Source organism: Aricia agestis, chromosome 7 (genome assembly GCF_905147365.1).
Source record: "Aricia agestis chromosome 7, ilAriAges1.1, whole genome shotgun sequence".
NCBI lineage: Eukaryota > Metazoa > Arthropoda > Insecta > Lepidoptera > Lycaenidae > Aricia > Aricia agestis.
The window spans coordinates 3,183,483-3,299,681 of record NC_056412.1 but is presented as its reverse complement, the minus strand read 5'-3'; the positions used below and the strand labels follow the sequence as shown (position 1 = coordinate 3,299,681).

Below are 116,199 nucleotides of genomic sequence, written 5' to 3'. Positions count from 1 at the left end.
CCACGTTCGGAAAGCTTTCGGACGTATTGCATCGAGATTTTTTACCATTTAGATTTTAGATTGGACCAACAAAACAGTCACATGTTGAAATGGCTGCAGCAATTCGTGCGTAATGGCCGTCTGTCACGGAAAAAGAATTCGAATACTGGATTTGTACCATCTGTATGGGTATGGCGTTGAAAAAGCTATGCATGACTAGTTTGCTATATTTTCATCCATTTATGGTGGAGCACTGCGAGCGTGACATCAAATTCTGTGCTGTTCGCACATTTTGTGTGCCTACGAATAATAAATACTTGTATTGCGTTCCTGTGAAACTTTAATGGTGTTTGCCGCAAGCGACCGCGATTTGTCGGTCGCGGTCGCTTGCCGCGTTCATTAGAACGGTATCCCCCTACGGTGATGCCGTAATTTACCATTTTTAGAGCCTTATTGACTCACTAGCTGTGCCCTGCGCGCGCGGTGTTACCCGCGGTTTATAATAAAAGACTATGAAAAGTACCAATAATAGGCCCAAAACGGGACGATACATGGTTCCATAATGGTTTATGGAAGTGATGATGATGAATGTAATTTGCATAGTAGCATATACTTTCCGTTATTTAAGCAACGTCGAAATTCCCAAACTTGTATATCTATAAAGAGTCAGGAGTTCTCTCGGCACCTTCCGAACCATAGTATATGTTGGTGCAAAATCATACTTGTATAACTGCTCACGAAACCGAAGTCACCACATGTTTCCATATAAATTTTGAGGAGTTCCCTCGATTTCTTATGGATCCCTTCATCAGGTCACCACTTTTATGAATATGGTATCAAATTGAGATGATAACCTATACACCAAAAGAAAAATTTGAAAATCGGTTCACAAACGGCGGACTAATCGTTGAACATAAAAAACGAACATCTCCCCCATTTTGAAAGTCGGTTAAAATTGTAGCCTATGTATAAGCTATATTATTGTAATTCATTAAAATCCGTGCAGTAGTTTTTGCGTAAAAGAGTAACAAACATCCATACACCCATACATACATCCAAACTTTCGCCTTTATAATATCAGTAGGATCATGTGAAAGCTATAAAAATATTATAATAAAAATACAGCAATAATCTTCAGTATATGAACGTTCCTTTCATAGTTATTAATTTCCTATTTTTGTTTATTATACTCATGATATCAGCTTCCAAAGTAATACCAATTTATTTGAATTCAAGCATACATTCATGTATCAAAGTAAGTAATACCTATCGTGACACTCTTCTAAAAGCTGTGGTGACTCTCGTGTTCTGCTCTTTTCTTTATTGTGTCTGTATGGGCAGAGTACGTAGCGTTATGGTTACATTATACTATATAGTGCTTCAGTGCTAAAATAGCAATAAGTGCTTGCTGTAAGTCTACCTTCTGAAATAAAGCAGTAAAACAATCAAATTAAAGTAATCTTGCATTTTTTTACGCTTTTCATCTTTGTCTGCAACAGTTCCCAGTTCAGAAAGATTTTGTAAGATTCACTACGGATTACGAGGTAATTTAATTAGATCGAATTATATAGCCCCGAGCAATATAGCGATATACGATAGCAATAATAGGAATCGTTTATGAATAGGTAACATCCAACTTGGGGTTCTATTCCCATAATTCGAGTATCGCTTCTATCGCAGGCTGTCACGGGCTGTGCACGCGAACGTAAACTGCCTGCGCTCGAAGTGACATTCGGATCGTGAGAATGCCTGAAGTCTCTCACGTAGATTGGAATATCATTTCGATTGCGATCAAAGTCCATTACGATTCGATCGATCCTGCGGGCTGTCACGGGCTGAACGCGCGAGTGAGACAGCCCGGGCTCTAAGCAACATTCGGATCATGAGAATAGCCCCCCTGAAGTCTCTTACGTAGATTGGATCTGTGAATATCTCTGATTGAATTAGCCGCTCCATCGACGCCGCGCAGTCAGCAAGGATATGATCCGGGCATCTTGCAAGATGGCGGAAATTAAATCAAGCTAGATAGCCCTCCGTATAGTTTACCTTATGGACTCAACTATGGCTATCATTGCGGTTTAGAAAGGGAATTAGGCTCGATTTATATGAGTCCGCGCCAACGAGCGCTTTGGCCGCTATACCGCTAGATCACAAGCAATTGTATGTAACGCTTTACTTATTTGAATAGCGGCGCGGGCGCGCTGTTATTTAATATACAGTGTGTAACAAAAATAAGTGATGAAGAGCTGTTACTTTCACAGTGAACTCGGATTCATCGGACATCGCGGAGTTTTCTGTAGACCTTTTCAATGTGTATAATACTTGGTACATTATTTTGATAAATCTCGTAGGGTTCATCCTGCGTTTGCAATGTAAGCGGAAAAAATGTAATTATTTACGACATCACATTAGCAACCCCAACAATGACAGTATTTTTCCACTATTTAATTAATGTTATTATACCTATAACCGTCCTCTTGAATCACTCTATCTATTAAAGAAAACCGCATCAAAATCCGTTGTCAAGTCCGTTTTAAAGATTAAAGGGAACAAAGGGACATGAGGGAAAAAAAGCGACTTTGTTTTATAATATGTATAGATTATTGTTCCTGTAAGAATGATCCAAAAAAATGTTTGCGACAATAATTAATGCATTGTTGATTAAGAGTAAGTACTTTAAATCTCATTGCTATTTTGAAGGTACATTTCTTAAAAAAGGTAAAGACTTTCTGAATTGGGTAAGGTAGGTAGATGAGAAAATGAAAATACACAACGACCATTTCATTTATTTAAACATTTCTGCTAATTTTCATTGGATCATATCCACATTATATAGGCTTAATACAGAGCAGTCACTTTAACATAAACTTCACTTATCATTCTTATAACGATAGCTTACAATCATAATTACAATAACAATAATAACAAAATTAAATGAAGAAGCTATTTTTTAAAATGATAAAGCTTCAACTAATATGTTTTACCAAATGTACACTTTTATTCATTATTTATAGTAAATGCAAAATTGTTTTAAATTAATAATACCGTTTAAATATAATGAACTTAATTTTCGTTAATTAACATCGTTTCGTTAAATTACATGAAATGATTTATGATAAGTACCCTGTCTGAGAAGTGGGGACCCTTTATAATGGTACAGACTTGTATTCGGTACGTATATCGTCATTTTATAATATAATCGATTAAATGTACAGTTATATACAAATGATAAGTTTATAGGCCGCGCAAAACTTTAATATTGCACAGCGGAATTGTACCATGAGTGTAAACGTGACTTTCCGATCCTGGCATCAAGTGACGACAAAAACGGAAATTCAAATAAAATGGCCCTTTATGTTATACTATAGGTTACATTTTGCTTGACGCCAGTGCAAAAAAGCGATGGCATGGGTCGCTATAACACCAATGTCCGTAAAATCTAAAAAGAAACCTAGAATCCAGTTCATAAGTGGCATTTTCACGGTCGCCTGCCGCGAGGATCGGCGAAGCCACCTTAAGGGCTCAGCCTCGAAACAAGCGGGCAGCGGGGCGCTGGCGGCGACAGTGCAGGAGCTGCGCATTCCGATGTAGATTTATATGGAAGTGGCTCGAAGACAGCGTCGCGTCGCGGTGAGCGGCGTGCGGGGTACTAGGCGACTACTCGCGCCGCCGCCACCGCGCCGCTCCCGCCCCGCTGCTCGCTAATTTCGAGGCTGAGGCTGTCAATAACATGTCCTGCCTAATCGCAATCTACCATAAAAACTCGTCTGATGACCGAATAGTGTGCCTTGTCCCGACAAAAAGAGTCCTAAAAATGAAACTTTGCACCTTCCCCTTTTATTTTTTCACAGCGATCTTAAAATTTTGCGCACTATGGGCCAGCGCGAAAATGATAAACTATTAAGTATCTGAAAAAAGTCTATCTTTAAAAGGTAAAAAAAATCTAAGTATAGGTCTAATTAATAAATCGAGTCAAAAAGTCACGCACACGTCTTTAGTTTTAAAATAACTCAACATTTGTAACTAAATAAGCTTAAAATATATTAAGCAAATTAATACCTAATGAAGTCCCATATTATCTTGACTAGTTTTATTGATATTTAAAATATCAAATACAATATCAATCACGTGCCTATTTTTTTTACAAAGTATTTCATTTGGATGCGACTATATACATTAAAGACACTTTAACTGAATAATTTGTATAATGGTCACATTTCAAAGGCCAAGTTTCCTGAAAACATTCCATCGCCTTCCATAATTTAGTAAATAAAATTTCTGTGTATTTGGTTTGGTAAGAATTGAGTATAATAGACATGTATGTTTAATTTACCACGTACCTAAAGCATGCATGCATTCAAAACTGTAGCAATCTATCTCTGTTAATAGGTGAATTTCCCCCTTTTTTATAAAATCACGGCAAACGAGTAAGCGGGTCACCTGACGAAAAGCAACTACCGTCGCCCATGGACACTTGCAACCTGCCATATTGCATTCAACTTACATGTTCTTCAGCCTTCAGGGATTTTAAATCATATGAGGTTTACAAAATAAAAGCTAATATATAAAAGCTATAATTTTTTTCTTAAATAAAATATGTACATTGAACACGATTATTTTTCTATATTTTTTTCTCACATTTAGAATCTTTTTACTTCGGACTTCGAAGTTTAAGACGTAAGTGGGTGAAGTGGCTAATTAACATTTTCAAATGTTCGTTTTTTGCATATTAAAGGACCGGGAAAATGTTTGGCATTAAAAATATGGTTGTTATGTTGCTAAGTTATACATTCAATCCATATTTTTTAACTTTTCCGGTCCCAAGCCTGCATATTTTATACAAAACAACGAACATTTTCTAAAATGTTAGTTACCCACTTCATCCAACTACGCCTTCAATTTTCCTGTTAGTAAAATAAACATGAGCTAGTAATTATATTTACATTATGAATTATAAAAAAAAATCTACATACGAATCAATAAAATTATAGATAACCTTAATTTATGCTAAAAATAGTAAAGCTCGTCCAAAATAACGCCCACATAATTATATTCAACTTAGTACCTGTAAAGAAATATTAATATTAATTAGAATAAATTGAATAAAAACAAAATTATCATCAAAATCGGTTCACAAACGGTGAAGTCATCCGCGAACAAACATTAAAAAAAAACATAATATTATATTATGCAGTCGACTTGAGAAACTCCCTACTTTTTTGAAGTCTGTTAAAAATATAACAGTTAACCAACCGGATAGATTGGCCCTCTTTAACTACCCTAATAAAGATACAATCCATAGACTACCAAAATATTATATGACCCTTATTCTCCTCGCCATGGTCGAATAAAACCGGTTCAAAAGGCAGAAATGACAGGAAAAACCTTAAGAGCGGGCTGTAAAATTTTGCTGTGTTTTCTAATAAGTATTACGATCCCGGAAGACGATTGACTTATATGAAAATGAGATTTATTAATGAGGCTATAGCGTATGGGAAAAGACGCGCGCAGCCTGCGCGCAGGTTCTGTGAGGGCTCAGCGCGTGCCGCGCGCGTTTTTTCCCATACGCTTAGTAGAACACGCGCAGAACACGCACACGTCTGATCGCTCCCTTATTACGCGATATTGTACGGGGGCCTTCGATCATTAATATACATGATTCTGGAATGTATGAATGGTGTGTAGGCGGGGCTAGCGTGCTTTGATATTTCTGACAGCCACCTCTGATACTATTCTGATCAACGCGACATAATATTTGTCGGTTGCAGTAACCGACAAAAACTCAAATATATTTTATTTGAGTTTTTGTCGGTTACTACATTTGCCACTTTATGACATAAATTGCCACTTTATGACATATTCTATGCTGTACTACAACAGATTTTAGAAGGCTACTACAAAGCAGCGGTGGCATAGGTCGGTAAAAAATAAAACCTATGTCATAAAGTGTAATTTTTTTTTATTTTCTCGTTCGCAGACGCTTGCGAAAAAGATCGGAAAGTCACCTTTACATAATTAAAAGTCTACAAATATGTCTAGAGTCTAGACCGTAATAACCAAGTTCTCGGCACAAGTTGTCGAGAACTTGGTTACAGTATGAAGCTGTACAGAATACTGCTTGGGTGTAATGTTTGACTCTGTAGGGTTTCAGGGCATTCCAAGAAATATTTCTTACATATTTTTACAGCTACAAAATGTAAACACGTCCTAACGTTAGGACTCTACTGTTTTTACTACGTACTGTACGTTTTCTACGTGCTGTACTAATCGGTTCACGAGAATGCTATTTTTGTTTATTTATAATCATGTATCGTTAAAATTGTGTACTTTATTTGATATGATCATACCGATGCTCTCTGAGTACACAAGCCATACATTATTTGTAGTCCATATGAACTAATAATGTGTGAAAGATACCTGTGGAGCCCACTGCGGCTGCGAGCTGCATGTCTGCTGCTGTCGGTATTTCTGGAGTTGTGCTGATTGGACCTGAAAGAAATAGGAAAGAATAAAATCTTGCCGGAGTCAAATACTTTTTATCCTGTCATCATGAATAGAAGAAACTCGACACATAGTGTGTAGACCAGTCATTCCCAAAGTGGTCTAGATGGACCCCCTGGATTCCACGGGAGAATCGAAAGGACAGACCCCTTTCAAGCACCGTACGTAACAAAAACTGGAGTCTACAATCGTAATCTGGGAGTGCATGAAAATGTAATATTATTTTTAAACTGAAGAACTAAACTGTTGGCTTGACTTCTATTAATATAGATTGATAATAATATAAGCTTAAACGTAATATAATAATTATGTTGAGAAGCTTGAAAAAAATGCATGGTTACAATATCATCTTTAGCTTTTTTGGAAATTTTAAATCGGTACTAATGTAGTTCTGGGCAGAGTTCACCAGCAGGCGTAGCATGGTCATAATAGAAACGGTTTCTTTCTACGGAAGAATAGACAAAGTGACAGTTAGACAATGGAAATCCGCCATTTTGTCGATAAAATTGTCAGAATGTCGATACTTTCCCATGTCTACTGTTGTTATGCTAGCCCTGCTGATGTAGCAAATTTTTGAAAGTGGTCTATAAAACAAAAGAGTTTTAGAATTGACCAGTTTCTTCGGGTAATCGTGGAACAAGACCAACGGCACCTGTAGAGAGAAAACAACAACGCCCGCGGGCTCAGGTTTGAATCCCATCGCATTGTTGTCTTAAGAAACACGATGTTGGCAGTTAGCATAATGTTCAACAATTTGCCTTTATCTCGGCCTCGCCTGCGTTTGTAATAAAAAAATACGACCACTTTTCTCCTTCGCCCATAGTGCGATTCAAATTAAAACAAACCTTCATTACACCGTTCGTTTTAATGGTAATTGTATTCTTTTTTATTTAGAAACGTCTGAAACGACTATTCCCCGCTTGGTGGGATGTAAAAGTAAGTCTCTATGACTGGCCTGGCTTTGAGGCCAAGGCTTGAGAAATAATATTTTAAATTATATCCCATAATTCATCTCTCTTTCTAATATTATGTACTTGTTGCCTTCACTCTAGCGCGCTGCGCTTGCTCCGCTCGATCAATTATAGCCCAGGCCACTTAGACAAAAATAACCCTGTAGCCTTGCATAAATTCGCAACAAGCTGAAAATTGGTATTACTGTTTTTTTTTATGAAATAAGGGGGCAAACGAGCAAACGGGTCACCTGATGGAAAGCAACTCCCGTCGCCCATGGACACTCGCAGCATCAGATGAGCTGCAGGTGCGTTGCCGGCCTTTTAAGAGGGAATAGGGTAATAGGGGAGGGTAGGGATGGGAAGGGAATAGGGAAGGGCAGAGGGTAGGGGATTAGGACTCCGGTAAATTCACTCACTCGGCGAAACACAGCGCAAGCGCTGTTTCACGCCGATATTCTGTGATAACGTGGTATTTCTCTGGTCGAGCCGACCCATTCGTGCCGAAGCATGGCTCTCCTACGTATAGAAAGTTATTACGTAGTACTGTTAAAAAAGTGATTACGAATAAAAGAAAGTTCCCCATAATTCCCATGTGTGCATGTAGCACACTTCTTATTCAAGGTCAAAGGTCCGAAAAATTTGTTTTTCACAATTTTTGGCGAAACGGTAAGTTTTTTCATTAAAATACCTCAGATAAAAACTGTAGGCCATAAAATTGTCTACAAAAATGTATTATTAGTTTTTTCATATCAGTCACCGTGTTTCACTCGAAAAGTTGTAAAAGTTTTTTTTTCTTACAATTTGCAAAAGTATAAAGTACGCCTCGTATAGAATGTATGCCTATACTAGTGTCAGATCCTTTTATGTCAGGAAATATAGTATTATTTATCTCCGAATTGGCTCTTTTTTCTCTCTCTCTCGCGGTCTTAAAATGGCTGATATTTTAATATTATCTCGGACCCTTGTTTTCATTTGACCAATGCTTCTCAACTAAGTATCGCAAAAAGATGAAAATGGTTGCATTTAATAGATAAACTCATGGATATTTTTTCCCATAGAGGTCGTCAAATCAAAAATCCAAAATTAAAGCAATGTTTGTTTGTTGGCTTTAATTAAAATTATTGTTTAATAGTTTGTGAGATTAGCGCGTTCAAACAAACTATTCAGCTGTATAATATTTATAAATTCAATTTTGAATAAATTAATTATGATGTCTTTGCTTCGTTATTATAATAACAATAATAATTAGTATTTAAATATTTTTTTACTTTTATTTACCTGGGTAGTATATAGCCTCCTTTCTGACGACGTAGTTGGCTACTGGAACCCGGAGTGTGCAGATGAACTCTGCTGGCGACGGCAGGTCTTCGTCCCTCAGCGTCACCATGGCAACGGCTGAGTAGCGGTCCCCAACGACGGACACGCTGTGAGTAACATCTTCTAGACGCCTGCAAAACGAATAATAGACAATTTAGACCGCAATGCGATGCGTAGCTGCCGTGAGATGCATTTCTAAAAAATAATATATGGATAGACCCTCACGCAATCAAAATCTGTCAATTCAATACAAATTTTAAAATGCATCTACGAGTTCTGAATTGACCCTGTTCTAACGTCTAAAAAAATACCTGCAGGTGTTGGAAAACAAAGTGACTTGTTACTTTAGGGTGTGTATGAGTCCCTTACTATATTAATAATGATCTAATGTGATAAGATAAGTATATATAATATTATGTATAATTTATTTACGGTATGTATTTTATTTAAAGTATAGTATAATATGCAATAATTATGTATTTGATAAGTTAAGTAAGTATAAGTTTTTCTTTCTTTTTCCTTTTTTTTTTGTAACTTGACTGGCACCTACACAATTTTATTCCTGTATCGCCCAAAGGTTGACTGGTAGATAATGCCATTAGGCATTAAGTCCACCTTTGTACTTTTTTATGTGCATAAAGTTTTTAAATAAATAAATAAATAAAAATAAATAAGAATAATGCATTACAAGAGTAATAAACACCCATCCATCTTGACAAATTTTTAAATTAATAGTAGATTTTTTGTAGAATTAATCTTCTTGCACGTAGTTCGAAAATGGTTACCCTCTAATATAACAAAACAAGAATAAAATCCATGAAGTGTTACGTGAGTGTTTTGTGATTCACCGGTGTTTCTCGACTCTGCCAACGAATGAGCTTATGCCTTACGTGGATGTTAAAGGGAATACTCTGAACCCTGCCCCTCTAGCATACGCCAACGAGATATTTCGTGGATATCTCACTCTCGAGCGTAGTGATATTGTCGATATCGATATACATCTTTATTTCGCTAACATGCACACGTCGAGACTCGAGAGATAAATTTCTCGTTCGTATATAGTTCGTTTGTATATAGAAAAAAATAGCACATATAAAAAAAACAAAATTATCTCTAATTTTGACGACAGACGTACGAGAAAATGTATGTCATGTTAGGGTCAATAGAGATGAAGAGATAAACCAGTTAACATCGAGAAAATGTGTAGAGTGAGATAATATCTCGTTGGCGTATGCTGGCACGGCTGGTGTTATTCAAGTTTAGTCTAACAATTTTGATTATCATCTTTCTCTCTGTATATCTGTTAGCTCTTCACGCTTAGACCATGAATCGATTTAAATGATATTTAGTATGTAAGTAGTTTCAGTGAGGGGAAAGGACATAGGACGCTGTTTATTAGTGTTTATCCTTGAAAGGGTACAGTCAACACGCAATAAACAACCTAAGAAACGGAGTTGCTGGCATCAAACAGTAATATTCATGTTAATATTATAAATGCGAATGTGTGTCTGACTGTCTGTCCGGATGTTACCAAATTTTTATCCCTGAAAAATGTACGGTTCTCTTGCTATAAATGATTTTTTTTTATGAAATAAGGGGGCAAACGAGCAAACGGGTCACCTGATGGAAAGTCGCCCATGGACACTCGCAGCATCAGAAGAGCTGCAGGTGCGTTGCCGGCCTTTTAAGGGGTAACAGGGGAGGGTAGGGAAGGGAATTACAGGGGAGGGTGAGGAAGGAAATAGGGGAGGGTAGGGAAGAGAAAAGGGTAGGGGATTGGGCCTCCGGTAAACTCACTCACTCGACGAAACACAGCGCAAGCGCTGTTTCACGCCGGTTTTCTGTGAGGACGTTGTATTTCTCCGGTCGAGCCGGCCCATTCGTGCCGCAGCATGGCTCTCCCACGTCAATTTGTCCCACGTGAATTTTGGCGCATCGGAGTGGCGGCCGTTGCGGGCATCATCTGGTAGTTAATATATCAATCATCATTAGGCGTTCATCATCATTAGCGCGCGTCCGTCATGACGTCGAACATGTAAATTGACATGTTGTCAATATCTTGGCGCATTGCGGTGGAACACGTGCCTCTAATGAGATAATTATGTTGGATATGCTCTACTAATTAACATTTCTATTAAGCTCATATTATTATAGTCCACTATAAACTATTGTATTGTGATGTGATTAATTTCGTTTCATAGAATATAATAATGGCAGAATCAAGATTTAGAGGGGTCTAATGAGATAATTCTAGTAGTTTTCGTTAGTCCATGTTGTTGTATTAGTCTAATTACTAATATGTTAAAAAGATACTAAGACCACCAGCTGTGTATACATGGAGTATTATGAAACTAAGAATGGGCTTAAAAAACTTAAACTACTCGTATGAAGCTAAAACCTGTCGTATAATATAGGGTGACCAGATGTCAGGAATTTTCCTGACATGTCAGGAATTTTAGGCTACTAATTGAAACAATAAAATTTTATACACTGAACTTTTATTTTTAAGCACAATAACAAAAAAGGTAACTTATAAAGTTATAAATAATCGGAATTATCTTTTTACGGTAAGTATTTATAGACATAAATCAATCAACATTGAAAAATTTAAAAATCCATACTAATATTATAAATGCGAAAGTGTGTCTGTCTGTCTGTGTATCTGTTACCTCTTCACGCCCAAACTGCTCAACTGAAATTTTGCTGAAATTTGGCATGGAGATACCTTGAGTCCCGGGAAAGGACATAGGATACTTTTTGTCCCGGAAAAATGTACGATTCCCGCGCGATAAACGAGTTTTGGCACAACGGCCGTCATCTAGTCAACCTATAAATAGCTCGTGTCAGGAATTTTGGCCGAAAATCAGGAATTTTGTCAGGACTTTTGAAATTTTTATCTGGTAGCCCTAGTCGTATAAGTAACCTTAATGTCAAATAAACACTTCCTCTACGTTGCGAGTTTGTACCTTACCCTGCCTGTATTAATTAGGTACGTAGGATGAAGTACCGAATCTAATATTTTTTGTCATAAACATAGAATGAAACACGGAGAAGGACAAAATACTTTATATCGAGGGAAAATGTAAAAAATATTTTATAGGTTTACGACTAATGCCATCCAATAATAATCCGCAAGCCAATCCAATAATGACAAAATCAATGCTAGAATTAGGTTCATCCCAATCCCAATAACACCATTAACACACATTTACTGAATAATGTGCAGAGTTTTCAGCGTAAATCCTAATTCTCCGTGAAATTTTAACTACGAATTATTACTAGCCTGCCTACATTCTAGCCTGCCTACATTATGATGTAGGCAGGCTAGTCTAAATCCAACTTTTATCTGCTTTTTGCACTATTATTGAATGCGGTTGTCATTTAGCAACCGCATTATCGGGACTCAAAGTATCTTCATACCAAATTTCAGCGGTTTGGGCATAAAGATGTAACAGACAGTTATACCGACAGACAGACATATAGTCATACAGATGTACAGACAGGCACACATACCGTCATATAGATATACAGACAGGCACACATACAGTCATACAGATATACAGACAGGCACACATACAGTCATACAGATATACAGACAGGCACACATACAGATATACAGACAGGCACACATACAGTTATACAGATATACAGACAGGCACACATACAGTCATACAGATATACAGACAGGCACACATGCAGTCATACAGATATACAGACAGGCACACATACAGTTATATAGATATACAGACAGGCACACATACAGTTATACAGATATACAGACAGGCACACATACAGTCATACAGATATACAGACAGGCACACATGCAGTCATACAGATATACAGACAGGCACACATACAGTTATATAGATATACAGACAGGCACACATACAGTTATACAGATATACAGACAGGCACACATACAGTCATACAGATATACAGACAGGCACACATACAGATATACAGACAGGCACACATACAGTCATACAGATATACAGACAGGCACACATACAGTCATACAGATATACAGACCGGCACACATACAGTCATACAGATATTATACAGACAGGCACACATACAGTCATACATTATATACAGACAGGCACACATACCGTCATATAGATATACAGACAGGCACACTTTCGCATTTATCTATATATATAAAACTCAAATTTGACTGACTGATTGACATAGTGATCTATCAACGCACAGCCCAAACCACTGGACGGATCGGGCTGAAATCTGCCCCCCCCCCAATCTCTTCCACTCCTGGAAATGTTGTTGAAAACACAACTGTGTCGCAGAGTAAATGTTAAGATTTCATTCTTCCTAATTAAAAAGATACTAAGTTATTAATTGAAAGTGAAATTATTCTTACCTAAGCTAAACATAAAGATTTCGAGTTTTATCCTGGTCCCTACTTGGGGGGGCTGCGCCCCTCCAAACCTCCCCCCCCGCTCCTGGAAATGTTGCTAAAACAAAACTGTGTCGCCGTGTTAGTGTTGAGTTTTTATTCTCATTTATTAGAAACATACTAAGCTGGAGCTACTACTACTCCCGAAATCCCCTCTTCCCCTCCCCAACTATCTGACTCTATAAAACTCGAAACTATTGTTTATATGACCCTCTCTGATCTGACCTACCCATAGGGTTGCCACATCGAGTCTTTCTGTGATCGGGATCATTAACCGATTTTACGGTATTTAAGGGCTTTGGTCGGGAGAAATAAAAAAGTAAGAAAATAATATTAATTAAATACAATATTTTAAGTAAACATTACATAAACATAATTTTACATTGCACTCTACATAAAAAGAAAAAAAAACAGTCATCAGATTGCAAGTTTCGTTTGACGAAAATGTGAACTAAAAATTATCGAACTTTACTTGTTTTTCGGGAGATTATTTGCTTTGTCGGGAGTCGGGAGGACATACAAAAACTCGGGAAAATCCCGCCAATTCCCGACCGTCTGGCAACCCTACCTACCACTCTACTAAAGTGCAGTACAAACTGTTTAACTGGCGACTCAACTTTAGATATCAACTTGATATGATGTGATATCGTGGTATGATGTGAGTGTGCGTGCATTGCAATAACTAAGAAACTACAGGATCAATTATGTTTAAATTTGACTTTTTGAGAACCACATAATTTCAGAAAAAATACATAACTTTAATATTGTAATAATAAAATTATTGTAATATTGTAATTGTGGTAGTATAATATACAGCTTATCGACTGAATGTTGCCAATTATAAATGAATAAATAATTATACACAAAATATTGCTAATGTCACTCAGGAATACACCAGCTTTCTATTGGTATTAAATTTTTTTGCAATCGGACCAGTAGTGTCAGAGATTACGTCCAATTTCATTGCAAATATTTCAAAATCCTACAAACAAAAAAAAAAAACTTTACTTTATCTTTATTATTATATTAGATTAAGGTAACACTTTTATTAATATGGTGATAGGTATTGCCCTCCAATACATGTCATGGTATCACTATATTAATTATAAATATAAATAGATACTAGCTGTTGCCCGCGACTTCGTCCGCGTGGACTTCAGTTTATAGCGCGCGGTATCAACATAAATGTTGTCAAAAGCTTTTTAAGATAAATCAAAATACCCAAAAACAGCTGTGCAGTGTGCAGTGTGCACATAATATTTCATTATTTTAAATTAAACTTTATTTAAGTATGCCAAATTTTTAAGCTTATATTTTAGCCCCCCCATTACACAACTTTACCCATTAACTATAATTTATCATTGATAGCTTTAAGGTTACGTCACTGCATAGATAAAGTACTGAGTAGTTAGACAAATAAAAGCGTGTATAACAATCGAAAGAATCGAAAGGTCGTAAATTGAGATGGTACCACGTCTTATAGAATCACTTAAAAGCAAGCGATATCGATCGCGATGTAGACGACTCTTGGCGCCATCTGTAATGAATTTTTGGCGCCATCTGTTATGAATAAAAACGACATCTGCTTTTACATATAAGAACTACAGTGCGAATTAATTTTCATCGATATTTTCATGGAAATAAGTATAATGTGTAATGTAGCCTATGTCCTTTCTCAGGCTCTAGAAAAGATGTGTACAAAATTTCATTGCAATCGGTTCAGTAGTCTTGGCGTGAAAGGAAGACAGGTAGACAGACAGAGATACTTTCGCATTTATAATATTAGTATGGATTAAATCAATATTACTGTTACAAAGAGTCTTGAGATGCAAAAATGGCTGTAGCTAGTACAAAGAACATTTTCCTTTCCTCAGCAGTAATAACATACATCTCGGGCATCTGGCAGCGAAATTCCAGTGTGCTCGTTTGCAGTAAAATATTTCACAATGAAAGTATTACTTATCTGCCATTGGCTGAAGTAACAAACATTTTTTTTTTGAAGAATCCTTTCGAATAACTACACTGATTCCTTCATTGGAAGCAGTGCTGGTTTTAGAACTACCCGTGCCCTGGGCAAAATTTCTTTGGCGCCCAGGTAGTGTTAAAAAATGGGGCACATGCGGCGCCCCTTTTTATTTGCCTTCGGCACCCTGGGTGGTAGCCTAGCGTCGCCCTCCCCCTAGCGCCGCTACTGATTGGAAGATAAAATTATGATCAACAGACGGAATGGAATCGTTTTAACATAATCATGGAATCCTCATGAATGCTCTGGAGACTGATATCCAAAAATTATTTCAATTTAAGCACAGTAAGTAATACATGAAGACATATATAGTTTTAACCTTTTCGACCTTATTTCTTGGTAATTGGTAATATCATATCAGAATATGATACACCGGAGCTGTTTTTAACCATACGATGTCCTTCCCAGTGTTTCTTAAAAACTCTATCTCCGTTAACGTTTATACAGGGTGTTTCAAATAAGGTATAGTAAGCAGAAAGGGAGTTACTCAGGGGGTCATTTCCAAAAGTCGTAGAACTAAAGTTGTTCAGAATTATCCCTCGAGTCATCCCCTTTCGGCTTAATTTAAACATCATGTATATTATTATGCCTGTCATTTATAACGATAGCGTCCAATTAAGTCTAATTTTGGAAAATATGCCCGAGAAACACCTAAATATAATATTCCTTTTTCTCGATAAACATCAAGCATCCACTTATCCCAGCCAAATGCGTCGAAGGGATCGAATTTTATAATTCTGTATTGTGATGTTTGTATAGAACCTTTTTATGATTTTACCTTTTTGATATATATTGTATTTTAAATGTCAAGGTGTTAACGACATTCTCAGCCCTCAAGTAAATAAATATCTTTTCGTTGTTTCGTTCGTATTATTTATACATATAGTTAACCAAAAGAAAAAAACAAAAATAATAATTAAGAGTACCGCCACCCCACTCAGCTAAAACAATTCAAATTTGCTGCCACAGATGAATGGTAGAATTTTAAATTTCTCGCCATCGCCACATCAAACCCCCTCTGCCCCTTCTTCACAGGTACTAAAAAAGTGTCGTTACAACATTTTCTGTCTAGCCCCCTTTCGCAACGCGCGATAAGGAACTTCGTTCCAAAACCGTCAACACAGTAAGTATAATTGAGTACCTCTCAGGTGTAGCGAGCGTCAGGGTTGGCGCGGGGAAGGCGCCGTCGGCCGCGCAGATCACGTTGACGGTGTCGTCGTCACTCTTGTTCTGGATCAGACGGAAACTCGTCTCCGGCACTGTAAAGTCATATAGAGGTATACGAGGTGTAACAAAACAAGTTTTAATACTTTAGGGTGTGTATGTGTAAAATAAGTAAAAGAATCAGCGATGAAAGAGCATTTTTGTGATTTGTATAGGCAAGTGCCCGAGGGTCATGAAAAAAAGTAAAATAAAAACTCTTTAGTTACTAATTAGTATAAAGCGCTGCTACTTTTACAGTGAACTCTATGGGGCACACCCTAAAGTATTATCACTGAGTTTTGTTACACCTTGTATAAGAATGCAGTTAATGGCTGGCTCAAAATTGGGGTTGACCTACATAACAAAAAATATGAGGTGGCGTTACGAAAGCATCTTAATGGCTCATTTTCATTGGTCGATGGCCCGCATGCGGGGTGCGGGAGATTTCTGAAACGCATGCCACAGGGCCCGCATTTGGGGAACCGTTTTCATTAGTCGATACTAAGAACACAGAGGTTCTCGCCGCAGGGCTGGGGAGAACCTCTGTGTTCGTCGCCAGTTACAGACGTTCTTGCCATGGAACAACAACCTGAAGTCAAGGCACAAGACATAAAATCATTTGTTACAGTATGTGTCTAAGCACACTAGGCTGAATTACGCCGACGTTAATTCCGCTGCGTTTACGCCGCGTATTAAATCCATACAAAATACGGACGTAACGCGACAGACGACACACTATGCCGAAATTCCGTCGCCGGAATGAATTATCAAAACCGAACATAGCAAATCAAACCTTAACTCCAAATCGTTAACGCACACATTACATCTTAAAATTTTAAATACTCACTTACGCGCGCGTTCCGCAACGAAAATTACGCCGCGAAATTTCGGCTTTTCGCGTTGTATGGCCAGTAGTATGGCGGCCATTGGGAACTGTCGGAAACGTGGCAACTCGCGTCCCGCAAACTGTATATCGACCGATGAATTTCATTGGCCGATATCACGGTCGGTATAAAGCATGCGGGCAATCCCCGCAGGCGGTGTAACGAACACGTATCGACTTATAACTTTCATTGGTCGTTATCTCGGCTGCGGGGACTGCCCGCATGCTATATAACGAACGAGTTAACGACCAATGAAAATGAGCCATAAGAAATATCAAATAAGCAAAATAAACGATAGTAACACTGTCACCCGACTACAATAGCACCAATGTCAAGTTAGGGGCAAATATTCTAAGGTACAAATACATAGACGTATATAAAATGACATGATAATAATATCATCCTGTGTTTTCACCATTCCATTGTCCAAATGGCAATAGCATGATTGTGCCATAACATTCACTAAGGTCTATGAAAAAAATACAAACCACAAAGTAGGCACTATAATATTATACATAATTACTATATAGAATATAATATGAATACTTAAAACCACTAAAGTATTCAATCAGGGAGAGCGAAGCGAGCCCTAGTATATCCCACAACCTAAACATTTTCAGTGGTACACTTTACGGAAAAACTATCACGTTACACGAAAAACGTACGATGAAAGACTGCCATTGCTGTATATTTGAAAGTTTGTGTCTATTGTGGCGCTGGCCCGAGTTAATCAGCAGACAGTTGTCACTGAAGCATGTGGCCCAGTTCCGACAGCTGACGGCCATTCAAATAGAGCATTCGGGGGGAAATCGAATAGATATTGGTCAGTTAAGCGTCTTTTGTTTAGTTGTGATAGTGAAATGTTCCGTATTACAATATACATGTCTAATAATAATAGCTCCCACACCGGTTTCGGTGACGGTGGCCGGTTTCATTAATACTAGGCCAGCTACGTAGGAGTAATTTTATAGTGCCCAAGTGTGTGCGCAGTACACAAGAGCACTCTCTATTCCTTTTACTCTCATAACCTAGTGGGACGGAAGACCGACACGACCGGCGAGAGATCAGGCGCAGGACCGACTTTTTACATGCCCATCCGACGCATGGATCATCTTACTTGTCAGACAATCAGGTGATCAGCCTGCATTGTCCTAACCAAACTTGGAAATAACATGTTTCCAACGCAGGATTCGAGAACCCATGACCTCCGAGTCAAGAGCCGCGCTCTGTACCACTAGACCACGGAGGCGTTATATACATGTCTGAAAGTATGTACTATCAGGGAAGTTGATTCATAGGCTGTGATGAACCTACGTCATTTGGTCGAGTAAGGGTTGATTCAGACCGCAAAGCGACGCGTAGATGCATTTCTAAATTAGTATGGATTTGACATATTCGCAAGACGTCTCACGTTGACCACATCTGTCAAATCCATACAAATTTAGGTCGCGTCGCGCCTCGCCTCGCCTCGTCACGTTGCGGTCTGAATTGACCCTTAGGATCAATCAAGCAAAGTGACGCTTAGATGCATTTGTAATTGTATACCACTGAATTAACAGATTTTTTTTATTTTTTTTATTATAAAATTGGGGCCGTCTATGGACTGTTCGTCCATATCCTTTTTTTGTTATTTTATTATTTACATTTTTCGCACCAAGGATAATTGAAATAATATTATGAATTTTAATTAATTGTGGTCCATCACGCCATGGACACTTTTTTTTTTAATATATATGTGTATATATATATTTAATAGAATAGAGTATAATATGTTATACTTATAATAAATAAATATATATTTATTGTTTTATAAATTGCATAATAATAATATTAATGTTTTGAACGGTGAGGCGGCCAGTAGATCCGACATTTTCCGATTTCCTTAGATTTTATGCTGCTCCACCCTTTGCCTTTAGATGTTGTGACATTGGCTTGGTGGAGAGGGGTCACTCAAGCTGGGTGGAGTTTCTAGGTTGTTAAAAAGATATCGTTCTGTGTCGAATCTACCCGCCATGTGGCTTAGGGCTTTATCGTTCCTGTCTTTTATAGCCATTTTTATATTATAATCTTTTATGTGTTCGGTTGACACCTCCGTGGCTCTTTTTATGAATCTTGCCACAGCGTCTCCATCAGTGTCAGTGTAATAGACACAGGTGTTAGTGTGCCGGGATATAGCTACAACTGCATGAGGAACGCTGTCATGGATTGCCAGCTTTCGGGACTTGGTCTGTATGATGATCACCGAAGGACTCGTTAATCCCTGAGCTTCATGGATTGTGAGGACGCGAGAGTCCGTTCCCGATCCATAGCCTGTATTAGTGAGGGCTGCTTTCTCCTCTTGTGTGTGGACAAGATACAGGGTATTTAGATCGGTTTTAGGTATTCTCGCTCCTGTATACTTCATTAGCTTTAGGGACCGCACAATTTCCTTCGATGAATAGATGTTATTATAGACCATGTTTAAGGCGTATGCCACATCCATAGGGCTCCTGTGTGTGCAAGACAACTCCTGGGTGATGCTGGTTACCAGGTTTGGACGAGAGTAATTAAGTTTAAAGAGGTTTTCACGCTCTATAAACGGAAGTTGGTTAATATCTCCAATGAGGATGACATCGTTGGCGCCTGTTAACTGATTCGCCATGACGATTGAGCCGAAATGGTTCATGAGGGCCTCGTCAACTATCAACCTTTTGTAGGTTCCTTTTGTCCCATTTACCAGCAAAGAGGCCATGGTACGAACTTTATCTTTAACTTTGTTGCCAGTTCGTAGCGATAGCCTTTGCTTTAGATCCTCGGCTGCTTCGATTGTAGTTGTTATTATAACGTCTGTTTCCTCATTGAAGTTATTAATGATCCAAGTTGTCTTCCCACATCCAGGAACCCCATTGACCCACGAGTAGTTGATAGGTTTCGCGAATATGTCCCAGTCCATGCTAGATTCGGGGTCCCCAGATAGGACTTGTGCCATTTCTAGTATCCTGTCTTCCAGCATTATTCTGGTACATTCCGCTATTACCACTATTGGATCCTCAGATTTTGTAATAAATTTGAGTGTTCCCGTGCGTTTTGTCTCATCCTCGTCCAGAACCACGAATCCGCAGTCGGCACTTAATGCCGCCATATACTGCCCTGTCATCGCCCCGGCAATTATTGTGGAGGTGACATTGTCGTATATGGCAGCTTTTGCATCCTCGAGTCTCACTTATAACAGCTTTTGATTTTTCCGCTGATAGGCCTGCATGATCTTATTGCAGGTCAAGAGCTTTATGGTCTTGTTTGCTCTTATTATTGCCTGGAACTCGAGGAAGGCATTTATTATATGATCTTCGGGGTTCTGGGCCAGTCTGAGTTTTGGCGGGAGCACTTGCCCGAGATCGGCCCTATATCTTTTGTTTTTATTTGCCGGTGTTTGTGTAGATGGTTCCCTCAAAAAAGCCTCCATTGATAAAGCCTGCCGATTTGTTTGTGACGAAGCCTTGATCCGAGAAAGGGTGTTTTTATCCTCGATCATTCTTCCACGATGAAGTACTTTTTTGATGGAATCCACAAACGCTTTTAATTTGGCCATTGAGTTTAGAGACTTCTTAATTTCATTTTTATCTCTCTCTTTCTCATCCTCTTTCTTGTCCTCCCGTGATGCTTGGAGTCGTTCACTTGCGGAGGATGAGTTCGCCTTATTGCTGGGTTGGGACGCTGCTGGCTGATCATCACGATTCCTTTTGAGGAAGCTTAGGTCATCCCCTCGGTTCTCGTAGACTATATTATTATATCGAATTAACAGATTTCAATTATTGCGAGAGACGTCTTGCGAATCTGTCAAATCCACACAAATTAAGAAATGCATCTACGCGTCGCGTTGCGGTCTGAATTGACCAGTCGCAAATTTGAAAACAAATATTTTATATGTTCAGGCGTTGTTATATTCATGTTTCCTTACATAAATTATTCTTCCAATAGCAGATGAAAAAGTCAAAGTCGCATTCAATGTTTATTACTTTGTCGAGCTTAATAAAAAGACAAATTGTTTCCCGTGCAATTGTAAGTATTTATTTCACTAGCTTGGCTTCCAGTGAGCGCGTTAGCTACTTTAAGCACATTATATTCAGTCCCCGATCTGGGACAGGTTTTTGTCGCGTGCCAACTTCATCCGACTCGGAGGCTATTAAGTAAAAGTCAGTTGAAATTAATCTTTGAAATCTTTCAAGCTGGTTGATTATAAAAAGTCTAACTGCTGCACTCCGAGGCGAACATTAATTACTTGAATGTAATTAAATGCAAGTTTTGACATAAGCCCCATGCATTATCTATCGAACTCCTCATGAAATTGAAAGTTAAGAAAAAAATAGTCATAATAATTAAATGTGTCTGAGTGGAGCAGTCAATGCTGGTTGGTATTATAAAGTCTTATAATAATTAAAATTTAATCAATAATGTATAATTCGTCTAATAGGTACTCTCTTTATATCGAAGTTCGTCGGTCAATTGGTTAAATTTTCCCAATCTTGGCTAGACGTATGAATTTAGAAGGTTTATATTTTGATAAAAGCTATGCTATACCGAAAACATAAGGAATGTTGGCGTGTATTGTGTTTATAAAAAAAAGCGGCAAAATATTTTCACTCCACGCAGCAACATTTTACTTAACATTTAAGTATATTATGTCATTTTTGGCCAAATACTTTTAATTATAATATATTCTTTCAAATGAAATTGATCTTCTACAGTGCAAGTTGTTTAGTTGACATTTAGTTGACAAACGTTTTATGTATTGGGCATCACAAATTCAATGGATACTGAACACTTTTCCACGTAATAGTGTTCTTGGCCGTTCTATATCTGGGAGACGAATGAATTTTATACCAACATCTGTTATCCGCCGGCGTTTCTCTCCGAAAGTCCTGTGGCATTAATGGACGCGTTTTTTATAATGTCTTGGCAGCAAGATAGCGAACTGATTTTTAAAGACTTTTGAAATTAATCTAACTTTTCTGCAATAAAGTAATCTCTTTTAAAACTAGCACACCGTTTTAAATGAATATAAAAACAGCTGATTATCGATAATACGCAGTAGATATGGCTGAAGTCAGGGACGAAAGTTGTAAAGTGTGGGACTACTTGGTTACCCTAAATCATCGTTATAATATGATTGTTGAGTAACACTATTAAAACATTATAACGCTTTCTGAGACGATGACTGATTAAATAAATCCGTCTGGATTTCATGACTTATAATATAGTAAGTAAATACAGTGCTGCAAATGTGATAATGCGCGTAGACATTTTAGTAAATTTTCGACAACGGTCGTATTTCCCGAGCGACGATAGACGATATTGCATTGCATTTAAGATACATGTATTAGTCAAAGTTCGTCGTGATATTCCTGTAGTTTTTGTAACATGGTCATTATTCACGGTCACTCTAAAATTAATAATGCGCATCATTATTAATTTTAGAGTACTGTACCTGCTGTTTATTTCTTAAAATGAACCTAAAATGAGATTATTATCAAATTTTAACGAACTTAATACACCGTCTTAGAAAATGTATCAGTCAGTGGCTCACCGAATACGGTCATGTGTTTAGTCGCGTAATCCTCATCCATGAACGTGGAGGCAACGCAGGTGTAGTTGCCGGAGACATCGGTGCCCAACCTGACGATGCGCAGCGCGCGGTACTCGGTCAGCGGGTCGGCGGACGCGCGGTGCGTCAGGTCCACCCGCCCGCGCAGAATGCCGATGGCCTGCGGCTGGTGGCCCGCGATCCACTGGTACACAGGCCGCGTCCGGCTCTGGAAGAACCACTTCAGCACCAGCCCGCGCGTGTCGTTCCCGTACGTGAAGTCACAGTCCAACAGCGCTGTGTCCTGCGCTCCGTATTGTATCACTTCTGGCACTGTCAATTTCACTATTTTGATGGAGTCCGATTCTGTAATGAAAGAGAATTTTCGCTTTAATATTGTTCTTACTCTCGTATTTATCGGTAGACAAATGAAATGGGTGTACAGGTTACTTTCCCAGTTTCTTAAGTATCTTTATAGCAAAATATCCTCAAAATCATCTAGAAGACTCATTTTGTACCCACATGAAATATTATTATTATTCAACATTTTAAAACATAGAGATTTTTCAAATTAAAGTATTTTTGTAATTCAAAACGTTGTCCCGCTTTTAGCGCTCATTATAAAACTTTAACAACGTCGAGGATTTTTATCACAGAAAATAGCGGTATACTTTATATTTCCTTTTGCAGCTAACTTAATACAATTTTAGGTAGAAAAAGTACTTAATAAAGCAGACGGGATAAAAGGTAACTGACCTCAAAATATACTATACAAAATTTCTTCTAATAATAGTTACTTATTATACTGAAATGCATTAATTCAAAATATGCAATAATTTCATAAGTATTCTGACGCAGTCTCTAGTACCGTCACATTGACCTCTGCGGTCTTTGAAGATATAGCATGAAGCCCGGCCCTTCTAGTGTTAAATTATAAATATATTGCCGTTGTCTGGTACCCATAACACAAGTCCTTCAGATACTTACCACGGGGCCAGACTAACGTGGTGGTAAAGCGTTTATATATATTATAATAATGGTTCATCGATTCCTGTGTCGTCACACACATCGGATCTCTATTAAGGGACAACCTATGATGATTCCAGACTTTGTATGTTAGAAACGAGATCAAATCCCTTATCCCAATCCCTATTAATACTCCAGCTAACTTTTACTCCTGTAAATGGGAGAAAAACGTTGAAAGCTAAAAACATGACTGAGTGTCATACATTAGTAATGAGTTATTCGCTCTGTGGTCGCGTAGTTAACAATAAATCTGAGCTCCGAGATGTTTTTCTTTACTCAGTTATTTATGCAGCACATTCTCTTTTTTATTTACTGTGGAGAATACGTAATGAATTTACTGACCCCAGTAACCTCGGGGCAGAAGTTAAATATATAAAGGGTTCGTCTGGAGTTGAAATTACGTTAAATATAAAACGTTTTTCGTCGAAGAGTTTACCTTCGTACCTGGCCGACGTTTGCACGAGGGCTTTTTGATCGCGCAGACTGTAGAGAACTAGGGAGTGTTGAAAGTTGAAACACGACAGCCCTAAAAATAGAACTCTGTTGTACTAGTAAACTTAGGTACCAAACACAAACCTTTAAAACGCAAGATACATTTGTGGAAAAGCTTTCTTTGTTTTTATAGCGTTTGCGAACTGGTTTGTGGTTCGTGACCATGGTTTAAATAATAATTGACGTGTAGCTTTTTTGCTTAAATATTTTTTATTTTGACATAGCGCAATTACAAAATTAGTAAAGTATATTTAAATTCATATATGATCAAAAAAAAGGGACGAGATACTATTTTATGCTCTGATATATTTAATTTGTGTGCTTAAATAACGAATTTGAACCTTATTTTGTATTTTATTTTGAGAGTAAATACCTTTAAGTACCGAGAAAACAACCCTTAGATATAAAATAAGACAATTTTATTATTCCAGTGCTCTTAGGCTATTGTGGAGTTTCTTAAAAAGTAATAAGATTGTATCGTCTGTATAAATAATTCAATAATATAGCCCCATCGGGCTTCGTTGTTTGTATTTAATCTCGCCTCGAGGTCAGGCGGGCCCGGGGGGCACGATCAAGGATTGCCGTTCCAAACTTAATTGTATTTGAAACAATGTATTTTTACCGCTAAATCAAAAAGATGGGCTTGTAGTAGTATCAAAGCGCCTGCAGGTCTGGCATAAAACTAGTAGAAACGGGAAATAATAGACATACTAACAGACTTAGGTGACAAAATTTGGATTTACTTTCACTGTCACTTTGTCTATTCTTCCTTAGAAAGAAACCGCTTCTATGGTGACCATGCTAAGCCTGCTGAAGGCCTGTTTTTGATGGGGCTAAGAGATTGCATGTCAAATTTTATCGTTTCGAGGAAAACTAAGTTAGTTAATATTATGTATATTAAATTCTACTGGTTTTGGCGGCACATCCTAAATCCAATTTTAGGTTGTGTCAACGATTACGCCCAAAAATGTATTTTGGACGTATCATTAATGTGCAACCCAGTCTAAAGTGCCTGCAATGTATTTCAAAATTATCGATGACACACCATGCCAAAATTAAGTCGCGTTATATTGTATGTGTAGCGCATTGCTGACGTAATCATGCCGAACTTCGGCCGCTTTTTTTAGGCCTAGTGTGTTTAGACACTAACGGCCGTTCCCAATATTTGATCTATCTGTGGTTTTGCCCTACTAGAGATAGGAATAGCTCACAATTGACATAAAATATATGTCTCTAATGTCTAGTCTGAGCTATTCCTATCTCTAGTAGGGCAAAACCAGAGATAGATCAAATATTGGGAACGGCCGTAAGCTAATAGATAATAACGCTAATCTATATCTATATAATATATAAAACTCAAAGGTGACTGACTGACATGGTGATCTATCAACGCACAGCCCAAACCGCTGGACGGATCGAGCTGAAATTTTGCATGCAGGTAGATGTTATTACGAAGGCATCCGCTAAGAAAGGATTTTGATAAATTCCAACCCCAAGGGGTTAAAATAGGGTGAAAGTTTGTATATAATAATAATTCTTAACGCGAGCGAAGCCGCGGGCAAAAGCTCGTAAATAATTAATAATATTTTTTAATAAATTAGAAGTAAAAAAGTATTGTTACTTCTAATTTGTTAAGAAATCATTTCGTTTTGTCGTGCATGTGCAGTTTGATTTTGAGCTCCAACTGAAATAACTAACGAAAAATGTCGCAGTAGATAACTAAAGTTACAAATTAATGTGCATAGCAGAAGTTTTGAGATTTGTTCGCTATCTCGTGTTATTTATGGAAGCCGCGTGCCCAAACAAAACACTTGCGAACTCGTGTATTATCTCTCGCCTCGCGAAATTGCGCGGGAATTCTCGACTTAAAATTAACAAAAATGTGTCAAGTTGTACTCACTTAGCGATATTTTTTTATTTGTCAGATAGGAGATAAAAGGTGTGGATTATACATAACGTTGATAACGTTGCTTCACTTCTTATTACTCCTGGTTGAATAATTTAAGGTGACGCCGCGTTAAAGTAAAAACCGTGTTGGACATGTTTAAGATTGCTTGTTTTCTATTTTGAAAGCAAAAAATGGAAAGTGCGTAGTGAAAAAATGGTTTTTGTCGAGTAATTTTAAAACCATAAATACAAGCTATGAGCAAATTAAAATGTATGCTTGAACCAATCTATGTACTCTCCTCTGTTGGCAAAATTAAAAAATTAGAATCCCTTTTTTTACAGAGGTCTTTTTGATTAATTATTCTGTGTTATAAAAGATGACAAATCGTGTTATGATATGGGTAATTCAAAGACAAAGACATGATGAATACTGATAATGAACTTTAATTTCTTAGCTTTAGTCATTGCTGAGAAAATCGACATCGCTGCAGCCAAATTATCAAGGCGTCGCCTTAAGTAAACAATTTGCTTGCACTAAAATCTTGAAACTTTTTTAAAATGAAAATTCGCATAATGCTGGTCTTTGTACAATTATCTGCCAGACAATCATAATGGTACAGTGAAAGAAATATACATTATGTACAATACTATTTATAAAATAGTTTATTATAATGTTGTGTGTAAATGAATACAAATTGGCGTCATAACAGTAATATAATTTGTTTTTCATTTAATAGTACTTGTTGAGCGAAAAATATTACTTTGTACTGTTGACTAAAAACACAATGGAATAATTTAAACTCTAAAGAAACACAATAACACCCTTTGACCTTGCCCTCTCAAGGTCTCGAAAGTAGCGCTAGAAATGTCTCAATTTAGACGAAGACTTTAAAGGTCCTTGAGTCGATGCTCGAGTCACAAAGACCAAAAGCCAATTTGTTTTGTAGCTTCGCCTTACCAAATTTGATGAGTTCACAGATGGGCTCTCGGTAAATGAGATGCTTTTTTTGTGGATTTTGTGTTGTGTGACTTGGAGAAAATGCCAACTTTGGATGAATTCGAATTACGTGCATAATAATGCTAGATGACGTCCGCAACTCACCTTTTCATCACAAAGTATCCTACATATTGACGACCTCTGTGGCTCAGTGGTAAGCGCGTCGGTAGCTCAAGCCGGGGGTCGCGGGTTCGAATCCCGCCGACGGAACAAAAAGTTTTCAATGTTCCCGGGTCTGGATGTGTATTAAATATGTGTATGATATAATAAAAATCTTAAATATATGTATAGTATAAAAGTATTAAATATATTTCCGTTGTCTGGTACCTGTAACACAAGTCCTTTAGGTACTTAGCACGGGGCCAGACTGACGTGGTGTGAAGCGTCCATAGATATTATTATATTATGCAATCCATACCTCTTAATAATATTATAAATGCGAAAGTGTATCTGTCTAACTGTAGTAACTGACAGACAGACAGACAACCACATGTTGCCTCTTTACGTCTAAGCCGCTGAACCGATTTTACTGAAATTTGATAAAGAGATACTTTGAGTCCCAGGAAATAACATAGGATACTTTTAACCTCAAAAAAAATGTACAGTTTCTCGCGACAATTTTGGCGCAATGGAGTTGCGGGCGTCATCTAGTATGGAATATTTAAGAGGATACACCAGGGGCTAGAGAAATGAAAAAAAAGTACGTGTAATATCTATAGCTGTCTCCCTTACCTCAAGCCTATACCGCAGAACGCGATAGAGACAACTGCAGAAAATCAACGATTCGTTGTCCCCTGATTCCTTCTCCAAAACTTAACCGATTTAAGTACTTTTTTCACTAAAGATTAAAGAAAGGCTTAAGCTGTGTTCCTATGTTTTGCTTTTTTTGTATAATCTAGCCAAATCTGTTTTCTGGACGTTTGAACACAGCGGAAAATCTGGCCATTTTTTTGGGGTTTTTGAACGTTCATATCTTATTTAATAATTAAATTATGAAAAAAAAGAATACATAGGGACATTGTATTAGTGGCCGTAGATATTCAGGAAAAAAATTATAACTCTACTAGCATTATCCAGGGAGGAAACAGGGGACAACGTTTGTATGGAAAAAAGGGCGGTGTGGAATCCTCTTAACTTATCTCAAATTCTAAATTAGGTTGCCCTGAAGTAATGAAATTGGTAATCCCAAGTATCAATTACTTCAGCATGTGTTGTTAACGATCGCTGATGAATATTAATGTACGGAACTCCCGTATGTTACGATATACGTAGTGATACGGTTTAATTAAATTTATATCAACGTCTCGGAACACGGGCACGGTGACGTCGACTTGGCTGAGTTTGTGACGTGAATACAGTATAGCCCACACATTGAGCATAGGAACAATGCGTAGAGTACGGAATGTCGCTGCCAACTTATCGCCAAGTAGGCCTTTACAGTACTCCCAAATTAATAATGCGCATGCAAATCTTCGCTTATTTTCGTAATCATGAAAACACCCGAATCTATGAAACGTAAGAGCCCCAAACAATGCACTTACATTTTGCACCGTGTTCAAATGAAATAGAAGTAAATATCATATAGCCGGTGGCTGTCCGCTGTCGCCGGTCCGTCAATAAGTGCTAAAACTCACCGGGAAGCCATCGCGACGTGGCCATGGTAACGTCCAAGCAACGTCAGGCGCCTCTACGTCGCCGCAAAGCGCTGTTTTTCTTAAAGTTAAGTTTAAAACAGCGCTTGCAGCGACGTCATTCGACGCTCGGGAAATACGACCGCTGCCGAAAATTACGAAAATTTCTATGCGCATTATCACTTTGGGAGCACTTTACACTGTACACGTTAGACCAATACCTTGGCTCCATGCGTTGTGCCAAAATTCGTTTATCGCGTAGAAAGTTAAGAACCATACACTTTTTAGGGATAAAAAGTATTCTATGTCCTTTCCTGGGACTCAAAGTACCTCCATACCATTTCTATACAAAATTTCAGCAGAATCAAGAATCAAATAAGTGGTTTGGGCGTAAAGAGGCAACATAATATAAGGTAGACACACTTTCGCATTTTTAATATCAGTATAGATTAAGTATGGATATAATAAATATTACTAGCTTTATTTATGTGACAGTTAATTGTAACGAACTATAATATACCAGAAGCAATAAAGTATTTCTACTCTAGTGCACACAAACACAGTCAAAAAGGAAATCCAGTGACACGATGATTTCCGATCTATACATATTGGCCGGACGTGTATTTACGGAAGAAACAGAGCGCGCTGTTCAAATGGCCCAGTTTTCCGACCGGATCTACTTCTTATTGAGTTACTGTTTGGAAACGTAGAATGGAATTAAGCATCTGTATTTCACTTTGTGACTCATTGACAACGAATAATGCGGAATTTGTGGTAGACGCTGCTTCAATCAATTTTCTGAGAAATACGCAATAGTACACTATGTGCTTTTATACTTTATCTATTCCAAATGTTATATCAATCGGTTTAGCGGCATGATGTGTGAAGAGATAAAACATGTACAAAAATATAGATAGCCAAAACACTTTCGTATATGCGCCCGAACAGCCGCCTCTTTATCCCCAAGCGGCCGGATCCGGCCGCGCTCTTTCATTCGATCGAGTTACGTATTTCGTTGACTTAGAGACTACTTTTGTATGAAGAAGTTTGGTTAGTTACGATCTATGATAAATTTGCCACATTCTGAATGCAAAATATTATACAATCTGTGGTCGACGAATATTTTTCAGTCATTTGAAAATCGTGAATTTTTTCGTGTGTGTTCTGCCATGTTGTGTAATTTGTTTGATATTATTGATGGAATTAACGAATGTAAGTAGTAAAATAGTTTAATTTAGTAATTATAATTAATACATACTTTTAGATAATCATTTGAAAGAAATACTTACATCGTAATAACTTCTAGTTTACACTAGAAAAGTTATTTTTTATTTATGTGATTTGAACGCGATTTGTTTAATATTTTTGTAAATGATTGACGTTAAAAGCTTATATTATCGTGTACAAAACGATTTAAGTCCTATTAATAGTATATAATAGTATCGTTTTGGTAAAACAATTAAGATAAAAATTACGTATTTGTAACGGCTTTTTGCCGGCCGCGGCCATTTTGAACTTTATTTGTATAGCACTAAGGGCGAAGTTTGCTTGTGTATAATACGAAAACCGGTTTTTGTTACTCTTACGAGTCATAACTCTTATTTGTTTATTGATAACATCTCAAGTTATTTCAAAGAATTGTTAACATAAACAGTTTGTATAGCTCTGTGTTATTGAGATTATAATAATGTATTAATATATTTGTTGCGAAATATTTAGAAACATAGATTTCAAAGTTTACAATGGTGAGACGAATATCACATCTGACTAAATACTATATTAAGATGGCTTGATAGATAGAAAATTTAACATATATTATAATATTTTTCACACAAACATAAAATATGGATTAGATGTAAGGTTATTACATTATTTGTACAAAGAGGGTAGGCCGGGTGCCATTTTTTTTTGCACACCACGTACCCTAAATTTTTGCAAAGATTTTGGCACTTACTGCAAGGTTAGGCAGTTACACCGCAAGATTACAAGTATGCATAGAAATGACAGTGCGGTCGCGCCTCTATTTAAATAAATCGTTACATCCATTTGTTTGAGATCTCTGTGGCTCAGTTGGTGGCGCGTTGGTAGCTCAAGCCGGGGGTCGCGGGTTCGAATCCCGACGGAACAAATAAGTTTTCAATGTTCCTGGGCCTTGGATGTGTATTATAATTTAAATATATCTATGATATAGGTAATAAAAATCTTAAATATATGTATAATATAAAAGTATATTTCCGTTATCTGGTACCTGTAACACAAGTCCTTCAGGTACTTAGCACGGGGTCAGAATGACGTGCTGTGAAGCGTCCATGGATATTATTATTATTATCTCGCGGTGTAGCGGTCAAACCGTACGTTCACACTGCCGCATATATTTCCAGCCGTATCCAGGCCACGCTACGGTCTATCGGAGAAGTCCACCTGTGCAGGTAGGCCTGCGCAGGTAGACCGGAATATGTGGGAATAGACCTGTGCATTTTTTTGAAAATCGAAAATCAATTCTTTCGAGTGACACCTGCGCTGGCATAACTGCACGGGTGATCTTTCCGGTAGACCGTGGCGTGTATGGATACATTAGAATACATTCATAACACACCTTTGCACTATGAAATATTTTGACTGATGATTTTTATTCAATTGTCACGAATAATAATTTATCGCAAATTATTCATGGTTGAACTCCAGTTATAATCGACAATCAATACCAACGCATTTATCACGTGGCACTTTCAATGATAAAAAGTGTTAACGATGTTCTATAGTAAATAATAAATTTTAATATTATAATTTTTTGTTATATGTTATGAGATTTTTGCAATCTAAAATCTAAGTCTATAAAAAGTTTACGAAATTATATTTAATCAGATTGATGTATTTCTAATATATATATATATATATATATATATATATATATATACTATCATTAGAAATACGAATTCTGTGTTACCTCCTACGCTTAAGCCACTATTCCGACTATAATGGGTGAATTCTCTGTGCTCTAGAGAAAGAGAAAGATAGCTTATACCCCAGAAAAATGCGATTTAAACGAATTTCGAAACAAAATTGCGGTTAAAATGTAGTACTATAAATTATATTTTAAAAAGTTTTGGATAGAAAACCCGTTAGAGAGTCCGTTATGAAATGCTCGGGTGGCGTGCTACGGAATTAAAATAGTTCGCAGTTCACACTATAATATATTTTCAACTACTGCGCTGTCTGTGCCAAACTAAAGTAATATAGTGTCACGAAAAGTGTTTTTAATTTAGTCGGACGAGTGCAGGGCTATTTCGTCTAAAGGGGTGTGCACAAAGGATTATGTTTTACTAGCTGTTGCCCGCGACTTCGTCCGCGTTAGCATAGTAGACCACGTCCCAAGTATTATTGTACAAAAATATTCAATGTACAGAATTTACCTTCCTACGATTTTATTATATTTAAATGTTCCGCGCGGCTTCGCCCGCGTACTTTAGGAATTTTACGCAACTGTACATTTTTCCGCAAAAAAAAATAGCCTATGTCGCTTCACGTGGTCTATTCTTCATGTTTGCCAAATGACATAAAAATTGCTCCAGTAGTTCTTAAGATAATAAGCAATTTCATATAATTACCCCTGTTCTTCCCGCATTTTCCTCTATTTATTCGCTCCTATTAGTCTTAGCGTGATAAAATATAGCCTATAGCTTTTCTTAATAAATGAGCTTTCTAACGATGAAATAATTTTTTAAATCGGACCAGTAGTTCCTGAGATTAGCGCGTTCAAATAAGCCCTTTCAAATAATTTCCCTAAGTTTTCTCCACATTTTCCTCTATTTCTTCACTTTTATTAGTCTTAGCGTGATAAAATACAGCCTATAGCCTTTGTCAATAAATAGGCTATCTAATACTGAAAGAATTTTTCAAATCGGACCAGTAGTTCCTGAGATTAGCGCGTTCAAACAAACTCTTCCGCTTTATAATATTAGTACAGATTTTTCCACATTTTCCTCTATTTCTTCGCTCCTATTAGTCTTAGCGTGATAAAATATAGCCTATAGCCTTCCTCGATAAATGGGCTATTTAACACTGAAAGAATTTTTCAAATCAGACCAGTAGTTCCTGAGATTAGCGCGTTCAAACAAACAAACAAACAAACTCTTCCGCTTTATAATATTAGTATAGAAGTATAGATTAACATTTTCACGTCAGTAATATTGTTTATTTAGTCACTGAAGGTGGATTAATTGTAAAGGTGTATTGAAGGGCATAGTCTATTTTATTTATCCAAAAAAACTTTTTTAGTAAGTTTTCAGAAATAATAGAGTCATCACATCAATACATATTGGAAGACTAAATTATTAGTGTATAGTATTTTGGCTAATATCTATATTAGCTATGACTATATTAGCTTTCTACATTTCAACAAAAAATATTCATCTCTTTCTTTCCCAATAACCTTAGTAAACGAATAAAAGAAGGATTTTTTTAGATAAGCACCATGATGATGATTGCGTCGTGTGTACGTGCTTTAACCCTGCAGTAGCCAGCGACGATTAGGCAGCATGTGACTATCTCACCGGACAACGTTAACCCTCGCGCTATCTCTACCGCTACTGGGGCCTCATTTACCCCATTTTAATTTTCATATGTAAATAAAGTGATTACACAAACATCTTTAGACCGTGTTCAAATTGTTTGTGTTTTGTTAATGCTGGGCTTTGAATGTTTTTTTATGCTAATGTTTCGCGATTTTTGTTTTTTTACGACCAGGAAGGAAGAAGCGCACAATAAAACGAAACGACTCTTCCGGATGTTTTAGGGTTCAGTAAACTAACCACCGAACCTTATTATTTTGGTACTAGATGCCCGAAACTCCGTTTGGGCCAGGCCCCAACAGTGCGTTGCGGCGTCGCATCGTAAAAATCTAGACGTCGTAGAACGCACCGTGGAAATTTGCGAGATTTCCGATGACATTTTTGCGTTGTGACAATGCATCGCATTTCTGTGCGATGTTGTTTTTGCGATACGACGCCGCAACGCAGTATTGTGACCTGGCCCTTACGTCAAAATTAGTAATTTATCTCGCGGAAACAAATATATTTTAACTCAGACTAGCGTAACTAGGATTAATATGAGTAGATTATGACAACGGTAACCTTTTTATGAATTAAATTGGACTTATGTTACATTTGTGTTGTATGTAACATAAGTCTCCCTGGTGAACACAAGTAGCAGAAATACAGAATGTATTGTAACCCAGATTGCATTTGGTAATCTGGGTTAAAATTGCTATTGTAATCGTTTACATTACCAACGGTTAACCTGTTTATGGATTGAACTGAGCTTATAGGTACCTTCATTTATTTTATCACCTAGATTACAAAACTTACAAAAAGTTCAGGCAATATAGGGGACAAATATTTGATGACAAAATGTAATTACAACATGGTATAAACGACCCCTGCTCGTGGGTGGGTAATGAGTCCAGTCAGCGTTATGCTAACTGCCGGCCGCTGGGGTTAACGACCGATAACGAGTTATCGGGCCTCGGCAGGGACATCCTTACCCGGACTCGTGATTTCAGGGAAAATTGCCTCCGATACACACGCTGAAACGGTTATGATTCTGTGTTATATTCACTTAAGGCGACAGAAGGGCCAATTGCGGATCTGGGATGCTATTAAACTTTTATCTGTGGCGGTACCCACAATTAGCGCCACATTCCTAAATCGCGCTATCGGAGTTCTCTAAGTGCGTCGGTATATACACGACAACTGAAATCAATCACGTGGGCTTCGGCCTGACTGAGTATAGAAGCTCGGTCGGAAGATCTTCCTTTGCGGCCATCATGCATATCCTCAATCCCCACATACCTAAATGTTATATTGTATTTTTAATCCACGATTAAATTTTAATCCAGAGTGGCGAAAATAAGCTAAAGTAAAATAAATTACTAACTTCTTGAGCAAATCTAAGTTATTATTATTATTTACACTGTTTCACCACTTCCTGATAAGGCTTATCCATCAATGAACTTGACAGATCAAGCATGGAGTTTGGAGATTCTGTCAAAAAAGTTTTGAATAGCCTATTAGACACTTTATCAGGAAGCGGTGAAACATGCCCTAAATATTATGTATTAATAAGCCGTACTCGGATCGTATTCAACTTTTATCTAAATGTTATAACGATCCACGATTTTTAATCCGGAGTGGCGAAAATAAACCAGAGTAAAATAAATTACTAACTTCTTAAGCAAATCTAAGTTATCATTATTATTGCTAACTAGCTGTCCCGGCGAACTTCGTATCACTTAAAAACCTTCCCTGGACTTCAGGGATTATATTTTTAAGACTAAAATTAGCAGAATCGGTTCAGCCGTTATCGAGTTATAGCGTTACTAACAATTGGAAATCCATTTTTATATATCGACTGCTCCTAGGTAGACTATCGTAACATCAAAAACACAACTTTACAGGAGGAGCGTTTAAAGTTGCAAATTTGAACCACGACTTCATTTTTTAACCGATTGTTATAAAATTTGGCATGAGCAACAATAATAGTGTCCTAACACTATTATTGTTGTTATATAATAATATAGTATTTTATTGCATAAGTTAATACCTATATTATCTTATGCAATAAAATACTATATTATTAGCTTGGTTTAGCTGAAATTGTTGTTGCGATATTATTCTTTGGAAAATCTTTAATGAAAATTATTGCAACTAACACTTACCACTGTTTACTTTGAAATTTCTCCTTTTTAAAATATTGTAACGTTTACTTACTATACTATACGGGAGACTTCTTTAACGTTTTTTATGGTATGTAAGACATATCATAGTTTACAGGGGAATTGCCTAATTCGAATTTATAGTATGTTTGAGAAAATAAATTATTTATAAATTATCTTTTCTGAAATAAGTGTGAAATACCTTTAAAAATTGTTTTATAAATTTTAGAAGTAGGTAGTTGACATGATTTATACCATTAATGTGCAAAAAAGTGCTAAAATATAATAAGTAATCAACTTAATTGGCTAGCAAAGCATCATCAGTAGCAAAATTTTTATTATAAATAATATTCTGTAACCTTCTTAAAGAATTCATATGATAAGCTTTATAACTTAAGAGTATCACAATATATAATCCGCTATTAATTATTATAAATGCGAAAATATATATCTGTTCGTTACCTCTTTACACCCAAACAATTTTCCTGACATTTGGTATGAAGATACTTGGAGTCCTGGGAAAGGAAATTTTTATACTGGGATAGGAAGAATCCTACGTCCTTTACTATATGGTCCCCGCGAGACAAACGAATTTTTGGCCCTACGGAGTTGTGGGCATCAACTAGAAAATCTTAAACACTGCTAGGTATTTTAATTTCATGTCGCTGATTTTTGTTAAGGCCTGTTATCAATTATTATTTCTTTATTGCTATCACATGGGTCCACTATTACAGACAATGGCTCCTGTGAACCAGATACACGTTAATTAAAGAATTAGGATGGCTAAGAGTGCTATGTGTCAAATGCGTAAAGACTTGCGTCGCAAAATGTTTTCTTTAAGAAGTAATACAAAACTGTCTACATTTTAGTATACAATACACCATACTTCAACAGACCGGAGATATATCGACGCCTTCGAGATGTGATAATGAAGAAAAATACTCCAAATTTCAATTTACAGACACAGACAGCTTTCGGAACCAACGCGTCCATCGTGGCTAAGCTAAAAGTTATTTTTACAAGGCTCTTTACCACAATATGCCTCAAATCTATTTTAGAATACTATGGACACATAATATCCAAAAAGAAAGGAGACCATATTAAAATAGTCATTGGTAAGGCTGAGGTCGAAAGACCGCGGGGCCGCAGTCCGATCAAATACGCACCTAAATTATTGAGTCCATCGTTTACGACGCTCTTCAAGTGGCTGAAGATAGGAAAAGCTGGCTTAACATTATTTAAGGAAGGTTATATAAAGGGAAGGTCACGACCCTCTGACATGAGGAATACGACTACCGGAAGGGGATCACTTGGGATACTAGTACTAGTTCTTGAAAAAATTTCAGGAAGAAAAAAGAGATCATAAAATATAAACTAAGTACAATATATTATTACATAAATTCAAAAATGTGTTTGTTTATTTGTCCATGGACATTGGGCATATTGCCTCCTCACGCCTAAACCGCTTAACCGTTTTTTTTTCTGATATACTGTATGGGAATACTTTGAATCCCGGAAAAGGACATGGGATATTTATATCCCGGAAAAAGGTTCCGTTCTCGGGCGACAAACGGGTAAAGACAAGTTGGCCTTGAATAAGATTAGTATTCTCAACAGAGCGAGATAGTATTTCAGTGCGATGCAACGCCTATAACTCTACAAGGAGAAGATTCAGCCTCATGTCGAATACTGTTCTCATCTCTGGGTAAGGGCGACAAAATACCAACTATTCCCTCTGGAAAGTAACCAACAAAGGGCCGCTTAGATTGTAGCCAGCCATAGTGTTTCAAACAAGCCAGATCCCTTGGAATTATGCTCAGACGTGGCTTCGCCCTGCTGCTGCTGTATCAAGGGGAGGTGCTTCATTATCACACCTCTTGCAACATTTCAACATCGTTCCACGGGAAAATTTACCATCTTGATAAGTCTTTCACAATAAATCAGAATCAAACTGCCGCCAGCAGCATTTTCTGGACCAATATGATCTGAAAACCTGAAGAAGAAAGCGACCTTCTTAAAAAGCTGGCAACGTATTTCAACTCTTCTGATGTTGCGAGCGTCCATGGGTTGTCCACTTGCTTCCCATCAGGTGCTCTTTTGCCCCTAATGTCATAAATAATAGTTGTTATAAAAGAAATAGATCGGCAAAGTATCGTATGTTAATGAATAGTACAACGTAGAATGTAGTAGGATATAGATACAGTAAAAAATAATATTTTCCGTAGTAGAATATTGTATAATTAACATACAATATTTAACTTAACTTAAATTCCAACGGACAAAATCGTAAGTTACACTTGCAATATATTTTTCAATAGAAGTTCCAATGTAAACTAATGTAAGTAGTACAAACTATAGTTTACGTTAATCTTTATCCGGCGTAGACAATCGCAACTTATACATACGATGTGTGAATTCGGGCACCTGCTCCCCTATTATTCCGTGTAGACTATCGCTAAGGGACTTACAATAAATAACGTCGGAGGCGTTTGAAACATACTACAGTTTACGTCTCGAAAAAGGCACTTATACTTCGAATTTAATATTTTTTCTTGAAGGTCCTAAAAGATCTAACATAATTATATGCATTTTCGCAATAAAACGAAATTTGCCATTTTGTGGCTTACGATAGTCTACCTTAGGAGCAGTCGATATATAGATAAATATTATGTAATAATTAGCCATCGATGACTTTATCTTTTGTATAATATAGAATTATAATAGCTAGTTCTTAAGATGGCGGTGCGGCGTAGCAATAGTCGTAGCAAGCTGTCTACGCCATGCTACGCCGTAGACAGCTTCGTAAACTTTGTTCGCTCAAGTGCTTTAATACAATATCGGATGTCAGCCACTGAATATTGTACTAAATTGATTTTCTATGTAAGTTACCTAGATTTTGGACATGTGTCTAGCATCTAGTTTTGAATTAATACAGCGCTGACTCGGCACCGAAACCAGTAAATCCGTCGCTATATCAATATTTGTGTATGAATGTAGTCTATGTCTTTTTTTTTTATGAAATGAGGGGGCAAACGAGCATACGGGTCACCTGATGGAAAACAACTACCGTCGCCCATGGACACTCGCAGCATCAGAAGAGCTGCAGGTGCGTTGCCGGCCTTTTAAGAGGGAATAGGATAATAGGGGAGGGTAGGGATGGGAAGGGAAGGGAATAGAGGAGGGTAAGAAAGGGAATAAGGGGTAGGGGATTGGGCCTCCGGTAAACTCACTCACTCGGCGAAACATAGCGCAAGCGCTGTTTCACGCCGGTTTTCTGTGAGAGCGTGGTATTTCTCCGGTCGAGCCGGCCCATTCGTGCCGAAGCATGGCTCTCCCACGTCATTTATTTTTAGTTCACCTACATGACCACTTAACACCCTAAAACCCTTCCCTGGACTTCCATTAATATTTCAAGTCTAAAATTTAGCTAATCAGTTCAGGCGTTCTCGATTGTAAGTGAGACTAACAAAATTTTAAATTCATTTTTATTTATATAGATAGATTAATTTCTAGACTAGATGACGCCTGCAACTCCGTTGCGCCAAATTTCGTTTATCGCGCGGGAACCGTACATTTTTCCGGGATAAAAAGTATCCTGTCCTTTCCTAGGACATAAAGTATATCCAGACCCAATTTTAGCGGTTCAGTGGTTTTACCGTGAAGAGGTATCAGACAGAGAGATAGATAGAAAAACACATTTTTGAATTTATAATATTATAATATATACTTATATTGTACTCGGCGAAACAAGGCGATAGGGGTCATTGACACCTTGTCCAAAACTTGCCATTTTCTACCGTGATTGTCAATGAAATGTCAGATGTTGCCAATCGCGGTTTGTAAAATGACAACTTTTTGACAGGGAGTCAATGACCGCTACCGCCATGTTTCATCGAGTACAGTATAGTATGAATTAATCAAGTCACATGTCGACGTAGCAACCGTCGTAGCAAACGCGTAGCAGTCTACGCCGTAGACTACTACGCTCATAGCTAGCCCTTGTTCGTACATTGGACAAGGACAAAAAATAAGCCAAGTGCGAGTTGGAAATTATCACTTAGTCGCAGTGACTATAATAAGAGAAAATATATTTTGTAACAATTTATTCTACTTAACATGAATTTCAAGTTCTTGTGATACAGCCTGGAAACAGGCAGATGAACAGGCAGCGATGTGTAAGTAATTGGGTCCCGTTTTTACCCTTTGATTATGTAACCATGCATTTAAACTAAAAATTACGGAATATACGTGGAGGCCGAAAAGGAAGATCTTCCAACCGAGAGAGAGACCACTTTTTTGTTTCAGTTGTATATATATTATCCCAAAAATTTTTAATATTTTTTCCATTTTTGTATCAAAATCCTATTGCGGTTCACAGATTACATCTACTTACCAAGTTTCAATAGTATAGCTCTTATAGTTTCGGAGAAAAGTGGCTGTGACATACGGACGGACAGACAGACAGACATGACGAATCTATAAGGGTTCCGTTTTCTGCCATTTAGCTACGGAACCATAAAAATGAATTGGAAGTAAATATTCAGGGGGTTGACACATTCGAATGAAATTAAAAAATACAATGTTATTTTTTATAAATAAACAAATTTTCATTTAAATAAATGTAAAAATTGGCGCGGCTTTTTCACACCCCCTTTATCTTCGATGTAACAAAGCTAGAGATTTAGAATTTCGGTGACTAGGAGCAAGTATTAAAACTACTCCAAATTACATAACATTTCGATAAATAGTTTAATAGTTACGGATGATCAAAGTTATTACATTTTGTCACTCACTGACTGACCAAATTACATAACATTTCGATAAATAGTTTAATAGTTACGGATGACCAAAGTTATTACATTTTGTCACTCACTGACAGACCAAATTACATAACATTTCGAAAAATAGTTTAATAGTTACGGATGATCAAAGTTATTACATTTTGTCACTCACTGACTGACCAAATTACATAACATTTCGATAAATAGTTTAATAGTTACGGATGATCAAAGTTATTACATTTTGTCACTCACTGACTGACCAAATTACATAACATTTCGATAAATAGTTTAATAGTTACGGATGATCAAAGTTATTACATTTTGTCACTCACTGACTGACCAAATTACATAACATTTCGGTAAATAGTTTAATAGTTACGGACGATCAAAGTTATTACATTTTGTCACTCACTGACTGACCAAATTACATAACATTTCGATAAATAGTTTAATAGTTACGGATGATCAAAGTTACTGCATTTTGTCACTCACTGACTGACAGATCATCAAAATTCTAAGGTACTTCTAGCAGACTTAGAACCTTGAAATTTGGCAAGAAGGTAGGTTGTTATCCACAATGAAAGGAAAAATTATGAAACTGGCCAAGTGCGAGTCGGACTGGCGTACATAGGGTTCCGTACCGTAAATTTCTATGGGAGACCCCCTTAAATCACAAGTTTATGTACTTTTTATTACTTATTATTAAAGATGTAATATAATTAAGTATTTTCTGAAATTTTCAAAAACCTTACTTAGGATATGGAGGACCATTATGGATATAGAGCAAAAAAGGGCAAAAAAACGTGTTTGTTGTATGAGACCCCCGATCAATCATTTATTTTATTTTAGTTGGACTATTAGCTTTTATAGCGACAACAAAAGTACATAATTTGTAAAAAAATAAAATATCTAGCTATTGCGGTTCTTGAGATCTAGCCTCGTGACACATGGACGGACGACAGACAGACAGACAGCGAAGTCTAGACTCATTAGGAATAGGCTCCCGTTTTCATACTTTGGGCAAGGAAACCGAAAAACTGAAAAGTATAATATAACTTTATTAAATAAAAGAAAAGATTTTTGTTTGTGGCTTTGCAAGAACATTAAAAATGAGTTTCGACTTCATAATAATTATTTTACGTACAAAAGGAAAAATAGTGTTAACAAAGTTAACAATGAAACTATGATAATTAAATTCGATTAAAATATAAATGAAATCAGAACTACGAGTTGCATGTATTTCACTCCATACTCGCTCGATAGATGGTGTAGCACTCCATTTATATCGCGGTATCGCTTGTTTGCGGAGTATAATTGTTATGGTTTAAAAAAATCCGGGATAGGTCGTAATACTCAATCGAAAGTAACACCGGTGCACGAATAACCTCCTGAAAGTTCAAAAGTTGTTGGGCTATTGTCATAGAATTTGTACTTTGTAAAAGTACCTACCTGTTATTATCAATTAATTTTACGACCTAATACCTAGAGATAGAGAATGGGTGCTAAGCTAAGTACAGAAGAGTTTTAACGTGACCTGAAAAGAAAAAAAACCTTAAAAAAAGAAATGAAATCTCACCAAAACATTAAATGTAAAAAGGGGCCAAGCAAAATATTGCATAGCCATGCAATATATCTATCGTAAAAAGTTTTCAGATCACATTCAAGCCAAGCCTTCAACTTATTTTGTAATTTAAATCAACATTCAGTGAATTTATCAATAGTTTTCTTTATTTTATAATTATTATAGTGGCTCGACAATGAGCACAAGAAAAACAAATATAAAACTTCATATTTGGGGTAGTTCATACTTACACAAACGGCAAGCGTAAAGTGTTTTTTAGTATGTAACGACGCATGTGGACGATGGTACCCAATAAATCCAATCAGTCGCTGATTATTTCTCTAGTGCTCATTGCCAAGCCACTATAATAATTATAAAATAAAGAAAACTATTAATAAATTCACTGAAAAATCAACATTCAGTGAATTTATATATATACAATTTATATCGATATATTTATCGAGTTTGTATATATATTATATATACAAACTCGATAAATATACAACATTTTAAAAATCCGCTAGGTCGATGCCTCAATGATAGAATTTTATACAATGTGTTAAAATATTAACTTAGTTCAATGCACGGTTATGGCATTAAATGAAAAATTCGTGAAAATTAGATGCATCTTTGTGATTTTTTAAGATAATTTTAAGATATCGTGTTTTTGCTCAGATTGAATTCTCGGAAATATAAAGTAGTATAATATAATTTTAGAAAATGAAACAATTCGGGGCTTATTTTCAAGTATAAAAATGAATTATAAAATCGACACTTTAGGGTTAGTTGCCCCCTTAACAAAGCAGCAAAATATTTTATTGAACTTAAAAACTTACAAGGATATTAATTACTTTTATTCTAATTTTTTTCTGAGGCGTAATTCGTAGAATTACGTCTCAGAAATTGGTAATTTTCTTGTAAAACTTTTAAGTGTTGCGCGGTGATCATTTTCTTGTAAAACTTTTAAGGACTTTTTACGGGATTCTCAAATAAAGAAGAATGTAAAACGAATGTTTGAACGTAGCACGTTTTTACAGCCATTAAAGTTTAGGATGAAAGGAACAGTAAAGTTGTATTGTTCTAGAACAAATACTGGATGTTGAGGAAAATTTAAGAATATTTTTTAAGTATAAATACTGGATATTGAGGAAAATTTTAGAATATTTTTTAATTTATACTTAAAAAAATATTCCTAAATTTTTACAAATAACACACAACATTGAACAAATACTGGATGTTAAGGAAAATTTTGGAATATTTTTTTAAGTATAAAATATAAATATTCCAAAATTTTCCTCAACATCCAATATTTGTTCTAGAACAATACAACTTTACTGTTCCTTTCATCCGAAACTTTAATGGCTGATAAATCACTTTTAATCATAAAGTATGAAATTTGTTAAGTTATATATAATTTTGATTCCAACATCCCCTAAATGAAAATATTGTTTTGAAGACTACGTTTTAGTTACTTTGACTTAAGATTTTAGAGTAAAATATATGTATATAATATTATTGTATATTATTATATATATTATATAATACGTTTACTTTATATTTTTCCACATAGCAAACAAAGCTTTAATTCTTTGTTTACAGGTTTCACCTTCGCATGTTGAGTTTTACGTTTTTTATAAACTAAGTAACCAGTTATCTAAAATTGCATGTGGTAATTAAGTATACACGTTGCAAAAACGTAAAATGCTCGAAGCTAAAAAACTATTAGTTTGTGTCAACTTTAATCTTTATTACGTGACCGGGCCGGGGTTTAGCATAAGTTTTTCATATACAATTTAAAATAGGTGTGTTAACATGCTCCGTAGTACTATTAAATAATGCTAAGCAGGCATTAAAGATTATAATATTTTAATGTTAGCGTTTTGTTTGAAGAATTCAGTTTATTTTATCAGCAACGGTAAAGCTGACTTTTCGATCTTTGCCGTAAGCGACCGCGGGCGACAAAAAAAGCCACTTCATGACCTAGGCTACGAGTATAAGTATCAGTTTATAACAATAAAGGTCTAGCGACCCACGCCACCGCTGCTTTGTAGTGGCGTAGAGCAAATGAAACCTAGGCTAAGTAAAAAATGACTCCATTTAATTCATTTTTTGTCTTTCGCGGTCGCTTGCCGCAAGGATCGGAACGGTACCTTAAGGCGCTTTGGTTGTTGCAACTACGTAAAATGGGTTTTTTAAAACACGTTTTTAGTAAAGGAAATGTCATGATTTAAGTATAAAATAAGTACCGTTTTAAAATGAGTACTGTTATAACGCTGTTTTTCATAATTAAATCATTTTATGGCTAAATTACACACTTTCTAGAAAAAACGAAAAATGTAGTATATGTGTCGTAACCTAACGTAAACAATTTGATATATTTTATTTGTGTAATACTAAAAACAAAAGGTTTTTACACCTATTTTCTATTTTCAAGGTACGCGGCGAGCGCGTAACAGCCACTGTACAAGGCGCGCTGATATGAATGTTATTTTAATGTCCTTAACGTCGATATTCGTACTGACAGACATCGACCTGCTTATTTTAGGGACAACTGGGCCTTAAGTTGCTTTATTCGTTTACATTCAGGCATTTTTATGGTTTTATTCTTTAATCGTGGAACTTTTTAACTTTTGTAAAATTTATGTACGTCCGTCTATCAGTCTTCGTTTTACTGTCAAGCGATTGTAATATAATTACGATAGTAGATAGAATAACAGCATAAATTCTTTTATTAGTTTGGGATTTACAGAGTCATAATGTACGTGCTTACTTGGAAAAATAAAGTAAAAAATTATAAAATTGTGCCTTTGACGACGTATAACCCTATTCTCTGTGTGGCTTGATACTTAGCCAGCTACACGTTAGCATAAAATGTGCATATTGAGAAGTTAAACCTTACAATGGATGGTATCACACCGAGGTCGGTCAAACTGAATATTAATGTGTGGTGCATACGTATTCGATTTTATACAGGACACGTTTTCTAGATATGTATACTTGACTTATTTAATAATTTAACGTGCTTATTTACTATGTTTGTTTTGTCGCCCCTCTAGTTTTAAGTTCTAGTGTAATTTCATATTTCTATTATTTTATATTGAATCATATTATTTATAATCAAAACCTATAAAATATAATGTTTACAAACTTTGTATGACACTGACACATAACTGATGATGAATTTTTTTTTTCACAACACTTGACTGTTTGTTTATTCTTTTTTAATTTACTTTCGTGTAATGCCTGTGACATTTATATTTCATTAATTCTTAATAATTTAATGGGTTTAATTAATTTTATGTAATGAGTCATTTTTTTTTACATAATGCCATACAATTTAAAATCATTTTGCACGCCACTTATTAGGCAGAATTTTGGATCTATTTAAGTAATATTGTAAGACCTTTTGTACCACATTTATGCAATAAATTATTCTTATTCTTATTCTTAGAATATGCAAAAAGCCTATGTATTATTCTGCACAAATATTAAATTATTATTAGTGCTAAATTATGACTTAAAATATTATTAAAACTAATATTCTTAGCTTAGCAACGGAAACGTAAAGATGTATCGTAAATAATATATCATTCTTGTATCATTTGAAAACATATACATAATATTACTAAGTACTCACATACGGTTTTACTCGATAGTTACGTGAGTAGAGGAAGGGGGGGGCATGACGGGGATGCGAGGTAAGACGGGGTCACGCAAGATACAAGAAACTAGACTCTTGCGAACAGAAAGCAACAGGCCAATAGGAAGCCATACTCGATCAACCATCAGCGCGACAGAAACAGGGAGTTGGAGTTCACGCGTTTTTTGTTTACAAACGAAAATCACGTCTCGTCGATCTAATTTTACGCAGTTAAAACGTTAAAACTGTAATGTGATTATGACTACCCAATTTATGTCTTTTCTCGTATATGGTTGTCAGTGTCGTTCTTTGTTGTGGTATAGTTGGACAAACGTTCAGTTATTTTTTTCTAAGTCAGCCTTTGGGGTAAGACGGGGTATTGGGTTTTCTGAAATCATCCGAAGGTTTGGGAGGCTGTCAGCTTTGTGGACGTTGGGCTCACAATGCTTGTGATGGTGTGGATGATGAAAACACCCAAGAAATTCATATTTGTATTTATTGTGATTGGATTAGCCTACCCCATCTTGCCCCATTTTCATTACCCCATCTTACCCCATGGTAAGGGGCAAGATGGTTTTTCGAACGCTCCTATTAAAATATCATTTATTTAAAAAAAATGCTTTAAGTTCATCTCCCAAATACTATGCCAAATTGTAGTCAGATAAATAAGACATTGTGCCATAAATAAATAAGCATAATAAACGTAATGATTATAGTGTGTTTTTGGTATTTTCCTAAGATACCCCATCATGCCCTTAGCATATCAAGTGCAATAATTATTTCTACGATAATGTTGAAGCCAAAAAAGGCTTAATTTTGGCTTTTTACTTGTTTGGACGAAAATGTCTAGTCAATATAATTCGATATCTGAGCTTAATTACGCGACCAAATTACGTATCTAATAGATTCGGCAATTATATTATTTTTGTTGACGGACGGACAGACATTTAAAAAATCCTATCTGGGTTTCGGTTTTCGTACTAAAAGTATGTAACTCTAAAGTAGAGTGGAAAAAAACAAAGACGCTTACATGCAGGAGAATTATAAAGGAGTGTTTCAGAATGCACATTATGCTCCGGGCACAATATTCCGTCGACCTATTTTCTACACGGCTTTGTTGACAGATCCTAGGGCCTAGTTGTATTGTGGGTCATACGCATGTACTCGCTAGTCAAGCTTTTAAATATTGTACAATTGTAGTCATAGGGTTATCCTTCAAGAAAATAATACTTCCTATCAATAGTAGCTTTCCAGCTACCTTGACCACGGGAAATGTAAAGAATGAAAATCCGTAAGTGATTATAAATAACGACTACGGGTGTCATTTTAAGTGGCTGCTTAAAATGAAACCCGTAGTGCCCGTAGTGCTTCGCCTCCACGTAACCACGATAATGTCATCCAAGACTAGTTTTATCCATTATCCATACCTGTCAGATAATATATTATACTGCAATCCCATTTGCTTATTGCAATGACGTGCAGATTTTAGACGGACGGCGTCAGTAAAGTTACGGCTTTTAAAAGTTTCGTGCCCAAAGGGTACCCCTCTAGTAAGAAACCCCTAGGCTGCGTTTCCACCGGAGCTGAGCTAAGCTTCGTTGCGAGAAATGTGTTTCTAAGAACCATTAGAAATGCTTCATTTGCCTGACCACGTTCAGCGCAACGATTATATTTGTTCTTGTAAAACACATTCCTCGCAACGCAGCCTAACAACCAACTTTGACGATATTTGGTATGTGGCGATAGCAATGAAATTAATCAGAAGAAAATAGGAGTAGGAAGAAATTCTAGATTACCTCCCCATACAAGCGGGAGACAGCACAAAATTGCAGTGACCGAAAGTCAAAGAACTGTGAGGGAAGCACCATGAGAATAAACGATAGTAATAATAGTGACTACTAAACTAGAGATAAATAAATTTATTGTGTTAGACTGTTGTCAATAATAATTATTGTGACAAAAACACTTGAAGGCACGGAAGTTCCTAGCGGTCCCAAGACAGCTTTAGCATGTTCCTCGGGCTCTCTGAGATCATATCAAAGGGTTTTCGTGGTTGGATACCGCTGTCAATCCTAGCGACACAGGAGATACAGTGGTGGGAATGTGTGGTGGGCCAAAGCCCGTTATAAAATTGTAGCGATAGCGGGGTTGAAACATCCTGCCACTTTGTTAGGTTTCTCTCGCATTAGTGCAGGTGGCAGTTTGTTATGGCTCTCTCATATCATTGCAGGTGCTACGCGGTTGATTGATTGTACCATTAAGCCGCGCTGTAATTTTAATTCTCATTGAAATAGTATGATATTTGGATGATATGTAAATTTTGTCATTCTCGCTAAAACTCGAGGACGGTTAAAACGAGTCATAAAATGTTTGTGAAATGTCCGGGGCAGGTTTATATTATGAGGAAAATTAAATGAAGTTGGGTAGGTTCATAAAATTGCCTTTTAAATGATACTTGATTTATATTTTATAGCTAGAAGTACAAGAATTTTTTAAAATTTATAAAACTCAAAGGTGACTGACTGACATGGTGATCTATCAACGCACAGCCCAAATCACTGGACGGATCGGACTGAAATTTTGCATGCAGGTAGATATTATGACGAAGGCATCCGCTAAGAAAGGATTTTGATAAATTCCAACCCCAACGGGTTCAAATAGGGGATGAAAGTTTGTATATAATAATACTTCTTAACGCGAGCGAAGCCGCGGGTAAAAGCTCGTAACTTATAAAAAAGTCCATATCATGATGTAAGTCGACTTGAGACTGTGAATTGAGATTTAAGAAGGTAATGTTTTAGCTCATTAATTCTAACTTACGACTCTCTTTTAATTCATTATCTAAGGTATTCAGTGAGTAGCCTATAATATATAAGCATAAAATGGCTTATTTAAATGTGTATGTACACGTGAACTTGAATCATTAATACTGGTGACTACAAATTGTTAGAATGGATATGGATTGTTAATTTAAGAAAGTGTAAGAAAAAATCTTCCCGGGGGTAAATCTAAGAACTTGTAAGATTTACGCTAGATAACATTTCCTGGCTTAACCTTCCCAGGTTTTCGTTTTATATTCGAGCACCCAGCGCCCAGCGGCCCCATTGAGCTGTAAATAAATTTTACAGCTCAAGCTTTATAGCAGACCTGCGACTTTATTACGGTTAGACCTTTAAACCTTTTTGGATTAAAATCTTATAAACAAAGGTACTGAAATACTGTATTTTATTGTGCTCCCAAAAATTGGTTAGGATCTCGCTGGATTTCGCATTTCGCTTTATGATGCGCCGTCCGCCGGCAGACTTTTCGGTACAAGGGACATTCTACATAAATAATATCCATAATAATATTATGAATGCGAAAGTGTATCTGTCTGTCTGTCTGTTACCTCTTCACATGCAAACCGCTGAAACGATTTTGCTAAAATTTGGTATGGAGATACTTTGAGTCTCGGGACGGGACGGGACATAGAATGCTTTTTATCCCGGAAAAATGCACGGTTCCTACGCGATAAACTCATTTTGGTGCAACTGAGTTGCGAGCGTCATCTAAATGTGTGTCTGTCTGTCTGTCACCTCTTCACGTTTAAATCGCTAAGGCGATCTATTTGGTATAAACATACTATGAGCAGCAAAATGTACGGCCTCCGCGTGATATACAAATTTTGATGCAACGGAGTTGCGGGCGACATTTAGTATTTTTTATAAATATTACAAACAATCCATTCTAATATTATAAATGCGAAATTGTGTCGTCTGTCTGTCTGTCTGTCTGTCTGTTACCTCTTCACGCTCAAGCCGCTAAACAGATTTTGCTGTTTGGTATGGAGATACTTTGAGTCCCGGGAAAGGACATAGGATACTTTTCATCCCCGAAAAATAGTACGGTGCCCTTGCGATAAACGAACTTTGGCGCAACGGAGTTGCGGGCGTCATCTAGTTTAATATAATTCAAGTGGTATGGCACAAAATTGTAACATTCTTTGGTACGGTAAGAGTATAATAGATATAATGTATGGGGCTTTCGAAAATCTTCTTTTAAATACAGGCCATTTAGCCGAAATTTTTTCGTTTTCGCTTCGTTATAGAAACTCCGATCAAAATGTATGGAATTGACATAAGACGAATCGAACGTCAACGTCATATTAACGAACGATAATGTCAATTCCATACATTTTCATCGGCGATTCTATAACGAAGCGAAAACGAAAAGATTTTGGCTCACCCCCCTGGTAAGTAGTTAAAGACGACCTCGGTGGCTCAGTGGTGATCGCGTTGGTAGCTCAAGCGGGGGGTCGCGGACGTTTGAATCCCGCTGGCGGAACAAAAAGTTTTCAAAGTTCCTGGGTCATGGATGTGTATTAAATATGTGTATCATATCCCCTCAACTGTGGACCAAGCTCGATGTGAAAAATGCGCGCATCTGTGGACCGCGCTCCTGGAGCTCGATTATCACCTTCATGTTTTATTTTAACCACAGTATATCGTAAACTTTATCTTTACCGCTCTAACTTGCACAAAGTGTACTTAATATAACAAAGACGGGCTATAGTCACTTCTAATGACTCTAAAACATACTTACGACGATTGCTAGAAGTTTCAAACTTGACCCTTGTCTTAAAATCGCGCGCGTACTGACAAGTTTTGTTTTTTTTAAAACTTGTGGGTTGAAAAAAAAGTACGGAGAAGAGTGTTTTTCTTATTGATGAATGTTAAATAATGTTTATTAATGTAAATTTCATAAAAATATTTTTAATAATATTTCATTTTCTTATTAAAAGGACAAAAACCTGATTTTTTTGTAATTCCGATTTCAAATTTAAATTAATAAGACTTAACATAGCAAAATAGGATTAAAATATTTTTATTATCTGAGCTTAATTCATACAGATTCCAATGACATAGTTATAATATGCATCCCCCATAAGGAGTTTTAGAGTTATCGTCATTTTAACGCGTCATGCGTGAACATCCAGAAGTAGCCCCACAGATGCGCTTTTTTTTCAAAATGGCCGCCACAGCTGAAGGGCTATAATAAAAATCTTAAATATTGTTGTTACCTGTGACACAAGTCGTTCAGGTACTTACCACGGGGCCAGACTGACGTGGCGTGAAGCGTCCATAGATGTTATTATTATAATATTCGTCTCTGAGTGTGGCAGTTAAATTGGGTATGGTCTATTTATAAAGAAACTCGACTTGTAACTTTTGTGTTAAAGTACTAACATTATTGAAAATTCGAGCGGTGTAAAGAAGTCAAAGAGTTACATATTGACTTTGACGCGGGTAAAGTCGATAGTCGATGCACCGATTAACGGAACTCGATACGCTTGTCCTGTCCGCTGAGCTCGGGTGTTCCCCGCGCGCTGAGCTCGGGGGTTCCCCGGCCGCCGCCTGAACTGTCGCGATACTGTATAAATTACAACCCCACTATCTCACGCAGTATATTACTTGTACAAACATTCAAATAAAGAAATCTTCTTTCGAAGCTAATTTGCAATCTATCCATACTAATATTATAATTGCGAAAGTGTGTCTGTCTGTCTATTTGTTTGTTACCTCTTCACGCCCAAACCACTGAACCGATTTTGCTGAAATAGGGTATGGAGATACTTTGAGTCCCGAAAAAGGACAAAAATACTTTTTATCCCGAAAAATTTACGGTTCCCGCGCGATAAGAAATTTGGCGCAACATCTAGATCTCCCCCGCAGTCATCTAGTCCACAATTAATATAACCAAGCAATCATCTACTATATTTGTACTACATTTCATTAAAACTTATGGTTTTGTATAAAGTCTGTCACAAGCAAGATTTCATACAGAATCAATTTTAATATAAAGTGGCAACATCGTAGTGTCATCCCTTTTTTCATATATTGATTTGAAAGGGATGACACTACGATCTTGCCACTTTTTAATTTATTCACTTTCTTGACAGTCTGTAGTCTGTACTCATCACTAAAGTAAATACTGTGTAAAGCGTTTGTTGAAGTACGATTTTGGAGTTTAAGGTCATTTGGAAGCTACGCGTGAATTTTTTCTACTAGTTTGTAAACGCAGTACCTATACTCTTATAAGTCTATCCGAGATCCGAGGTCTGAAAATTAGATACCCTAAAAGGAAAATATGTTCCTATCTACGTGAGGTAATCAACTAAAAGCCGGTCCTCTCGCTTGATTACACTTTTACTGGCTGGCATTATCTTTGACAGGTGCACAAGGTATTTCATCATATTATTCTTTTAGTAACTGAAGATGTGAGTAGAAGAACCAAATAAGTAACATTTTGTAACATAAGGACAATTATTATAAATACATTTTTTCCATTATAATACCTCTATAATTTAAAAATATTTTTTCAAATACCTTGTAACTTACCTACTTCATCATCTGGCTGTAGATATATCAATATCTACACATAAAATCCACAATTTTTGTATTTCAAATAATTTTACGGCCCTACAGCCTCCATTTATGCAAAAAAAAAACCCAATTTTTAACTGTTGACTGTTACCTGGTTCCACTAACGTATTCAATTCATTTATCTCTGTTGTTATGAATGGTGGCATAGTTTCTGTACTTTATAGGTGACTAGTTGCGCCAAAATTCGTTTATCGCGCGGGAACCGTACATTTTTCGGGATAAAAAGTATCTGTCCTTTCTCGGGACTCCAACCATTTCCATATCAAATTTCAGTAAAGTTGATTCAGTGGTTTTCACATGAAGAGGTAACGGACAGACAGATAGACAGAAGGACACACAGACACACTTTCGTGTTTATAATATTAGGCCAAATAATATAAGGCTAAATTATAATATTAGTAAGGATACCTGCGATTTTGAAAACGCAAATGGTAATTCGAAAACATCACACAATCGGTCAACTCAACTTTTCAATTTCAATTCACATTATCCCAAATATAGAAAGATGTAGTGGGCGTCAACAGTGCTTCTAATTAAAATATTGTTATGTATTATATACTCGTATCATGTACGTTGTAAAATTTCAACTTTATGTTTATCTCAAAATTAAGGGGGCGACTAACCCTAAAGTGTCGATTTTATAATTCATTTTTATACTTGAAAATAAGCCCCGAATTGTTTCATTTTCTAAAATTAGATACTACATTATATTTCCGAGAATTCGATCTGAGAAAAAACACGATATCTCAAAATTTTCTCGATAGAAAAAAATCACAAAGATGCATCTAATTTTCACGAATTTTTCATTTATTGCCATAACCATGCATTGAACTAAGTTAATATTTTAACACATTGTATAAAATTATATCGTTGAGAGATCGACCTAGCGGATTTTTAAAATGTTGTATATTTATCGAGTTATTGAGAAAATATTAACTCGGCGATGATTCCGCGTCGTTCTTTTTCACCTGGCATATAAAAGACGGGGGTGAGTGTGAAGAGAGAAGGTCGATGTTTGATTTTTGGGGTTTAGTCGCCCTCTCAATAAAAATAGAGTTTACAGCTAGAAATAGCCATATAATATTTTGTGGTTAAACAACATAATATCTTTATTTCTTACATATTAAATTACCTAAATTTAACAACGCTTAGCTTAATATTAGCTAAATAAATTGTAATTATTTCAATTAACGTAAAGACCTGAAAGCAGTAAAAGTCGGATAGACTTAGTGCAAAGCTCGGACTTACTTAAGCTGTACAACTTCATAAGCTAGTATAAAGATAGTCTTACTTTGTGCTTAATTAAATAAGGAAAGCTCTTTGTGAAGCAATTATTTTGAACGTAAACTTCTCTAAATATAACATAACTAGTTGATGCCCACAACTCCCTTGTGCAGAAGTTCATTTTTCGCTTGGGAACCGTGCCTTTTTCTAGAATGAAAAGTATCCTATGCCCTTATCAGAACTTAGAGTATCTCCAATCTCCATACAAAAATTCATCACAATCGGTTCAGTGGTTGAAGCGTGAAAAGGTAACAGACAGACAGACACACTTTTGAATTTTTTATATAATTATAAAGATTGTGGATATCATAGTTAAAACCTACGAATAATAAAAACTAAGGAATCGTAACTCCCATACTATTACCGTTTTAAATTTGGTTCCTTTTGATCTGTCATGTAACGTCAGCCTAGTACCGCTCAAGGTCACCTAAATATTGCAAATGTATTGAACCTAAGGTAAGTAGGTTTTTTGACGGAGTTACTTTTCCTTAGTTTTTATCATTCGTAGGTTAAAACAAACATAAAATGCTTCGAGGCACCAACTTTTAGAGCTAGTTCAGACATAGCAGAAACCACGCGCTTCCTGTTGTTTCTGGGCCGGGGTTAAGGCTTCAGTCTCGAAATCAGCGGGCAGCGGGGCGGCAGCGGCGCGGTAGAGGCAAGTTCCAATGTATAGCTGATTTCAAGACTGAAGCCTAAGTGGTAGTTTATGCCGACACTCCACATACGCAAGCGCGTTGGCGAATACGCTTGCCTATGTGGGGAGGCGGCATAAAGCTGAAATCAACCCATGCGTTTTAACCGCTCGCAGTTTATTATAATAGGCATTGTATTGCAACGTTCACATTTAAGCGCTTAGTTTCTGCACGGGAAACGCGCGGTATCCGCTATATCTAAACTAGCACTAAAGGTCACAGCACAAATTGATAAGTGGTGATACTCGAAAGTCAGTCACCGTAACGCCTCAACTTTAATCAGGCGTCTCTGGGTTGGTATGTGTGCTGTGACCTTTACGATCCAACGTTCAGGGACCTACGCACTATAAAACTCTGGAACGAACTGTCACCAGCAGTTTTTCCGAACCAATACGACCTGCAAACCTTCAAGAAGAGAGCTTGTTCCATCAGGTGACCCGTTTGCTCGTTTGCCCCCTTATTTTATTAAAACAAACTATCAGATCGATAGCGGTCACGCGTTCAAGCGTTCTAGCGTTCGAGCGGTCAGTCACACAGGAGGAATTCTGACGCGGTCAGAACGCCCCCTGTGTGAGTATCTCTATATAATAACGTAATACAACACAAAGAACACAAAACTGACCGCTTCAACGCTTGACCGCGTGACCGCTCTCTGTCTGATAGGTCCCTTAGACTTATTACGGCTGAAATAATAATTAAAATACATTTTAAGTAATACTAAATCCATTAATGCTTCTTCTTTTCTTCAAAATAATAAAAAAATAATTATATCGCTTTTCGCTGCCGCTGTCTCACTTTACGTGGCTGGATAATGTTATAATTTATGTAACTACTTATTCGCAGAACTTTGAGAACTACAAAGAAGTTTGAAGTATGAAAAATATTACTTTAGTGTGCCGTGACTGAAAGCGTTGGTTTAATTTCAGCGCGAAAATACAGTGTACAATGTTAAAATGTAAAAACTTGGAAACTTTTATTAAGGCCGCGATAAAATCTTTTTAAAGTTAGTAGCATGGACGAAAGCAAAATAATGGACTATTATATTTCCATTTTCGAATTTAAATTACTTTGCAGAATAATGTCTTAATGTTCTCTCTAGTGCTCTCCCGGCTTCGCCCGACCATGTTCTTAACACGAGATGATTTTGTATATTTGTGTAGGTATTTTAGCTTTTCAACATCGGCAGAATGAGAAAAACTATATGACAACTAAATTTAAATATAAAAAAGACAGTTAAACAGTTAAATAAGCAAACAGTTAAAAAAGCAAATAGGTTTGTCGCTCAAAAATCTGTCATCTTCTTGAGTGTGCTTATTGTAGTGTGTGTAATGTTTTATTATGTGTGTAATAACGCCTCCGTGGTCTAGTGGTATAGAGCGCGGCTCTTGACTCGGAGGTCGTGGGTTCGATTCCCGCGTTGGAAACATGTTATTTCCAAGTTTGGTTAGGACAATGCAGGCTGATCACCTGATTGTCTGACAAGTAAGATGATCCATGCGTCGGATGGGCATGTAAAAAGTCGGTCCTGCGCCTGATCTCTCGCCAGTCGTATCGGTCGTCCGTCCCACTGGGTTATGAGAGTAAAGGAATAGAGAGTGCTCTTGTGTACTGCGCACACACTTGGTCACTATAAAAATTACTCCTGCGTAGCTGGCCTGGTTTCAATGAAACCGGCCACCGTCACCGAAAACCGGAGCTATTATTATTATTATTATTATTATTATAATGTTTTATTTGTTAAAAAAATGTGTGATAAAAGCATAATTTCAAAATAATATAAGCTCTATGCCCTCCTTCACCATATAAACTATAACTGTGCAAAATTTCATTCGCCTACATTTCCGCATTTTTCGTCAAAAGGGATACAAAGTTTTTCGCTTGCGTATTAAAATATAGATAGACAGATCAATAATTATATAGACAGATCAATAATTAGCCAGCTGATAAAGTAGCTGTAAGTTACAAGGTTTGTATAATTTACATGGAAAAATGAGTAATTGTCCTTTAATGTTATAAAAAGTTAGTTATCTGATTCTTCCACTCACGTCTTCAGTTGCGACTTTGGTCATTCAATTCAAGTATACATACAGTCAACTTACCTCTACAGCATACCAAAAGCCACAGTGCAGCGACACATGGAAGGTTACAGTTTGTATGCTTCACCATTTTTACGAATTGACACTAAATCACTGTCGTGACGTAACACGAAGTTGGTCGAAGCCCCCACATCCGTCCTCGCGGGCCTCGGGCGGACTACTGAGGGTTGTTTGGCCCTAGTTTGCATTCTCGCGGCACTTTCGCGAGAAATGCTTAGTCAGTCGTACTAATGAGGAGCTTTTATCGTACTCAATTATATTATGTTCGATTGACTATCGCATGGCTACTAATGATAATTAGTAAAAGTTTGTGTTACTAATAATAACATTTAGTAAAAAGTTTGTGTTTCTTCATTTGTTTACCTGCTACATCTTCAGATTTACTATAAACCCAGAAAAGATTTTTCGCGCAACAAATCATTTTTTCGGCTTTTTATTATTTTTTTCTGTCACGTTGTCTTGTTTCATTTCATCTTTAATTACGTGTCCAATAACTTCTATACTAATTAAAATACCCACTCTAGGAGAAAAAAAAATTTTTGAGTAATAAGGGGCCAGTAGGGGGTTATTATTTACGTTTAAATAAGGGGTAAACATATTTTGTGCAAATTAAATTATTAGTTTGAATAAAGTTTCACAAAAAAGCTTCTGATAATTTTTAGATAGGTTTTCACAAGCCGCGGAGCAGGGTCGAATGGCAGATTCAACTAAGGTTTAATCCGACTAATTTCTAGAAGGCAGGCTTCATACTTAACTAGGTTTTTTCAGTCGCCTCGCCCACGCAAAGGTGTTCCTATTTCCTATTAAATTAACATTGTGTTAAAATTTCTTATCACTTTAGGGGTATAGAATTAAAAAAATAAATAATTGGATCTTCTTATAAACTGTTAGCCCCAGTTTATAAGTTCGATAGCCATTGGTTTTTTAAAGGAAAATAATAATTACTGAAAAATAAACATTCCCACAGGTAGTGCAGATCGTATGACTATATTTAAATTTTCAAATTTATTATGAACTTCAACGCCCCGGACGTTATAGGGACGGATATTCGTATTAGTTTTCTTAGCGACATTTTATAATGAATCTACTTGCCCGATTTCGAGTTAATATATTATTATATCATCAAACTTAGCAAAAACATCAATATCGTCCAAATCACGTCAAATTTATGCAAGCAAGAATCACTTTTGATATATCGCTTGACTTTTCCCTATATTTACTAACATTTTATGGACAGTTTTATTACTGCGTAGTAGGCTCGGTACTATAATTTATATCAAGGCCAACTATAAATTTCTGGTGTCGCGCACTTCAGAAACAAGGGGACTCGGTGAATATTTATATCATCATAACTTCCCACTGAAGAAATTGATATTCAGATTTCCTCTATGTTTCACCTGAGACAGCTAGAAATATATCACACTTTGTATGAGTTACCCTATAAAATAAATAAGCCCTGAAACCGAGCCACGCGTAGCGTAAGAATAAATAAATAAAATTGGTATTCTTTACGTACAAAATTATGATATTTTTTTTTTATGAGATAAGAGGGCAAATGAGCAAACGGGTCACCTGATGGAAAGCAACTTCCGTCGTCCATGGACACTTGCAGCATCAGAAGAGCTGTAGGTGCGTTGCCGGCCTTTTAAGAGGGAATAGGGTAATAGGGAAGGGTAGGGATGGGAAGGGAAGGGAATAGGGGAGGGTAGGGAAGGGAATAGGGTAGGGGATTGGGCCTCCGGTAAACTCACTCACTCGTCGAAACACAGCGCAAGCGCTGTTTCCCTCCGGTTTTCTGTGAGAACGTGGTATTTCTCCGGTCGAGCCGGCCCATTCGTGCCGAAGCAGGGCTCTCCCACGTATATTTTATATTCTTACAAAAATATTTACAGAACACCGTCGTCAATCGTATGTAGCACTTTAATTTATCAGATAGATTTTTAAAGCTGTAAATGTAAGCTTCACAAGCCTTTAAGTGGTCAATTTTTAGTACGTTGATACTTGTACTATTATCTATTCTGTGACCTGGATAGGAGATGGCACTACTATTTGATATACCAGCGAGACTAGCCAAGGCTACTTTTCCCATGGTCTGTTCCTCTTCCACTTGGCACAGTAAGGCCTTCGCTTAACAGTGGGACAGAAAAGACTATAATATAATATTATCTATTTTAGGGTTCCGTAGACAACAAAGAACCCTTATAGTTTCGGTCTGTCCGTCTGTCTGTCTGTCTGTCCGTCAGTCCATCTGTCTGACCGCGGTTTTGCTCAGAGACTATAGGACCTACTAAGCTGTAATTTGGCATGAATACACAATATATTAATGATGCCGACAAAATGGTACATAAAATCTTTAAAAAAATACATGTTTTTATGGTAAAAGTCACACATCAAGCGGGGATGAATTTATTTTTCGCAAACACCCCATCGTGTGGGGTGTCTTTAGATAGGTTTTTTTTTAAATTTATGGGTATTCATAGATCGTTTTATGATTTAGGGATCCATTTGTGAAATATTAAGTTTTAAAGTGGAAAAATCGTTAGAGTCCAGTGTCCCCCCCTTCTACCAGCTAAACGGTTTTTTTCTGAAAATGTGAAAAAATTCACAGGAGTAGGAAATATGCTAACTTTAGAAGAAAAACTATCACGGCTAAGAAGACTTCATAAGCTATTGAGTAATAGTCGATCAACTAAAAAAATGTATTCAGTGAAGTATAAAGGAACTTTTCGTTCAAATTCCTTTTACTCGTAAAGTAACTGATATCATCTTGTTAGTAAAGCACGTTATTAATGTTTATTTATTTAACGTGTTTTACTCATATTATAAAATTCATTGACCATACAAACATTTTTAAAAACTAGCTGTTCTACGGAACCCTATATTGCGCGTGGCCCGACACGCACTTGGCCGGTTTTTATTATTATTATACATTCTTACAACTATCATTACTTAATATGCAATATTTATAGATGTAATTATATATACTTTTCACGTTAACTGAACTAGTTATTTACTTATAAAATATTTATATTTAGAAATACTTTCGGAACCACAACAACAATAATAAGTACTGCGTTGTTGTGCCAAATCCCATAAAAAAATTCATTGAACTTCGAAATCATACTTGGTAATTCAACTTGGCTAATGAGTAATGACTCTATTCATTGACTGTGTATTAAAGAAAATTAGTTCGTAAAGAGAGACCGGATCGGGCCAAATACTGAACTATATGTGAGGTCACGGCTCCTGATCCGATCCACAAAATTTATGCATCGAGCGAACTCATGCTACCCAATACAAACTTTTATCGGCATACTCATATAAGTGTGACAAATATCGCTTATCTGTATTTACATATTAGCGATTTTATTGTTCCTTAGGCTGGATTTATATCATCCGCGCGAACAAGCGGTTTGGCCGCTACACTGCAGAACAGCGAGCTCACAGGCAATTGTTATGTAACAATTTATTTAAATGGCAGCGGGTATTTGCATACATAACTTTCGCATTAATTAGACTATTGGAGGTAGCTTAAAAATCGTGCTCAAAGCTTCTGTTAAGGTGCGCTTATACGGGCAACTAAAATTGCTCAATTCCAGTCAATACTCGTCAACTATGACGTCGCGACTACATCAAGCAATTTGCGGCAACGGCAACAAGAATCAATATTTCGTAATACAATATTGAGCGATATGGTGCAACTTCATCAACTAGGCAATACTGTTCTACACGAGCATTTCAGTATTCGCTCGTTATGGACGACATTGTTGCTCGGAAGCAAGACGCAAGTGCGAACGGTATAGGAACAAATATTTTTTGCCCGGAATTTCCAAGCCCATTGGATATTCGTCAATTCGTATCAGTAGTAAGAAGCAATATCGCTGAAATAATTGCCGCAATTTATTGAAATTGCTCCATACTGCTCCACTAATTGCTCCAGATCGGTCTATTTGTGTCGCCGATAATTATTACCTCGTGTAAGCGCATCTTAACATGCATAAAACCCAAGCTAATAATCGCGTGTTAATAAAAAATTGCATTACATAACATTTTATACTAAACGTACAATTTTCAATTAAGTAAAATATTTTTACAATAAAAATTACTTCTTTTCTTCACAGCTTTATAAATCTCTGCATAAAATATTAAGCTGTAACAATTTTAAAGTAGAAACTTTTAATTAATTTTTGCAGTTCATTGAACTTGAGGTATAAAATATTGCCAGTTTTCTCTTAAAAATATTATTATATTTTAAAATGTAATGCATAACATAACCTGACACCAATGACCAAGAGAGAAAACTCTAGAATCTAGATATTATGACGTAGGTATTTTATATTTAACTCACACATTATAAAATTATTATTAGTTGATTATAAAAACTAAAAGTGATACTTTGGATCCTGGGAGATAAAGAAATTTATATCTAGTGTACAACTTATAGATAATTACCTATCTATAAGGTTACACTTTTTTCTGCCGGGAACTCTTAACGCTGAACTGTTCACTTTGCCTTTTTTTCGTAACAACCTTCCTCCGACATTAACAAACAATAAAAAAAGAATAAGCGAAATTGATTCAACCTGTGGCGGAACCCACAATAATTAGCCTTACAATACTGCATCACTATCGAAGTTTCGGAGAACGGCAAGATATATTATACAACGTCTGAAATGAAACGTTCTTGGCCACGTGCTAAGTTTGCTGATTTCGTTTCCCCGCGGTAATATTATACTCGTAGCAGTTAAAACGAACGCTACGTGTGCTACGCTGTTTCTTTCAGTGCTACAGTTTTTTTTGGCACTCGCTGTGTGTTTTCATTTATCAGTTATTACACTGATTTGACTTCACATTATGACGATTTTGGCCTCTAAATGACTCCAACATCTTTAAAATTCTTGCTCGTTTCATATCCTTTGAAACCTAGCGAAACCATGACGTTGTATTGCATAGAAACCCCGTTCAAAACTGAGTGCAGTTTCGTGCAGATCCAAATCCTTAGTCAACATTTATCGTTACATTAAAAGTTTTTTTAAATCAAACTAAGCTTATTGAAGGTGCCCGGTATATTCCAAAAGCAATATTTCGCAGGTTATGGCCGATTAATTTTACCTCGCCGACAGCTCTGACGCGGTGTGAAATACGCCTTTACACTTCGCTCACTTCGGAGTTTCTATGAGAGTCGTCCCTATACCGTTGGAGTAAGGATCCCGCGAGGGGTAAAATAATAGTGAAGCCGTTGTAAAAATTGCGTTTTAAAGTATCGGTCAGTCTGTAATGGCTGTTCCATTTTTTGTCGCCGGCGTACTTTGTGATAACAGGATTGACGGTGGAATTTCCGATCGACTTCACATTTAAACTAGGTTGGTCCTGCAACTTTTAGTGGACTACTACTACTCCTGGGACGGAAACGATGATTCCTTCTTTAGCCCCTAAGGGTGTATAATTTTGAGTATTTTTTCTTTCGTGACAAACAAATTTACTTTTAGAATATTAGTAGAAGTTGCGAGGTTCTTGAGTCCGGGTCGTGAGCTCAATTTCCACGTTTTAAAAAATGATGTTTTTGTTTCACAATAATATGATATGCAAGGGGATCAATACGTCGAATGGACATGACCGACGTCTTACGCTTGATCATATCGATCACAAAACATAGAACGCTTTGAGCACTGCGCATACACTTAAGCACTAAGGGCCGGGACACATAAACACGATACGACGTCGTGTCGTACCACGAATCACGATGCGGCGTCGCGTCGTGGGAATCTACGACGAGCATCGTACAAAACTACGTCGCGACATCTCATCATGATGCATTATACTGTTGTTAAGAAGCAAGACGCGTCTAGTGCGGTCCATTTCTCGAAATTAACTGCGACAATCGACAATGTATCGACGGCGTCGTGCCGTGTATCGGGGCACGTTACGATGTCGCGACGTAGTTTTTTACGATGCTCGTCGTAGATTCCCACGACGCGACGTCGCATCGTGGAACGACGGCGCATCGTGGTAGGACACGACATCGTATCGTGTTTATGTGTCTCAGCCCTAAGGGACCTATGAGACAGAGAGTGGTCACGCGGTCAAGCGTTCAAACGGTCAATTTTGAGTTCTTTGTGTTGTATTACGTAATACGTTATTTAGAGATACTCACACAGGAGGCGTTCTGACCGCGTCAGAATTCCTTCTTTGTGACTGACCGCTCGAACACAAAATGCGAACGCAGAACGCTTGTACGCATGACCGCTCTGATATGGCCTTAAAAAGGCTCCTGCGTAACTATAACGTTACTAACCACCACTCCGCCACCGAAACCATGAAAAAAGATCCACGCATGAAAATTGCTATACTAAATATTTTACCCTGTTTACTGCATTATTCATTTTAACTGTGCTCTGTCGGCAATTTTTAAAGTTTATGGCCGACTATGGGGCACCATGTAATTAATGTGTCAGATGCTTAACTACCGCTGGAATACTGCCAACCGCTTACCTTAAGTACCTGCGCGATCTTAACTGAAACAGCGATAAAAATATATTGTTCATTTACCTACTTAAAAGGAGCTTTGTGACGAGATTTAATTTAAAACAATCTCCTACCCTATTCCCTTCCCTACCCTTCCCTATTCCCTTCCTTACCCTTCCCTATTCCCTCTTAAAAGGCCGACAACGCACCTGCTGCAGCTCTTCTGATGTTGCGAGTGTCCATGGACGACGGAAGTTGCTTTCCATCAGGTGACCTGTTTGCTCGTTTGTCCCCTTATTTCCAAGGGCGTCGCCAGCCGATGGCGCAGGGGGGGGCAAGTTGACTTTACCTACTACAGTCTACAATTCATACTTTACTCACTCTCTATAAATGAGAAAAGTAGGTATGAATTGTAGGTAAAGTCGACAGCACATGAAACTTTTCACTTGTACTACGAGCCTTACATCTATTACCAGATTTTAATATTATAGTGGTCGTTGCTTTTGCATTATATTTGGCAACGTTTTTTAGAGTCTCTAGGGGAGGGCAGCTGCCCCTCCCTGCCCCCCCCTGGCGACGCCCTTGCTTATTTCATTAAATAAAACACTAAAATTTATACAGACTATATAATATTTTGACGACGACTGCTACTAGATGACGCCCACGGCTTCATTAATTGCATTGCACTGAAATTATCTATACTAATATTATAATTGGAAAGAGTTTGTGTTTGTTTGTTTGTTTGAACGCGCTAATCTCAGGAACTACTGGTCCGATTTGAAAAATTCTTTCAGTGTTAGATAGCCCATTTATCGAGGAAGGCTATAGGCTATATTTTATCACGCTAATACTAATAGGAGCGAAGAAATAGAGGAAAGTGTGGAAAAAACGGGGGGAAATTATTTGAAAGGGCTTATTTAAACGCACTAATCTCAGGAACTACTGGTCCGATTTGAAAAATTCTTTCAGTGTTAGATAGCCTATTTATCGAAGAAGGCTATAAGTTATATTTTATTGCGCTAAAACTAATAGGAGCGAAGAAATAGAGGAAAGTGTGGAAAAAACGGGAGAAATTATTTGAAATGGCTTATTTGAACGCACTAATCTCAGGAACTACTAGTCCGATTTGAAAAAATCTTTCAGTGTTAGATAGTCCATTTATTGTGAAAGGCTATAGGCTATATTTTACTACGCTAAATTTAATGAGAGCGAAGAAATAGAAGAAAATGTGGAAAAAATTGGGGAAATTATTTGAAAGGGCTTATTTGAACGCGCTAATCTCAGGAACTACTGGTCCCATTTGAAAAATTCTTTCAGTGCTAGATAGCCCATTTATCGGGAAAGGCTATAAGTTATACTTTATTACGCTCAGACTAAAAGCAGCGAAGAAATAGAGGAAAATGTGGAAAAAACGGGGCAAATCATTTGAAAGGGCTTATCTCACGAACTATTGGAGAAATTTTTCTGTTATTTGGCACAGGTAAGAAGTAGGCCACGTGAAGGATCATAGGCTATTTTTGATGACTAATTTGTCTGTGAAATATCTAATTTACGCGAGCGAAGCTGCGCGGACAGCGCGGAACGTTATATTTCGCGTGGTCACGACATCACGCGTAAACGGCTGGCCCATTTTGCTGAAATTTGGTATAAAGATACTTTGAGTCCCGAAAAAGAACAAAGGATACATTTTGTCCCAAAAAAATGTACGGTTACTGCACAATATACTTTGATGATTTGCGCGTAAACTATTCAATCTATTTTGATGGAATTTGGTATGGAGATACTTTGAGTCTCGAGAAAAGACATGGCATACTAATTTTGTCCCGGAAAATGTACGGTTCCCGCACAATAAACTTTTATGATTAGCGCCTAAAGTCTAAACTGTTCAATCTACGTTGACGAAATTTGGTATGGCAATACTTTCTGTCTCGGGAAAAGACAAGAGATACTTTTTATCCCGGAAAATATACGGTTCCCGCACATTAAACTTTTATGATTCTCGCCTAAACTATTTAATCTATTTTGATTAAATTTGGCATAGAGATTGGAGATACTAATTTGAATCTGGGACAAGGAATGTTTTTTGTCCCGGAAAAATGTGCGGTTCCCACACAATATACTTTTCTGATTTGCGCGTAAGCGACTCAATCGATGTACGGGAACAACTTAGATAAAGTCCACGCGGACGAAGTCGCGGGCAACAGCTAGTATAATAATAATAGCTCCCACACCGGTTTCGGTGACAGTGGCCGGTTTCATTGAAACCAGGCCAGCTACGCAGGAGTAATTTTATAGTGCCTAAGTGTGTGCGCAGTATACAAGAACACTCTCTATTCCTTTACTCTCATAACCCAGTGGGATGGAAGACCGACACGACTAGCGAGAGATCAGGCGCAGGACCGACTTTTTTCATGCCCATCCGACGCATGGATCATCTTACTTGTCAGACAATCAGGTGATCAGCCTGCATTGTCCTAACCAAACTTGGAAATAACAAGTTTCCAACGCGGGAATCGAACCCACGACCTCCGAGTCAAGAGCCACGCTCTATACCACTTGAACACGATGGCGTCTCTGAGGAGACGTAGACTGAAATTAGTTTATCACGTAGAAACATTTTTTTGCAAAAAAACCTATCTGTAATCCTATGTCCCTTCCTTCTCTATTTTTGTATAAGTAATAACAAATTTTATCTGTATCAGTTCAGTCATTTTCATGCCTACAACCCAAAAATCAAACATCGTCCTTCTCTCTTCACACTCACGCCCATCTTTCATATGCCAGGTGAAAAAGGACGACGCGGAATCATCGCCAAGTTAGTTTTCTATGAATAAAAGACGAACTATAATAATTATGAAAAAAGTATTTTGAGCAAATTTAGGTTTTATCAATGCCTTTTTAGATATTAAAAAATATTAAAGAAAAGATAGCAAACTTCGAAGATCCAAGCAAAAATGTGTCTAAAAACAAGGTGTTTTGTAAAAATAAAACTATCGAGCATTTTTTCAAGTAATCGTGTTTTCGTCTTAAAATATAATCTTCATGAACTGAACTGCATTAGTTACTTGTGTAAAAAAACAGTTTTCTAGACCTTACAGATTTAAGTATGTAGTCAAGTTAGGGTCAGGTGCATTTTTAACGTCAAGAAATAATAAGACAGACAAACAATCTTTCTTATTTATAATATTGGTAAAGATGTTATTTCTATATAGGCCCGGTACACATTGGGCGTTTTGAAGCGCGCGTTGCATATTGTGTACGCTTCAATAGAATCCGGGGTTCTCAAAACGCGTGTTAGCAAAACGCGCTTCAATGTTAGCAAAGATGCATCTCGGTCTCAAGACACGGTTCAGGCTCTGTGATTGGTTGGCTGTCAAAATGTGGACCAATCACAGAGCCGAATCGCGTCTTGAGACCGGGTCGCATCTTGAGTAAGTACTGACTATTTATACCGGCCTTAGAGTTAGCATGGATAAAACTTGACAAAGTTATATTTAGATCTAACGTAGCCCGTAGCTATTCTTATTCTTCTTATTAAACTTATGTTCGGCTCCCTGGAGAGACAAACTTGATTAAAGTTTTAACATTTTCTACCATATTGTGGGATGTCTGTCCCAAGCAGCGCTAACAGGCAGTCAAGAAGAAGTAATTCTCAAGACCTAGACGAACAGAGCCTTGATAATTTGGCTGCAGCGATATCGATTTTTAAAAGCTTTTATTATATTTAACCAATTGAGCTGAAATTTTGCATGCACGTTTAGTTTGGATGACAATGCACGATATTGTATTTGACATCACTCTAAATTCAATATGGCCGACCATGTCGTGTCGTGTCGCGTCGCGTCGCGTCGCATCGTGTCGCGTCGTGTCGTGTCGTGTCGTGTCGTGTCGTGTCGTGTCGTGTCGTGTCGTGTCGTGTCGTGTCGTGTCGTGTCGTGTCGTGTCGTGTCGTGTCGTGTCGTGTCGTGTCGTGTCGTGTCGTGTCGTGTCGTGTCGTGTCGTGTCGTGTCGTGTCGTGTCGTGTCGTGTCGTGTCGTGTCGGGTCAGGTCGGGTCGGATCGTTTCGTGTCGTGTCGTGTCGTGTCGTGTCGTGTCGTGTCAACTCGTGTCGTGTCGTGTCGTGTCGTGTCCAAAAGTGAAATTTAATTTTTTATTCGTTTAGAAATAAACGGAATATTGCAACTCACTAAATATAGACATGGTTTTTTTACTGATCAAAATCAAGTACGATTTCTTAAGGACTTAAATAAGTTAATCATATTTTAACAAATTCTTGAAACAAAACAAATTACATCAAGTAGACTGAGAAATCTAGCCAGAGATACCTAACTAAAAAACCAAAAAATAAATTATAAGAAAAAAACTTTTTGAAAAAAAGCTTTTATTTAAATACTTTAAAACGAAGAAAATAAATTTCTCCTTAAAAATTCCAACTATTAAGTTATAACCTCAATATATTATACAATTTTCATGATATTAAAGGTTGTCGCGAGACTTAACAATCTGTCAGTATATATTTACTTTAATAAAATAAGAAATAAAATATACTCAGTTAAATTGGTACTAGTTTAAGTATTTATAAATCACGCAACAAGCTTTTATTATCATGCAAATTGTATAATATATTGAGGTTATAACTTAATAGTTAGAATTTTTAAGGAGAAATTTATTTTCTTCGTTTTAAAGTATTTAAATAAAAGCTTTTTTTCAAAAAGTTTTTTGCTTATAATTTATTTCTCAACTAAAGCTAAGAAATTAACGTTCATTGTCAGTATTCATCATGTCTTTCTTTATCTTTGAATTATCCATAGCATAACACGATTGGTCAACTTTTATAACACTGAATATTTAATCATAAATACCTCTATAAAAATAGGGATTCTAATTTTGCCAACAGAGGAGAGTGATTTAAGCTTCCAAAATTTGTACATAGATTAGATCAAGCATACACTATAATTTGCCCATAGCATGAAATATATTTATGGTTTTTAAATTACGCGACAAAAACAATTCTGTCGCTTACGCCCTTCCCATTTCTTACTGTTTCATTTCTAGTTTCATTAGAGTTTGTTACAGGCCGGCCCGGCCTCTCATAGAAAACAAGCGATCTAAAATATATTATCCAAAACGATTTTTTACTTTAACGCGGCATCACCTTAAAGAAAATTGTGGTTGTTATTTTGTGCACGCTTAACGTTTTACATTTCCAAAATCATAAAGCTTGTCACACACAGAGCAGGTAATGTAAAGATGTATATTATAGCACGATACATCTCGATACATCTCAATACATCTTTCTATAGAAATCGTCAGGAGACCACACACAGCGGCTATAATGTATATTTTTACATCTTCGTATCTTAAGATACCGAGCTATATGAAAATATACATTTATATAAATTTGATACATCTAAATACATCTCAATACATCTCAATATATTTCTGTATATTACGATACATCTCTTCTCTTCATAGGGTGTTCAAAAATTTCTGTGATTATATTATATGTGTATATAGACAGATACACACAGTGTTGCCACTTGCCACCTTAGCACAGCACTTCACAGCAGGTACTGCAGGCAGTCTGTTTTCCAAAGCCTATATTTTCAATCAAATATCTTCAATCCACATCGTTCTGTATCTGGCACAATCCCCACGTTCCAGATGACGTTAAAAATGCTCACGCTCAAAACCGTAGTTTTTCCCGTTCCACTAGCATGTGAGCGTCAGTGATACAAACCCAAGTGGAACGGATTATGGAGCGTTTTGAGAAAAGTTTAAAAAAAGAACATATAATATTTTTTTATACATACTTACATTGAACAGAACTTGGATATTACGATCCTTTTCTTGAAGTCGTAAATAAAAGTAATTGTTTATAGTTACATATTTTATTTTACAAATAAAATACATAATAATATATTTGTTTCGTTTTTAGTATTACATTTTTTACATAAGTAATCATATTTTAATATAGTTAAACTTTTATTATATTTCAGTTTTCACATTGAATCATATTTCAATAACAAACCACATACTTTGCATATTGCCTATTGTCACATAAAGTTTTTAAGTAACAATACCGCGTAATACTAAGTCAAGTACGACTCAGGAGAGACGAAAATTAGTACTTAATATATTTTATAAGAAATCATTTGACCATTCATTTAAAACAATTTCTTTTCCAATCAAAATATTTTATTACTTAAATATTATTTAATATTATAATATTTCAATTAAAATATTTTTAGTAATGAAATAATATGAAGTTTTTTTTGTCTCTACTCTCTCATCAAAACTTTCCGAACATGGCTTTCGCGATATAGTTACGTTAAAATTAAAAAAAAAAACTAGAACGACCACTTTGACCCATCTTCGTCGAGGGTCGTTTTGAGCGAAAATGATGACGTCATGAGTGACGTCATAGTCGCGATCAACACGACCGCGGTCGTCAAATGGAACGGCAGAAGGGGACGTTTTGAGCGTTTTGGTCAAAATTAACGTCTTCTGGAACGCAGCCAATATGTAACAATGCGCGCATTAAAATTACAATCCGAATCATCTTCTGATGAACTATCTAGTGAATCTCATAGCAAGTAACTCGAAAGGCCATAGTATTACAACATTAAAAATAAGAACAGCCTGTATAACACTTTAGCAGCTGAATTAATGTGTGTCAAGCGGGGCGGCTGCCATTGAAATGTAGGGAAAGATACATTACATTACCTGTTGTGTGTGTGATACATTAATATAATGTAAAGATGTACATCCCGAGATGTAATGTTACACATTAATATACATTACCTGCTCTGTCTGTGACGAGCTTAAGTCAATTTAATAAAAAAAAATCGGTTAAGGGCGAGTAGGCCTCGCGCACGAAAGTTCCGTACCGTTATTGTCGAATTTACTTAAATTCGAATACAAAAATTCCTGTCTTTTGATATCGTATTGAAAGATTTAGGTTCTGAGAAAGTGAAGTACCATTTGAGTCCCACTGCAGGCCACATGTTAACCTTGTTGTCAAGAAATTGAGTGAAGTATAATAAACGACTAATAATTCTTAAAACAAGGGTATTAATGGTCAGGTTGACATTTGGCATGGGAACGTTTTTTGTTGACCCTGCAGGTCACAGTTTATTTTACTGTTAAATATTTTACACTTCTCTCCTTTACTCCTTGGAGTATAGACGTGCCTTACCGAATGCGCTTAACCTAAATAAAGCGCAATAAAAAAGTGATTTTCTTTTATTTAATCCATCCACGACCTCACAGTCTAAGTCAATAAAACTAACAGTTATAGAGCGAAAGTTGTGTTTTTTGTTTGGGATATTAATATTAATTTGTTTTTAGTATTTGTTGTTATAGCGGCAAAAAGTGAAAATTTCAGAAGTCTAGTTTATTGTCTAGCGGAGATACAGCCTACAGACAGACAGGCAGACGAACAAACATCGAAGTCTTCAGTAATAGGGTCCCGTTTTACCCTTTGGGTACGGAACCCTAAAAAATATAGCGATCCGTGGGAGCCAAACGCTCGGATAGCAAAAGTTGCCCAAAGTCGAAACTGTCAAAGAATTAAAAAGTTGGCGTCGGCCTGCGGAACCAAACTGCCAACTGTAATATACCAGCTTCAGTTGAGCGACCTACTCTCGATATTTTTATCAAAGAAAAAAGATGTGGCGTAGATATTTAAGAGACTAGTTTTAAAACGATCCTTTGTAATGTACACGCTCCTCGAAGCCTCTTGATAACCTTATAAGTTATAAAGGCTGTTTCACCACACGAGAAGCGAGAAATAACACGTTTGTATTATTGTAAACTCTGTATAAGATAGAAAACTTGCTCGTACAAAGGCGGATAAAATTACAAAGCAGCATGGGTGAATCTGCCCTTAGTTTAACTAACGCAGTCCGTTAAACTTTAACGAAACCAAAAATTAAATAAATAGTAGACCATGTTCATAATATAAGAAAGCCATAAAATCGGGACACAGTACACACATTCAATAACTAACGTAGCTAAGCAATGCAGAATCCCGTTATCTCTGCATTGATCGAGTTTGATTTCAAGGCCAACGCTGAACGAAACCGGCAGGGCTATCACGTAAAAATAGCGATCGACAATCCACTAGCAATAATCGCGCGTACGATTGCTGGGTATATAAACAACTGGATGACGCCCGCAACTCCGTTGCGCCAAAACTCGGTTATCATACGCGAATCGAACATTTTTCCGGGATAAAAAGTATCCTATGTCCTTTCCCGGGACTCAAAGTATCTCCATGCCAAATTTCAGCAAAATCGGTTCAGTGGTTTAGGCGTGAAGAGGTAAGAGACAGACAGACACACTTTCGCATTTAAGTATAATATTAGTATGGATGGTGTCATGTATAGCGATCGATTGCAATCGTATTGTTTTGGCTGATACGTGATACGAAATTGGGATTTTGGAGCAATTATCGCGCAATAATTGCTATCGCATTGCTCTCGCAAGATACGTGATAGCCCAGCCGGACTCTTTCCACAGCTCTCAATAAAGTTAATAACTCGGACGTAGTCGGGAAAAAAGCACTTGAAACAACGTCAGGTATATCGTCCCTTAGCTTACAACACCGCCTAAGTAATTTTTACCAACTTTACAGGAGAAGAAAAAAAACTGCCTATTTTAAAAATTATTTTGATTTTTTTGTCAATTTCTTAATAAAAAACTCTAGTTAGCGGTTAAGAAATAATTATTTATACTTATTTTGTCGATTTACTTTATTTAAACTTTTATTTTATGACTTGGGCTGTGTTGACTGATACTTTATTAGATTTAGGCGGTGTTGTTTGCGGAAATGTTAGGGATTAAGGTATTTAAAGAAGATTTGCAAAGAAAGGCTTTTATTAAATTTCAAGATAATTAACATTTGCTTCGGCACAAACAGGCCGGCTCGACCGGAGAAATACCACGGGCTCACAGAAAACCAGCGTGAAACAGCGCTTGCACTGTGTTTTGCCGACTGTCGATAGTCGTATTCTGGGGAGGGCAAAACTGCGCTCCAACAAAGGCACCCCCCCCCCCCTCTCGATATTAAACATGGACTTCTGTAATATCAGGGGACTACACTCCAACCTTAATGCCGTCCATTACCACCTTGAAACGGCAAAGCCAGCTTTGCTCTTTTTAACCGAGACGCAGATATCATCTCCGAGTGACGTATCATACCTTTCCCGCCCAGGATATTATCTCGAGTACTCCTTTTGCCCAAAGCTGGAGCGTGTGTGTATATCAGAGATGATATCAGCTCTCGCTGCCTCAGCAATCTTAAAGTCAGGGACCTCTCAACGTTGTGGCTCCGATTTAATTGCGACGACCACCCTCGCGTCTATGCGTGCATTCCATAGAGGAGACCCCGAGACGGACCGACTCTTTGAAAACCTGCAAGCTACTTCAGATTTAGTGCAGCAGCAGATCCCATCCGCAGAGATCATAATACTTGGCGACTTTGACGTCCACCACGCCGACTGGCTCAATTCCAGTAAAACTGATCATGCGGGGAGATCTGTCTGTGACTTTGCCCTTGCGAACGACTTAACACAGCTGCGCCTACGTGAACCCCAGATGTCGTAGAGGTCAGAATACTTCCCTGTTGGACCTTCTGCTGACTTCAAATCCTGATCGGATCATTGCCTTATTACGAGTACTGTGCCACTTACGACGGTATTGCGACAGCGTGCTGTCAAATATTGTCGTGTGTGGCACTACAACTTAGCAGACTGGAATAGGATGCGGTTGTTTTTTTGCATCCTAATTCCTATCCTTGGGAGTTGGGGGCACTTGTGCTTCTCGCCGGATTATCTCGACAACACTGCTATTTGCTAACTCTGTTGCCAATGTGGCGATGCAAGGGCTAGGGGCCGTCCTCTGTAGTGCCGACTGGCGGTAGATTTCGTCCCTAGTTTGGTTCATCCTCCAAAAAAGCTTCTCGCCGGAAGCAGGAGTCTGGTCTCTGGCCAAAGCTATTGAAGGGAACTTCTGTAAGCCAGCCCTACCATCTCTACTCGTAGAAAAATGATCGTTCGCCCACGACGCAAAAGACAAAGACGACCGTAGATGACAGAAATCGCTGACCATACCGCGATGCACGAACATCATGTCGGATGTAGCCCTTCATTCCCGTGATATCCAAAAGTCGAGTGGGCCTGATGGAATCTTGAAAAAGTATGTTCCAGAGTTGGCTCCGCTCTTAACGCATCTTTTTGGGCTTTCGTATTCTTCTTGTATTGTCCCGGCTTCTTGGAAGACAGCCTTGGTGCACCCGATCCCCAAAAAAGGTAACCGCACAAATTCTTCCAACTACAGACCAATTGCTGTAACCTCCGTCTTCTCGAAGATAATAGAATCCATAGTGTATTTCAATTATTGAGTTTCCTAAAAGAAATAAAATACATTTTGAAATACCGCCTAAGTAAAGAAAAAATAGTCAAATAGTTAATGGAATCAGGCGTTACTTTGCGGAAATCCATAGTTTAAATTTAGTTTGTTATTATTTTTAGCAATATTCCGCGAAAACAACTTCCACCTTTAAGTAAATGAGTGAGTGTACGCATAGACATGCGTACAGCACCTCCCTCCTCCCACACTGCCTATGCGTACACTCGCATGCAAGCAATAATGTTGGCAAATCCGTGCAAGGCCCCTCACCACCATGCAGGTTGAAAACCTCGACGCGCGTTTCGCCCCAACACCGGAGCATCCTCAGGATGTGGACTCTACGAACAACGTCCGTTAAGTCTTAACGGACGTTGTTCGTAATATTTCATGTATTACTTAACAGATGTTTCAAAATGATGATTTATATTCTTTTATTTTTAAATATTTTAGAAGAAATGCTACAAATGACAGGAAAAATCATAAATATTTATTATTTTTCTTTGAAAAAAATATTTTTACTTATAATTCGCCCATATTCTTTTAAATTATAAATATTAATTTTGAATAAAAGGTGTACTTTAGTTCGGTTTTATAACAATACATCGAAAAAGGTTTGCTTGAGTTACATTATTTAATTGTTTTTAGTGATTTAGATGATTTCTTTTCTCAGATCGATAAATGACTGATAATTAAAAAATAATGAAATTTTAAATAGTATTATTACAATTTACTAATAATATTATGTATTGCATATCAAAAATGTAGAAATGAGTCGCAGAACTTTGAATAAATTCAATTTCTTTAGACTTTAGTTAAGACTTAACGGACGTTGTTCGTAGAGTCCACATCCTGAGGATGCTCCGGTGTTGGGGCGAAACGCGCGTCGAGGTTTTCAACCTGCATGGTGGTGAGGGGCCTTGCACGGATTTGCCAACATTATTGCTTGTGTGGTGGTGGTGTTTGCAAGTTCTTGCATGCGAGTGTACGCATAGGCAGTGTGGGAGGAGGGAGGTGCTGTACGCATGTCTATGCGTACACTCACTCATTTACTTAAAGGTGGAAGTTGTTTTCGCGAAATATTGCTAAAAATAATAACAAACGAAATTTAAAAAATAGTCAGTAAACACCGCATAAGTAAATGAAGATATTCTATTATCAATTATTTCTATATATTATAATACGCGTAAATCAATAAACATTACTTTCTTCTATAGCTTACCTCTTAATCTTCTATTAAAACTTCTTGCATAGTCCTTTCAGCAATAAAATTCTTTAAAAAATTTAATAAACACGGAGCGCGAAGTATTTTCGCGCGAAATGTATGACAGATTAACAACTTGTGCGGTGTTGCGAGGCTAACCGACTTGAGCGCTGTTACTATTTTTTAAATTACGGCTTCTAATTGGCTGAAATCTATATAATGTGTCCAATGGTTCGACGCGCAATGCACAGCTCTATCGAATGGCATTAAAATGTAAAAACCGCCAATTTTCGACTTGAGCGGTGTTGTTAGCTAAGGGACGATATGAAATGATCCTTTCACCTTTGGAGTCTATGAAAGTTATCTTTATCTCAAGTGCGCGTTATTACGTGTGATATTTCTGATATTTTCCTATAAAAAATGAACAAAGTAATTGTATCATTTATCTTTGTCTTTTTATTTCTATTTCTACACTACTCAAATACTTTTTATCCCGGAAAAATGTACGCTTGCCGCACGACAAACGAATTTTGGCGCAACGGAGTTGCGGGCGTCATCTATTACACTATAGATAATATTATTTTATACTTCTTAGTTATTATTTTACTCTGTTAAAATGTGTTCCTAACTTTTATTCAGATGTTATAAAATATATTTTATTACATATATTACATATATAAGTATTATATTATTATATTCTATTATATTATATAAAAAAAAACTGTCCATGGCGTGATGGACTAAAATTATTACAATTAATGATATTATTTCAATTATCCTTGGTGCGAAAAACAATACAAAGATAGCAAAAAAAGGATATGAGCGGAGAGCCCATAGACGGCCCTAAATTAAATAAAAACATATATATATATATATATATATATATATATATATATATATATATATATATATATATATATATATATATATATATATATATATATATATATATATATATATATATATATATATATATATATATAAATTTTGGTCTTTCATCGCTGCTACTTTCACAGTGAAATCTCTACAGGTAACTCGTACACACCCTAAAGTATTATCACTTGTTTTGTTACACCCTGTATATACGTATTAAAGAATTAATTAAAAGTGAAATATATAATATCTGTGTTCTACATCAGGAAATTACTTAAATTGCTTCAGTTACAAATTTTTCGTAAAACAGCAGGCCTCTGAAATGTGCCTAAATAGTTTATTATCATGCAATTTATAATGTAAACATTATAGCGTGCGACACAATTTATAGCCCATAAATTATATTTAAATATAGTGTTTCCATATTATGACGCGTAGTTGGCGTATTCAGTAAAAAACTTTACCGATTCGTAGTTGATCCTTTTGTTGAAGGGATAAAATTGTACAATAATATATTTTACTAACTCTCCCGGTGAACTTCGTGGCACTTTAAAACCTTCCCTGGACTTCTACGAATATTTTAAGACTAAAATCAGCCCAATCCGTTCAGCCGTTTTCGAGTTTAACGAGTTTAAAGAGAGAGAAAACTCGAAAACGGCTGAACGGATTGGGCTGATTTCAGTCTTAAAATATTCGTAGAATACCCAGGGAAGGCTTTATAGTGACACGAAGTTCACCGGGACAGCTAGTTATATATAAAAATGGATTTTCAAATGTGTTAGTAACGCTAAAACTCGAAAACGGCTGAACGGATTGGGCTAATTTTAGTCTTAAAATATTCGTAGAAGTCCAGGGAAGGTTTTAAAGTGACACAAAGTTCACCGGGACAGCTAGTATTATTAAAAAATATTAAAGTGGTATTGTCCAGCAGTGGCACACTGCAGACTGCTAAGTGCTTATAAGTTGTATTAACCGTGGAAGAGCCATGCTTCGGCAGGAATGGGCCGGCGAATGAGATATTCAGAGATGTTGTATGTTGTATGAAAATAATTTAAATAGGTTAGTATTATATACTAGCTGTTGCCCGCGACTTCGTCCGCGTGGACTTCAGTTTATAGCGCGCGATGTCAACAAAATTTGTGTCAAAAGCTTTTATAAAAAAAAACCCTGGTACCCCTTAAATCAAAACAGCTGTGCAGTGTGCACATAATATTTCATTTTTTTTAAATTAAACTTTATATATTATGCCAAATTTTAAAGCTTATTTAGCCCCCTTAACTTTACCCATAAACTATTTATCATTGATAGGTTTAAGGTTACGTCACTGTATAATGTATATTATAATATTAAGTACTGACTTATTAAATAACGTAGAAAAGAAATAACAATCGAAAAAAAAAAGAAACTTGAATGTATGATGATACCACCTCTTATAGAAAGATGTTAGTCAAGCGTTAGCGCGATGTAAAAGACGCACGGCGCCATCTAGTATGAATTTTTGGAACTAACTTAATTTGAACAAATTTTCGTATTTTCACCCCCTTACAACCTTTTTTTCCAGTAAAAAAGTAGCCTATGTCCTTTCTCAGGCTTCAGACTATCTGTATACAAAATTTCATTACAATCGGTTCGGTAGTTTTGGCGTGAAAGCGAGACAGACAGACAGACAGACAGACAGACAGAGATACTTTCGCATTTATAATATTAGTATAGATATAGATTACTATAGTATATAATAAGAAATAACTATACTTATGTGCCTACCTGTTTTGACTAGAAGTTCATTAAACCAACATTTACCAGTTGGCAGTAGTAAAACCTAGCATATACCGTATTGAAATGGTAAATGTTCGAAAAAATCGTCGTATTTTTAGAAATACTAACATTTACCAACTCGTGTCGGTAAATCCTAAGATTTACACTCAAATCTTAAGATTTACCGAAGTTCGAGCTTTTACAGTAACATATACACTCATAAACACTTTACTTCTTCGTTTCTTTTCCGCCAACGAACAATATTAACGTTTCAAAGGACATCGACGCAACGTAACGTAGCAATGTGGCTTCACTTTACCAGTAGGCCTACTACGAAACCGTTTTGAGACTCAAACAATCGGACGAGAATGCCGCGTCCTGCTCTAACAACGTCATTTCACGTTTGTTACAGTAGGACGCGGCATTCTCGTACGATTATTTGAGTCTCAACACGGTTTCGTGGTACAGCCCCAGGGTTTGCAGCGCGGCGCGTCGGTAGAAAACCAGATGAAAGGGTTAATCGCATCACGGAATAGTTTGTGCCGGATAAAACCGATGGAATCCGGTTTCGTGTTGCGGTTGGAAATAAGTTTGGCCGATTATAGTCCGTCATATGCCGGATCATGGCCGGATCAAAGCTTTACCTTTTTGTTTCGGTCTGTAGCATCAAAGTGATGAAATAGATAACCGCATAAAGTTTATTTGGATATTTGGAGGTAGAAATGTTTTTGGGATGTATGGACTAGAGATAAAATAGTTAGGTTAGGTTACATTGTATGTGTACAAGTGAATTATTGTGACTTGTGGGTAAAAAATAGAGTTAAAGTGGGTAAGAAAATAAAACTAACATCCCCACTCCGACCGTCGGTGCAGTGTTGCCGAGTTTTTTCAGTTCGGCAGACTTCGGCACGGTGTTTGTGTGCGTGCGACTAGTCGTATTTTTCTTTTCTAGCCTATGCTGTCCCACTGCTGGGCAAAGGCCTCCCCCAAAGTCTTCCATTGTGCTCGCTCCTGTGCCACCGCTGGCCAGCCTGGCTGGTATGCTTCCAGCTCATCGCGCGATCTTTTTCTAGGCCGGCTGCGGCGTATGCGAATTATATTTGCTTAAGTTGATAAAAATGCTATGCAATATTATTAGCGCGGTAGTCCCCGAGTTCTACACGTATTTTTCTGTATCTTCTTTTCTTCTGCAGTTCACTAAACACTGAATAATCTACGCTAGTGTGTTCTTTATTCAAAATGAAAGTGCCTTTCTCTCATCCTGATATATTATCCCAGTGTTATGATCCTCGGGACAAATCGGCTCGTTCCGCGTGATTTGGTCGCGGCCCCGGAGTTATCTGTACGCACTGAGCACTTGATTTATACCGCCATTTGTGCCTCTCCATATTATTTCTTGTCATATAAATCCATACTCTACTATATCCATACTGATATTATAAATGGGAAAATGTGTCTGTCTGTGTCTGTGTGTTAGGTTCAGCGGTTTAAGCGTGAGGAGGTGACAACCTCCTCACGCTTAAACCGCTGAACCTATTTTAATGAAATTTAGTATTCGGTGTTCTCTGGGACCTGTGAAAAGACGTCGCCATAAACGAATTTTGGCGCAACGGAGTTGCGGGCGTCATCATGTGTTTTAAAAAATCAAACAAGAAGAAGAAAGATTCAACTGTTATTTCTTTTCATAGTTGCCAGCGTATTAGTGTTTTAAGTTTGCCAATATGCTATCGGTGTATTTTAATAAAGCAGATGAAACTCAGTCAACTAAAATGGACGATATTCCTGAGTGCGTACACTAAGGCTCTGTCCCCATCAGACACGGCGCGGCGCCGGCACCGTGTTACGACACGATGCCGCCACCGTGATACGGTACGGCGCCGCACCGTGTCACGGTGCCGCGTACGGTGCGTCCCTATTCAGTCGATATTTGCGCTCGATCGAGAGTGCTTGTCTGGATAATGGATACGGATCGCGAAAAAATTATTCTCTTGTTGTTACTAAGACGAAGATTGAAAAAGAATCATTAAATATTTTTTGAAGTCGGTTAAAAAGAAACCGAGGAAATTTTATCTATTATTTATTATTGATAAAATTTCCTCGGTATACACGACAATATTTACATTATGCGACATTGATATGTATTTTTATATTATGCCTCGTTTAAGTTTGGACACAAATTTTGTTCGGAAGTTTCACCAGAATAGGGGCGCGCGGTGCACCGTACACGGCACCGTCTCACGGTGCGGCGCCGTACCGTGTCTGATGGGGACGCAGCCTAAGTGGCATGAAACGTCCACGGCGAGCGCAGCCAGCGGTGCTGAGAGTTTTGTATTCTGGGAGAGTAATGACCATATTATTTCGGGAGCGAGTAATGAGCGTTATATTTTAATTGGTGCGTCTGTGGTCAAGCTCACGGTCTTCTGGTTTCGTCCTTGTGGGAGACCTATTGTTACAGAGATTAATTCAAGCATGAACTACCAAAGTTACGTAGTAACTATTTAGTAGTATATGACAAAAGTGTCAGATATGATCATCAAGATAAATAATTGTAAATTGTAAAATTATTGTCTGGCCGGATGATTCGCATGGTTCCCATTAGGCTCAATTTATATCGGCGCAGAATGGAATGGAAGCGACTTCTTGCAACGAAATTTTACATAGCACAAAGAACTTTATGTCAACGGTATAACACATAAATTAAATACGAACCAAAAAATTGGACGCGCGTCTTCCACGTAATTCTCGAGAATTCTCCGCTGCCAATTTGCTAGCTGCTGCTTGAGGCGAAACTGACGCTTCTATTCGGTTCCATTCCGCGGCGGTGTAAATTGAGCCTTCTGCGTCACAGGCCACAGCCGGTTGTGGGTAAGTGGTAACCTTTAAGTGTTATACGACTGTAGCACTCAATTTAGTTTTGATTTTTTACCTAGAAAATGTTTAAGGAAATTAAAGTAAATTCTAAATCCAAAACAATGCATCGTAAGTCGTAACAAAGCAAGTCGCCCACAGCATCCTAAATACAAGATTAAATTAGTTTCACTCGTAATGAAGCTAGTTAAATCGCAGTTGTTGTGGCTGAATTTTAATTAAATTATTTATAGCATAACATAGTAAAATATTTTGTACCATTGGGCATACAATAGGTAATATGTAAAGTAATACCTTAGGGCATGACATTTTAGGTGCTTTATCTCCTTTTGTATACTTTTACAACTTTACAACCACAGAAACGACTTATATAATTCGTCTGTTTCGACTTTCGGCACACAATATTTGGGAGAGCCATGCTTCGGCACGAATGGGCCGGCTCGACCGGATAAATACCACGTTCTCACAGAAAACCGGCGTGAAACAGCGCTTGCGCTGTGTTTCGCCGAGTGAGTGAGTTTACCGGAGGCCCATCCCCTACCCTATTTCCTTTCCTACCCTCCCCTATTCCATTCCCTTCCCTACCATCCCCTATTACCCTATTCCTTCTTAAAAGGCCGGCAACGCACATGCAGCTCTTCTGATGCTGCGAGTGTCCATGGGCGACGGAAGTTGCTTTCCATCAGGTGACCCGTTTGCTCGTTTGCCCCCTTATTTCATAAAAAAAAAAGCCCCCGCCGACTGTAGACTTTTAGTCGCCCGTAGTTGGTTCGAAATTGGCCGATTATAATTATGAACTGAAACCTGTACTGTAAAAAACCTACTGTAAACCTATGTAAGTACTGAAAAATTTGGTCAAACTATCGGCCGACTAAAAGTCTGTAGTCTGCGGGGGCTCTTATGTAACACCTTGCTACAACTCATACTATAATATACAGGGTGTAAAAAAACAATTGATAATACTTTAGGGTGTGTACGTGTTCCTTGTAGAGAGTTCGCTGTGAAAGTGGCAGCGCTGAAAGACCAAAATTTTTTTGCACTTTTGTATGGGGAAACTGGTGACGCTCAGGCCCTTGCCCATACAAAAGTGAAAAAAAAAAATTTCGTCTTTCAGCGCTGCTACTTTCACAGTGAAGTCTCTATAAGGAACACGTACACACCCTAAAGTATTATTACTTATTTTTGTTACACCTTGTATAATGAAGAACTAAAAGAAAGCCTTTGATTACGCCTTATACTTACGATAAAGACGAATCTATTATTAGGTGTCAAATCTTTAAAGATACGCTCGAAAAATGTTATTGTCCTATCGCAGTTGGTTAAAACCAAAAATATAATAATGGAATTCGTAATAAAAGTTTTCGTCCCCAATTTAGTCCGCACATAGAGATAAACACCCTGAACCCGCTTCATGAATATAAACCGACAAATTAAGGGACGGACGCATAATATGATTCAGTAGGAATGTTGCGAATGTAATTCGGTTACACTATTAAATTGTACTATTGTCTAAATAATTGAATATTATTATTATATTTAAGCGCCTACTTTCAGAAAATATTAATATAATAAATGTTTATTTTTGCAATGTTGCGGATCTATAAATATCTACTACCTACCTTCAAATAAATTTAATTTATAGAATGTTCAACAAACTCCACATAATTTTTTGTCAAAAAATCATGTGGTGTTTAATATATTTGCTTCTGCTACAATAAATATACTGTTACTAGATGTCCCAGTGACATCAATCCGCTATCGATCTCATAGCTCTCGATATCAATCCGTGAAAACGGCTATATTCTTCGGATATTTATCCGACGTCAGATGTCAAAATCTCATCCGTGTCGAGACGTTGTTGTCGAATCCGTGTTAGCTTATACAAAAGAACTGTCACTAATGTCAGTATGACAGCAAAATTCAGATACATTCGAATGTCATTTGCTTGAATGTGACAGTTTGTTGAGTTTCCGAATTCGAGACGTAGCCGGGCGGATTCGCATTGTGAATCAGGCTGCTGGCAGCTGGACTGGACTGCCACGAATATTAATTCAAGACTAGCCTAATCCGTTCATCCAATCTCGAGTTTTAGCGGGACTAGTAAAATTCCTTTGTATTTTCATAGATTTTTTAATTTACAAACATCAATAAAGCGTATCTCTCTAGGTATTAAAAAAAATTAAATAATTATAAACGACGACCTCTGTGGCTCAGTGGTGAGCGGGTTGGTAGCTCAAGCCGGGGGTCGCGGGTTCGAATCCCACCGACGGAACAAAAAAGGTTTTTAAAGTTCCTGGGTCATTTAATACACATAAATATGTGTTTCATATAAGTAATAAAAATCTTAAATATATGTATAGTATAAAAGTATTAAATATATTTCCATTGTCTGGTACCTGTAACACACTTGTGTTACAAGTGTGATACAGGTACCGTACCAGGTACCGTCATCAGTCTGGCCCCGTGGTAAGTACCCGAAGGACTTCCTTCGGGTACTTACCAAGGGGCCAGACTGACGTGGTGTGAAGCGTCCATAGATATTATATTATATAATTCAACTCTAAAAATACTATGCAATTTCATGCGCTGTTTAATAGGTATGTTAATTAATTTATAATTACCTATGTTCTCGCAAATGGCCTAGCCATTCTGTACCGATATTACAGCAGCTGAACTTTAATTAAGCTGCGTTTGGACCAAATCGCTTTAGATGTAATCATGAGTAACAGCCGTGCACCATTATAATAAACACTCATTTATAAAATATACTAGATGATGCCCGCAACTCCGTTGACCAAAACTCGTTTATCGCGCGGGAACGTACATTTTTCCGGGATGAAAAGTATCCTATGTCCTTCCCCGGGACTCAAAGTATCTCCATGCCAAATTTCAGCAAAATCAGTTCAGTGGTTAAGGCATGAAGAGGTAACAGACAAACAGACGGACTGACAGACTTTCCTATAATCTTAATATATATATTTCTTGTGTGCGTGTGTATGTGACTGAACTCCTCCTAAACGACTGGACCAATTTTGATGAAATTTTTTGTGTGTGTTCGTGGAGATTCGAGAATGGTTTAGATTTACAGTTTGGTCTACTGGAAAATGTTTTTTCAATTAATTTCTTATTTATAAGGAGTTGTTGATTTTGGAATGTTTTACATTAGATCCGGCGGACGGCGCTATCGTCGCATTCAATATTATTCTATTTCAATTTTAGTTTGTCCTGACAGATGGTGCTACGATTAATTTGAAAAAATTTTTGTTATTCAATTCATGTGCTGATTAAAATATTAAATAAATAACACATAGGCTACAATTTTAACCGACTTTCAAAATGGGGGAGGTGTTATGTTCGTTTTCTTATATTCAACGATTACTCCGCCGTTTGTTAACCGATTTTCAAAATTTTTCTTTTGGTATATAGGGTATCATCCCAATTTGGTATTATATTCAGCAAAGTGGTGATCTGATGAAGGATCCATAAGTAATCGAGGGAACTCCTCAAAACTTATAGGGAAACATATGGTGACTTCGGTTTCGTGAGAAGTATTCTAAGCATATGCTCCCAACAAGTAAGATTTTGCACCGAAATATACCTGGTATACCGTGGTTCGGAAGGTGCTGAGAGAATTCCTGATTCTTTATAGATACAAGTTTGGGAGTTTCGGCGTTGTTTTAAGAACAGAAAGCATATGCTACTATGCAAATTACATTCTTCATCATCATCATCATCATCATCACTACCATATTATACCATTTCATAGTCTTTTAGATCGAGACTCGAGTTTGTCAAGCGATAATTAAAAAAAATCTATATCTACCTAATATTATAAACCTGAAGAGTATGTTTGCTTGAACGCGTCAATCTCAGAAACTACAGGTCCGATTTAAAAACTTATCTCAGTGTTAGATAGATCATTTATCGTGTAAGACTCATCATTTATCGAGAAGGTTATATTATATTATTACTCTAAGACTAATACGACAGAAGAAACTCAGGAAAATGTGGGAAAAACGGGAGAAATATTTTTTATGGGAAAATGTAGCTACGGATTCTGTAAAATTTCTAATTTACGCGGGCGAAGCCGCGCGGGACATCTAGTCTATATATATAAAACTCAAAGGTGACTGACTGATTGACATAGTGATCTATCAACGCACAGCCCAAACCACTGGACGGATCGGGCTGAAATTTGGCATACAGGTGGATATTATGACGTAGGCATCCGCTAAGAAAGGATTTTGATAAATTCCAACCCCAAGGGGTTCAAATATTGGATGAAAGTTTGTATATAATAATACTTCTTAACGCGAGCGAAGCCGCGGGCAAAAGTTCGTATTAGTATAGATTTAAAACTTTTATATCACCTACGGGGATTCGAAACCGCGATCCGCGTGGACGCGATAACTGACTGAGCCCAAGGTATTGATTCAAACGAAATAATTAGTTCAAAAATTCAGTGGAACTGGTAGCGTTTTAAAATGACTTCATTTTTGCACGTAACGTCGTAGGAAGTCGAAACTTGTGATTTATGTACACGCTGCAGTCATTTATTTGTGAAAAGTTTCATGCGAAATTCCAATTCTTAATTGCTAGTTGAAACATTCGAAGTTTTTATCGCAAGGACTTTCGACGACCTCTATGGCTCAGTGGTTGCTGGCTCTTGCCGTTTGAGCTCGCGGCGCTCATGTCGCGGGTTTAAATCTGCTAACGGAACAAAAAGTTTTTCGTCTGGTAGCCGTAACATAAGTCTTTCAAGCTACAGCCACCACAGAGTCAGATTAATTAAATGTAGTGTGAATTATCTATTAATTTTATTATTTTTGAAGTTTCGTTCCAAGCGTATGTCCGCTAAATATAGAAAGGGTTTATTTTTTACCACATATAAGACAAAGTGACGGATTGACAGAGGAAAATCCGTTAAGCTTAAAATGTCATTGTATATTTTATTCTTTCATGTTTTTTTAAACAACACGCTTATCTTTGTGTTTGAAATAATAAAACTGTGAATGAACTGGAAAGAAAACTTATGTTATAGGCTAAATCATTAATAAACACTAATTGGAGTCTTTTTGGGGTCTTATGTAAGATATTTACAGTAAAATATTATTACTTCGGAAATTCAATAGTCCTGGCCTTGACATAAAGGTCTTGTGAGAGGTAGAATAATTCTGAACAGTCTGTAATTTACGTGTGTTCCCTCCTCAGGATGGAGCTCCGCCCCGGAGGCCGAGGGATCCGGGGCGGGACAGACGGGATCGAACGGGGAAGTCCGTATTTAGGAAATGGGAAAATCCTATTCCATCGGCTGGACCGGATGTTGATTTCAAATATCTGACGTCGGCTGTTCAAGAGAAGTTTACGCACCACCGTTGCTCGAAAATTACATAATACAGATACATTCTTCCAGGATAAAAAGTATCTTATGTCCACTCCCGGAACTCAAAGTATATCCATACCAAGTTTCAGGTAAATCGGTGCAGCGGTTTGAGCGTGAAGAGTTAACAGACAGACTAACATAATTATAAAGACACACTTTTGCATTTATAATTATGTTAGTATAGTATGCATTTTATAATTATTATTTATTTTTTATAATTATTGCACATCTAGTTTTATTTGACACTTTTCTATATGCTATAAAGTTGAAACCTGGCAAAATAACTTGTTGTCGTCGCGTAAAAGAGGTTATCTTGTATCTTTAAACTAGCAATTCTTGTGTATATTATGTATACTAGCTATTTGACCGAGCTAAAAATGATCTAGCTAGATCGATTTATCGCCCCCAAAACCCCCTATATACTAAATTTCATGAAAATCGTTGGAGCCGATTCCGAGATTCCAATTATATATATATATATATATATATATATATATACTTTATTCGTCTTTTATCGAATACCGAACAAAGCTCGGTCAAATAGCTAGTAATAATATTATGGGAGTATTTAATTCATGTTTTTGTTTTGTGCTAATCCTACACTATCTATCAACATTGGAGACGGAAAGACAGGCAGTTGTTTTTGGATACAGACTATGCTAGAAGCCGAGCTTTGTGAGGGCTCGCGTGGTAATAAATTATTATTTATTATTATTTATTTATTATCTTTAAGGCAGTTTTTTTTAGTATTTTAATAGTAACCAAACCTTGAATTACCGATGATAATATAACACATCTACATATCATTATAAGTAAATACACTAAATGTTTTAAGCCAAGTGTTTCGTGTTTCAGCTATTTCGAAACATTCCGTATACATGTTACAATGTAACGACTTTCGAAAGGCCAATGAAAGGCCAATCTGATCGGTTTGTGCGAACAAAACTGAAAAGTCGTCCATTGTTCGACACAATCAGGCCATAAGTATTCAGGACGTCCATCAGACCTGCGATTTCAGGCAGAACAATACAAGTTAATCTTAATATACCCTATAAAACAGTTTTGGAACAAACTACTCTGTTTACGTAAAGTTCTGTTTTCTAACATTATAAATATTATACTAGTCTACGCCCTCATCACAAAGACTTCTATCTATCTTCTATCTTATATATATATAAAATTCAAAGGTGACTGACTGTTTTTTTTTTTTAATGAAATAAGGGGGCAAACGAGCAAACGGATCACCTGATGGAAAGCAACATCCGTCGCCCATGGATATTCGCAGCATCAGAAGAGCTGCAAGTGCGTTGCCGGTCTTTTAAGAGGGAATAGGGTAATAGGAGAGGGAAGGGAAGGGAATAGGGGAGGACAGGGAAGGGAATAGGGTAGGGGATTGGGCCACCGGTAAACTCACTCACTCGGCGAAACACAGCGCAAGCGCTGTTTCACGCCGGTTTTCTGTGAGAACGTGGTATTTCTCCGGTCGAGCCGGCCCATTCGTGCCGAAGCATGGCTCTCCCACATTAAAAATGTGACATGGTGATCTATCAACGCACAGCCCAAACCACTGGACCGATCGGGCTGAAATTTGGCATGCAGGTAGATGATATGACGTAGGCATCCGCTAAGAAAGGATTTTGATCAATTCCACCTTCAAGGGGTTATAATAGGGGATGAAAGTTTGTATATAATAATACTTCGTAACGCGGGCGAAGCTGCGGGCAAAAGCTCGTTTAAATATAAGTCTTTGCCTCAACACCGTTGTCCAGCGGTTAATTTCTACAAAATGTCGTCTCTATTAGCAAGTGAATTTTTCAATGAATTGACAGAGCATAAAAAAAATAAAAAGCGATTTAAATTGCTAGCTGGGAAATTTGTTCTTTTTAATTTTATTTCAAATATGAAGGAAACCTTCCAGTTTTATTTCACCGTCCCGTGTAACACTTTGCTGGCTTGTTTACTGAACTTTTAACAAGAGAAACACAAAATTCTTAATATTTGTGGCACGTTTATCGCGCACCATCAGCAGTAGTAGTAGCAGAATTTATTTTATTGGCTTTTAGTGACTACAATTTGTTTGAGTAAAGTAAATATTACGGGTTATTTGATAAATTTGGCTTTAGTTTTTCATAGGAACACAAATAAAACACAATATTACTTGGACTTTTTCCACTATATTCATTAATTACTATAAATTAAACTTAAACACGGTTTCGATATAAATCATCATCAGGTGGATATAGTGGAAAAAGTGCAAGTAATATTGTGTTTTATTTGTGTTTAAAATGAATTTCCACCAGGAACCGACAGTACAATCAATAATATAAATTTCATAGGAATGGTTCTAAAAATAAACTTATCTTAGTTATATAATAATATTATAAAATCCTCGTGTCGCAATGTTAGTTACCGTACTCCACCGAAACAGCTTTATTGATTCTTACTAAATTTTATAATATGCATTTATTCAGTTTAGGGCTGAGAATCGGCTACTGACTACTTTTTATATTGATAAGTAAGTGCATTTGTTGAATAAATAATGCCGGCTCTCGACATAGGCGAACGCGTTGGCCAACGCGTCTGCAGACGCGTTGGCCCAATGTGTAGAACGGGCGTTCGCGCGTTGGCCAACGTCTAAATACCTACGGCCAACGCGCGAACGCCCGTTCTACACATTGGGCCAACGCGTCTGCAGACGCGTTGGCCAACGCGTTCGCCTATGTCGAGAGCCGGCATAATAGTAAATTATTACAACTCGAGACAGACGGCGACCATTGTTTGTGCGACGGGATAGCGTTAGCGATGGACGGACGTTGCTATGGTCCCATACTTATTTACTCACTTCAATAAAATAATATGGGCGAAATACTTTATATTATGGCAAAACAATATTTGCAGGTACAGCTAGTCTTATTACATATATAGATATATAATAAGACTAGCTGTTACGTAAAACGTAATATTAGCTAGGATTGAAATGTGGATTTCTTTTATTTATAACAATTTACAAAACATACTAAGAACACATGTTATGACATGAATAAGACAAAACTTTACTTTCAGATGAATGTTAACGTTTAATCATTAAAATGTGTTTCCTTACGCTGCGATTTATATTTAAAAAATGCTATATAATTAATCTAGATGCAGCAGATTTGAGTGAAGTATTGGCTGAAACAATATCGGAAGTTTATAGCAATTTTCTAAGTTCAAGTTTCAACTAGACTAACCCTAAGCTGGCACAGTCTAACCGGTGCGCTAGACAGCGTCGGCTGCGGTCTCGGAGACCACAGAACGCAATAAGCTGAAAGCGCAAATTTAGCTGACCCACCTGCGACGAAATTGAAAAGCAGTCATGTTGGATATTCTAGGCTAGGATATCTGCAGTACCTAGATTACTACCTGCAGTATCTTGAAAGTGAATTTTATGTTGTTAACAATAGTTATTACCTACGACTTAAACATACTTTTTATACGTGGGAGAGCCATGGTTCGGCACGAATGGGCCGGCTCGACCGGAGAAATACCACGCTCTCACAGAAAACCGGCTGAAACAGCGCTAGCGCTGTGTTTCGCCGAGTGAGTGTGTTTACCGGAGGCCCAATTCCCTACCCTATTCCCTTCCTTACCCTCCCCTATTCCCTTCCCTTCCCATCCCTAACCCTCCCTTAATACCCTATTTCCTCTTAAAAGGTCGGCAACGCCTGCAGCTCTTCTGATGCTGCGAGCGTCCATGGGCGACGGAAGTTGCTTTCCATCAGGTGACCCGTTTGCTCGTTTGCCCCCTTATTTCATAAAAAAAAAACTTATAAGTACGTTTAAATGTCTAAACACACTAGGCTGAAAATACGCGGCCGAAGTTCGGCCTGATTATGTCAGCAAAGCGCTACTAATGCATACAATACGCCCATAGAAATAGAAATACAAGGATGAGTATGCGGCGCGTGTGTAAACACGCTAACGCCACGTAATTTCGGCATGGTGTGTCATCGGTAATTTAAAATACATTCCAGGCTTAATCGTGCCGAACTTCGGCCGCGTGTTTTCAGTCTAGTGTGTTTAGACACTAGGGTCAATACAGATAGCAACGCGACGCGTAGATGCATTTCTAAAGTATGGATTTGACAGACTTCAATTGCGTGAGACGTTTTTTTTTTTTTTTATGAAATAAGGGGGCAAACGAGCAAACGGGTCACCTGATGGAAAGCAACTTCCGTCGCCCATGGACACTCGCAGCTTCAGAAGAGCTGCAGGTGCGTTGCCGGCCTTTTAAGAGGGAATAGGGTAATAGGGGAGGGTAGGGATGGGAAGGGAAGGGATTAGGGGAGGGTAGGGAAGGGAATAGGGTAGGGGATTGGGCCTCCGGTAAACTCACTCACTCGGCGAAACACAGCGCAAGCGCTGTTTCACGCCGGTTTTCTGTGAGAACGTGGTATTTCTCCGGTCGAGCCGGCCCATTCGTGCCGAAGCATGGCTCTCCGTTATTGAAGACTGTCAGTTCAATGCAAAATAAATCAATGTCTATAATTATCTACTCGCCGCGTTGCGGTCTGAATTGACCCTCAGTCGTAGGAATTAAACCGCTATATAGTATACGAGCTTTTGCCCGCGGCTTCGCTCGCGTTAAGAAGTATTATTATATACAAACTTTCATCCCCTATTTGAACCCCTTGGGGTTTGAATTTATCAAGATTCTTTCTTAGCGTATGCCTACGTCATAACATCTACCTGCATGCCAAATTTCAGCCCGATCCGTCTAGTGGTTTGGGCTGTGCGTTGATAGATCACTATGTCAATCAGTCACCTTTGAGTTTTATATATATAAGATTTTAATTACATTTTAAGTCGTAGCTATAAATGTTTGTGTTATAATAAACAGCTATGAATTATAAGCAAATAAACGCACAGCTAGTTATAAATCTCACAGTTTTGTTTTCTTATCGGCAACGTTTACCAACAAATTCCTGTATTTAAAAAGTTAATTTATTGTCAAAGTTTATTGCGATTAGGGCGAATGTCGACATGTTTACAAAAACGCAGTAAAATACCCCGTAAAAGGCAACTGAAACAACGACCTCGTCGATTTCGCGTGAGAAGCGAACGTTACACTACCCTTTTAATTTTCACATAACGGACTATACTTATACCTAACGTGACCATTTTTTTTCGTCAGAGCGGGACATCTGCGAAATTATACATAAAAATTGAGGTAAGCTCAATTTTTTTTCCATTTTTTTACTAATTATGAAAGGTTATAAACCTTGAATTGTATTTTGACAATACTTCAAGTACTTATCTCTTGCCATTATAATATTATTGATATCGAGAAAAATATGCTGGAAAAATCATTTTTATTGCATAGGACTACGTTACTACCAGGAATTGCACAGGCATTTTGAACGTCAATATACTTGTAAATATTTTTTTCGTCCGTTTGTCAAAGCGGAACAGTTTCGGCCTCAGAGGGCCTGAAAGCGGGACTGTCCCACTGAAAGCGGGACGTATGGTCACGTTACTTATACCGTAGTTTAAGTCAACGACACAGAGCTCAAGTTTCCCCAGCATTTACTTCGAACCTTCTGTTGTCCTCACGAGGCTTAAATCAACCTCAAGTTAAAATGTGTGCTATTAATTTGATACACAGTTTAAAACGTAGTTTGCCCTAATATCCGAGTCTGTAAATTCATTACAGTAATGATTATTTAGTAAGGCACTGTCATGTCGCTACTGACATCGTTTGTTTATGATGAAAGAATTTGTTAGGTATTATACTTTACGAGCTTTTGCCCGCGGCTTCGCTCGCGTTAAGAAGTATTATTATATACAAACTTTCATCCCCTATTTGAACCCCTTAGGGTTGGAATTTATCAAAATTCTTTCTTAGCGGATGCCTACGCCATAACATCTACCTTCATGCCAAATTTCAGCCCGATCCGTCCAGTGGTTTGGGCCGTGCGTTGATAGATCACTATTTCAATCAGTCAGTCAGTCACCTTTGAGTTTTATATATATAGATATACTTTTTCGTGTGGTTAAAGTAAAAGTGCTACCATGCCTGTTTTAGATTTTTCTTTACAATTTTTTGTTCTTTCTGAACCATGCTTATTGTAATAATTATTTATGAGTCTATATTCAAATAGACTCATAAATTGTTATTGGAATATGTGGAATATGAAATCCAGTTAAATATTATGTTTTTATCAAACGTCGCAATAGATGTTAAATTAAATGCAGTTTAAATAAATACCACTGTTGTGGCACGATTTTCAAATAACTTTCGGTGATATTTTGGTTCGGAATTTTTTGAGCGGTTTTTAAAATCGTACGAATAAACTGTGAATTTTCATCAAAAAATCCACGATTTCCTATTTCTGGCAATTAGGCTCGCAGTTAGGATAACGAAGTTGGTTGAGGGCTATTTATTTTCCAATTATTTTTGCGCTCCGAGTTGAGAAATTAAAGCAGCTTAGCCGGCAACGCGGAAAACGGCAAGAAATTAATTTAGTTGCAACGTTGATCGTGGTTGTGGTCGGCGTCAGTGGACTGCACTGGTGCAAGTGGGCTTTTGGTGCAAGTGATGTACTACTAGGATAAGTGACAATCAGAAGACTGTATTCTCCAGGAAACTGTCTTCTGGCAAATGTTGCTTTTTCGCAATCGGTGTTTAACTATGTAATTACATAGTTAATATTCAAATCGATTATTATTATTATAAATCCTACTAATATTATAAAGGCGAAAGTTTGGATGTATGTATGGATGTTTGTTACTCTTTCACGCAAAAACTAGTGAACGGATTTTTATTAAACTTAACAATTATAATAGCTTATACATCAGAATAAGACATGGGCTACAATTTTAACCGACTTTTAAAATGGAGGAGGGGTTATGTTTGTTTTTTTATGTTCAACGATTACTCCGCCGTTTGTGAATCGATTTTAAAAACATTTTATATTTATTGTTTGAGGCTGTCAAGTGTCAGTCCATCCGTACGTGGATTTTAAATCACCAGCAGGCTTAGCATTGTCAACTTAGTAAGGTTTATTCTTACGGTAAAGTAAACAAAGTGATGGATTAACAAAGGAAATTTCTGTCGATTTGTCCACAAGCACTGTCAGTATTCTTTTGAATTCCGACTGTGGACATGCTAAGCCTGCAGAGGGTTCTATTTTAGAGACTCGGAAATCTTGAGTGTCTTAAGATACTTTAGCATTTCATTAATAATAATAAGAAGAGAGAAAACGTTATGATATTTGAATAACAATTAACTCTTACAAGCATTGGTGAATTTAAACGTAATAATAATTAAGTTCTAAGAATACAACACTTCTCTTTTATGAAAAACCCGTATCAAAAAATAGCAATTAACGAAGTTAATAGTTACAAAAAAACAAGTACTTCGGATTAAACAGCGTAATCTATCTTAACTTTTCCCATAATATATAATTACGTAGCGTTTTGTTCAGGAAGTTTCGCAGTAAAAGATAGCAATTATCTCTCTATACAGGCCAGGTAAGGGGACTAGAGAGTTTTCAATCGTTTTTTCTCCGAAAACGAAACGGCCATTAAAACTTTTGACGGTACTTGTTTGTTGACGATATTGTTCGCGATAGTATGAATTATAAATACACCTACTTCCGGTATTTATACTCACATACATTTTAATACCTCGATCGTGGGAATAGCAGACACATTAGATTTTCAATTGCTATGCGTCACCCGGCCGCTTGGGGATTGATGGGTTAAAAAAATCTATTTTTGATGCTATTATAATAATTATTTTTTACTATAATATGAGCCAGTGATTTGTATTCCTACTAAAATAACTATAAATATACCTATACTAAATCTTTCCTGGACTTCCACGAACATTTCAAGACTAAAATAAGCCAAATCGGTTTAGCCGTTCTCGAGTTTTAGAGGGTCTAAGAAAATTTGAAATTCATTTTTATGTATATACATATATATAGATTTTACTTAACATAAACCAAAATAATCCATCAATTGCAACGCGCACTTGAAGCTTCGGTTCGGTTCGGTTTAAAGCTTGGCTTTCGATTCGGCAGGTCAAGGGCTTCATTCCTGCTTTAAATAAATGAATAAAGCCTTTATTCCTGGACTTACAAGTTTTGTGCACATATTGTTACGTTGGGTACGACATGTAGTGCCCAGAGATCTCCAGAGCCTTCCACTGATTTCTGTCTCATACAATTCTTAGCCAAAGCTATGCCATTCTCTCATATTAGTACTTTGCGGCCTCGGTTTCTAAAGCCGTCTGTCGGCTGTCACCTGCTCACTCCACTTTACGATTTTACAACGTAGTATGTGCGCGGTCTATCTCCATTTGAGTTGGTCCACTCGCCGAAGTACCTATATCTGTCAATTTTGTCTTGTTTCTAAGGGCCTGTTTCACCACTTCCCGATAAGTGCCGGATAGACTATCCACAACTTAACTTGACACTTGACAGATAGAGTATGGAGCATCTGTCAAATAAGTTGTAGATAGCCTATCCGGCATCTTATCAGGAAGTGGTAAACAGACCCTAATGTTATTATTTTTTTATTTTAATTTGCGGATAGCGTTGACTTAAGTGATTACGAATTTTACGATTAAAAACTATTGCCAGACCCGGAAGAAACATTCCTGCTTTAGGAGAGCAAACATTTTTGTTCGTATACAAGGTGTAACAAAAATAAGTGATAATTTAGGGTGTGTAAGTGTTCCTTGTAGAGAGTTCACTGTGAAAGTAGCAGCGCTGGAAAACCAAATTTTTTTTTCATGTTACAGCCTGTATATTATATTTTATTTATGAAAATACATTGATCACCTGAATCAGCCATAAGCACCAACATTGTTGTTGGTGGTATTTTTTTTTTATGAAAAAAGGGGGCAAACGAGCAAACGGGTCACCTGATGGAAAGCAACTTCCATCGCCCATGGACACTCGCAGCATCAGAAGAGCTGCAAGTGCGTTGCCGACCTTTTAAGAGGAAATAGGGTAATAGGGGAGGGTAGGGAAGGGAATAGTTGAGGGTAGGGAAGGGAATAGGGTAGGGGTTAGGGGATTGGGCCTCCGGTAAACTCACTCACTCGGCGAAACACAGCGCAAGCGCTGTTTCACGCCGGTTTTCTGTGAGAACGTGGTATTTATCCGGTCGAGCCGGCCCATTCGTGCCGAAGCATGGCTCTCCCACGTATAAAGGTATTATTTAAATGGCATTCCGAGAAAGTATAACCAGGAACTATATATTTTGTCGTATATTGTTTTCAATTTAGTTATTATTTTAATCATAGCGACATGGCCTGATTAAGTCAAATTTGGAAGAACCAAGTTACTAAAATATGCCTAGTGTGTGTGTTGTACACACTAGGGACAAGCCTTAAGCCTATACATACGAATCACTATTTATGGTTGAAGTCTGTTGTCAAATTGAAAATAGATGGAGTTTTTTTTATTGAATCATATTAAATAATGTTAATAAATAATAATTAGTACACGGTAAGTCTGTCATAATTTGAATCAAAAGCGTTGAAAGGGGTATGAAGATTTTGGCCGACCTAGTCCGCTATTGTGTTTTTTCACGTTCACGAATATTTTTTTCAAAAATGGATAGCTAATATCAATACAAACAAAAATAGTCTTGGACAAAACCACGTAAAGTGTCACATTTCGAAGATATGAGCTGCCAAAGTAAAACTCATAATATTATGTTACTATAAATAATGTTTCCTAGAAATAATTTCGAATATTACGTTCGTAGCTTCATTGTATTTTTTTAATGTTAACGAAATTGAAAATACGTGAGGAACTCCCTATAAATAAGTTCCCGTAAGTTACAAACTTACTTTGGAAAGTGTCATTGCTGTTTAAGCTCGTTGAATTTGGGACAGGCAAAGTTATATGCTCACGACAAAATATCTGTCTTCACGTCTTTCCTTTTCATACATCTTCGTACATTTGATAGAGACGACAAATAGCTGACAGTCAGTTACTTACGGCCGTTCCCAATATTTGATCTATCTCTGGTTTTGCCCTACTAGAGATAGGAATAGCTCACATTAGACCTAAAATATATATTTTATGTCAATTGAGAGATAGGAATAGCTCACATTAGACATAAAATATATATTTTATGTCAATTGTGAGCTATTCCTATCTCTAGTAGGGCAAAACCAGAGATAGATCAAATATTGGGAACGGCCGTAAGTAACTGACTGTCAGCTATTTGTCGTCTCTATCAAATGTATGGTCTATGGAGAGATATAATTGCAGATAATATGTGTGGAGGAAGTAGGTATCTAGCATGTTACAAAATAAGAGAAATTACCTACTCATTTTAAGGGTTCCGTAGTCAACAAGGAACTCTTATAGTTTCGGTCTGTCCGTCCGTCTGTCTGTCTGTCTGTCTGTCCGCGGTTTTGCTCAGAGACTATATAGGACCTACAAAACTGTTATTTGGCATGAATGCCAAATTACAGCTTTGTAGGCATAGGACATATTAATGATGCCGACAAATGGTACATAAAATCTTAAACAAATATTTTTTTTATGGTAGGTACCTTCAGCGAGGATGATTTTTTTTTCGCATCCACCTCATCGTGTGAGGTGTCGTTGGATAGGTTTTTTTTTTAAATTTTATGAGTATTTATAGATCATTTTCCGATTTAGGGATCTGTTTGTGAGATATTAAGTTTTAAAGTGTAAAAAATCGTTAGAGTCTAGTGTCCATTCTATCAGCTAAACGGTTGCTTCTGGAAATGTGAATAATAAATATGCTGAATTTAAAAAGAAAACTATCACGGCTAAGAAGACTCCATAAGTTACGAGTATTGAGTAATAGTCAATCAACTAAAAAATTTATTCGGTGAAGTATAAAGAACTTTTTATTCAAATTCCTTTGAAAGTAACTGAGATGATGTTGTTAGTAGTGTTAATATGTACATTAATTGACCATACAAAAATTTTAAAAAACTAGCGGTACTACGGTACCCCATATTGCGCGTGGCCCGGAGACGCAACGGAACTCGACAGCTTTTCTAACGGATGTTGAAATAAAAACTTTATGTACCTAGGTGTTCTAGACAGCAAAATAATAGGCATGACGAAATTTTTATTTTCTTTTTGGTGGGATAAGTTTGTTCGACTACGGGGGTGAAGGAATACGAAGCAAAGGAAAGATTTGCTGAGAGGTTTCGAGATAAGTTTAAACATTCACCGCCCTGATACTTAGAGGCTCTCTTCGGCAAAGAATTTTGGATCTACAGATTTTCATAATTATTCACTTAACGCAAACAAGGAGAAACACTTTCAATTATAGATATTCTGTAGTATAATAAAAAACTTGAGAGGTATCAAGGGACACCCGAATGGAACGAAGTTATTTCTTACTAGATGACGCCCGCAACTCTGTTGCGCCAAAACTCGTTTATCGCACGGTAACCTTACATTTTTTCGGGACAAAAAGTATCTTATATCCTTTCCCGGGACTCAAAGTATCTCCATGCCAAATTTGGGCGTGAAGAGGTAACAGACAGACAGACACACTTTCGCATTTATAATATTAGTATGGATGTTCAAAAAACCTGTATACATATTACTCGAAAAAAATATTGAAAAAAACGCCATCTACTGACCAACCCCTACCATGCAGGTAGTAAAAAAAAAGTGTCGTTACAACTTTTTCAGTCTAGCCCAAGGCGAAAGGTACGATAAGGAACTACGTTCCAAAAATATGGGTTCTTTCTTTAGAGAATATTATGTTACAGGATTTCCTCGAAATAAAAAATGGAAAGTAAACCGAAATTCGTTTATCGTGCGGGACTCGTACATTTTTCAGGAACGAAAACTATGTTCTTTCCCGTTTCTTTCTCACACAAAATATCATAATGTATTCATCGTAAATCAGTTAGGCTTTATACCTACTTCATTCACACGAGCGTAATTTTGTGAGTCATGACTAGTATGAAAAATAATTTACGCGACCGAAATTCTGCGACTCACGACTCACAAAATTACGCTTCACCCTAAGCATGAAAATCGCATCGCAAAAGTCTGCAACTAAACTCATACTAAAAATGACATTGCGATGCGATGCGAATTCGCAGTTTTGTGTGGGAGCCCAGTCGTACTGTAGTCCATACCAATATTATAAATGCCAAAGTGAGTCTGTCTGTCTGTCTGTCTGTTACCTCTTCACTCTCAAACCGCTGAACCGATTTTGCTGAAATTTGGCATGGAGATACTTTGAGTCCCAAGAAAGGACGTAGGATATTTTTTATTAAATATATAAAAATGTGCGGTTCCCACGCGACAAACGAATTTTTACGCAACGGAGTTGCGGGCGTTATCTAGTATTGTATAACTGTACAATAATGAAACTGATCAAATATCTAATGTCAATATTGGCGGAACATAATTGTCTCTCAACCGGGGCTGGGACCAGTTGGAATTGCTTCAATAATGGAATACGATACATATTGCTGTCTGTTAACATTATATTTCAATAATTCATCTTGGCAGCGTCGTCGTTCCAACTTATTTCAATATTTAGATTAAGTATTTCTCTGAAGACTAGATTTATGTTCAATTATTCGACTTCAATTAATTTCGAGTCTAGCATGATGTGATTTAAAATAAATTATTTTTTGTGTTCTCAACATGTCCGATTTGATTTGATTACTTAATAAGAAAATATATAAATCAGGCTTTTGCCTGAATTATATAGATTGTCGGTAACATAAATATTAAGTGGTTAATGCTGCGTTTCCACCAGAGATGTGTTGCGAGGAATGTGTTTTTGAGAACCAATAGAATCGCTTCATTGACGTGAGCTTGCCATGACACCGCACAGCGCGGCGATGCTATTATACAAAGTTCATCTTCCTCTTTAGACTTTGATGAGGAACCACATAGCTTTCCCTTACATCACGTCTTAATTAAGACCACTTAATGCTACGGGCTGCGCGCAGTGCATTTACCGAAACTCGATCCTCTATTCTCTAATTTACCTTCTAATTATATTACTGTGCATCTGAATGTAGCACGAAGTTATGTTACGTTGTGGATTTTGTTACTTAGCTAAATATCACACTCAGAGACGTTTAATGGTAGCTTAACTTTAATTGGATAGACATAATAAATATATATAAATTATAGAATATAGCAAAGTAAGCAGTAATATAATTAATGTCGCTGAGTGCGGTTTTTTATCTACGCTGGTATAAAAGTTATATCAGAAGAATTTGTCTTTGTTTGCATTGAACAATTTTTAAAACTAGACTGATGAAATTAAACACAAGTTGATCAACTTGTTCTTATTAATAGTATGGTATAAATGAGTGGATTTCAACAACTTGCATTTTTTTTATATAATTTTGGTGGAAATTTTCGTTTCCACCAAAATTGGGGATTAGGTGTTTACGGGAAACTGGTACGACAACCACCACCTAGACAAGTTAGCTTGTGACAGAATGAAGTGAATGGCGTATTTTTTATGCTTCAAGAATCAATGGTATTTTGTAAAAAAAATAATGTTCTACACACCCTCTTACCCACCAAAATTTACCCACCAAAATTGGAATTTGTGAGAAAAATAATAATTAAAAAAAACTACGTGCACTAAAATTATAGCACATTAACTTAACTATAAACAAACCAAAACTCTACCGATATTCAATCGATCCATGAGTAATCGAGGGAACTCCTCAAAATTTATATGGAAACATATAGTGATTTCGAAGTGTTTTAGGCATATACTACCAAAAAGGAGGATTTTGCACCAGGATGTACCCTGGTTCCGAAGGTACCCAACAGAACTTTTGAATCCTTATAGATACAAGTTCGAGAATTTTGGCTTCAAAAGTACGAAGATTGAGTACAGAAATAGTTGAGGTTTAGGCGAAGTCTGAAGACGGCACTATAACAAGGAATAAGAATTATTTGATTCTTTTTAGATTATTTTTAAGAATATTACTTTTGTTTTTACTTTGGAGTCATAAAAACTCAACTACAGAAGTTAGTACAATAAAATTCATATACTATGAAGAGTCAACTATATAAAACGACTACATAAAAATAAAAATCTAATCCAGTATCAAGTTTTCTGTTAATCGGTCTAGATATTGAGTAAAATAGTTCGGCGACAAGCCACCAAAATTGGAAATCGCCAATTTATGTTTATTTTCTTGGAAGATAATAATTAAGCATTTAAAAAAAATAAGGATAGGTCCAAATTATAAGCGTTATGTTTTACTTTTAAAATCAAAAATGAAAACGATATCTTGAAAAAATAAGATAGTTTTCAGCGTTGCCGCGCAAAAAAGCGGTTTGGGAAATCCAGTCAAATTTAAACAACGATACTGCATATTGGCAATAAAACCAAAAAACTCCATCGAAGAAAAATGTAACATGTTGCAATTTAAAACCGCAATGCAACAATGTAAAAGCAGCAGCATATTCTACGTAGCGAACGTAAATGTACAAAATTCTTCTTTATATTGAGCAATTAAAGCGGCACAAGAAATTCCTTTTGCGAAGCCACAAAGGAACTTTTTACGTCCATTGCAACTGATTTACATAGTGCTTTATAATGAACCTACAAGCGGCTCGCTGCGGCACGTTAATACTGTTATTGATTAAGTAAACAGAAAATATGACCGTAATCCTTGCTATTTTTATGGATTTCTTTGCTATGCGTAATATGTATGAGGAGCGTGAAAGAAAGATAGACAATAGTCACGGAAAATCAATTTTGGCGTAACTATATTACGAAACACATAGTGAATAAAAAACGTACAAAAATGGTTGTTATTGAGTTACTGTTTTTGATTTATATAAATAGACAAAATTTCCTCAAATATACAAAATTTTCCAGAGCCAAATTTAATACAGCGGGGCTAAAATGGTCGCTTTGAAGAATCCAATTATGAATCATGTTATGATTCATTCTTTTAAAATCGCAAAATGCAAGTCTGCTTGCAATTCATATTTCTTCTTCTTTTAAAAATGGCCGACTCGGTGAGTTGCCAATGTCAGAGTGGCTCGAAAGACTTTGCTCTATGTAGAGAAGGTCGTGAAGTAACAAGACGTGTACGGTTACAAAACAAAATTACATATTTACAGGAGTTGATTGACCTAAAACAAACACAAACACAAATGTTAGTAGGGACATCACAATCTAATATTGTTATCACGAATATAATATTATGTACACAAAATCTCAATAAAAGGGGTATTTACATAAGACAATTCATATTTACAGTTCGACAAGGCTTTATATGAATGTGTCAATGATGTCATTGGGCGCTGCTGGTAAAGGAGAACTGTCAAACACATGTCAAAAATGAAGTTTTTGTATGATAGAAGCGTTTAGTTCCTTTTCTCGCCACGTAAAGCAAAAAGCTTTGGGTTATAATATCAAAGAACTGCAACAAGAGAGGAATTGCTAAATGGTCACATTTAGCAATTCCTCTCAATCAATTCAGCAAATGAATTGTCAAATCTGTCAAACTGACAAATGTCAAATTAGTACGAATTACTACAGTTCGACAAGGCTCTATATGAAGCCTTGTCGAACTGTAGTAATTCGTACTAATTTGACATTTGTCAGTTTGACAGATTTGACAATTCATTTGCTGAATTGATTGAGAGGAATTGCTAAATGTGACCATTTAGCAATTCCTCTCTTGTTGCAGTTCTTTGATATTATAACCCAAAGCTGTTTGCTTTACGTTTGACAATATCATATCAATACAAATGGATTTTCGTCGTATGACGCATTGACGTTAAAAATAAGCAATTTTATATTCATGTTCACTATCAGTAGGCTACATATTATAACAAGCACCATTACCATATTTCACAGTGTACAGTCCATTATAGTAATGTACCCGAGGGTAGTTTCACATTTTTCTAACGGCGAGTGTGCGATGATAAACTGTACTCTAGCAGCAACTACAGCATCACTTAGCTCGGCTTGAAAAATTGCAAGCTAGTTTTATAGTGGTTTCCTTTGGTGGGCGTAAACGGGCCGCAGCCCACAACCCAGCAACAAAATATTATGGTCACCCCGAGTTTTTTTTTTATTGAATAAGGGGGCAAACGAGCAAACGGGTCACCTGATGGTAAGCAACTACCGTCGCCCATGGACACTCGCAATATCCGAAGAGCTGCAGGTGCGTTGCCGGCCTTTTAAGAGTATGAGTTTCTGTAGACAGTAATCATTATGATATCAAAATTGAATGTCAAATACATGAAACTCAAAAATATAATGACTCAAAATAATTATGATGACGTTACGTTGACTGCAGGAGTTTATATTATGTGTTCCTGAAGTGGAGTAGGAAGTAGGTACTATATAAGCACAACTCAAAAGTTGGAAAAGCTCAGACTTAACCGCCTGAGAAGCCGCGATTGATTACAACATTATGGCGGTCGCGGCAAGATAACAGAATGCATCAACGCGTCGCGTTGCGGTCTGAATTGACCCGGGCTACTTAAGAGTCCATATGACCCTAACTTGACTACATACTTTAACCTAGATCTCAAAATCTGTAAGGTCTAGAAAACTGATTTTTTGACACAAGTAACTTCAGTTCATAAAGATTAAATGCTCAAGACGAAAACACGATTACTCAAAAAATGCTCGATAAATTTAGTTTGTTATTATTTTTAGCAATATTCCGCGAAAAGTTTTCGCGGAATATTGCTAAAAATAATAACAAACTAAATTTAAACTATGGATTTCCGCAAAGTAACGCCTGATTCCATTAACTATTCAAATGCTCGATAGTTTCTTTTTTACAAAAAACCTTGTTTTAGACACGTTTTTGCTTGGATCTTCGAAGTTTGCTGTCTTTTCTTTAATATTTTTTAATATCTAAAAAGGTATTGATAAAACCTAAATTTGCTCAAAACACTTTTTTCATAATCATTATAGTTCGTCTTTTGTTCAAGTAAAACTAACTCGGCGATGATTCCGCGCCGTCCTTTTTCACCTGGCATATGAAAGACGGGCGTGAGTGTGAAGAGAGAAGGACGATGTTTGATTTTTAGAGTCAGGTGAGCTCTTAACGATAAAAATTTTAGTTGACAATTTTGGAGGTTCATAGTCTGATAATATGTACCTCTTTGGCACGATTCAATTATGGCCCCTTCATTTAGTAAGTCGACGTTGACCTCTCGAAAATTTAACGCGATTTTGGCAATTAATTTTCTAATAGTGTGCAGAAACTAATTAATCGAGCAAACACCCGCTTAAATGGAGTAAACTCAGCTATTGTGGACTTTGAGTTTGGAGCTGAGCGCCGGCTGTAAACTCTTAACGAGCTGCCTTTCAGATGTACGGTCACCCTACACTGTTCGTGTCAATTTCACACCTTCGTGACATGTGCACAATATAAAAGCAGTAGAGTAACTATTGCCTTTGTCACCAACCACCTCCTAACGCAAAGTGTTACCTAGCTAGTAAGCTAGTTAGTCTCTAGAGTCATGTATATCTCAAAATAAATGCGTTTTCGAAAAACTTATGTTTTGCAGAAGTTACGACGTAAGTAGGTGATACACACAAAAATTAGTGAAAACTTGAAGGATATGTACGTAATGGCTGTATTGTATTGTACATAATGATTGTATTGCAAGTATGTTTGTAATGGCTGCTAGGGAACGCTTAACGTTATGAAGTGGTTGGTGAAAACAGTGTCCTTGAAGTAATGCAGTATCACGAGGAACGCCCCTTACCATACAGGCTATGTTGTCTCTGTTTTGAGGTTTCAAATTAAAAATTAAAATCTTTTTTAATAGAGTAAGTAAATAAATTTGAAACTTGTTCAACTAGACATTTTACATAACTTTATATTGGAATTCGCTGAATTCTGTATGCACCAAATTGGAGTTCTACAATAAACAACTCCTACTATATACATTTTCACTGTGACATGTACTCAAATAGTCAACTTTATTACTCCCCCTACAGGTAAACTTGACAGCAATTATTTTTCATGAAATCTATATAAATACAAAATGAAATTTAATTATTGTTAGTCTTGCTCAAACTCGAGAACAGCTGAACCGATTTGGAAAATTTTAGTCTTGAAATCGTGGCAGTTTAAGTTTTAGTTAAAGTTAAGTTAAGTTTAAGTTGAAGTTCAAGGTAGTATGAGAAAAGTGTTCACTGGGTCATCTAGTGGTTTATATAGAAATCTGTGGAGGTTAAAATATCACGAAAATCCCATTTAAGGCTTCCCAAACTGACGCATGTGTAATATCTGGTGGCGACGTACGGCTTCGTAATCGGTGTCGATTATAACTGCTTCATATCGGAAATCTGTCGCTCGATATTTATAACCTGCTGGAATATACGTGGGAGAGCCATGCTTCGGCACGAATGGGCCGGCTCGACCGGAGAAATACCACGTTCTCACAGAAAACCGGCGTGAAACAGCGCTTGCGCTGTGTTTCGCCGAGTGAGTGAGTTTACCGGAGGCCCAATCCCCTACCCTATTCCCTTCCGTACCCTCCCCTATTACCCTATTCCCTCTTAAAAGGCCGGCAACGCACCTGCAGCTCTTCTGATGCTGCAAGTGTCCATGGGCGACGGAAGTTGCTTTCCATCAGGTGACCCGTTGGCTCGTTTGCCCCCTTGTTTAATAAAAAAAAATAAAAAAATACAATAATAATAAATATTAAATAATAATGTATTTTTATAAAATAAGGGGCAAACGAGCAAACGGGTTACCGGATGGAAAACAACTACCGTCTCCCATGGACACTCGCAACATTTGAAGAGCTGCAGGTGCGTTGACGGCCTTTTAGGAGGGAATGCGCTCTCTTCTTGAAGGTTTGTTTTATTTACTACAGCTTCGCGTCTATCATGACGTTAGGATTCCTTGTAAACTCAAAAGAAAAGAAAATAAAAGTTAAAACATAATGACATTGTCTAGCGATTTTACTTAAGCGAAAAAAGGCTTCTTATAAATCTTTTTCACTACTTCTACTCAGTAAAAGAAAAACCCTAGCAATAGTGAGCTAATGCTATAATCATTGTGATTAACATGCCGACCAGCTACAAAGAGGTTGGATGAAAACTGTTCCATTGATATAATATTCCGACTAAACACACCACTTAGTGTTCAGCCCCGGGTTGACCCGCCATTAATGTTTGATGAAGTCGCTTTGTTACCTGGTTGATTCACAAACAGCATTACAGTAGTTTAACACACGAAATTGTTATGTGATATGTATTTGTAAGCCATTGGAAGATTATTGTGCGTTTTCAACCCATAAAATTGTGTGGCCAGTTATAAAGTGAGCTATCAAACAAGAGACTGTAGCCAAAGTCCCTTTCGTTAAAAACGATGACGTAATTCTTTATCAAAATGTATTGGATTTGACATTAGTCTTCTTGTGTAGACTTATGTCAAACCGCATACATTTTGATAACGAATTACGTTATCGTTTTTAACGAAAGAATCTTTGTCTTGGGCCTCAGGTGACACGTCTTTATATCTCCCGACCGGAATCTTTTTGCGCACTCCCCTGTTAAATGGGCCTGCGATCAGTCCGACCGAATCGATCGGCCCCTCTGTGTAAGGGGGCCTTAGACTTCGCGTTAAAGTCGTACACGACTGCAACACGGCCGCATCATGCAAGTAGATCATAAGTAATTATATTTATTCGCTTAGTAGTACTCCTCTTGAAAAAGTGGAAACCATTAAAGATCTTGGTGTTACGCTTGATACTAAACTCCATTTAGATACTTACATTCAAACTATCTTAGCGAAAGCCTAAAGAATGTACGGCTTTGTTATGCGAGCTTCTACTGTTTTTCAAAAGCCATCCACTTACTTATATATTTATAAATCACTTGTTAGAAGTCATTTGGAATATGCGGTATCAATTTGGAATCCTTTATACAACAAATACAATGACCAAGTTGAATCCGTTCAAAAAAAAAATCCTTCGTTCTATGCAGTATAAATGTTTCAAAAATCGAATTCCCTACAACGATCTTCTGGATAAACATAAATTACTTGATCTATTATTATTTTTAACCAAGGTAAAAACAATAATAATATGAACTAAAAAGTATTAAATAACTCTTAGTCTATAATAGTGCCTTTTTCAGAATTCGTCTAAATCTCAACTATTTCTGTACATACTACAGTCTTCATTATTTGAAGTCGGTACCAGCTAATTTTATCGTGAGTTCAGTCAATGTCAGAATATCTGAAGCTTTTGGGACTGGTACCGACTTCAAAGTAATGAAGACTGTAGTAGGTATGTACAGAAATAGTTGAGATTTAGACGAATTCTGAAAAAGGCACTATTATAGAGTAAGAGTTATTTAATACTTTTTAGTTCATATTATTATTGTTTTTACCTTGGAAGTCGGTTTTAATTTTTTGTTAAAAATAATAATTTCACTTTTTTTAGTTATCAAAAAGATAAGGCTTTATGCGTAAATAACCAAGTTACGAATGTTAACTATTCACATTATGTTACTGTAAGCGAAATTGTGGTAAATGCTTGCAGTTATCTAAGCGATGCTGCAATTTAAAAACTTTTATCTTTAAAGGTTCAGGAGTTCTGTTCAGTACCTTTGGACCAAGAGACACCTTCGTATGAACTTTCTCTTATTCGTGACATATGTTTAAGTTACTGGAAACAACATTTTAACCACTATGAGTCTTTTGATAAATTTCAAGGATTTCCCTCGATTGCTCATAGATCCCATCATCAGCTCACCATTTTCGTAATTTTTATATAAAATCAAGATTATATCCTATACAACAACACAATAATTTAGAAAATCGGTCCACAAACAGCGAAATAATCATCAAAAACATCTGCTTCGATGCAAAATATCACGAAAAGCATCAATAATTGGGTCATAATGTGATCGACCCATGGCATAATTATGATTTTGATGATGATGATCAAATAAATTGATGTGTTGGCTTATGCTTTCAGTTGTTTAAACAACGCCGAAATCCCCGAACCTGTATCTATAAAGATTCAAAAGTTCTGTTGGGTATCTTCAGATCCAGGGTATAGCCTGGTGCGAAATCTCACTTTTTGGTAGCATTTACCTCGAATGTTTCAGAAAAAATTAAAATCACTATATGTTTCCTTACAAATTTCAAGGAGTCCCCTCGATTCCTCCAGGATCACCACTTTTGTGAACATGGTACCAAATTCGAGTTAAGCCCTATACAACACAAAAAGAATTTTGAGAATCGGATCACAAATGGCTAAGTTATCATTGAACATACAAAAAAAAAAAAAAGATACATACAGCCGAACGTATAACCTCCTCCTTTTTGGAAGTCGGTAAAAATCAAGACGTCTACAATTCTGGAAGCAATGATGCTTTACGATCTTTGTAATAATAAATACGATTGCAATTTCTTAATTAACAAACTGTGCTACAGGGTACCTGTTAGATCGCATTTAAGAAAACAGTATAACTTTTTTGCTACTCCATTTAGCCGAACCAACGCAGGAATGCGATCCCCCATTACTCGAATAGTTCGTAACATTAATAATCATTTCAATGATATAGATATATTTGCTCTCAAACATGCCAAATATAAAAAATGTCTTATCGATAGACTTAAAAATTTACATATTATAAATAATTAAAACCTTGCATTCCTCTTCAATAAATAATTTACAAACATTACACTTACAATAATTATACTAAATTTAATTTTACTACTATTTTAACTATTATTAATAAACACACTTAACACACAATTGACACACAAATATACCCTTATATTAATTATATATATAATTTACTCTCTACTTCCTTAATCTCTATTTTTCCTATACTAAATTATTCATCTGTGGTCACCGCTGTTAGATTTACATTTAGTAATTATTATAATTGCATACTTTACTAATATTCATGTAAGACTGTTTGGAGACCCCAATAAACAAATTATATATGTATTTCAAAGTGCTAATCTCAGGAACTACTAGTCCGATTTGAAAAAATCCTTCAGTGTTAGATAGCTCATTTATCGAGGAAGGCTATAGACTACACTATTTTTGTGAGTTAATTTGTCTGTGAAATTTCTAATTTACGCGTGCGAAGCTGCGCGGAACGTCTAATTATTGATATCGAGCAAAATATGGCAGAATAATTACGTTTGTTGCCTGTATGCGTTACTTCCAGGCATTGCACAGGCATCTCAAACATAAAAATACTTTTAAATTATTTTCGTTTGGTATGTTTGCAAATCCGGGGCAATTTCGGCCTCGCGGGGGACAGCGGGACAGACTGCCTGAAAGCGGGACATATGGTCACGTTAATCATACATAGCTTTGTTGCTCGACCGCACGGCGGAATTCGACCGCAGAGCGATTGCTCCGACCGCTCAAGAACTGCTCGAGCGGTCCGTGTATTGCGGATATGAATTTAGTATGGAAAGTGGAGATCGCCGTGCGGTCCGTCTATGGGGCGGGCTAAGCCAAGAGGTGTTTATAAATAAGCTTACATAAGCTGCCAATTATATTATACTCTCCACAGTACATACAAAAACAACCCCCCCTAAGTGTGATTATTAATGTTGATAGAAGACATGAAATGTCATGTGAGTCTGTAGATGATATTTTTATTGTGGATGTCTTTGAATCTGCTAACGAAGGGCTTACGACACGACATAAAAGAATCAATATCACTAACGACTAATTAGATGGCAGTTTGGAACGTCACTTTGAGTTGAAAACCGAATAGGTTGGTGATTTCGCCTTATTTTCACTAATACAGTCGGGACAGTGGGATTTTCCACCACCTCCCACCTTCTATGCAACGAAACTGCAGACAAATTAATTATCACACGGGCAAATTAATAAGCTTCATGCATACAATTTTAAAGACGCCATCAGCGCTGTCACAATGAACTCTAAAGTTAAGGTGACGCCGCGCTAAAGTAAAAAATCGTTTTGGATATGTTTTAGATCGCTATGCTTTAGAAAAGGGAACAGCAAGAAATGGAAAGGGCGTTATGGCCCACCCATACCACACATTCCCACCACTGCAACTCCTGTGTCGCCAGGATCAACAGTGGTAACTGGTAACCAACCATGAATACCCTTTGATATGATCTCAGGGATACCCGAGAAACAAGCTAAATCTGTCTTGGGACCCGTAAACGAAATTAATCAGAATAAAGGTAGGAGTAGTAGGAAAAATCCATTTCACTCCCCAATGTCCGAACAATGGCCCCCCCAATGTCCGAACAATGGGATGAAAGGGCGTTAGCGACAAAATGGTTTTTGTCGCGTAATTTAAAAACCATAACTATATTTCATTTATAAGCTATGTACAAATTTTGGAAGCATAAATCACTCTCCTCTGTTTGTAAAATTAGAATTCCTGTTTTTATACAGGTCTTTTTGATTAATTATTCTTTGTTATAAAAGTTGACCAATCGTGTTATGCTATGGGCAATTCAAAGATAAAGACATGATGAATACTGACAATGAACTTTAATTTCTTAGCTTTAGTCATTGTTGAGAAAAATCGATATCGCTGCAGCCAAATTATCAAGGCGTCACCTTAAGGGACACGTCATACACACCTTATTTACTCACTCATTTAAGTTACATTCTATATATTTGATTCGCCTTGTTAAGACCTTATTCCTAAAGTAATAAGATCGACATTGTACACTAGTCACTAGTCAGTGAGCAACATTAAAATGATGTAATTACAGAGTCTGTAAGCCAGTAAGCCGGTCGCCGCGGGCTTAAGAAAGCGGAACGACCATTGTACACTCTTTATACTAGTATATCACTTTAATTACTTAGCTTTAGCGGGGAATCAGAGCACAAAGATACAAAGCCCTTACTTCCCCGAGGCTTCAACTTTGTTATGGAACTACTAGATGACGCCCGCAACTCCGTTGCGCCAAAATTGCGCGGGAATCATACATTTTTCCGGGATAAAAAGAATCCTTTGTCCTTTTACAGGACTCAAAGTATCGCCGTATAAAATTTCAGCAAAATCGGTTCAGCGGTTTGGGTGTGAAAGGGTAACAAGCAAACGGACTTTCACATTTACAATATTAGTAGGATGCTGCCCCCAGAATGATTTCACCATAGAAAATTCACACTTTTCGAGGTGTTACTGTATTTCCACCCCTCATCAAAATCGTTTTATTGGCTTAGAGTGACATACACTTTTATATATTTTATATATACAAACAAAATGCCATTGAGAGTTTTGTACTAAATTGACCCTAATATAATATCGATTTAGACTGATATTGTCGTGAAGTAGTCTTGATTATGCGGGTGTATTCTTTTAAGGTACGCGCACAGTTTGTCGGCGCGTGCCGGGGCGGATCGGGGCTCAGCGCAGCGCAAAATACGCTATAGCACACTATTGCCGGGCCTCTCTACCAAAAAGTGGAAATCTATGTGAAGTGTGGTCACACGTCTGTTGCCGGGGCGCAGCGGGTTTGTCGGGCCTTGCCGGGCCTTGTCGCATTGACGGAAATCCGCTGCGCCTCGACACGGTGTGCGATACGCGCATCCGCTTCCATACAAATTGTATGGAGGCGGATTTTTGCGATGAACCCCGGCACGCTGAGCCCGGCACGGCCCGTCTCAATGGGCTCAGTCCTTTATAGTTATAATAAATACGGTGACGATCCCTTCCCGAGTTGATAATAAGTGTACTGAGTTTAGACTCTAACTTTTGACCTCCAGTAGTATGGAATATATCGATTTATATTCAAGCACAGGTACTAGGCAGCAACTACTGGAGGTATTTGCTGCTAAAAACATTTTTATAATACAAGATTGCCCAATAATAAAGTTCTCGGTTATCAGTCACAGTGGTAGAAGTAAACGGTAGTGTACTATGGGGTCGGAAGCGGGGGTTCCGTTTCCGGGTGGCGTCACGCGTGACCGGCGTGACAGCCGGTGTAAGCTCCCCATTACAACTGTCCCGCTGATATTTAGGGTCAGTTCATATGAGACAAGATGCGACGATGCGGCACAAAATCCTATTGGCGCGTAGTGTTCCGCTGCACGTTATGCATACTTTTGCCGCGGCCCCGTGCGTTCTTCTCGCCACGTTATGGCCGATTTACACGGGTGACTAAAGCCGCACGATTTACGCCGCACGGCGAAAATCGACCGTGTAAATGGCAATTCGACTACGCCGCATGCGGCTAAAGTCGCAAGCCCCAAAGTCGTGCGGTCAATTGCCGCATGCGGCTGTTGGGTAAAATCGACCGTGCAAACGGTCAGTCGCAAGCGATCGCTTGCTGCGAATACTACTGTCGACTGGTGACTTGCCGGGTGACTAAAATCGACCCGTTAGTCACCAGTGTAAATGGGGTGGCGATTCGACTTGGACAGGCGATTCGACTGGTGACTTGCCGGGTGACTAGAATCGACCCGTTAGTCTCCCGTGTAAATCGACCATTAGTTCCCGAGCCTGTGGCAGGCAACACGAAAGAAGTTCTGAAAAGAATTGTTTCATTTAGAAATAAAATATATTTTTTTATTTATTAATAACGTCGTCGCGTCACATCTTGTTGTATTAAGGTAAAAAAGTAAAAATTAATACTCTACCGCTTAGGTTTAAAAAATGAGAGAATTATTTAGAATTTTTATTATACTGTGACTATACCGAAACCATGACAAAACTGTTTTATTGTATTCAGCAGAATGAATGACTGATCCCGTGAATAATTTAGATAAACATATTGTGATTGCGCTTAGTATTATATTATGACTGATGAAGCGATGTTTTAACAAAGACTTTCTGAACGGACGGATGTAAATTTATTTTCAATTAAACAACAGTTGCAACTAACATACGGTCATGCACAGTGTATGATCGTGTGCATGGTGTATTTAATCATTTAATCATTTAATTCGGGCATCAGAGGCCCATATAACAAATACCTTAAATCTATATAATTATATAATAAATACCTTAAAAACTAACATACATATTTTGTATATAAGTACTTAAAAAACTAACACTGTCACATTTTGCAGGTGACGTGACTCGCTTCGTTCCGGAGTCGCCCCCGGAACCTCCGATAGACTACATACATCGGCCAGAACTCCGGCGCCTCGAAAGTCAACAGAAGATTTGTAGGTACTCTCACCACAAAGGAGCTAAAGTTAACCTTGTGGCGAGACTGCAGACGCTCGACCCTCAGGCGCAGTGTCGTCTTCTTCTGGATGTAGTCCACGACGTCCTGGACCTCCATGGACCAGTGCAGGCGGGATATGTACAGGGGCGCCGGGGACCTCGCTCCGCAGACGCAGCTCAGGTACATATGGTGCGGTGCCGCGATGGTTGCGGGCGGCGGGCTTCTTCCTTCTCTCCACCAGTATGAAGCCCTCCTCATCGCACCTCCTCATCGCACCTCCTGCCCTCGTCCTTGCCAAGCCGAGAAAACTCAACCTCCACAGGGTAGTGGGGGCGGGGGTGGCAGCGGCGGATTTCGTTGATCCGTCCGATAATGCTGACGGGCTAAACGTGCTCGCTTGCGCGCCACGACGAGTAGTGACGAATGCGGCATCAGGTGACCTACATATTGAATTACCACTTTTTAATTGCGATCAGTGACTTACGTCATGTGGTCGGCTTATGTTAATTCAATGTTAGCTGTAATGGGACGGATGGGTTTCAACTTTGACTTAACGCGACCAAATTACTTAGGTCCGCCATTTGCCACAGAATCAACTTCTCTGATAGTACCTAAAGCAGTAGGTTGATACACAATGGACCAATATATGGGACAAAAACTGTCTGTGATTACTGATTGCCTATTGTCAACGACGAATAGCTATGTCCACACTGTGCACTTTCATCTTCAATTTTCGTCATCAACTTTCATATTGGCGCATTCAATCATTGAATGCGTCAAGAAACGCAACGCCAATATTGTCATATTTGAAGTTTTGGATACGGTCAGAGGGCATGCGTTGCGGGCATGCCTCACGTTGACTGTTGACTGCGCTATAACGCATGCCCTTGATGAACAGAAAAAGGCACAATGTGGACAAAGCTTGGGATGCTACTACTAATTTTGAAATTATGATCGTTATAATGGTTATCATAAGTTAGCCCTGTTTTTGAAAATTCCTACACCAAATGTAACATTTTTACGCGCGAGAAACGAATTATTGCATTCAAATTTTAATTGTTTCGCATTCTAAAGTTATCTGAAATCACACCTACGTGTATGTGTCGGATGGTATGTTGATCTACCGTAAAATTATTTATACTGTCTTGTGTTAAAGTTGAATAATTTACCGTTTCTGCAAAAAACCCTTTAGGTCAGAATGTTGGCACAGTACAGGGCGGCTATTCAGAGCGGCTCTATTCCCAATATACCTGTTTCGAATTTGCAGACTTAAGACGCTCCCTCTACGGAGATGTCGTAATTTACCGTTTTTTTGAGCCTTATAACTCATAATTTGATAGCTACAAAATTATAATATTAAAAATACAGCAATAATCTTCAGTATACGAACATTCCTTTCCCCGTTTTTAATTTCCTATTTTTGTTTTTTATACTCATGATATCAGCTTCCAAAGTAACACCAACTAATTAAAATTCAAACATGCTTCAGTATCTCCCTAATACGAGTATTTACAAATTACTTTTATTTGAAACACACGCCATACAATTTCATTAACTACGTATGATTTTTTTTAGATCAGTTTTGAACAAAGATAAGTAAAAAAAAAATAGGATTTTGGTGGGATCTCGGCAACGCGGCAAATGTATGGTCGAGGTCGTTTGCTCGGGGGGTGGCCTTAACTATAAAAAAATATAAAATATAATACATTATGCATACTATAATTATAAAATAATTAAAAAATCCTTTGACCTTCAATAAATAACACTAAAATAGAATAAAAATAATGATGTTTTATTTTATGTACAATGTATTAAAAAATATTATGTAAAAATAGAAACAAAAAATATTAAAATCACTTAATTATTATTATATTTATCATAGATGTAATGTAAAATTATTGTGTGAATAATAAATTTTATGTGATAATTTAGGGTTAGCTCACACCGAGACACTGAAGCAGAGCGAGGCGACACTTCTCTTTCCAACTTTTTTGAATAACTTTTATGGCGGGCGTTGAGCGCGGCAACCGAATCAAGAAATTCCGTAACGGAAATAAACCTAACACCCTCGACTCCAACAAGCACAGCGGCAACGCTTTGCTTGTTGTCGATTATTGCAAAAGTTCATAAAAAATGCCTTGCAATAGCTTTATCGCGGCAGGTAGTACACAACATATTTTTTTGATTATATTCACATATCAAAATAAAACGGATTAAATACGATACTTAAGTTTGTTTTCAAGGTTCCGTACTCTATAATGGTACAGAGCCCAAAGTGCGCGAGTTGAACTCGCACTTGGCCTATTTAATTCAAAATATTTAAAGCCGCGTCGCGTCACGTGTGAACTTAAACTGATTGAATTTGTATCGAAGTCAACCGAGATTGAATCCCACCGGAAGGGAGTAGGGCGATAAATATTAATTAAAGGCCGGCACAGGACAATAGCAGTCCTTATCCGTTCAGGGTTATTATACCTTGTTGCTTTATGAGCGTAACCCTTATGCCGTTGTCATAAAAGTCATTTCAGTGTCCAATCTCTCAGGAGGTGCGTCTCGTGAGGGATTGGAAAACGAGCTTGTGAATCACCTAGTGAATGTGGTTGCATATCTAAAATCTGGATACGATATAAGGCATAAAAAGCGGTTCAATAATATAATATATAAAATTTTGCATTTACAATTATACAGGGTGTAACAAAAATAAGTGATAATACTTTAGGGTGTGTACGTGTTCCGTGTAGAGAGTTTACTGTAGTTAAGGCGAGGATAAACCCCAATTTGTTATTCCGCGACTTCCGGTTTACCTAGTTCCAATATAATAACGAAGTTTTAAAAAATATGAAATATAAAGCACAATATTTAGGCTTTAAGTAATTTACAAACTCACCTCCGATAAAAATCTATTGCATCGAAATATAAGTATTAACTAGGATAATTATACATTTTATTTGAATAAATTGTTAGTAAATCTATATTTAAAATACTTTAACTGAACAATTTTGTTTTTTAATGTTTATTTCCAAAGATATTTAAAAAAACATGAAAAATAAAGAAGATCCACTCGAGCGACTACAGTTTTATGCTAAGCTAAAATGAATCTTATTGCGATGCGTATACGCTTGGTCTTTGGTTGTGTGCAAAGTTATCGTTTTGGATTGAGATTAATCCCCGCCATAAGGAAAATAATTAAATTAAATGTTTTACGACGGTTCTTTCATTGTTTTATCAATTAATATTATGTTTTTTACAAAAGATTGGTTATTAACTGACTGAATTACCTCTTTACTAAAAATAATAACTTTATTTCAGACCAGAAACAAAAAATAACAAATTTTAGTAACAAAAATTCCTGATCTTGAGTTGTTCAAAACGAGCTCAATTTGGAAAAAATGAGAAATAAAATTTTTTATGGCAAGAAAAGTGGCTAGTGTTGCACTGTTTTTAAATCTTGATCAAATGCGCCATCTTTTGAAATAACTTGCCAAGGGTAGTGTAGTACATTTTTTTTTTTCAAAATGAAGTGTCAAAATTAACTAACAATATTTTTGTGAACCATGACTCACTAATCACAAACATCACACAAAAAACAATGTTTTTTGCATTAATTCGTAGTTGCAATTAATAGCATCGTTAATGAAGATCTCGAAATTAAAAAAATCACAGCGAAATTGTGACATTGGTGATCACAGGACTTGAATATTCGACCGAGGGTGTCAAATTACGTCTTTTTTACAAAATTGTATATTATTGCTGAACTGATTGATAAGGAATTTTTATTTTATTTTTCCCGGAACTGGTGTAACTTGGCCATTCATCCGGTCCCAGATTATCGTTGAGTTTTGGGACACCTGTATATTTATAACTCTAGGCTCCAACGATTTTCATTAAATTTTGTATAGGGGGTTTCGGGGGCGATAAATCGATCTAGCTAGGAATCATTTTTAGAAAATGTCATTTTATTCGTATTTTGTCGAATACAGAGCAAAGCTCGGTCAAATAGCTAGTTAATTATAACTTTTGACAAGATAGCTATGTAGACCTGTGTTTTATAGATACATACTTACTTATAATTTTTAATGACTACAAAATCATTTGAATCTTCATTGTAAAACAAAGTAAGTACATCATTAAAATTAGGAATTAAATTATTGTAAAATTATTTTAATAATGAGTTGTCCGATTATTTATTCAAAAATTAATAAAAATAACAAGGAAATATGAAAAAAATATTTAAGTAAGTACTTAAGTAAAATGCATTTTCTGTGAATATTTAAAACAAATACTTTTTATATTTAAATAGAACAACATGAACAACATAATATTAATTAAGTAATATAATGTTTATTTAATGCTTGTATAACAATAGGCTACTTGACCTATATTCAATTTCATTGAACAAATGCATATTTCTAGTAGAACTTGGCCTAGGAAATCGTATTTCACCCTTATCATCAAATAAAAGCTTATGATTGATAAATAAAGTCGATTTGAAAATATGATTTTATGAAAATTGGATTTGTACTGACGAAAACGCTTTTGCGGTACCTACTACCGATTTGGATGTGACGTCATCTTACTCGTCATTTAATATCTTTTATTTATCGCGCTCGTTATATGTAAGTTTATTTGTACATAAATAATAAGAATAAGCCTAGAAAGATTTGTAAAATATATTTTCTTGAATAATTCAAATAAAACATCAGTTTTATATATTATCTCCATTTATTGTAGACGGGAAATGAAATGGCCAAAACTTTTCAACATTACAAATTATTTCTAATTTCTTATTTAATTCTTTTAAGTATAATTTTTGGGCACTTTTAGACTCGTAAATTTAGCACATAAAAAAATTTCTATAAAGAGAGTCTAAAATACAAAACGTATGACGTCACACTATGGCGGACAGTGTTTTCGGCGCCATTTATAAGGCATATTTTTCAATCAACATTTTTATGGGTTTCTACTGTGTAAAATATTAAAATATTAGTTTATTTTGTGAAAATGAATGATTAAGAAGCGATTAGCATGAAGAAAAAAATTAGGTCAAGTAGCCTATTTGCT

At 36.9% G+C, this 116,199-nt stretch overlaps 1 protein-coding gene and 1 long non-coding RNA gene across 2 annotated transcripts; one reads left to right on the top strand and one right to left on the bottom strand.

The window, feature by feature from the left end:
• Nucleotides 1-4,959: 4,959 nt before the first annotated feature.
• LOC121728955 lies at nucleotides 4,960-56,195 on the bottom strand. The gene is made up of 6 exons (XM_042117312.1): nucleotides 56,059-56,195; nucleotides 22,835-23,197; nucleotides 16,326-16,443; nucleotides 8,712-8,881; nucleotides 6,397-6,468; nucleotides 4,960-5,044 (listed from the first exon to the last, which is right to left on the bottom strand). Exons 1-6 carry the CDS (start codon nucleotides 56,123-56,125, stop codon nucleotides 4,977-4,979), a joined length of 858 nt encoding a protein of 285 aa, XP_041973246.1. The 5' UTR covers nucleotides 56,126-56,195; the 3' UTR covers nucleotides 4,960-4,976.
• On the top strand, nucleotides 31,084-50,676 carry LOC121728966. Its single transcript, XR_006035899.1, has 2 exons — nucleotides 31,084-31,132; nucleotides 50,638-50,676. It is a non-coding gene; the product is annotated as an uncharacterized LOC121728966 (long non-coding RNA).
• Nucleotides 56,196-116,199: the final 60,004 nt, after the last annotated feature.

What these genes read in the sequence shown, in the direction of transcription:
- LOC121728955 (XM_042117312.1), bottom strand. Translation starts at nt 56,125, where the DNA reads ATGGTGAAGCATACAAACTGTAACCTTCCATGTGTCGCTGCACTGTGG. An exon ending in ACGCTCGCTACACCTGAGAG is followed by an intron (nt 8,882 to 16,325) that starts GTACTCAATTAT and finishes TTCGTTTTGCAG; the next exon opens with GCGTCTAGAAGATGTTACTC. An exon ending in AGCCGCAGTGGGCTCCACAG is followed by an intron (nt 5,045 to 6,396) that starts GTATCTTTCACA and finishes ATTTCTTTACAG; the next exon opens with GTACTAAGTTGAATATAATT.